The 128,370-nt window shown below is 42.7% G+C and overlaps 3 protein-coding genes across 4 annotated transcripts; all 3 read left to right on the forward strand.

Moving 5' to 3' along the window:
- The first annotated feature begins 59,116 nt into the window (after nt 1–59,116).
- Nucleotides 59,117–59,824, forward strand: LOC307052629 (large ribosomal subunit protein eL13-like). Its single transcript, XM_079703660.1, has one exon. It carries the CDS (start codon nt 59,147–59,149, stop codon nt 59,780–59,782), a length of 636 nt encoding a protein of 211 aa, XP_079559786.1. The 5' UTR covers nt 59,117–59,146; the 3' UTR covers nt 59,783–59,824.
- Nucleotides 59,825–67,877: 8,053 nt separating this feature from the next.
- C1QTNF3 (C1q and TNF related 3) lies at nt 67,878–95,587 on the forward strand (the record flags this gene model as incomplete). Of its 2 annotated transcripts, none has more annotated exons than XM_079704120.1 (6): nt 67,878–68,180; nt 78,512–78,623; nt 80,725–80,879; nt 85,755–85,884; nt 93,568–93,667; nt 95,428–95,587. In XM_079704120.1, the coding sequence occupies 6 exons, from the start codon at nt 67,878–67,880 to the stop codon at nt 95,585–95,587; spliced, it is 960 nt and encodes a 319-aa protein (XP_079560246.1). The 2 variants fall into 2 exon arrangements, with proteins under 2 accessions (XP_079560246.1, XP_079560247.1); XM_079704121.1 differs by having other exon boundaries at nt 67,878–67,961.
- A 10,142-nt stretch (nt 95,588–105,729) lies between these two features.
- AMACR (alpha-methylacyl-CoA racemase) lies at nt 105,730–120,791 on the forward strand (the record flags this gene model as incomplete). The annotated part of the gene is made up of 5 exons (XM_079703842.1): nt 105,730–105,976; nt 108,163–108,306; nt 109,850–110,010; nt 112,756–112,942; nt 120,041–120,791. 5 exons carry the CDS (start codon nt 105,730–105,732, stop codon nt 120,448–120,450), a joined length of 1,149 nt encoding a protein of 382 aa, XP_079559968.1. The 3' UTR covers nt 120,451–120,791.
- Between the last annotated feature and the right edge of the window lie 7,579 nt (nt 120,792–128,370).

Here is a 128,370-nt window from a genome sequence, read left to right on the forward strand (position 1 = left end):
GTGAATCAGGGGAGCATGAAAAGCTGTGTCAGACCATCTCATGCTGGGAGTTCCTGAGTTGTCTGGGTCAAGGAGCCCCAGCAATTGTCTGTCACTGTGTAAATTTGCCCAATGTCTGCTGCCTACTTGGCAAAAGCACTGGTTTTCAAGGGCAGCCAGTGCTGGCAAGTAATCAGTATATCTGAAAACCCTCTTCTATTGGGAATGACAAATACCTCTACAGCTCACTTTGTGCTGATCTCCTCTAGATTGAGTCTACTAGTAATATTTCTATTATGCAGAGCAGTTAAAAACACAAGGTTAATTCTGGGGATACGGAATAACTCTTTCTAAGTACCAGATCTATGATTTGGGTAGTTGCTACTTGGTGAATGCTAATATATGTCTATCTCTTCAGGGTGATTTAGGCTTTGGTTTGCAAACCAGGCAGAATAGCATTTTAAAATTATAGATTATCAGACACAGTGCCAGAAGATTCTGATCTTGTAGGCTTTGGATGGAGTCTAGAAACGTGTTTTAAAAAGCTCTTAGGCATAATAGTTATATACAGTTAGTTGCTGTAAGAAAGAATCCCTGTATTTTAGTGGCTTTATACAACTGAAGGGTTTTTCTTGCTCGAATATCAGCTTAGTGATTGTGTTCTTTTGAGTGGTGGGTAGCTTTTCTCCATCTGATGACTCAGGGATCCAGGCTTCTTTCATCTGTGCCCAAAAGAGGACATGAAGTAATCATGGCAAAGGAACTGTAGAAACCACCCGTTTCCCATAGGGCTGGGGAAACAGAGGAAAGAAGCTGAAAGCAGTAAAACATATGAGGGCTCCCACAGAGCAAAAACTCGGGACCTGCCACTCAATTAATTGCTGCTGCTGTCTCTAAGCTTGGAGAAAGGCCCCAAAAGAGCTGGGACTCAGACCTCTGAGGAAGGGTGCTGGCCGGCTGGTATTGCTGTCCTGAATGGGGCACGATGAAGCTAGTTCTGCAAGCAGTAGAAAAATTGCAAACTGGAGTCTACAGCTGCTGATGCAGGAATGAGCTGTTTCTGCTGGGGTGAAGGTCAAGGCTGGGTGATGCTGGCAGGAATTGGAGACAAACAGGAAACCCACCAAAAACAAACAGGAAGAAGCAAGTTGTTTCTTCTTTCTCAGACTACCAGTTTTCCAGTGGAGCTCCTATCAGCAGAACCAAACAGAGAGCCAGATGGCAGAGCAGAAGCCCCAGCCCCAGGCCCAGCGTTACAGAGCAGAGAACAGCAGCGTGGGTTTGAAGCTGAGAAGCAATAACTCGATAACTGGCCCTGTGAAGGGTCTTGGGGTTGGAGACAGAGGGCAGCCATTACCTTCCCGTGCTGGATTTCTTCCCTTTGTCCCCTGAGAGCTCCTCTCCACCCTTTTCCCCCAGCTCAGTGGCCCAGGCTGCTGGCCTGTGTGAGACACAACAGGCTGCCTGGCTTCCCAGCTTCTGAGCACTGGTAAGAGGTGGGAGGAGAGGATGCAAGGGAGGCTGAGGCATTTATTTATTCACCTAACTCCCTGGCTGTGGGTTTGCTGGTCCTTTCCCAGAGCTCCTTCTCTTTGCCCCTTCAGGCCATCGGGTGACAACATCACCTGGCTGGTGTCAGTTCCAGAATACTCTGCGGCTAACCTATGTGGGTTCTCAAGAACCTGTTGCCATTTCTGAAAAGAGTTTCTTTGTTAGATGTTCCTCACGTCGACCTAATTTAAGACACCACGGTCTTTCTGGGACCCTGGTGAGAGACAGTGTAGGCATGAGAGGAAAAGGGCGGCACCATTACAGGGAATCAGAGAGGGAGGGAGACAGTCCCAGCTGTGGCTTTCTGTAGAGGGACACAGCCCACTGGGTGACTGGGGAGGGAGCAGACGGTGGAACAAATAGCCTAATCTCATTCTCCCTCTCCTGATCTCCTGGCTTCCTCTGAGAGCTGCCACTGGGCAAGCCCAGTGGGAAGCCAGCAGTGAGGTTGCTATGAAGGTGGTCCTCCCAGGACAGCTTCCTTGGTGTCCGGCTAGGTTGGGGAAGGCTGGAAAGTCGAACTGGTGGGGCGAGCAGAGGAGATCCAGCCCACAGTGCACCTGGGATATTTGACACACAGATCAGATCATATAAAACACTACACTCGGGCTTCCTTGGTGGCACAGTGGTTGAGAGTCCGCCTGCCGATGCAGGGGACACGGGTTCGTGTCCCGGTCCGGGAGGATCCCACATGCCGCGGAGAGGCTGGGCCCGTGAGCCATGGCCGCTGAGCCTGCGCGTCCGGAGCCTGTGCTCCGCAACGGGAGAGGCCACATCAGTGAGAAGCCCGCGTACTGCAAAAACAAAACAAAACAGAACACTACATTCCTCCATATGACAAACATTTTCAATAATCATCAGAAATAATTATTTTATTCTTGATTCACTTTTTAGTTGCAAAACAAATAATTCACAATTTAGAAAGAAGAATATATCTCAGTGTAAAGCTATCATTCAAATTCAGTAAAATATACGAATGAATTTAATTTTGCACTTACCAAATAAAAATAAAACCCCAGTGGTCACGGGCAGTGACAGCATTGCAGTAACCAAGTTGTGTTTCTTCTTCTTTACCAAGATCGCACTGTCATGGTCTATTTTGAATTTACCGTTTAAATGCAGTCAGATGTCATACTCCAGGGTTTTGGAGGAGTAAGCTATATCCTAAGAGCTTCAACAGTTCTAAACTGTGAAAAATTTATCCTTGAAACAAATATGTGTAGCTGAATCTACGCGTGTTGGGACTGACCGTTACCTGGAAGTTCTCTGAATTACCTGACACATAGACGATAGTGTTTCTCAAAGGCTTCGTCATGAAAAGCATACTCATGAGAAGCTTCCATATATATTATTAAAACTCAACAATAATCACAGCGATAGTTCAGAACTTAGACCAACAACAGTTTTCTTTATTGATTTTATTTAGACTTGCCCAGGCAGAGGGATAGTAAAAGCAGATCAGTTAGGGGTAGGTTTCATGACCGTGTTTAAACTCTGTCCAGGTGATGCCTGCCCTGGGTGGACTGTTCCCACTGCCCTGCTCTTGGTTCATTAGCCCATCTTCTTTGCTCTAGATGTTCTTTCTTTGCATCGTAAGTTCCGCTTCTCACAGTTTGTGCTTCCTCATAACTCAGGTCACACGAGATGCTTCCAGGTGGTCTCACCTTCCCACTTCAGCTCCGCTGTTTCCTTTTCCAATCTCCCAGAACTCAAATCCCTGCAAAAGAAATCCTTATTTGGCCAATCCATCTTTTCCGGAGCAGACCATGTCATGGGTTTTTGACTAGTGTGTGCATTGATACTGTTGGGTCAGAGACTTCTGTCTGGTCCCTAGAAGAGGGTGGGGTCACCTGATTCAAATCATGGCTTCCTGGAAGGGGCTCTGAGCAATGCAGATTTGGGGCCTGGCAAGTGTTATGCCAAGAAAGTTAAACACACATAGAAATCCGTAAAGGCAAGGTAAGAATTTTTTAAGTATAGTGGAAGAGCATTGGATGCAGACTCAGGTGAATTGGGGTTTAAATCTCTTCTCTGTAAGTCTAATATTTTCTCATCCTTGGTTTGCTTAGAGTGTAATAGTTGTTTTCTTTAGGAAGAGCATACGAGTAATAGAATTCTCAGTTACAGAAATGGCTGAAACGAATAAAGGTTGACCCCTCACCCCCATAACAAGTCTAGATGCAGGTGGCTGTTGGCACTGGTTCAGAGGCAGCTTCTCGGAGTCTCTTGGCTTTTCTCCTATGCTTGTTGTATCACAGTTGCACGATGGCTCTTGTAGCTATAGATGTCCTGTCCCTTTCCAGGAAGAGAGGAAGAGAAAGTGGTGATGGACTCACATTTATGCCTCTAACTGTGAAAAGCAAAAGGCTTCCCAGAATCCTCACCAATGTCTCATTGGCCAGGAAGGTGTGCATGGCCACCCCGGCCATGGGGTAGGCTAGGACAGGGGGTGTTTGCCGGGGCTGGATGCATGGCCTCTCGAAACAGAACTGAGGCTCTGCTAGCAGAACCAAAGGAGAGGGAGTGGATATCAGGGAGGGGTAGGGTGGAGTGCAGTCACAAAGGGGTTAATTTGAGCTGTTTCCTTACAGGGTGGTTGAGAGGATCAAATATATGTGAAATGGGCCACGGGGCCCTTTTCAAAATGAATGCTGGCAACTTCTCTACATGATCATTCTATTTATGTGTGCATGCTTTCTTAAAGAGAGACCCCTCACCCCTTTTTTTCACCTTACCTTGTGATCTACCAAACGAAACTGAACGTGGCTTGACCCTGCCTACCCTCTAACCTCATCTCTCCCCAGGCTGCGCGATGCTCACCACCTTCCTCTGATGGCACGGGCCTCCTTCCAAGGTCTGTGAATTCACTAAGACTTTTCCCACCCCAGGCCTTTGCTTTTGTAATTTTACTGTCGTGGAACAGACGTTCCCCGTTCTGTCACCATTTGAGAGGAATCCACCCTGACTCCCAACCTATGTGAAAAATCCCCATTTTGTTCTTTCCAAGCACTGAGAAGACTCTTCATTCCAGTATTGTCTATAGATTTTCATTTATCTGCTTAATGGTGTAACATATAAGGGCATGGGTGCTAGAGCCAGACTGTCTGCCACTAACCTCTTCCTAGCTGTGTGGTCTTGAGCAGGTTACTTTCATGTCTTGGTGCCTCTATTTTCTCCTCTGTAAAATGGGGATATTAATATCGTCTACCTCATGGGATTGTGACAAGGATTAAATGTGCTAGGTGCTTAGAACAGTGCCCTGTGCACAGCAGGGCACTCACTATGTGAGTGTTAAATAAATCAAAGAAATAACATATATTTCCTCCATCAAACTGATGCTCTAGGAAGACAGTGCCCATCACTACAGCAGCTGGTGCAGTGCCAGACCATGTCACCATTGCTGTCGTCCTCGTGGCTGTTGTTTTACACCAAGGGGGTATGAAGTATTCTTTGAATGAATGAATACATAAATGAATGACCAAGTGATGTTCTAAATGGGGGAGAGGAGAAGCAGAATAACCTGGTAACTAAAAGGAGCCCATTGCAAAAGCACTGGCTTCCAGAAAGAACTGACAACTAGAAGTCTCTGGCTCAGCTGGGAGTTGAAATCTGAACCCACTTGTGGGGTCTGTTAGAACCGAATCCTCCATGGCAAAGCGTGGGACCTGCATGGACCATTGCCCAGAATGTCCTGCTTTGCTTCCCAGACAATAGACACAGTGATTGCCTCCTCTGAGGGGACTGCTATATCTCAGGCCACCCAGGAAATGGAAATAAGCCTCTGTGAGGGACCACAGCGCACGCTCCTGCCCATTTGGAAATCCGCAGCATTGATTAGGTGTCTTGCTCACTGACCCCGCCACCCTGGTAACAGATGCTTCCCTGACTAGCCTGAGCTCTGGTCCCTGTCACCCCCTTGGGGCTGTTCTGACTCTCTCTGAAGAGGATTTTTCCAAACCCCAAAGTGCAGCACTTTTATGGGCCAGCTGCCCCGTGTTCCCTTTCAGAGGCAACCAAGGCTCTTAAATCACTTGAAAAGTACGTCCAAGTTGCGCTGTGGAGGCTCAATCAGGCAACTGGCTGCTCCACTCATTCTCCTCCAATGCTGCGTCTCAGAGGAGCCATTAGAAACCCAGTAAAATAGATCTCGGTCACCCTGGCTGCCTTCCAGGGCCTGATGGTCGCCCGCCTCTGAAGCCTTTGTGGAGCCCTGACCATTTCCTGTGACCTCCGGGCTCCCCAGCTCACAGGTTAATGCTCAGCCCCCTGTCCTCGGAGGACCACTTGTTTTTCTGTTTCTGTCTGGCAAATGGCCTCAGGGTCTCTCCCTTTCCTGCTCAGGCCCAGCTGGGAGCCTCTTTATTAACAGTTTGTTTGCAAGCTCATGGTGGTCTGTGAACTTGTCTGAAATTTCCTGGAAGGGAAACAACTGCTACATCCAGAACGTGAGTCCCAGAGGTACATTCTGGCAGTCTCTCTTCACACAATTCTCACTCACGCTCTCTGGCCATCCATCCTTCCTTCACCCTGCACACCACACACCGTGAGAACATCCCTGTCCTCCAGTAAAAGGCTTCCAGAGCTCCTGATGAGGAAGAGAAGACTTCTCCGCCTAAAAAAGGGAAGCATATGATGGTACCTCTTATGTGAAGGGCGTTGCCTTCCATGAGGCTCCTTAAGGAGAGTTTGAGGAAAAATTCGATGTCAGCCTCTTAGAAGCTTTTTAAAAAAAATTTTATTGAAGTATCGTTGATTTACAATGTTGTGTTTAATTTCTGCTGTACAGCAAAGTGACTCAGTTATACAGATATATAGTCTTTTCTATTATGGTTTATCACAGGATATTGAATATAGTTCCCTGTGCTATTTAGTAGCACCTTGTTGTTTATCCATCCTGTATATACTACTTTGCATCCACTAATCCCAAACCCCCAATCCATCCCTCCCCGCCCCCCGCCCCCTTAGCAACCACAAGTCTGTTCTCAATGTCTGTGGGTCTGTTTCTGTTTCGTAGGTAGGTTCATTTGTGTCATACTTTAGATTCCACATATAAGTGGTAGCATATGGTATTTGTCTTTCTCTTTCTGGATTCCTACACTTAGTATGATCATCTCGAGGTCCATTCACGTTGCTGCGAAAGCTTTTTTGCTGTTCGTTTGCTTGTTAAGGAAGATTTCTGTCCCCACTGAGGTCTGGTTGCCAGAACCAAGCCATTGGCTGAGGAGGGGGGAGAAGAGTGACAATGACAAATACTTGCTTTGGCAAAAATGCCTCCAACAGAGCCCAGTCCTGTCCATCAGGGCTGGCAGTCGCTCTGAGCCTTCCACTGAGGCGCCCAGATTCACCCCCTAATTGGCTCCTGGGGTCACCCCACTCTGTCCTCAGCAGCAGCATCCGTCTCCTGTGACAGGCCTGTCCTGAGGGAGGAGGACCCAAGCTTGTGCCCCTGTGGTGGGTCTTGGCTAGAAGCATGGGAGGTGATAAACTCTATAGAAGTTACCAACATGTCCTTACATTACTTTAAGTCTAATGCGGTGAAACCACCTGAAGATGCTAATAGCTTTTTGACTTGGAAGGGAACTCAGGAATGATCCAGGTCACTGGGGCTCAGGGCTTCCTTAGTCACAGCAAACTCCTCTCCATGAAATCTCACTGAGCAGGCCTGGGGCTGCCCGTGAAGTGGAGGAGGGTTTAGATACCCCCAGAGTCACCTCCTCATTTTCTTGGAAGTCCCTGAAGTTCTTGCTTCAAATGCCTAGAACTCTAGAGCCTGCTTTGAAAGTTATTCATTACCTTGGAGCTCAGTGTGGCCCAGTGAACCCAACTGGCTGGCCAATGTGCTAGTTATTTGGGGGCCTGGGCACAAGTGGAACCTAAGTTCCTTAATGCCGGATTTATACCCTTAACAAATGTTCAGCCCATGTGTAACATTTGACCACATTTGTGTTAGACTTAGCCCTGTGGTGAAATGGTTCAATGCTCATCCCACTTCTTTTTTTCATTAATCTCCCTAATTTTCTTAGTTGGTGTATTAGTTTGCTAGGGCTGTCATAACACAGTACCACAGATGGGGTGGCTTAAACAATGGAAATTTATTTTCTCACTATCCTGGAGGCTAGAAGTCTGAGATCAAGGTGTCTGCAGAGTTGGTTCCTTCTGAGGCCTCACTCCTTGGCTTGTAGACAGCCAGTTTCTCCCTGTGTCTTCACATCGTCTTCTCTCTATATGTGTTTCTGTCCAAATTTCCTCTTCTTATAGGGACACCAGTCACACTGAATTCGGGCCCACCCTAATGATCTCATTTTAACTCAATTACCTCTTTAAAGACCCAATCTCCAAATCCAGTCACATTCTGAGGCACTGGGGGTTAGGATTCAATATATAAATATGTTGTGTGTGGGAGGGGGAGGTGTACACAATCCAGCCTATAACAGTTGGCTAAACTTCACCTTTTAGTGATTAATTCAAAGAAAGCATATGGAAGCTATATTCCTTGAATTCTTGTACATTTAAAAACATTTTTCTGTAGGCTTATTTCCAGGTCACTTTTTCCTTTTAAAACTTGGAAGGCACTGCTCTATTGACTTCTAGTCTTGCAAGTTGTTATGGAGAAAGTTTGAGGCAGGCCGAATTCCTTGAATTTCTTTTTCCAGCTCCAACGGCCAGACACACAAGGGACACCATTTAAGACCAGCTCTGGCTAAACAACAGGAAGACTTCTGCCTCATGAGTGACCCCAGGAGAGACCACTTTTTTTTGAACCCAGTGCAAACTGCTGACCTCCAGGATCTTTAGCAAATAAAATGGATGTTCTTTTAAGCTATTAGGTTGGGGATTGTTTGTTACTCAGCACTTGATATCTGACACGCTGAGCCTCCTGACACACAGGATTCTCCCTGAATTGCAGTGTAGTTTCTAAAGACTTGAGCTTATTTCAGTGGGTGAGTAGTTAACCTTTGTTTCTCTCCAGCCAGAAGATAGCAACCTCTATGGGGCTCTTCATAATGCAATGTGGAAACTCTTCCATCCTGGCTCGTCAACAGCCTGCTTCCTGCAAATATAGGGAGTCTGAGTGAATTCTGTCCCAGCATCACATTCCAAACTTCTTATTTTTTTTCCTCAACTTCTTGTAAGGGACAAACCTGGCTCTGCTGATTTCTGGTTCCCACCATCTCTCTACCCATCTCCATGCACCCGTGTTTGAATAGCAGCAGGTTTGGCAGCCTTTCTCCAGATACAGCAGCTGGGATCAGCTGGGATCACAGATGTTGCTTAGTTTCATCACAGAGGAAGTTGCATTTCTGTTTCTTGATTTTTGGGGGTGTGGGCTGGTGGTGGTGATTTTCTAAGAAGAAAGAGGCAGTTGGTTACATATTTGCTCTGCCATTTAAATAATAATAAATGTTTAGATTAATAACAATAACATTCCTATAATATTATATAATAAATCACATTATTTAATACTATATATAATAAATAAAATACATTATATGATATTATTATAATAATAAGGAATAATAAAAATTTAAGGACAAATATGGGGGATTAACATAGGATTGTCAACTTTTTATTTTATCTCAAAAGGATATTTTAAAAAGCAGCTATTCTTTACTATCATCATCCTTTCACTTTCATTTTAACACCTAATTGCAAAGCACATAAACTCAGAAAAAAGGATAATCCTCCTTACAAGAGAATTAATAAATGATGCACATTTTAATATTTATGTTCATGGGAAATATATTAAATTTTGGAGATGCAGAAAAATTACAACTTAAAATCAGAGTTTACACAATTTTCCTCTAAGTGGTCTGTCAAGAATGTGAGCTTACAAACTGTAAAGGAACATTAATCTTTATGTTTAGGAAGAAACTCATCTCTCTCCCTTCCTGCACGAAGGAATTATTACTGCCTTAAAGTCATGATGATTATTCGGTGCTGCATCCGGTTTCATACTTCCTTATCTTAACATAATAAACCTTCATAATCCCCTCTGGCTCAAATAAATTCTGACTTTAGGTTCTGTCGGCACTCTGGATAAACTCCGTTGTTTATTTATAGGAAGGCGTCCAACAGAATTGGGCTCATTCCGGAGGTAGGGGAAGGACTTTGCGGCAGAATGAAATTCACCAGCACCCAACGACTTCGTTTTCCCTTCTCTCCATCGCTGCCTGCCCGTCTGCGACGTGGGCAGTGGTTGCTGGGACTTGCTGTGCAGGCACAGAGTCTCAAAGCTTTGCCTCTGGATCCAGTCACCAGACAGCTGCCGGGGGTCACGTCCCCTCCCTCTCCAGCACTTAGTAGCTCCCGATTAAATGTTTGTGGAATAAGAAATGAATGGCTCATTGCAAGGCCCACGAAAGTCTCCTCGGGGCTACGTGCTGAGATGCATGTCGTCCTGGCATCCCTCGCAGGGCCTGGCTCACTAAAAGCTGCCTCGCCTCTCCAGCTCTGAGGCAGGGATTCCCTTAGGACACATGGGGGGCTCCCAGGGGGTGGACACCGAGACCAGTGCAATTAAGGTTACTTTCTTCTTCTTTTCAGAAAAAAGGAACGAAGAGTCATTTAGAAACCCAAGGAGAAGGTCTGGGAGGGGCTGATGGCAGAATGTGCAGTGGTGCCCAAGGACTGCCCCCGTCAAAGACTCTGGGTCGTTTCGTGGCAGCCCCAGGGACTCTGCTGTACCCTGGGTGTGATGGGGCCCCCTTCCCACTCACACACGGAATCCAGAGAAAGGTAAACCTTGCTCTCCAGGGTGGGCCTTACGGCTGTCCCTCTGATCGATGGCCCAGCAGAAAGGCACAAATAGACTGAAAACAAGGTCTGTGGCTAAGAACATGAACGTGAACCCTCCTCTGGGAAAATAGGCCGGGCTCCTTGGAGGGCCTCCCCAAGCCCAGTAGGCTCATCGGCAGCCAGCCCACCATGCCACCGGCTTCTCTTCTTGCTGCTGCTTTTGTTTCTAGCTCCATTCACTTACCCTTACTTTCACCCACTTGAAATCAAACCCCTAGGAGATCGTTGTCAAATTACCCCAGACCCGTTGCTTACAACAGGGACACAGAAACTGGGCTTTGAAGGCTGCGCTTCAGAGCTGGCCCTGCCTCTAGCTAACTGTGTCACGATGGTCAAGCCATTAAAGCTCCTTGAATATTAAGTTCCCTCAAATGTAAAAGGTGATGAATGCTGGTCCCTGACTCCCACCCTGCAAAGAGGCCAGGGACCAAATGAGGCAACACAACTAAGGAATTGCAATTAGAAACGCAGATAACTAGGGTGCCGATCACACCTCCCCTCTCATATGAACTTACCTCAATAACCAATAATCAAAAAGGGAAGTGCAGGGAGGGAGAAAAGGGAAGGGAGAGAAAAAAAGCGGAGGAGTGCCATCCCGGGGTACTTTAAATAGTTTCAACTACTATAAAAAACTGCTATATGATTTCAACTGCTATAAAAATGACATCACAACATAAAAAACTAGAAGAAAATATAAGATGTTAAGGAGTGAAGGTTATTCCTAAGTGAGAGGATTATAATGTTTACTTTCTGTTTTTATAATAAAAAGTACACTTTAGGGCTTCCCTGGTGGCGCAGTGGTTGAGAGTCCACCTGCAGTTGCAGAGGACACGGGTTTGTGCCCCGGTCCGGGAAGATCCCACATGCCGCGGAGCGGCTGGGCCCGTGAGCCATGGCCGCTGAGCCTGCGCATCCGGAGCCTGTGCTCCACAACGGGAGAGGCCACAACAGAGAGAGGCCCGCGTACCGCAAAAAAAAAAAAAAAAAAAAAAAGTACACTTTAAGATGGTCCTCCCTCCCCAATTCTGCCCATCCCCTCAATTTTCCCAGCGCCAGATGTGCCCACCAGACTTAACAATGTCCTAGGGAGCTCGGGGGGCAGGGCAGGAGGTGTCCTGGGTCCTAGATTTCTTAGGCAGGTAGGGCAGGAGGAGGAAACTCAGACGAGAAGGGTAGAGGCTGAGAAAGTGATCGCAACGAGAGTTCGGCCCGGCGGGGAGCAGAAGTCAGGAGCATCTCCAGGTGGCAGGCGCTATGGGCTCTGGGTGATCTTGAGGAACTCAGGTAAGGAGTGAAAGGGGAGGGGATAAAGGGGCCACTGCTAATACCTGAATAGGGCGACAGGGCACCAGCCAAAGAGGTCGGGGCCCCACGGCCAGTCTTAGTGTGGAAGCACAGGGATAGTGGTAGGGAAGTGAGGCCAAGCTCAGTTCCGTGAGGCGCGATGGCAGCGATCCTTTTGTTTCAGCCTCCATGACACCCAGGGTTCATTCCCAGCATCCTAGACCTGGGCTGTGATCTAATGTCAGGTCCCACTAGAGCTGAAGCTCCGATGCCGAGGTTTTTTCTGCTACTCCCATGATACACTCAGAAAAGTAGTAAAGCTGAGCCTCCAGGTAGAGGACACCAATGACAGGGTGTTTCCTGTTGGTCTCAGCCTCTGGTTAGTGATGCTATCCGGAATCCCTGGGGGCATTCACCTGTGCCATAGTACTTGTGGTGAGTACCCAGCAACTGTAACCAGCGTTTTTGGCTGGACCAGCCCTTGTGTTGTTGTTTTATGATTGCAAGATGCACCTCAGCTACAAACATCCGGAAACTTTGAAACAAAACAAAACAAAAAAGGTTTATTACTCCTAAGTCCTGGAGGGTACACAGCACACTGGGGGCCACACAGTGAGGTCGTGGGGAGAGAGAGAGAGAGAGAAAGAGAAAGAGCGCAGACCTGGGGGTCTGCCTTTATTGGTGTTCAGGGTGGGGTGCCTAGGATTTCACTCTTTATTGGTGAATTTAAAATGTAAGAGTGGGGATTGGGGTGCTAGAAGGGAAAAGCAGGGCCATTCAGGCAGTTATCTATGTCATCCAAGGCTCCCTACAAGGGCAACTTCAAGGGTGGCGTGGCCTGGCACTTCACCTAGTTGTGTTGAAGGCAATATGTTTATTTCAGATGGATATCTTTGAAATGGAAGCCCCAGCTATCAAAAGCTTAACGTCAGATCCTTACATTACAATCAGAGAAGCTTACTGTCAGGCACTTAATGCCACACAGTGCCTCTGAGGAGCTGACACTGCAGATTTCCCAGTTTAGGAGGGGCCCATTTGACAGACAGCAGGATAGAGGTTTGGGCTTCAGACCTCTCCTTACAGAGCGTCCCAAGGCAGCAGATTGGCTCAACAGGAAGTGTTAATTATCGCAGTTGGGGTAGTTCTACTGTAGAAGATACCTGAGGGGGACAAAGAGAAGGAAACCCTGTGTCGCCTGACGGTTTAAAAGAATGAAAGTTCCTCAGACTTAAAAAATGCAAAGAATTTATCAATAATCAAGAACTCAGAATGATCATGAAATAGATTTTCCATTAGAGAAGAAATACTCATCATAAAAGTGAAAAAATATATAGAATAGTCTAAAGAAGAAAATATCACCAAAATGTCTTTACCCAGAGATAAGACACAGTTAACATTTTGGTATATTTCTTTCAGTTTATTTTCTATTAAAAAGAAAAGGAGGGACTTCCCTGGTGGTGCAGTGGTTAAGAATCTGACTGCCAATGCAGGGGACACGGGTTCGAGCCCTGGTCCGGGAAGATCCCACATGCTGTGGAGCGACTAAGCCTGTGCGCCATACCTACTGAGCCTGTGCTCTAGAGCCTGCGAGCCACACCTACTGAAGCTCACGCACCTAGAGCCTGTGCTCCGCAACAAGAGAAGCCACCGCAATGAGAAGCCCGCACACTGCAACGAAGAGTAGTCCCTGCTCACCGCAACTAGAGAAAGCCCGCGTGCAGCATCCAAGACCCAATGCAGACAAAAAATTAAAAATAAATAAATTGAAGAGAAAAGAAAAGGAAAAGAAAAACGTCAAAATATTATTGAGAACATAAGTTTCTGTTAAATTTATGTAAAATATATTACATATACATGTTTTTCTATATCTTAAAGAAGTCTTTGTAAATAAATTTTTATTGGTGGCAAGAATATTTCATTGAATGAGTATATCAAAATTTATTTAAGCATTCCCTTACTGTTGGGCAGTAAATAAGTTTCCAATGTTTTTTGCAATTATAAATAATGAGAAAAAAACCTAAGTGTTCAAATCTGTGTTTATAGAGCTGATAATTTCTGTATGATAAATTCCTAAAAGTAAGGAGTTCTCTTACACATTTTCAACAATTTCTCTCGGTAGTTCAGTGAGACTATTGTTTCATTCTCCTGCCAAACTCAGTTTTTTAAAAAAACAAAACTTTGCTAAATTAATGGCCAAAAGTAATATTGGCATAACTTTCTTCCCTAATGAAACAGTAGGGAAAGGGGCAGGACACCACCTTTAAAAGAATGACATAGCCGTAGGACATGACAAAAACTGGTTAGAACCAACTAGGTCCAAGATGGTGAAATATTTGACTTCCAGTGGATCTTGAGCCTCATTATACACTCATTGTAATACATTGGCATCTAAATGATTCACCCTCAGGCACCATGACAGTTCTGAGGCCAACCATAAAAGGTCAAAAAGTGGGCAGTGGTCCAATTCCTAGAAATCTCCACCCATTCCCTGGAATAGTTGGAATAATCCTCCCACTCAGCCTATGAAATTGCCCAGCCCATAAAAACTAACCGTGCCATATTTCTGGGCTCTCTTGCCTTCTGAGATGGCCCACACTCTGTGGAGTGTGTTTCTCTCTAAATAAATCTACTTCTTGTCTACTGAATTCTTTCTGCAACGAGACATCAAGAACCTCAAATTCACCAGGAACACTAATGGGTGATAGAATCAAAATGCAAAAGATTTTGGCAGGCTGGAACAGTAACTCAGATGTTACAGATGAAAATCCTTGGAGTAATGAACTGGCATGTAAGTCACCAGAACAAATAGCTGAAAAACAAAATGGAGGTGACATAACGACAACTGAGAAGAGTCTTGTGAATCAAAAAAAGCTCCCCATCTTAGGTCACAGTAATATAGAAGTAAGGAGCCCGGAATCGGAGGGTGACAGTCCCCTGCTCTGCGTGGTCTGATACACCCTCAGCACTTGGCCTCACACTGTAAAGAGAACATTAACAAAAGGTCCTTTATCAGAGAAGAGATTGGAGCTGAATCTGGCCTCTGTACCCCGACACCGGATTAATTCTCGGAGACAGAGGTTTGGGTGAAGTAGAAAAGAAGAGCTTTATTGCTTTGCTGGGCAAAGGGTGAGACAGCGGGCTAATCCCCTCAAAACTGTGTGTCCCGATCTGGAAGGGGTAGTGAGAAGTTTTGTAGTAATGGTTCAAAGAGGTTGTGGTCAACTCGTGGAGATTCTTCTGATTGGTTGGTGGTGGGGTAAATGGGAGTCAGCATCACCAACCTTCTGGTTCCAACCGCTCTGGTGTCTATGTGTTTGTGGGCACCACACCTTTAACTTCTCCCACCTGGTGGGGGCTTCCATATCTGCAAAACAGCTCAAAGATATTGTTATGTGTATCCCTTGATGGGGAACCAGGGTCCTGCTCGGTATCAAGATCAGAATAACAAAACTAGAACCTGTGTTTTTTCTGTTTCTCTGTGTTAGAACTCAGTAGCCATGTCTCCACTGTAGACACACATCCCCTGTCCGAGGCTGACTGACCCAGGGCTGGGCCTCTGATCCCAGATGGAAGATGAAATTTGGAATTGAGAGACACAGAAGGTGAGAGCCACTGATCTGAGCTGTGTGAATTGAACTCAGACTCTTGCCGTGAACTCCCAGCAGCTGCCTTCTCAGGCCGTAGGTCTCATGTCTCATTCTTCTCTTGACCCTATGAGACATCTCAGGTAAAGCTAACCAGAGCCTGGTTACACAACTTGCATCAGAAAAGAAAGAACCTTAACTAATACATATGAGAAATGTGGGAGCTATCATGGTGGAGAAAAGACTCTGAAGGAATGTGAGAACTGTGGGCTAACATTTGAAGGTCTACGCAGGAAAAGGCAGGACAAGACTTGTTCCACAAGGCCTCAGATGGCAGAAATAGAAGATGGCAAGAGCTGTTTTGAGAGAGTCACTCCCCAGTGCAAATGTCCACACCACTTCTTGTGACCACCTGACGGGACTGTTGTGGAGGGCTTCAGGCACTGGATGCTGTTACTTTTAGAGCATTGCTCAGGTCTGGACAACCACCTCACTCATCCCCTTCACCCTGATTGAAACCTTCCAGGGCTCTCTGAAGGCCATTTCTAGGATTTTGGTGACCCTTAATGGATGAGGAAAAAAACAACATACTCTCTGAAGTCAGGCTCCTTCCAGGCTTCAGGAAGATAGCAAGCAGTTGATGAAATAGTTCTAAGCATACTGTCATTCTTGATTAAATTAAACTTGGTAAAGGATGTTTTTATACCTTTAAAAAATAAGCCAAATGGGTTAGTGAATTTTGGCGTGGTTTCCTATGCCTGCTTAAAGCTTTGATTCTCTTAGCTGTGTAGTGTCAGGAAAGTTGATAAAACTGTTTGCCTCTCCATTCCCTCCTCCCTCACCATACGTGTCTCTACCCCATCCTCCTATATACCCTTTCCAATCAGATGGATTTGTCCCCAACAGCAGATCTGAATTGCATCTGATGGAAGGATAGTCCTGCATCAACTCCACATCCTGCGGGTGCTCATGGGAAATAAAGGACTATTGGACAAGAACTCTCAGGCTTATCTATTCAACTTTCTTGTTCCTCTTCTTGGTCAGAACCCAAATGACACAATCTGAATCCCTACTGACATTCTCTAAGAGTCTGGAGAATTAAATATTCTACCTTCAGCTTGTCAGGGCTTCCAAGTGTTGTTTCTAAAGGAACAGAAGGCTTTTTAAAAAACAATTTTCTTTGACAATACTTGATTTTCCAGGTTTACAAAGGCCACCCTTCCATCGGTCAGTCTTTAGGGGCATTTTGACTGGACTTTGGGTTTTTCTGAGTAGGGCATCATATTACAAAAAAACTAGAACTTCCTTTAGAGCATCCTGAAGAAATACAAAATGGACCCAATGGCTTACTTTAACCCCTATGTTTCCCCAGACTCCAGGAAGGAAGATCAGACATGGTGGGAACATTGCTTGACTAAACAGCTATTCCCTGAGTTTAGCCAACAAATGAGGAGACAAAGACCTCTTGTCTTCAACAGCTGCCTGCTAGGAGGTTGATGGATTATCCACAGTCTTCTGCTACAGCCCTGGAACTGTTAATTCACTGAGTGGGAAACTCAGTCAACGTTGTGCATTTTTTTTAAGTCAGCAGGAAGTATATGAATGAATTAGAAACCACAAAGAATAATCTGATCAAATTCCAGACAGACAAAGGATGGATGATAAATAGGGACAAGGTACATGAACCAACAGACACTGTCAAAATTTTAGGAGTGATCTGAAGTAATAAAGGAAGAAGCACACCCAACCCAATTGTAAATAAAGTCAATGCACTTCCCACACCACAAACCAAGGAACAGGCACAGAGGTTGATTGGCCTATTTGGATATTGGATATAACACACATAACACACTTAGGCACTGCGTCACCAACCATATATAAAATAGCTAGGAAAAGCACCAAATTTGAATGGGTAAGAGAACAACAAAAGGTATTTGAACATCTCAAGAACCAGATAATGACCTTCGATAATCTAAAATTTTCTACAGAAAGAATGAAATTAAGACTAGAAGTAATCTGTAATAAAAATTATGGCTTCTGGAGCCCCTGGGGGAAAGGATGATATGCACCCAAGGTAACCAAGGGGATTCTGGACCAAAAGGTTCCCATATTTAGAATAAAAAAAATCCTTATATTGAAAGAGTAATATGAACAATATACGAGGCATTGCTACACATAGAACCCATCAGGGGAACCGAATTGGCGTACTTAGTACCAAAATACCTACTCTACAATGGGCTAGCATGTCTCTGGAGAAACCAAGGGTGTGCCAACAGAGAGAAAAATGTTCACCTGGAGATGTGCATACAGGGGAGGAACCTTAAGACCAATGGTCAAACAAGACATTTAATGAAAGAAATATCTTTGGAGCCTTTGATTAGCTTGCTGGAATTTCCGAGGGAGGAACAAACCCATGACCTTAACATATGGAAATGGGGTTCTTCTTGGTCAAGCGGGTTTAAAAAATGCCTGGTTTACAGACGGATCAGCCTTGGTGACCTCCAGCCTTGCCTCCGGGAAAGCAGCAGTCCTGAGAATGGGTGACCATTGCCTCCAGTAGAGGAAGGTCAGACAAAGAGTGTGCAGCATGCCTAACTACATGCAGTCTCCCCAGCAGTTAGGCAGTCATGGAAGAAAGGGCAGAGAAATATTCATTTTTGTAGATTCATGGGCAATAGCAAATGGTATTGCAAGTTGGTCAGGAAAATGAAAGAAAAATGATTGGAAAATAAGTGGAAAGGACATATGGTCTAAAGAATTATGACAAGAATTAGACAAGGCAAAGGAACAAATAAACATGCAGATCACACATGTATCTACACATCAGATACTCTATCAGGGAATGGTGTGAAGAGAAGGAAATACAATGGAATTATCACTTAGCCTATAACCCAATAGCAGCAAGTGCTATTGAGAGATTTAATGGCCCACTTAAACAACAACTAAGATTACTCACAAGCAGAGAAGATCTCAAGGGATAGCACCCACTACTTTGGGAAGTCATCATACAGCCAAATGGTAGAATTAGAGCTAATCTCACAACAGCCTGGGAATTATCACAACACGAGTGGAATATCAGCAAAGAACCAAAAAAATGCAGGTACAAATGCAACGATACCCTTTGCTAAAATATTATACCAGAAAAAAGGCAAAGACAATTCTAGAGAATTTGTCAAAGGCGATATATTAGTGGAAAATTCAGGAAAGGCAATATGGGTAATTGATGGTAAAAATAAGATGCAATAGATTAAGAAAGATAATATTTTCCCATTATAGGGACGATGAGGATGGCAGTTTTCATTACTGCCACCCTGTTTCCAATACTACTCAGCATTCTGCTACCAATAACATCCTCCTGGGACCTTGGGGACATCTCAGTGCTTATCTCCAGAATCTCTTTTTTTTAATAGAAATTTTTATAGCAATCTCTTGTACAACCCTCACAAGGAAATTTGAAGAACAGCTTGAGATACTCAGTCTTGACTAAGAAACAGACTTTATAAATCCTACAACAATATAACATATGGCAGATCAGACCAACTGATAACTGAATTCTCTGGTGGTCCAGTGGTTAGGATACTTCCACTGCCGGGGACCCAGGTTCGATCCCTGGTAGGGGAAATGAGATCCCACAAGCCGCACAGTGCAGGAGAAAAAAAAATCACCAGGGCTGATACTCAGCAAAACTGTTAGGAAACGAAAGCACAAGGAGTCTTCCTCTGTCAGCACCAGGCCCTGCCCAGCACCTCCTTTTTAACAAACAAACAAAAACAACCCCTGGTATTATTAACCATCCATATTCTGATAAAGGCAGGCCCATAGTTACATGAAAAGAACTATGACCTAATACTTAACTCCAGCAGCCAACCTTATTCACCATACTTCCCTAAAGGGACTCACTGTCTATTTGACGATCATTTCAGATGTGAATACCCTTTACAATACCTACAACAGACTTACCAAATAACCTACAACAAAGACGGGTTTTCTTAGAAACAATGCTAGACATGAAATCAGGCCAACATCACCTTCAATATGCACACTGGGAATTGCACTTTTATTATTATAACAGGGAAATACTGGGAACCCACTGTCTCAGCCAACCCTACTAGATCAATGCTGAACCCTCTGGGTAATAGTGGATGTATTTATGCAGGAATGTGTAAACTCTATATCCTTACACAAGAAGGAGGAGAAAGAATATTTGCTTTTGACATTATAGCAATACCCACACCGTAATCGGGGAATTATGCTCAGGGCTACCCTACTTTGAGCAGCAGAAGTGTATGTTTTGAACACGTTATGAACATCACTTACAATAACGAAACTATACTCTAATGCCATATATGACACTGAAACCAGAGTCCTTCCCAGACATTTTACTCACTCAGAGATTAGACCAGGGCATGTACCATGGATCAATACATCTCATCTTGAACATAAACTATTCCATTTGATCCAGAGAATAACCAAAAAAGATGAGATTAAAAGAGCATTACACAAATTTGATACCGAGCTCACTAACTTACCTAAAATTGTAGCCATAATTAATGCAGACGTTCTAAGTATGGCTGACTCAAACAAGGAAAACACATGCTCTGTTTGGCAATGCAGAGCATGGTTTAAACATAAAAATTTCCATGGCACATAATCCTCACGGTTTAAAAAGTGGAAAATTTGGAATTTTTTCAACTTTTCTTTATGGAATAATTGGTTTGGTTGCCTTTTTAAGGAAGGCCTAGCTGTTGTACTTGCTATAATATTTGGGATTTATCTCAGTAAAAAAACCTAATATATATCATATACATTGCTGGACTAAAAAAAAAGAAGTAAATTTTAAAAATCAAGGGGTTATTGGTATAGCCTCTATGGAGAACAGTATAGAGGTTCCTTAAAAAACTAAAAATAGAACTACCATATGATCCAGCAATCCCACTCCTGGGCATATAGCCAGAGAAAACCATAATTTGAAAAGATACATGTACCCCAATGTTCACTGCAGCATTATTTACAATAGCCAGGACATGGAAGCAACCTAAATGTCCATCAATGTAGGAATGGATAAAGAAGACCTGGCACATATATACAACGGAATGTTACTCAGCCATAAAAAGGATGCCGTTTGCAGCAACAAGGATGGACCTAGAGATTGTCATACTGAGTGAAGTAAGTCAGACAGAGAAAGACAAATGTCATATGATATTGTTTATATGTGGAATCTAAAAAAATGGTACAAATGAACTAATTTGCAAAACAGAAATAGTCACAGATGTAGAAAACAAACTTATGGTTACCAAAGGAGAAAGGGGCGGGGGGATAAATTAGGAGATTGGGATTGACATAAGCACATTATTATATATAAAATAGATAACCAATAAGAACCTACTGTATAGCACCGGGAGCTCTACCCAGTACTCTGTAATGACCTATATGGGAATAGAATCTATCAATAAAAAAGAGTGGATATCTGTATATTTATAACTGAATCACTTTGCTGTACAGCAGAAACTAACATAACATTGTAAATCAACTTTACTACAATAATTTTTTTTTAAATTTAAACAGGAAAAAAATAATTTTCTGCTCTTTTCAAAAAAAAAACCTATTATGCAAAGCACATTCAATACAAATAATAATAACATTGAGCCACCTCAAATGTATACTAAGGGGCTTCCCTGGTGGCGCAGTGGTTAAGAACCCGCCAGCCAATGCAGGTGACACGGGTTCGAGCCCTGGCCTGGGAAGATCCCGCATGCTGCAGAGCAACTAAGCCCGTGCGCCACAACTACTGAGCCTGCGCTGTAGAGCTCGTGTGCCACAGCTACTGAAGCCCACGGGCCTAGAGCCTGAGAAGCCCGCACACCGCAACGAAGAGTAGCCCCTGCTTGCTGCAACCAGAGAAAGCCCTCGCGAGGCAACGAAGACCCAACTCAGCCAAAAATTTAAAAATAAATAAATTAATTAATTAAAAAAATGTATACCAATAGCATTCCTAAAAAAAAGAAATGTTTATATTTTTAAGAAATTAAAAATTAATTTTCTAAAATTAATTTTTGGAAATAAGTTTCGATTCTTAAAAAATAGAAATACGTTTCTACTTTTATCTTTTTTATTATATAGGCCTTTTTTTTTTTTTTTCGGTATGCAGGCCTCTCACTGTTGTGACCTCTCCCCTTGCGGAGCACAGGCTCCAGACGCGCAGGCTCAGCAGCCATGGTTCACGGGCTTAGCCGCTCTGCGGCATGTGGGATCTTCCCGGACCAGGGCACGAACCCTTATCCCCTGCATCGGCAGGCAGACTCTCAACCACTGCGCCACCAGGGAAGCCCTGTTTTTTTTGTTTTTGTTTTTTTAACTCCTGAAAGAGGGGCTGCTGGGTCAAGAGTACAGGCTTTTTTTTTTTAATGTTAATTTTGTTGCTTTTTAAAATTAATTAATTAATTTTGGGCTGTGTTGGGTCTTCGTTTCTGTGCGAGGGCTTTCTCTAGTTGTGGCAAGCGGGGGCCACTCTTCATCGCGGTGCGTGAGCCTCTCACTACCGCGTAGGCCGTTTTTTAACACTGTCTTTTCTCAGTAAATTAAATTCTCAATAAATTACTTAGACCACTTTGAGATGACAGACATCTCTAATTCGTCGTTGCTTGTGAAAGAAATTCCCATTATAAGGAAGGAAAGTAATGTTGGTACGGGGACAAAATAAGGTGATATTCTAAACAATAAAGGCATCAAATATAACTTTTGAAAGTTGGGCAATGAAAAATATTTGAGAATAAAATCATATTCATTATCTAATAACCACAAAAACATCACTGAGGTTGTCTGAAAAAATGCCTAACATTTATAAAAATTAGTTTGTTCAAATAAAAATCCAAATAAATGCCATACATTGCAATTGTTAAAAAATAAAAATAAAAGGGTTAATACTACATTGAATGGAAAAATAATTTTTTTGTGTGAAATTTGTGTATGATTGTTTTTAAAGTGAAAAGAAATAAAAGAAAAAGGGGGGAAGTACACTGGAGCAAGCAAGGCTTGCAAAGACCTGCAGCAAGCCTTTAAACTGGGGCAGTTTACAATGTTGAAGGGTATTAGGTTCGCTGTGATTCTCAAAATCAAAGGGTGGGTTGTTATGATGTAATTTTAATCATGTGATTCCTACTCCTCCTGTGTGCTGTGTCAAGTAGTTCAAAATGGAGTCACAATGGCCAATGGGAACCTCAGTGATTGTTTTGAAGCATCCAATGTTTAAGTGAGAGATGTTGAGTGTTACTAGATAAGGAACGTTCCACATCCATGTAAAGACTTCCGGGGAGCAGAACGGGAGACTGATAAGAGACCCCTGGGGCGTAACCATTACACTCTCGGGTGGACCCCTTAAAATAACGTTGAGAGGGGTGGGCTGAAAGCTCAGCCTCCCAGGACCTGACTCTATGTGGCCCAGGAGCTGTTCCAGACGGAGCTGCGGAGGCTCCGTAGGAACAGAGGGTGACTTCCCGCTCACGTGTGTCCTGAGACCCGTTGCTGGACCTGGGGCGATGCTCATGCTGCGGCCTCCTTCCCGGGTCCCTCTTCTGGGTGGTTCCTCACTCCCTTCGCTCTTCCTTACTTGCATAACTAACTTATGTTGTGCTGTGTGAGTGTGTGCAGTAAAACGAGGGATTCCCGCACGGAATATTGGCTTCGCTTCCTACCCCTCTAATCCCGTGATTCTCCTGCGACAGTCTCACTAGATTCCCTACTTCCATACCCTTCAGAGACATATTGGAATAAACCTTGCTCTTTCCCATCTCTGTGTCTTTGCTTCAGACTGTTCTGTTTAATTAAAGAAGGAAGCCACTAGACTGACGGGCTCTAAAGCCATCCTGGTCAATGGAAGTAAACCAAAACCTAAGCCTGTAAATGCCTCCAGGTCATGAAATGGAAACCTAAGGACAACCAATCACAGACATCCAGCCTTCCCAGATAAGGTAACTGCTGAAACTATAGCCACTCAATAATGTCCCTGCTAGAGAATGGACTTGAGGATATGGGGAGGGGGAAGGGTAAGCTGTGACAAAGCGAGAGAGTGGCATGGACATATATACACTACCAAACGTAAGGTAGATAGCTAGTGGGAAGCAGCCGCATAGCACAGGGAGATCAGCTTGGTGCTTTGTGACCGCCTGGAGGGGTGGGATAGGGAGGGTGGGAGGGAGGGAGATGCAAGAGGGAAGGAATATGGGAACACATGTATATGTATGACTGATTCACTTTGTTATAAAGCAGAAACTAACACACAATTGTAAAGCAATTATACTCCAATAAAGATGTAAATAATAATAATAATAATAATGTCCCTGCTTCCCTTCCCGGGTCTTCTCTGTAAATGTCTTGCCCCTGGTTAGGATGTCCCCCTCATCACTTCTGGTTTAGCCTTGTCTGGTTCCAATCCATGTTTGTTCCAGTACCCTCTTAGATGTTTTCATGTGCCTCTGTTCACCTTTTAACAGTTCCTTCAGCTTGGAAGGCTTTTCTTCGTCTTATCTGCTTGTCAAAATCCTGCTGCATTTCCAGGCTCAGTGAAACCTCACCTCCTCCAAAGGCCTTGCTCCATTGGTCCAGATGGATTTAATCCTTCCCTTCCTCCTGGGCCCATTGCCTGGAGTCAGTGTAGTGAAGGCCAGGCTGTCCGCACCCTGACACTGACCCCTCACCAGGGCAAAATGGGTGACAGCCTGTGTGTCAGTTTCCTCCCATGTGAATGAGGAGGAGAGAGGAATTCACGTAGAGGGCTTAGAAAACTGCCTGGTGAAGAAAGCACATAGTCCATATTAGTTTAACTGTTTCGTGAAGTAAGCTGGATCGGTGAGGGCAAAGAAGACAGCACTTTATTTTTCTAGCTGTTCCTACAGAGCCACCCTGGAGAGTCATGCTTCCCGGCCTTGCTGATGAAGGATCAGGCAGTTTCTTCATATTTCTTGTCCTTTTAGTTGACAAAAGTCCAATCTGGTCTAAGAATCATATCACTCTTGCAGAATCAGTGCACTTGTCAAAATCCTAAATGCTCACCAACTTGTCCCAGCTTTCTCTGTCTGAGCAACCTGCTTTGGGGAAGGGACATGCCTGGCTTCCCAGTTTTACTATGGCTCATCCCACCAGAGCTGTGTGCAGGGCTGTGTGTCAGTCAGCTCCGGCTGCCATGATGAAGTACCACAGGCTGTGTGGCTTAAACAACAGTAATTTATTTTCTCACAGTTCTGGAGGCTGGAAGTCTGAGATCAAGGTGTCAGAGGCATGCTTTTTTCCTAAAACCACTCTCCTTGGCTTGTAGGTGGCCGTCTTCTCACTGTGTCCTCACGTGGTCTCTCCTCTGTGTACGTGAGCCCCAGTGTCTCTTGATGCATCCAGATTTCTTCGTCTTGTAAGGACACCGGTCAGATTGGATAATGGCCTCATTGTTAATTTCTTTACCTCTTTAAAGTGCTTATCTCCAAATACAGTCCCATTCTGAGGTACTGGGGGTTAGGACACAATTCAACCATAACAAGTGCATGAACAGTTGCATCTGGGTTGGCACCCTCTGGGCACAGCAGATGTCCAGACTGGACTCTCGCTCTCATGGGCAGTCATATGAGACCCTCACAGATCTCCCACGGGACATTCCACCAGAGATCTGTTGAAGCAGCCACGCCTCTCCCCTCTGCCTGATTCTGAGTCCTCCCTCGGTCTCTGGGCTTTGGTTGTCTGTCCCACTGCTGGGGTCCCGTGCCGCACCCCATGCAGGCCTTTTGGAGGAGCTCTGCTTTACCATGTTGTATTTGATCCCCCAGGAGGTGTACACATTTCTCCCATCATTGGTGGATGCCCAGCTTGCCCCCAGTGCTTTCATTTCTCTCTCTTCTGCTCCAAGAAGACCCTAAAGATAGCTGTCTCAGGTGGGTGTGACACTAATCCCTACTGTCCTCTAAACCTCCAGGGATATATGCCAAGGACGCGAGTCTCTGGTGAATTTCCCTCTTAATCTTCCACATAAATATTCACCCCAGAACTCACCAATCTCAACCCTTTAATATCCTCTAGGGAGTGATAAGGTAATGCTGGTGTCTTAGGCTGCTCAGGCTGCCATAGCAAAATACCACGGGCTGTGTGGCTTAAACAACAGAATTTTATTTCTCACAAGTCCAGAGGCTGGAAGTCCAAGATCAAGGTGCCAGCAGGTTTGGTTTCTGGTGAGAGTTCTGGCCTTTCCTCTGAGTGTACCTACGGGGAGGAAGGGCAAGAGAGGGAAGGAGGGAGAGAGAAAAAGAAAGTTGGGTGGGGGGAGATAAGGAGCTTTCTGGTGTCTTTGCTTATAAGGACACAAATCCTATCAGATCAGGGCTTCACCCTGATGACCTCATTTAACCTATCTGCAATGCAGTCACATTGGAGGTTAGGGTGTCAACATATGAATTTTATGGGGACACAATTCAGTCCACAGCAGTTGTCAAAACCAACCTGGTGGGCTTCCCTGGTGGCGCAGTGGTTGAGAGTCCGCCTGCCGATGCAGGGGACGCGGGTTCGTGCCCCGATCCGGGAGGATCCCACATGCTCCGCAACGGGAGAGGCCACAACAGTGAGAGGCCCACATACCACAAAAAAAAAAAAACAAACAAAAAAAACACCAACCTGGTGCTAGCTCCTGGGCAAGTTCTGTGTGAATGTTCTCAGCCTTGATCTAAACTTGGCACTTGCTGTTTTCACCCTTGGAGGCCAATGCTGAAATACTGAGACAACAGGATCCATCGAGTCTAACTTCCTATAACATCAGCTATCCTTTTGGAGCTGCCAAACCTACACTGTAGCCCTTCTCACAATTAGAGATGTGAATCTCAGTCTTCCTCTGAGATCATAAGCTCCTGTAGGTTGGGAGTAAATCTTTTTTTTTAATCGAAATATAGCTGACTTACAATATTCCATTAGTTTCAGGTGAACAACATAGTGAGTCAATATTTTTTATAGATTATACTCTATATAAAGTTATTATAAAATATTGACTATGTTCCCTGTGCTGTACATTACACTCTCGTAATCTACTTATTTTATACCTAGTAGTTTATACCTCTTAATCCCCTTCATCTATTTTGCTCCCTGCCCTCACTAGTAACCACTAGTTTTTCTCTGTATCTGTGAATTTTAGGGGTAAATCTTATAACATGAACACTGTGGTCATTCGTTTGTTCTACATGTGGAAAAACTCAATGAATAGTTGCTAAGGTGAATTGAAGCATGGTTTGTGAAAAGTTTCTCTCTGAATAAACAGGGCTGCCCTGAGATCAGTTACTTTTTGACAAATCTGGTCTGTGGAATTGACACTTGTCATCCTGAGCCCTTTATATGCTGAGCTATATCACTGAGATGGTATACAGAGAGGAGGCAGCCAAGGAAGGCATTTTCTAGTAAGTAGAAGATTTTAGTATTTTGGTTTTGCTTTGGAAATTATTTTAGAGGCATATATTATCAGCTGGTTACAGAGGCATGCTTAATTGGTGTGGCAGGATACTTAAATTTAAGAGTTGTAAATTTATGTTTCACTTCGTCTGTAGGTAGTGCTTCCTTGCGTTTAGGAAGCTTTATAGCAGGTTGAAAGAAAGTGTTGCCTGCAAACCATCTCCTCTTAGATTTGTTTCCAAATGCCTAAATCCTTTGAGGAGAATAGGGTGTGAGAGTGAAAGAACCTCTGAAGGAAGCCTGGAGAGAGAGGTGGGGATGCAAGTGCAACCTAGGGCAGTGAGAAGGCCTGGGGTCCTGTGAGTAGAAGGTATCCGTGCCCCGGTCCATGACAGCACCCTAAGGATGTGAAAGGAGCTCAGAGGGATGGGCCCAGCTGGGCATCAGAGAGACTCATCCTAGATTCCTGAGTCCCCAAACTCCCCAGTGTGCCTGGGCTCCAAAAGTGGCACTAAAACAAGGCAGCTCTGGGCCAGACAGGGCTATGGGAGTCTGAACAAAGGGCCTCTCAGTGATCCTCAGTGTGGACAGATGCCAATGCCAGCAGGGTGCCCCCAGTGTGTTGGTGGAACCCTAAACGTTGGTACCTTTGCCCTCTCCTGGGGTTGAGTGGAAGAGGGAACAGCCCCAAGAATGACTGAAGTTTAATTTTCCTTGGATCTTGAAGTACTACATGAGCTGATTTATAGAAAATAAAGACTGTTAGTATTTCTCACACCCTAGAGTCTGGGGACTGAGATTTATTCCCATTGCATTATTTCAGAAAGAGATTTGGTTTTAAACTTTTCTCTGAGATTGGAGAGGGAGCGTGTTCAAAGGATAGGATGAGTTCCAGCAGCCTGAACATGATCGCCATCTAGTGGTCATACAGCATAACAGCACTTGCGCACAGACCTAAGGCTCAGTATTCTTTGTTCTGCTCTTTTCTGCAGAAATTCAAAATAATAGAAATATACTACATAAAATAACAAACATGTGAAAGATACTCTATTCCAAAAACAGAGTTTCTAAAAAGGGCTGGAACTGGGCAATAAGGTAGCATTATAATTCTAATGTCTCCCAGCCCCTCTAGAAATCAGAAGTACTAAAATTGACTTGTTAATAGGTTTACAGAATAAGGATTTTTTTTTTTTTTTACAAAATCATCTGAATTAACAAACAATTCACCAACCCTGTTCCTATAATCGCCAGGTAAGAATTGCTATAACACTCTTGGGAGGGGGCAGTGAGGTGTTGTATAATAAATATTACGTTACGAGTTCATGCTTGTGATCTGGCATTCCCCAATATCTATTCTCCACTTTTTAAGAACCTTATCCCCTAATTTTTAGTTGCCACATGGCATCCCAAGATAAAGATCTAATTTTTCAACCTCCCTTGCTGGTAAGATTCTATGACTCAGCTCTGCCCTTATTTGCAACTTCCTCTGACTAGCTGGAATGTGAGTGTGATGGCTGGAGTTCAAGGAACCACTTTTGAACCAAGAGGTGGAGGAATTTATTGAAGTTGGCAGAATATCAAGATAGAAGTCCTGAGTCCTTGAACTGCCATGGCAACCCCAGATTATCTCCAGACCTACTTTATATGGAAGAGAAATAAATTTACATTTTGTTTAATACATCATTGGGTACCTAGAAATGGCTTTTTGCATGTTACAGAAAGCAAATTATTAGTAATGGTCTATTGGAAGTGGTAAAGAAAAGGGCAGTGAGGACTCAGATGCTGTAGACTGAGAACATGGGGGTCTTTGTTTTGCAGGAGCAAGACATTTAGATAAATTTTTACCCACTGCACTCTGAAAGGCTGTAGTGCAAACTGAGATTCTAGCATCTTCCATTAAGAATTCTCTGCCAGGGCTTCCCTGGTGGCGCAGTGTTTGAGAGTCTGCCTGCCGATGCAGGGGACACGGGTTCGTGCCCCGGTCCAGGAGGATCCCACATGCCGCGGAGCGGCTAGGCCCGTGAGCAATGGCCACTGAGCCTGCGTGTCTGGAGCCTGTGCTCCGCAACGGGAGAGGCCACAACAGTGAGAGGCCCGCGTACCACACACACACAAAAAAAAAAAAAAAAAAAAAAGAATTCTCTGCCAGACCATGGAAGCTAGCCCACAGCCAGAAATCAGCTTAAGGAAGCTGCCTCTCTACCCAAGCATCTGGTTTCAGAGGTTATAAGGTAGCCCTCTATTCAGTTAATCCATTTTGAACTGGTTTCAAAAATACAGAAACCAGTAAGTCAAAGACCAGAGCCCTGAGACTTGATGTCTGGAAGAGCTCTGATCGGCCCTAGGGAAATGGTGAATGCTTGAGTCTGAAACTTTTCACACATCCTTCCCTCCAGCCATAAAGTCAACATGGTACACAGACAAAATCTTACCTGCAGCATTTCTAGGAGACAGGCCTATCACAAACTTCAAATTGAAGAAAGAGAAATAAACACCTGATTTCAAAAGAGATGCAGCGGGAGCTCCTGCTGCCATGTGGGCCTTTGGGTGGGGAGGGAAATCCCATGATGTCCGGGTGTAGGGGGGAGAGGAGAAGGGGCAAGGGTGTGGTTGAAGCCTAGACAAAATCAGCCCCACAGAGAGAAAGCTGGGCTCTAAGTGCTGGAGTACTGAAGCCCCACTTAGTACTTGGGGGTCTTACAACATCGGCCTGAGGGAAGGGCTCTGAAACCGAGGGGACCAGAGACAGAAACCTTGTGGAGAAGATGGCTTCCAGGGAGAAAGACTTCAAGAAAGAAATGTCAGGGAAAGGAAGGGGAAAATTAGAGGCATGAGAATTGGAAAAGAAGAAGTAAAGCTATCCTTTTGGGGTGCTAACATGACAATATAACTGGAAACGAAATAATCAATGAGAGTACTAATGCAAACAGTGAAAGAATTCAGGGATGTAGCAGGATATAAAATTAACATGTGCAAAGTCAGTCACCTTGAAGGCCATGTCACTTCTGTGATATGCTTCCCCCAAACCTACACTCCAAAAATGTCAGACAAACCTGAAGTGAGGGGCATGCTGTAAACGCGTGACTAGTTCTCCTCAAAACTATTATGGTCATGAAAACCAAGGAAAGATTGAAAAACTGTCACAGATCAGAGAAGACTAAAGAAACACAACCACTAAATGTAATGTAGTGTTCTGGGTGGGATCCTGGAGCCAAAAAAGGATATTAGTGGAAAAACTGGTGATGGCCGAATAAAGTCTGGATTTTGACAGTAATGTAGAAATGTTGGTTTCTAAGTTTAGACAAATGTAACATGTTCATCTTAGAGGAAACTGGGTGTATATGTGAACTCTGTACTATTTTGCAACTTTTCTGTAATTCTAAAATATTCTGAAATTAAAATTTTATTAAAAAGAATAAATAGCTTCCAGTTACACGAATAGAGCCCCACCATGAACAATAGCTACAAAAGACATCAAGCACGTAGGAAAAAACATAATCAGAAATGTGCAGTCAAGGGACTTCCCTGGTGGCATAGTGGTTAAGAATCCGCCTGCCAATGCAGGGGACATGGGTTCGATCCCCGGTCCGCGAAGATCCCGCATGTTGCGGAGCAACTAAGCCTGTGTGCCATAACTACTGAGTCTGCGCTCTAGAGCCCGTGAGCCACAACTACTGAGCCCACATGCCTAGAGCCCCTGCTCCGCAACAAGAGAAGCCACCGCAATGAGAAGCTCGCACACCACTATGAAGAGTAGTCCCCAGCTCAACAGAACTAGAGAAAGCCGGCGCGCAGCAACGAAGTCCCAATGCAGCCAATAAATAAATAAATAAATTTATATTAAAAAAAAAGAACTGTGTGGTCAAAATGAAGAAAATAATAAAACCTCTCTGAAAGATACAAAATTAGCCTTAAACCCATGGAAAGATATCCCTTGTTTTTGAATAAAAGGATTCAACATTATCACGATGCCATTTCCCCATTAGTAAATTTATCTCAATCCCAATTAAAAAAAAAAAACACCAGCAGGCTTTTGTTATACAATATAATGACAAGTTTTTACTGAAGTTCATGTGAAAAAATAAATGTGCAAGAATAGCCAGAAAACACAGAAAAGGAAAAGCTATAGGTGGGTGTCTACCAGACTTTAAAACAGCTAATATAGCTTCTATAATTAAAGCGGTGCAATACTAGTGCATGCAAACACAGACCAACGAAATAGGATAGAAAGTCCAGAAACAGACCCAACTGCATATGTATGGAAATTTAGTAAATCATAAAGGTGGCATCAAAAATCACTGAAGCAAAGATGGAATTCTGACAGCCTTCTTGAGTAAGTTATTTTGCCTTGATTGTCTTAATCCGTAAAGTGGACCTGTTTGCATTGTTTAACGGGAAGAGAACCAAACGGGGGGCATTGCGACATTATTACCCACCACTTTCAAGCAGATCCCTTGATCCCTCTGATCCTCCCTCCCGTCGACTATGAACTGGGAATAATAATAATATCCAATCCACTTCCGGCTCAGGGGAATAGCTAGTATCCAGAGAGAAAACATTTGTGAGACTGAGGAGAGTTGCAGTAAAAATAAGGGATTCTTAAGCAGGTTCACCCGAGCACGAATCCAAATGGACCTTAATTGTGTCGTTGGCTTCTATTCTAAGGCTTCAGTGACGTCCCGAGCTACCCAGGTTGGAATTTCCTGGGCAAGTGGGAAGCGGAGGAGAAAATATCACGTGAATGTTACTGAGTCCGAAAAAAAAAGATTGGAACATTTTCTTGCCCTTTCTTCCTTTTTTTATTCATTAAAAATATAGAGTTCAGGTCCCCTGAGTCACCAAAAAGCTGGAAACCACCTCCCATTCATGGACCTCACGTGAAGAAGCTAAAGGTCAGCAATGGAGTAACCCAACCAGGAAGATGAGCTGTGCCCTTGGGGGCTGAGGCACATTCTCGGCAATGTTTCCGTGGGGCTATGGCTTTGGTCTTCATGTGCCCCCAGCAAGATGTCTGCACAGCCTCCTCTGTGGAGGAAGGTCCGCTGTTGATCTCTAGTAGTGCAGGGCCTGGGGACTCGTGAGGTTACAAGAAAATTTTTACAAGCAAGTCTTTACTCTTTTAAACCTTCAGCTCTAATTGAGGCAAGGCCCTCATTTCAACAGGAGTTAGGCTGAGCGATGAATTACAGAAAGGGTTTGTGTCTACCAGACATTAAAACATCTGCGTAAGGGAGTTTGGTCAAGCCAGCTTTACACAGTTCATGCAGACATGATATTATGATGATGTATTCAAGAGTGCTCTGAGCCCTGCGGGTGGGGTACCACGGAAGTTTTATGAAAGAGGAATCTCTGACTCTTGTTAAAGATAAACTGAGGAGTATTAAAACTTTTGAGTTTATTTGAGCAAAAACTGGTTCACACAGGGCAGTGCAAAACCAGAAGTTGTTAGGAGTGCTCCACCGATTGGACCTATACAGAGATTTTTATTTTTATTTATTTAGTTTTGGCCGCGCCTCATGGCATGTGGCATCTTAGTTCCCCGACCAGGGATTGAACCTGTGACCCTGCATTGGAAGCACAGAGTGTTAACCACTTGACCACCAGGGAAGCCCCTATAGAGAGACGGTTATAAAGAAAAGGCAGAAGCAAAGCAAGGAGATTGTTGATTGGCTGTAGATTAAAGCCTAGTGGGCTCTTTGTGATTTGTCATCCTTAGCGCTTTGATTTGTAACCTGGAGGCATTTACAGGCTTAGACTTTGGTTTGCTGAAGTAGTCCACCACCTCATTAGAGCCACCTTCTTGTTTAATTACCACTCTTAACAAACAAGATGTTTTTCTGAAATGTTCTTGCCCCATCACTATAAAGTCATTGCTGCCTACAGTTCTAATTTGAGGAAACCATACAGAAGTGTTTCCCCCTTGGTCTATGATGTATGATATCTCTCTCCCTTCTTCCTGGCCTGAAATCTCTTTCCTATGCAGAGCCTCTGGCCAGACAGCAAAGTCTGGGTTGTTGTCTCAAGAAGTTGCCCATGAATATCTTTGGACCAATAATGGGGCAGAGAGGGGTCTTTAGTCTTGTTTGTATCCATCAGTCCCATAGTACAATGATCTTACAGAAGCCAAAGGCCTTGGACCACCATCCTGAGAGGATAAGGTACAGGCAGGTTCCAAAAGGGAGATAGGTAGCCAGTATGGATGTTAACAAGAGAGGGAAGCAGCCCTGGCTGGGAGTTCTGAGCAGCCTGAGAATAACACAGCTGGGTAGGCTGACTCTGAGTGATGCGGTGATTCTCACAGCTGTTGGAGCGAATAAGAGAATATCCTGGAGACAAACACCCTGACAAGCCCCCAAACCAACCACTGGCAACCTCCCACCAGGACCTTTTAGTACAGCTCTCCTAACCACGCAGTCAAGGAAATTACTGCCTGTTTTCCTTAAAGGCACTAACAGAGGGCGCTGTCGCCCAACGGAAACTACATTCAAGTACTGCTGAACCATTTTCCAATCTAATAAATCATCCCCTCCCACTCTAGTCTATGAAAATTCATCTTTTTGAGCAATCCCAAACTGAATTTACTTTTTCAGCTTCCTGCTCAGCTGTGGTGGAGATGTTTGCTTTCAACAGGATCTCTGCTGAACATATGCTGTATGGGTAATTCAACATCCTGGTGGAGCCCAAAGAAACACATAAGATGACAGTTTGGGCAGCATTATTTGGTTGCACACAGAATACGTGTCATTCTTGTGTTTAGGAGACCAAGTCTGCAAACACTGCAAGAATGCAAAGGGAATTTGGACAGTGGAGGCAGTAGAACAGTGAGCGCTGTACATCCTAAAAAAAACCAAAGGGGGTACACACACACACACACACACACACACACACAGGATTTTTCAATTGGTCATAACGGTCAGGGATTTTGGTCTACCATCATCTCGCCAGGGCCTGCCACATAGTAGGTGTCTATAAATATCTTTGAATCATAACTGATATATATTCAATGTCAAAATTTGTTGAGAAGTTCAGTCCACTGGCTGTTTAGCTTGTGAGGCACTAAATAATGTTTAACTGTTTGAACGGATCCTTTTTGAACTCAGCTAACTGAATCGGCTCTTTGTTTGAAGATCACAGGGATGAAGTCAATAAACGTATTGAGCAAACACTGCCCTTTCCCCCTCAGCTCTCCAGAAAATCTCCCATTCTCCTTACTTGACTTTCTTCCCCACGGGGACCCTTGAAGATGGGTCACTGTGAGCCTGGCCCTGGCTGGGACTGAAGCTGCCCAGTGTTTTCCCCAGTGCCTGGTGGGTCCTGCCCCCCAGAGGGGACCTCACTCTGCTCCTCTAGTCTCTTCCTCCTGCCTCTCACGTCCAAGACCGGCCCCAAGGGGCCCCAAGAGTGATCCCTTCCCTCCTCTGCCTGGAGCCCATCACTTCTTTTAGTTACACTGCTCAGAACCTCAGAAGGGACCATGGGGGCGTCACTTAGCCCACATGGACCTGGTTTCCTCATCCGGGACCTGAGACCCGACCCCAGGAACTCCGTGCTCCCTTTCATCTCCAGCTTCCTCTGCTTCTCAGACCCACACACCCTGGGGCGGATCAGGAGACAGCAGTCACGCCCTGAGTATGGAACCTAAAACCTGGCTCTGACCTGCAGCAGCTTCATCGGGGACTTGAGAGAAACGCAAGTTCCCTGCCTTCCCTAGACCTTTGGAGTCCGACTGGGGCTGGGGACCCTCAGGCCATGATTGAGCAGCCCCTGGGGATTCTGATCCCTGTAAAATTGAACCCCTGTCCTGCAACTGTGTAGTGGGAAGGTAGGGGTCAAGAGACAGAGGAGCATGTGCAGCTTGGGCTCGCCGGAGGCTGGGTCAGGGAGGACCTGGAGGATGGGAGGTGAAAAGCACAGGGAACTCCTGGGCTAAGGAAGAGAGGCAGCTGGTGGCTAAGAGCACAGGCTCTCATCTGACTACTTAAATTCGGGCTCTGCCACCTATTGTGTGTGTGACCTGGGCAAGAGGCTTAAACTCTCTATGCTTCCATTTTCTCACCTCTAAAATTCTCATGGGGCAAGTAGTAGTAGTATAGCTGGCGCTGCCCAAATGCCACTCAGTCCCTTCAGGGCTCTTGTCCCTGCCATCTTTGCTCTTTCTGGATGTCAAAGCCTGCTTCCTGAGTCCAAGTGCCCTGTCCTCACCCCGTAACATGACAGCTGTCCCCAAACAATGACTGCTCGGATGGGTGTGTCAAGACCCCAGCTCTCTTGCCCCTTTGTGACTAAGTCTGCTCTGTGTTCTACGCGGATTCTAGAGTTTTCTCAGAAGGAATAAGCTCCTGTAACCCCTTCGGCTAGTGGCACCTTTTATTAGCACCCCCTTCCCTGTCTGCCTTTCCAGTTCCCCGCGGCTTGCTTCCTAAGATGACCTTGCCAACAGCCTGCACCTGAGTCCTCATCTCAAGGTCTTCTTTTGGGGAACCCAAGCTGATCCAAGAACTTACCCTCTAGGGTTGATATGAGGATTAACGCAGTCAGTGCTGAGAGCTATGCTCGGCACACAGTAGGTGCTCCATAAATGATCGCCATTACTATTAGTAACTGAGCACTGAGTTTGGAGTCGGGACACCTGATTCCAGTCTTGCTTTGCACCTGCCAGCGAGGGGAGCCTGAGGGAGCCAGTTATCCCCTCCGAGTGTCAGTTTCCGCCCTTTCAAGGCTACTGGGGGAATAAAATAGAATAGCTCTGCAGGCACTTTGCAAACGCTGAAAGGTTACACCCAAGTGAAAGGTAATAAGAACCAAAGGCTGAGGAAACACACACAGCTCAGCTCCATATACCCCCGGAGCCGGGAACCAGGACCACCTCGGGCCCAGATAGGAGCCTCCTGAACCAGCGCCCACTCACCTGGGAGGGTGGGGATGCAGCTGGGGATTCCTCAGCCTCGCTCATTTGACACAGCAGTACTGAGCGCTGCTGAAAATCAGGCCCTTTGATCGCTCCAGTGCTGAGCATTTGGGGCCAAGTACCTCAGGAGTCATGAGGCTTTTATTTTGAGGTATTTAAAATGGGTATATTGGGGGCTTCCCTGGTGGCGCAGTGGTTGAGAGTCCGCCTGCCGATGCAGGGGACACGGGTTCGTGCCCCAGTCCGGGAAGATCCCACATGCCGCGGAGCGGCTGGGCCCGTGAGCCATGGCCGCTGAGCCTGTGCGTCCGGAGCCTGTGCTCCTCAACGGGAGAGGCCGCAACAGTGAGAGGCCCGCGTACCGGAAAAAAAAAAAAAAAAGGGTATATTGGAAACGTAGAGCAATGCCAAATGGGATCTAATACAGTGCCTCGTTCCAATATTTAGCTTTTATGAATTAAATGCTTGTAACATGAAAAGTGCAATGCAGCATAATTGTGCCATTAGCATTGTAATTAAACTATTCACGAATCATTCTTAATTCACAGTGCAGAACAGGGGGGTGGTCCAAGGCAAGACTCAGAAGAAGTTTTCTCCCCTGAACTGCGTGTGTTTTGTCAAAGAATCCCCAATTGGCCACGATGTCAGAGGCCTAACTCCTTTGTCCTCCACCTGAGCAGGGAAAGCTGTTTTGAAAGTGGAGGTGTTGAAAGGGCGCCCTGGGAGCCCTGTGGAGTGTGGACTGCAGAGGAGAGACAGGCAGGGGATTTTTTAAAAATTATTTATTTATTTATTTAATTTATTTATTTTTGGCTGTGTTGGGACTTCGTTGCTGCGAGTGGGCTTTTCTCTAGTTGCGGTGAGCGAGGGCTACTCTTCGTTGCGGTGCACGGGCTTCTCATTGCGGTGGCTTCTCTTGTTGCGGAGCATGGGCTCTAGGCACGAGAGCTTCAGTAGTTGTGGCACGTGGGCTCAGTAGTTGTGGCTCATGGGCTTAGTTGCTCCACGGCATGTGGGATCTTCCCAGAGCAGGGCTCGAACCCATGTCCCCTGCACTGGCAGGCAGATTCTCAACCACTGCACCACCAGGGAAGCCCTAGAGACAGGGGATTTATTTGGACATACCAGCAGCCATCTGGACTGAGGCCCTGAAGGGCTTAACTAAAGCTGTAGAAAATAGCGATGAAGAGGTGAAAGGGACTAACATATATTTTGAAGGGGAAGTCTCCTGGTTTTTGTTTTTTTGCCTATGTGAAATAACAGAAACACAAACAGGATTAATAGAGGGCCATTTTTAAAAAGAGCGTTCGAAGAATTCTTCTACGGCTTCCAGAAACTTCCAGTAACTGGTGACTTCTGTCCGATGACTGCTTCCCTCTCCTCAGGGGAAGAAAGAGTTTTTTACTCAGGCAGGCAGCTTGCCAATGACTATTCCTCCAGCAATGTACATTTGTCTTTTTACGCCTGAGACGTGTTTTTCCTCAAAATGTCCGGGCAAATGCCGGTAGGAGACAATGTGTCCCAGGGTAGCTGATGTCGCTGACAAATGTCATGCCCTTTCAGACTTCATTCTGGATGCTGGGAAGATTCTGAGGTGTCCAAGCTGCTGCAATGCCTGACATCATTCTTGTATTGTACACGATGGGGAGATTTGTCTGGAAAAGGAAGGGAGGGTGGACTCCAGCTCTTCCAGTTTGAATTTCCTGTGAGGGCAGAGGTGGGGTCCTGGGAGGGAGGAGGGGCTCCTGGAAGGCTGGCCAGGTCCCCTCCTCTCCGCCATAGCACTGTGCTCACCACCAGAGCAGGGCCAGGCCACTTAAATCTCATCTCAACCTGGCTGCTTTACCTCGAAAACGTCAACGTCACCAGCTGAAAAATTAATAATAATGTGGTGAGGAATAACTGCCAGCCAGCCTTCTGTTTGAGAAGAGGTGCATGCTGGGAGTGGAGAAGCAAGTGGCCCAGTGGAGAGAGGACAGCCTCCCAGTGATGGCCGTGGTCATTTGGCTTTTGGGGAGTTTCTGAGAATGGTGGAGGCCTGTGCCCTATTACCACACAGCTGGCTAAGACAAGTGTGGGATTTCTGAAGGGATCGAGTACAGAAGAAAGCTAAGAGCGATGATGGTCTTAGAGACTGAGGCAAAACATTCCTGCTTCTTTGCTTAGTTCGGAGGACATGAAGCCACCCAACTCTCCTGACTTCAAATGGGCCACCCCTCAGCATGACCAGGAAGGAACCACAGAGTTCCTGTTTCCAAATGTTAGCTCTTTGGATCCTTGTCTGACCCTAGAAAGGGGGAAGGATTCCCCCAAATATGCCTGGGGTTGCATTTCCCACCGCCTTTAAATAAATACAACAACACACAAGTCCAGGTTTTTGGAGTCTGAAGCTTGGAAAGCTTGGAGAGCGCTCTTTAAGAAAAAGAATACCAGGCTATGAATACACAAGTAGGCATGGAAGTGATCATTTATTCAGAACAACAGAAATCACAACAAATTACAAAATGTCAACAATGGGCTGTATTAGATTCCTGTGGCTGCCATAGCAAATTACCACACACTTAGTGACTTAAAATAGGGGAAATTTATTCTCTCATAGCTCCGGAGGTCAGAAGTTGGAAATCAAGCTCTCAGTCAGGCCACACTCCCTCCCTTCAGGGGCTCTAGGAGAGAGTCCTTTCCTGCCTATTCTAGCTTCTGGGAACTTCCCCAACAGGCCCGGGCTTTCTTGGCCTATGGCCGCATCACTGCAGTCTCTGCCTCTGTGGTCACATTGCCTCCTTCTCTTCTGTTTGGCTCCTCTGTGTGTCTCTTATGAGGACACTTGTCATTGGATTTAGGGCTCATCTGGATGATCCAGCATGATCTCATCTCAAGACCCTATGTAATTATATCTGCGAAGACGCTTTTTCCATATACAGTAAATTTCATGGGTTCCAGGGATTAGGATGTGGACCTCTTTTTGGAGGCCACTATTCAACCCACTACACTGACAAATACCATAAACATCACAAATGTCAGGAAGATAACATTACATTTTTATTAAATAACTATCTGAATACTTCACACTTCTGAATACTTTTTCTGAAAATTTTTGGCTGTATATCATTTGACTGCCTCTCCATGTGACAATAATTTTATAATTTCATTTTCTGTAGAGACAATAGAAAGAAGATCCATGTTCACTCCATCATGATTTATTTAAATGTGCATATTACGATTGATAGGATGCATAGAATATGTGATTCCATACATTTACTGCTTCCAGGACTGCTATAGGTTCATGTCCACAAACACAGGAATTCTGATAAGTTCTATTTCACGTGATTCCTATCAAAAGAGGAAAAGAAAAAGTACGGTGCTGTATTTGTTTCCTAGGGCTGATGTAACAAAGTACTACAGACTGGGTGGCTTAAAACAACAGAAATGTATTCTTTCATATGTCTGGAGGCTGGAAGTCCAAAATCAAGGTGTGGGTGGGGCCTTGCTCCATCTGAGTCTCTGAACAGAACACTCTTCACCTTTCTCTGGTTTCCAGTGTTGCTGTCAATACTTGGCATTCCTTGGCTTTGCCTGGTTTGCAGCTGCATCACTCCAATCTCATCCTCTGTCATCACCTGGCATTTTCCAGTGTGTCCAAATTTTCCTCTTTTTATAAGGCCATCAATCACTGGGTTAGGGCCTTCCCTACTTCAATAGGAGGAAGTGTATGACTTCATTTTAACTGACACTTTAATTATATCTGTCATGAAATAAAATTTACATTTTAAGGCAAGAAAAGAACAATTTAAACATAAAATTTTTCTCTGCCAGCTTGGGCCTCCTCCCTTCCCTCTAGTATGCATTGTGCATCTACATTATGCATTAACTAGACCTCCCCAACCGTAGAACTATCTGCTCAACCATAAAGCTCAATTTTTCTTCTTTTGGCCATATAACTCCTTAGAAAATAGCATTCCTTTCTTGGTCTTGTAAGGAGTCATGACGACCCACTACTCTCCATGTAGGTGAAGAAATCTCTGGTGAAATTTATGTGCAATGTCCAATATGTAATTTCCCTTAAAAATAGTGATTGGTAAGGAACGGACGGACTGGGTCAGATGACCTGGGGAGATATTGGGCCACATCTAATAGAAGTTCTTAGCTTAAATATTTATGCCAGTAGTATTCTGCCTATTTTACAAGAGTACTGTTTCTTGAATTACCAGATGGGTGACTAAGCCTCCGATAAAAATAATGATGATGGGCTTCCCTGGTGGCGCAGTGGTTGGGAGTCCACCTGCCGATGCAGGGGATGCGGGTTCGTGTCCCGGTCCGGGAGGATCCCACATGCCACGGAGCGGCTGGGCCCGTGAGCCATGGCCGCTGAGCCTGCACGTCCGGAGCCTATGCTCTGCAACGGGAGAGGCCGCAACAGTGAGAGGCCCATGTACTGCAAAAAAAAAAAAAAAAAGAAAAAGATGACTAGGGGACGTGAAACAATTGACCAAATATATAGTCCTATAAGATCAATGATTGTAATAGTGTAACTCTGAATATGGGAAGAAGCAGCAAGAGGGAGTCATTTCCTGGACCGTAACAGACTAGTAACACCGGTGGTACAGAGACTACTACTACTACTACTACTGTTAACTGGGTCTGGTCCAGTAATAGCACATGGTGTGTCCTATCAAGGAAATCCTCACCTGACCTTGGAATGAGCATTCCTAGTGCAGTGGGACAAATTGGTCACAAACTGCCTCCCAAACCTTGGTCAAAATTACGACCGAAAGGGAGGGGATTGTAAAATAAAGGATGTTGCCCACCATCCAGTTCTAAAAGAATTAGCCACTGATGTCACTGAGTTACAATACACCCTGAAAGGAATTTAAGGCGAAGATCAGGATGAGGCACTTCCTGCTCTGGGAAAACTGACAGCACTGGTCCTCAGATAGTTAGATTTTTTCAGGAGAAAGTTTTATGAACCTAGTTTCCTGCATTTTCCCATACTTAGTAAAGCCCTGAAACCATTAACTAAGATATTTGTTCCTTGTGAATAGCAGTAGCCTTCTACCAAGCTGTGTGCTTGACTGTATGTACCCCTTCACCAAAATCACATATATACTTGGCCTCCCCTGCCTTACCTCTTTGGAACGGTCCTCAGAGCTTTCTGAAGGACTGTCTCCTGGGTTATGATCCTCAGGTTGGCTGGAATAGCATTCTCCATTTATTTTTTTGATTGATTAATTAAATTTTTCTTGACATCTGCAAAGACCCTATTTCCAAATTACATCACATTCACAGGTACAGGGAGGTAAGACTTCAACCTATCTTTTTGTGAGACACAATTCAGGTGTATTTATAATTGTACAGGACGCATTCTTCAGTATATACCAGGAGAGAGCCTTCATTTCAGACTCTGCATCAAGGAGAAGCAAATCCTCCACTGGCAGTTTTATCCGCCTGATGACTGCAACCACCTTCCACAGGCTAGCTTCCATCTCTAGACAGTTCAAACCTGTTTATTATGTTTGCCATAATTTTCTGGAGGAATGGGCACATATCATAAAATTCAGAAACCCCAAATGAAAGGCCCCCAGAGAAGAACCAAGAAGAAGGCTGTGATGTGGAGATGAATGTCTTAGGAGAGTGTGTTGCCTCTGGATGGAGAACAGAGTGGGTCCTTAATTCTTGAGGATATAAGGGGTCACGAGATCTTAATGCTCTTCCTAACTCGCTGTCTGTTTCAGGGTTTTACAGTGCTGACTGTCTGGGAGTCCTTTGGACCTTCACATGTCTCCTGCTTTACTTTAATCCCACTTTTTTTTTAAAATAATGTAGCTGTCTTAAAATTTTTTTTAAATTAATTAATTATTTACTTTGGCCATGCTGTGCAGCACGTGGGATCTTAGTTCCCCGACCAGGGTTCAAACCCGTGCCCCCTGCAGTGGAAGCGGAGAATCTTAACCACTGGACCGCCAGGGAAGTCCCAATCCCACTTTTTTGAGTATAGGGGTCTCAGAACAGACACCAATGACTCGACATGCTTGCCCTTAAATCTTCCCATCTGTCAGCATAGGACCTGGCCGGACATCCTTGCCACTGAGCCTGGGCCCAGTGGCTTCAGATGTTCCAGCTGCAGAATGACTTCATTTACATTGCTATTCAGAAGCAAACGGCCCAGCTCCAAGGAAAATCTTTCCTTTCTAACCAACAAGCCAGTATGTGGCATTTTTCTTTTCCTTACTCTGCAGAGTAAAATGAACCTTGCAGATGTTCCTATAATCCCAGGAGAATAAGATTCACAGATGAGCTGACGAGAGCGGCTTGGCTCTGATACTGGGTTAGCCAGTTGCCATGTGGCCTGGGGTCAAGTCAGAGGGAGCAGCTGGGAATCTCATTTGAAAGCTAACTTCATGGCTGTGGTCAGAGAGCCAGAAAGCCTGTTTGCATAAAGCCTTCCCTCACAAACTGCAATGAGTGTGCTTCCCCCCAATAACAAAGCCTGCAAGCGACAAAGGGGGTAGATAAGAGCACCTCCTTGGCCCAGTAAAGTGGTGGGGCTTGGCTTTCTCTAATCCTGGTGGTGGTGAGCAGGCAGTGGGAATCCGTGGAGGATGCAGGAGGCAGGACCCTTAACCCATAGGGACTCAAGTGGGGGGATCCAGATCAATAAAACATTCTACAAAGTTGGTCCATGATGACTCTGGGAATAGCCATCACCTTAATAAGTAGAGACAAATGGATACTGGGGCTGTGTATTTTGTGGCAGACCCATCTTACTAAACGGCGGCGGTCAAAGAAACTTTCAAACCAACCAATCAGCAGCCACCTGTTTCCAGGGTCTTATGGGCAGATCAACCCAAAGTTCAACCGACATCAATAGTATACATTTAAGGACAATTCTCACGTTCAAATGTCAGAGGCTATTTAAGAAAGAGTCCAGTTTGCAAATAACCATTAGGTCGCAACACAGCAAAACTCTCTTCTCACAGATGATACTGATGCCAGGAATGACGCTCCCTTTCAGAGCCTTTTCTCTTCCTCATTCCACGCGATTTTCACCCTTGTGAAGCTGTAGTGGAGGAAAAAGAAAACTTTCCTGCCCTGTTAGGCTCTGCCTCTGGAGCCCTAGAAATTAAACTGACAAAAGGCAGATTAACAGGAGAAAAGGCATACAAGTTCATTTGACGTTAATTTTTTTATGTGTGCATGGAAGCCTTCCTATAGAAGAAATAAAGACCCTCAGAAGACATTAGGCCTGAGAGCTTATAGATCATTTTTACCAAAAAGAGATAAAATTGTGGACACGTGACAGACAGGAAAAGGAGTTTGAACTTTCAGAGGCAGTAAATTGTGGAAAAGTAAATACATGGAGGAAAGTAATGGAAGATAAGGGTTGATTAGTAAGATTTGTTATGCGGATTCCTCTCCTGTGTCTCTGGACTGATAAGAGTCTAGAATCTTCTCTGGGGATTAATGGTGATTCAGAGTGGTTCTGCCCTTCCTGGTATGAGAGAGGGGGTGGGGGGGGATCCCTCCACAAGGGGAAATTTATGCCCTGCTTTTAGGCAAATAGAGAGTGTTTCTGTGTCTCATTAAAGAAATATCAGAACTGGATGGTAAAGTGATAAAAACAGGTTTTTCTCAGGATTATTGCAATAGGGAAAAAGAGACCTCAATATAGAACTGGGCTCAGTTTCAAATATAGCAGGGGCAAGAAGAGATTTAGAGCCAAGGAGCAGGGTGGGGGTCAGTGGAAGGAAAATTACTAAGAGGAAACATGGGGGGTGCAATTCTTGCTGAAGGCAAGCCAGAGTCATCAGACATCTGGATAATTTAAAGAATTTAAAGAATTTTAAAGAATTTAAAGAATTCAATAAAAGAATGTATAGAAAATGACTAAAACATGGCCCCAATTATCTAAAAAATGTGTATGCATATGCACTTGACTGTATAAATATATTTGCAATTGTACTTGTGCTGATGATTAATATCTGTCTCTCCACCTAAGTGTATACTCCTTGAGTGCAGGGATAATGTCAACTGGAGCCTGGAAAAGGAGAATGACTTTCTGACCAAAGGAGCAAATGAAGAATTTCCAGTAATCAAATATATTTTCAGCTCCTTACGATTCTTTACCTCTAAATGGCTTTTTCAAAAAATTCTGACCTTTCAGGGACTTCCCTTGTGGCGCAGTGGTTAAGAATTCGCCTCCCAATGCAGGGGACACGGGTTCGAGCCCTGGTCCGGGAAGATGCCGCAGAGCAACTAAGCCCATGTGCCACAACTATGGAGTCTGCGCTCTAGAGCCAACGAGCCACAACTACTGAGCCCACGTGCCACAACTAATGAAGCCCGCGTGCCTAGAGACCATGCTCCACAAGAGAAGCCGCCACAATGAGAAGCCGGTGCACCTCAAGAAGAGTAACCCCTGCTCTTCGCAACTAGAGAAAGCCTGCGCCCAGCAAGAAGACCCAACGCAGTCAAAAATAAATAAATAAATAAATTAATTAAAAAAAATTCTGACCTTTCAATCTGGATGATACAAGCCTTTGGAAATATTTTGGATCTCATTATTATTATTTTTTTAACATCTTTATTAGAGTATAACTGCTTTACAATGGTGTGTTACTTTCTGCTGTATAACAAAGTGAATCAGTTATACATATACATATATTCCCAAATCTCTTCCTTCTTGTGTCTCCCTCCCTCCCACCCTCCCTATCCCACCCCTCTAGGTGGTCACAAAGCACCGAGCTGATCTCCCTGTGCTATGCGGCTGCTTCCCACCAGCTATCTATTTTACGTTTGGTAGTGTATATATGTCCATGCCACTCTCTCACTTTGTCCCAGCTTACCCTTCCCCCTCCCCATATCCTCAAGTCCATTCTATAGTAGGTCTGTGTCTTTATTCCCGTCTTACCCCTAGGTTCTTCATGACATTTTTTTTTCCCTTAGGTTCAATATATATGTGTTAGCATACGGTATTTGTCTTTCTCTTTCTGACTTACTTCACTCTGTATGACAGACTCTAGGTCCACCCACCTCACTACAAATAGCTCAATTTCGTTTCTTTTTATGGCTGAGTAATATTCCATTGTATATATGTGCCACATCTTCTTTATCCATTCATCCGATGATGGACACTTAGGTTGCTTCCATCTCCTGGCTATTGTAAATAGAGCTGCAATGAATATTTGGATCTCACTATTTATCTCATAAAGGACCAACATCAAGCTGCCATGCTTGAAATACATTATCGGGTTCCCATGGAGACCAGCCTTTTCATGGGTTGCTCCCAGCGATGACCCGGTGTGGCAGGGACAGCAGGAAGGCCCGTTTCTGGGAGGGGTTACATTGGTTCGAGGACTCTGCATTGGCCTTGCCAAACTTCCCTGGAAATACTGCAGCCCCAAACTCTTCCACTCAACCTTCCTTCCTTCCTTCACTCCTTCTGAAAATAGAGAAACACTCTGTCTGACGTTCAGGGTAAACCACATGGAAGCACACACCAAAAGAGAAGAATCTGTGATGAAAATAGAAATGGCTGCTGGGTACGTACTGGCATCTGAGCCGAAGAGAATCCACTGAGCGGCTGCCCTGGCCCCAGAGGGGCACAGAAAACCCAAGTGTTTCCTGTGTCCCTAAGGGTGTACTTTAGCTATAGCTTTCAGGTATAACCTTTCTCCCAAGAACTTAGTTGTCACCCTGGGGGAAAAATGGGGAAATTTCAGGAAGCTTCCTAATACGGAAATTTTTCATACATGAAGTGATTGAATTATTACTTAAATCAAATGTCAAATGTCTTAATCAAATGTCTTGTACTGGAAATATTACTTCCAAAGGAAATGGCAGCTCAAGATACAAATTGAGCTTAGGTTTGGAACAAATATAAAAATAAGTTTTGCAGATGAGTTTTGAGACTTTGAAAAATTTTGCATTGTAGACACACATATGCTTATTGTATAAGCAGTTTTTTCACTGGACTTTTCTTGACGCTTAATATATTGTGAGAATCTTCCATGTCAATAAAAAGCTTTTCATTTTTAGTAGTCATGGCCACATCATCATTTATTCACTCACTCCCTTTCCTTGCTGGTGGTCAGCCAGGAACCTCTCTCAGCTCCTTAAGGCCACCTACATTCCTTGGTAGGTTGGCCCCTCCATCTTCAAAAACAGAAGCCCAGGACCAGATGGCTTTACAGGTGAATTCTATCAAACGTTTAGAGAAGAACTAATACCTATCCTTCTCAAACTCTTCCAAAATATAGCAGAGGGAAGAACACTCCCAAACTCAATCTATGAGGCCACCATCACCCTGATACCCAAACCAGACAAAGATGTCACACACACACACAAAGCTATAGACCAATATCACTGATGAACATAGATGCAAAAATCCTCAACAAAATACTAGCAAACAGAATCCAACAGCACATTAAAAGGAGCATACACTGTTATCAAATGGGGTTTATCCCAGTAATGCAAGGATTCTTTAATATATGCAAATCAATCAATGTGATACACCATATTAAAAAACTGAAAGGTAAAAACCATATGATAATCTCAATAGATGCAGAAAAAGCTTTCGACAAAATTCAACACCGATTTATGATAAAAACTCTCCAGAAAGTAGGCATAGAGGGACCTTACCTCAACATAATAAAGGCCATATATGACAAACCCACAGCTAACATTGTTCTCAGTGGGGAAAAACTGAAACCATTTCCTCTAAAATCAGGAAAAAGACAAGGATGTCCACTCTCACCACTATTATTCAACATAGTTTTGGAAGATTTAGCCATAGCAATCAGAGAAGAGAAAGAAATAAAAGGAATCCAAATCAGAAAAGAAGAAGCAAAGCTGTCACCGTTTGCAGATGACATGATACTATACATAGAGAATCCCAAAAATGCTACCAGAAAACTACTAGAGCTAATCAGTGAATCTGGTAAAGTAACAGGTTGCAAAATTAATGTGCAGAAACCTCTTGCATTCCTATACATTAATGATGAAAAATCTGAAAGAGAAATTAAGGAAACGCTCCCATTTACCAGTGCAACAAAAAGAATAAAATACCTAGGAATAAACCTTCCTAAGGAAACAAAAGACCTGTATGCAAAAAACTATAAGACACTGAAGAAAGAAATTTAAGACAATACAAACAGATGGAGAGATATAACATGTTCTTGAATTGGAAGAATCAACATTGTGAAAATGACTCTACTACCCAAAGCAATCTACAGAGTCAGTGCAATCCTTGTCAAACTACCAATGGCATTTTCCACAGAACTAGAACAAAAAATTTCACAATTTGTATGGAAACACAAAAGACCCTGAATAGCTAAAGCAATCTTGAGAAAGAAAAATTTAGCTGGAGGAATCAGGCCCCTGACTACAGACTATACTACAAAGCTACAGTAATCAAGACAATATGGTACTGTCACAAAAACAGAAATATAGATCAATGGAACAGGATAGAAAGCCCAGAGGTAAACCCACACACAGATGTTCACCTTATCTTTGATAAAGGAGGCAAGAATATACATAGGAGAAAAGACAGCCTCTTCAATAAGTGGTGCTGGGAAAACTGGACAGGTACATGTAAAAGAATGAAATTAGAACACTCCCTAACACTGTACAGAAAAATAAACTCAAAATGGATTAAAGACCTAAATGTAAGGCCAGACACTATAAAACTCTTAGAGGAAAACATAGGCAGAACACTCTTCGACATAAATCACAGCAAGATCATTTTTGATCCACCTCCTATAGAAATGGAAATAAAAACAAAAATAAACACATGGGACCTAATGAAACTTAAAAAGCTTTTGCACAGCAACGGAAACCATAAACAAGACAAAAAGACAACCCTCAGAATGGGAGAAAATATTTGCAAACAAAGCAACTGACAAAGGATTAATCTCCAAAATATACAAGCAGCTCATGCAGCTCAATATCAAAAAAACAAACAACCTAATCAAAACATTGGTGGAAGATCTAAATAGACATTTCTCCAAAGAAGATATACAGATTGCCAACAAACACATGAAAGGATGCTCAACATCACTAATCATTAGAGAAATGCAATTTAAAACTACAATGAGGTATCACCTCACACTGGTCAGAATGGCCATCATCAAAAAATCTACAAACAATGAATGCTGAAGAGGGTGTGGTGAAAAGGGAACCCTCTTGCACTGTTGGTGGGAATGTAAATTGATACAGCCACTATGGAGAACAGTATGGAGGTTCCTTCAAAAACTAAAAATAGAACTACCATACGACCCAGCATTCCCACTACTAGGCATATACCCTGAGAAAACCATAATTCAAAAAGAGTCCTGTACCACAATGTCCATTGCAGCACTATTTACAATAGCCAGGACATGGAAGCAACCTAGGTGTCCATCGACAGATGAATGGCTAAAGAAGACGTGGCACATATATACAATGGAATATTACTCAGCCATAAAAATAAATGACATTGAGTTATTTGTAGTGAGGTGGATGGACCTAGAGTCTGTCATATAGAGTGAAGTAAGTCAGAAAGAGAAAAACAAATACTGTATGCTAACACATATATAGGGAATCAAAAAAACAAAAACAAAAACAAAGGAAAAATGGTTCTGAAGAACCTAGGGGGCAGGACAGGAATAAAGATGCAGACATAGAGAATGGACTTGAGGACAAGGGGAGTGGAAAGGATAAGCTGGGACAAAGTGAGAGAGTAGTATGGACATATATACACTGCCAAAGGTAAAATAGATAGCTAGTGGGTAGGGAAATCAGCTCGGTGCTTTTTGTCCACCTAGAGGGGTGGATAGGGAGGGTGGGCGGGAGACGCAGGAGGGAGGCGATATGGGGATGTATGTATACATATAGCTGATTCACTATGTTATACAGCCGAAACTAACACAACATTGTAAAGCAATTATACTCCAATAAAGATGTTAAAAATAAATAAATAAATAAATGAGGAAATACTTGCATGAAAGGCCTCTGTGGCCAAGCTGGTATAAATAGTCACATTTTATAGGCTGATTGCATCTCTAGAAGGGTATCACTTAAGGACATGACTAACCCTTTCATCAGGCACTGAAGAAGGTGGCTACTCCCCATCATGTAATAATACCCTCAGAGGCCCTGGGGGAGACAGAGGACAGAGCCCAGGGCCTGTGGTGGTTGTGGTGGACTTGTCACATTTTGGAGGCAGGAATGCTGGTGCCTGAGGTGTGGTCCAGGCTCCTTGTGGGTCATCATTCTTATTATGAGCTGAACTGTGTTCCCCCAAAGTTCACATGTTGAAGCTCTAGCCCCCAGTAACTCAGAATGTGACTATATATGGAGAAAGGGCCTTTGAAGAGGTAACGGAATTAAAACGAGGCCTTTACTGTGGGTCCTAATCCAGTCTGACTGGTGTCCTTATAAGAAGAGGACATTTGGATGCACACAGATGGCCATGTAAAGACACATCAAGAAGGCGGCCATTGCAAGCCAAGGAGAGAGGCCTCAGGGATAACCAAACCTGCTGGCTCCTGGATCTCAGACTTCCAGCCTCCAGAATTGTGAGAAAATAAATTTCTGTTGTTTAAGCCGCCCAGCCTGTGGTACCTTGTTGTGATGGCTCAAGCAGACCAATAGGGCTGTTAAGAGGCGGGGAACTACCTGGCATCTCCAGCTTCCCCTCTGCTTTCCTGCGCCCGGTTCAAACCTTCACCGTAACTTTTTATGTGGCTGTAATTCTTCGGTCTCCTGATGGCCTCCTCTTCTGACCATGAGTCCCTGGAGAGAAGGTACTATATTTTGGTCAATGCCGAGCACTTTGATTCCATTGTGAAGATTTGGGGGAAGTATCATTGGGGACCTTTGTGGCTGTCAGTGTTGAAGATGTGATCATTTATTAATTTTTCAGTTATTCAAAGTATATTTATGGAAAGCCTACTTTGTGCCAATAATTATTTGTTCATTTAAAGAGTAATGCACAGTCACTATTGTAACCTAAATTAGAGTGATAGGGTAGATTCTAGGGAAACAAAATAGGTAGTGTGGATTTCCCTACCTAAATGAACTTAGGAGTTCAGAATAGTAAATATATATGCTGCAAGGCAATGTGACAATGCTGTTATGAACAGAAAAAACTGCTGGGACCAGTAAGGAAGGAGAGTAAATTGTGCCCATCTTCCACCCCTAAGAGAGCAAGAGGGGGCTCCTATGTGTGCCTTAAGCATCTTCTTTTAGATTTACTGGTTGATATAGACAAGGCAGTTGACTGTGTCTCATGGAAGACAGCATGTTAGGACATTTGTGATTCCAACAGTGGGCTTTGAAAGTCTACTTTCTGCAACTTAACACATTGTCTAAGGCTTTGAACTAGACCAACTGCTAGAGAAAGGGGGAAACGCAAAGCTAGCTTGCTGGTGACATTTCCATCTTCTGTGTGATCTGGTATGCACAGAGAGCCGGTCCAACCTCCCTTGCCAGCCCATCATTTGTCTGACTTAGGCTTTTGCCTGGGTTGAAGGTATCATATTTTTGATGAGAACGACATTTTGCTGAGGCCCCTGGGGTCTTTGGATGTGTACAGAGTAGCTGCTCAATGAGCCATGGAAACAAAGTATGGGTAAGTATAGAGACTTTGGCAGGAACTCTAGTAGGAAAGTAGTTAAACTGGTCTCCGCCTTACTCCTTGCTTCTCTCTCTCTCCAGCCTCGCCACCATTTTGCTCAATCCCACCCTCCACCCCGCATCAGCAACTTTCAATTGATGACAACAGAATCAGAATTCAAGAAGAGCTCACGGTGTTTACGGCAGCTTCAGAGAAGATGGGCAAGGGTAAAGGGGTGGGGGAGTTAGGTCTGAAGTGAAGAGAAGCCTCATAGGACATCCACAGAGGGGAAGTAAATACGATGGGAAAATAAATCAGGTTGAAACTTTCCAGAGGAAGTTCCCTGTCACTGACACTGTTCTTTGTTCTGTAAGAGTATCTGGAAGCTCGCAGACATGCTGTGTCTCCTCAGTAGACTGAGCCGTCTTAGCAGATAAGCCAGAGGCAATCTGCTTCCTTCTCATCAAGGATGGTCCAGGTTGGAGCTCAGGCATCTGAGGAGCGAGGGGAGGCCTGCCTCCTGCCCAGAAAAACAGCTTAGGGCTTCATCCAAAGGCCATTTATTGAAAGTATCCACTGGCATGTTTACAATGGGAAGAAAAGTGTTTACCTGGCTCTGTTGGAGGAACCGTGGATTCTAGGAACTCAAGATATCTCCCAGCTTACTTCACAGACAGGGATTCCTCATTATCCTTGAATAAAACTGGTCAGCAAGGGCTTCCCTGGTGGCGCAGTGGTTGAGAGTCTACCTGCTAATGCAGGGGACACGGGTTCGAGCCCTGGTCTGGGAAGATCCCACATGCCGTGGTGCAACTAGGCCCGTGAGCCACAACTACTGAGCCTGCGTGTCTGGAGCCTGTGCTCCGCAACAAGAGAGGCCGTGATAGTGAGAGGCCCGCGCACTGCGATGAAGAGTGGCCCCCGCTTGCCACAACTAGAGAAAGCCCTCGCACAGAAACGAAGACCCAACACAGCAAAAATAAATAAATAAATAAATAAATAAAAAGCCAAAAAAAAATGTTACTTTGTTAAAAAAAACAAAACCCCCCCCAAAAAACTGGTCAGCATGAAGCATATGGCTCAGGCTCCTAGCATTCCGCATTGCTATAAAGACAAGTTTCCTGGATCCAGAGAAACTTTCCCTAGTCATCAAAAATAAAAGGCATTTAGCAAAGGATTGCTGCTAAAACATTTAGAAAGCACATTTATAAGTATTCTAGAATTGTTGAAGGGCTTGTCTTCCCGAAGAATGGATTATGAGAAAGAGGATTATAGGGAAGATCTGTCAACTGGCAAAAGTAAGCTGGGAATAAATGGCTTAGGAGACGGCTGCACATTTTCGTCCTCATGACATGGAGCATGAAGATAAATGTTCTGTACATCATCTGTCCCCCTGCAAACTATTTCCTGAAGAAGTCCAGCCACACCTAAAACTCTTATTATTACAAGTTCATTGTCACCTTTCTCCTCTGCTTGATTCAGTTTCACACATTCATTCTTAGTGGTTGTGTTAGGGTTGTCCAGAGAAGCAGGACCAATATATGGAGAGAGAAACAGAGATTTATTTTAAGGAATTGGCTATGCAATTATGAAAATTGACATGTCCAAAATCTGTACAGTAGGTTGTCAGGCTAGAGACCTAGGGAAGAGTCAATGTGGTTCAAGTCCAGGGGCCATCTGTTGCCAGAATTCCTTCTTGCTTGGGGGGATTGGGGGGTCATTCTTTGTTCTTTCAAGGCCTTCAACTGATTGCACGAGGTCCACTCACATTATAGAGAACCACATGCTTTACTCAAAGTCCACTGATTTAAATGTTAATCTGATTTAAAAGCACACTCCAGAATAATGTTTGGCCAAGTATCTGGACACTGTGGTGCAGGCAATTTGATACATAAAATTAGCCATTCACATGGCCCATGACCTTCAACAGTGTTGTGGATGATTCCTATATTTCCTTGCAACCCCAAAATCAGTGATTTTAGGCTCTAATATTTCTGTGCCACCTGTTCTACTTACCACTTGACATTGTTGATGAAAGTTCAATTAACTATCAAATTAAGAAGAAAGAGAGGGAATTTTATTCAAGCCAAATTGAGGATTATGACCTGGGAAACAGACTCTCAGAAAGCTCTGAGAACTGTTCCACCTGTTAGAAGTCAAAGGCCCAGGCATATACATTTTTGAGATAAATGATCGTAATTAAAATGACATACTGATGTTTTACATAAAGTTCACCAAGGATGAATAGTCCAAGTAAGCACGGAACAAGCTAGCAGCAAGTCACCATGACCCCCATACAGAGCTGGGAAAGAACTGTTCTTTTAAGAAGTCACATTGCTAACATCAGAAGAAAATAAAAATTGATCTTTATGGTCAAGCAGGCACTACCATCTATGAGGAGCTCTGGTTAATGTAATGCAGATGCACACTGCACATTAGGGATGAAGGGAGGAGGCCCAAACAAACTCAGAGAGAATTTTATGTTTAATTTTTTCTTCTCCTGCCTTCAAATATAAATTTTATTTCATCAATAATAAGGCCAAGTACTTTCCAAAGTGTGGTATTTGGACCACCGCTTGTCACATCTCCATCACATGGTTAGCAGGTGGTGTGACCGTTTCAGAAAAAAATAAGTTGGTGTACAAAAATTTCACAGATTTTGAAATGTAAGATGGAGTATTAGCCCAGAAATACCACAGCATTGTTAATAAGTGTTATACTTTGTAAGGGAACCCAAGGTTGATCTTGTTCAGTTTCAGTTAAAGATGAGGCTGGAGTCTGCTGATGGCATTAGTAGGTTGTTGCTAGTGCTTGTTAAACTTGCATTTTAAAAAGATTTATTATTTATTTATTTTATTAACTTTTGGCTGCATTGGGTCTTAGCTGTGACATGTGAGGTCTTCATTGCGGTGCACAGGCTTCTCTCTAGTTGTGGGGTGGGAGGTCCAGAGCACGTGGTCTCTGTAGTTTGCAGCATATGGGCTCTCTAGTTGAGGCTCACGAGCTTAGTAGTTGTGGCACTAGGGCTTAGTTGCCCCAGGGCATGTGGGGTCTTAATTCCATGACCAAGTATCAAACCCGCATCCCCTGCATTGTAAGACGGATTCTTTACCACTGGACCACCAGGGAAGTCCCAAATTTGCATTTTTTTCATTGTTTCTTTTTTATCTATATTATATCCCAATTCATAAAAATGCATCAATTACCTGGACTGGTTCACTAGAATATAAAAGTCATGATAAAAATTAATAAGCAAAATTCTACACCCCAGAATACAGTCAAAAGTAGTAAAAAGGTGAACTAAGACTTCTGTGTAAATATTGGATATAAATGTGTGTGTTCCAGCACAGGTAAAACCATGAATGTGATAAATATGCACAAGCAGCTCTAAGAGAAGGGCAAAGAGGCTGTAACATGATAAATACCTACAAATTGTACTTTGTTGATTCTGTATTCATTCAGTCAGTCCCCATTTTCTCTCCCTTTCCGGTGTGTTGTCTATTGTGAAACCAGAGTAATGGATTGGAACTCATCAAAGCCTTGTGTAATTTTCAATCAAAGCAGAGAACCTTTTCCGGTAAACTAATGAAAGTTTTTTGGAACAAGTGTTAAATCATGCATTTCAGGGTAAAACTGATGAATGCTGCCCCTAAATTGGAGAAGAGCGGTCCTGGAAATTCTAGTGACAATGACCAGGTTAGGTGGTACATCCCCAGAGAAGCTTATTACCTAGAACCAGGACCATTTGACATAATGGTGGAGCGGCTGTCAGGGAGTAATGAACTCTATTACCCCAAGGCTGAGCAGCTGTCTCCCAGCTGCTGTGTGTTTCAGCGTTAAAGACAGATGCAAGTATGCAGATTTCCCACTGCACACTGGAAAATATGAGATTTTCATGGGCATAACTGCTGGAGCATTGTGTCTGTCTCTGGAGCTTCGATTTATTGGTAAAGGCCCTGTGGACTTAGAAAACAGATGCAGACCACCCAGCAACAACAGGGGTATAAATCCATGTCAGTGATTAATCTTCAGCCTTAAGCTTCCTGCCATGAACTGAAAATCCTTCTACAGCAGGGGAATGTGAGTCTGATTATGTTGACAATCCATACCTCCCTGTTGTGCCTGAGCCCACAGGGAGAACACATGGAACAATGCTCTGGTCAGTTTAGAATCCACCCCTCGTATGTCAGTCCACAGATGTGAATTGGGTATTTCACCCAGGGGTCAACTTTGGCTTTGAATTCCTCATTTGTGCCAATTGACTTTTGTCATTGTATTGGCTATCCCATGTCTGTACCCTGTCCATATGAGAAGAAGTCCTCACTGTGTGTAGTGCTGGTGGTACTGAATGCCCTACTGTCCACTGTAACCCTTGAAGTATAGAGATTTCCTCTCCTACCTACCCTCTGCTAGCCACGGAGTGGGTATGTGTGTTGTTTAGAATCAGACAGGACTTAGATTTGGAGTAAGTGACAAAGAACAAAGGGTCAGTTAATATTTAATCATAGTGGCTTCATGGGCATTTAAGAGTACACAGTATCGGACCCCAGGACAGTGACACTACAGCTTTGTGTTTCTTCCTGCAAGATAATCAATTAACTTCCTGTATAGGACCCTCTATACTGCCTTTCTAACATGTTTTCCAGGTCTGGTCTTCTAGCTGTCAGTCAGTTGTATGAGCATCTCACAACTTTCCAATGTGAGCCTTTTCTGCCTAAGACATCCTGTGATGGTTTCCATCGCTTCCATCCACATCCCTGATTGATACACATGCTTTTTGGTCTCTGAATGGTGGGGAACAGTGACAGTGGAGATCAAAAAGGAGGAGGAAGAGAGAGAGGAGGAAGAGGAGATGATAAAAAATATCATGAAGATATAGATGAAGACAAAAAGAAGACAAATAGGAAAAAAAAGACAAATAGGAAGGTTATGAAGCAGGTGAAAAAATTCAGATTCCCACAGCTCTTTTATAGAAGCATCATTTGTTGTCTTTTTTTTTTTTTTTTTTTTTACTGTATCTTTCCATGTACTCATAATATTCCTTGTAAGTTACGGGGCAATCTGTTCCTTAATTCAGTCAAGAAGACCCTGGAGCGATCAGGCTTAGAATAGACCAGGGATCTGTGACCTGAGGGCCTCCATCTGTTTTTGGAAATAGCTTTACCAGAACACAGTCATGCTGATTCATTCCTGTATTGTCTCTGGCTGCTTTCAAGCTGCAATGGCAGAGCTGAGTCGTTGAGAAAGAGATTGTAACAGCCAGCAAACCCTAAAATATTTACTACACGGCCCTTCACAGAAAAGATTGCTGATCCCTAGAACGGAACATCTGAATCTCTGGGAAATGAAGTACAGAAATATGTTTTCCTCTTACTTTTCACTCCTTCCCTAGATGTCCAACCTTCCCAGCTACACTTGTGCCATGTTGAAGGTTAACCCAATGGGTCTGCATTATTTCAGTGGCCTGGGATCTGTGTTGTTAGAGGACAGGAACAAAACAGGGAGAGAAGATGGAAGCAGCTCTAGTCCTCCCTCCCCAGGGGCCCTGCCCTGGGGACTCCAAGGCCGCCTCTGGAGGCAACATGGGGAGGCCAAGTGCTGAAGACCACAGGCTGGTTAGTAATTGAGAACAGGCCCAAAGCCAAGTCTTCCTCTACCTGGCCGAGCGCTCTCTCTGCTGCCATTCTATCTCATCAGGGAGGCCTGAAAGGCGGTGGCGGGTGTTGAGTCTCCCTCAGAAGCCTGAGTGAGATCCAGTCAAGCAAAGACCTTATTTAATCTTCCTTCAGTACCTAAATGCTGGAGAGCAGCATTTCACTGTGCTAGAAACATACCACACCATTCATGATGAAGCCCGAAAGTCACCAGTCTAGAAGTCAGCAGACCCATGTTTTTGTTCTAACAGTGCCACTAACTAGCTCCGTTACCTTGGGCACGTTGCTTCTCCTTTCCCAGGCCATTATCTGCTCGGACATAACAGGGTGGGGGAATTAGATGAAATGAGCTGTAGCTGGCTCTGCTCTTCTTAAGATTCTTGGCCAGGATGCTCTTGTTGCTCATAAAACACGTGACCTCTCCATGGATGCACATCCCAGCTAGGTGCATAAAAACTGGATGATTTTGCACCCAAATTCATTCTCAGTGGGGCCAGTCAAGGATGCAGTCATAGGGCGTGAGCATTCAACTGGCTTCATTGGAAGTCCGGCAGCCTAGAGGGACAAATGGCTCTGCAAGATGAGAGCACCACGTCACACCAGCAGACAGGGACCAATGGGATGAGGAAACTCATTAGCGGACACGGCTGGGTAGACTCTTGGTTTAGGATCCAAGAATGCCTTTCCTGTGTGGCCTACTTTAAGGCTTGGAATAAAGAAATGTATTTGGGACGCCAACCCCAGATCTATTCCCCTCTGTGGTTGGGGTGGAGTGTCTGGAATCAGCATGACTCATGTGGAAACACTTTATTCTTTAATACCTCCAGAAGATCCTGGAACAAACTGTGGCAAACCACGAAAGCAGGCAAGACAGGGCAGCCCTATTACTTGCTGAACAAAATGATTAATTTTCAAGGTGGTTTAAAAGTTTTCTGTGAGTTATTCATATATCTGTAGAGCTTTATTCCTTCTGGAGGTTTGTCTCTGTTTCTTCATAGAAAAGAAATCTATCCTTATTTTCTCAAATGCATATTTGAGAAATAAAAGAAGGTAATGAAATATCTTTTAAAATTACACGGGGCTCCCAAACTATTTATTGGACACCTACAAGCTGAATTCAATGGAGGAAAAATTTCTCCCAGCACTTAAAAAAAGACACAAAAGAAACAAATTGTTTTTATTGATCTGAAACCTCTTAATAGGTTTAATGACTCAAATTCTCTTTTTAATTGCTTACTCACCAGCAGGAAGTATAATAAAAGTTTATATTGACCAAATGTTTTCTTTCTAATCATTTCCTCCAGCTCCACCCTTTTTTTTCTATTTTTGAGCTACAATGATAGTTAGTGGGTGCCAGACACTGTGCTGGGAAGACAGTGCCTCACTACAGAACCATCTCTTTTCATCTTCACCACCACCATGGGAGACAAATATCATTAGTCTCATTTTACTAATTGGGAACCTGAGACTTAGAATGGCTAAGGAAACATAGCTAGAAAGTTGGGAGCTGAGAATCAAACTCAAGTTGACTCTGAAGCCAAAACAAATATACATCTGTCCATCCTTTCATTCATACCACCACCCACCCATCTATCCATCTGTCATCCATCCGTCATCCACCCATTCACTCGCCCACCCATCCACTCGCCCACCCATCCATCGATCATCCATCCATTCACTCATCCATCTGTACATCATTAGCAAATATTTATTGGCACTTATATTCCTGGCACAATGTTAGATACTAAAAATATAATAGAAAACAAATGATCTCACATGGAATACACAGTCTAGTGAAGAGAACAACGTTAATAAAAGAATACAACATCATCGAAAAGTCTACAAATAATAAATGCTGGAGAGGGTGTAGAGAAAATGGAATGCTCTTACACTGTTGGTGGGAATGTAAATTGGTGCAGCCACTACGGAGAACAGTATGGAGGTTCCTTAAAAAACTAAAAATAGAGTTACCATATGATCCAGCAATCCCACTCCTGGGCATATATCTGGAAGACAAAAACTCTAATTCGAAAATATACATGCATACCAGTATTCATTTCATGGCAGCACTATTTACAATAGCCATGAAAGCAACCTAAATGTCTAATGACAGATGAATGGATAAAGAAGATATGGTATATATGTACATATCACTTTGCTGTATACCTGAAACTAACACAACATTGTAAATCAACTATATGTCAATAAAAGAAAAGAATACAACAAACAAACACAAATATTAACTGGGAAAGTACTACAAAGAAGAGATTTTAGTGCTCCAAGAACATAAGAGAGAAGGAACTGATCTAGTTAAGGATGCCTATTAGGTGAGGTAGGATATAGACTGCCTGTAAAACAAATTCATCTTCAAAGCACAGAGGTTTAACACAATGAAGTGCATCACTTACTTGGAGTATATGATTTATAAGGGTCAGCAGGGTTCTCCTCCACCCAGTCATTCAGGGACCCAGGCTGACAGAGGCTCTGCCATCACAGCCCCCATCTGGAACACATGGCCTCCAAGGTCAGTGTGGGAGAAGAAAAGTGGGATAATCTCACTGAAGGTTTTCAAGGCCAAGTTCAGAAGTGGTTCACCTCACCCATGTCCACTGACCAGAATCCAGTCACCCGGTCCCAGTTGAACTGCAAAGGAAGCTGGGAAATGTCTAGGAAGAGAACAATGAAATGGCAATACAGGGCACCGTTTCTGCTGTGAAAAGTCATAAAAGGCTTTGGTGAGGAAAGAAGGGACTGACATGAGGAGGGGGTACACTGCCTCTTCAGGAAGTACTGAGGGACACACAAATAGGGGCAGAATTCTCCAGCCTCTAAATCCCTTGGTTTCTTTTTTGAGCTCAGGGGAGCTTTAACTAATCAACACATACGTAATCTATTAATTTGGGTTATATTTTCCATTTATTTATTCTATCAATGAAAGGCATTTATGGAGTGTTTACTATGTGAAAGCTGCAGAATAAGATTCTGTACAATAATAAACATGGTATTATTATTTCCCTCAAGGATCTTCAATCTAGTTGAAAAAAGGCAAATGTGCAGAGATTATTAAGTAACAACACAATAATGACAGTATCGTTTATCAAAGGCATAAACAATACACAAGTTATTCTCTCACAGAGCAAGACAGTTGAGTGGCTTGGAGATTAGAATCAATGGCTCCTGGATGCCCTCAAGGATCAGATTCTTTATATCTTTCCCTTCTGTCGTCCTCGGGGTTGTCTGTAGTGTTCCACTTCATCTGTAAACATGATAAGATTAAGTGGAAGAAGAGACAGATAATGTACATTTCCATCTTGCACGTCCCTTTTTAAGAGTGAGGAGTCTTGCCTTTCCGCGTCCGTGAACCCGCGGAGGAGGCCAGTCGGCCTCAGCCATGGCACCCAGCCGGAATGGCATGATCCTGAAGCCCCACTTCCACAAGGACTGGCAGCGGCACGTGGCCACGTGGTTCAACCAGCCGGCTCGCAAGATCCGCAGACGCAAGGCCTGGCAGGCCAAGGCGCGCCGCATCGCCCTGCGCCCCGCGTCTGGCCCGCTCCGGCCGGTGTTGAGATGCCCCACGGTCAGGAACCACACCAAGGTGCGCGCCGGCAGGGCCTTCAGCATGGAGGAGCTGAGGGTGGCCGGCATCCACAAAAAAGTGGCCCGGACCATTGGGATCTCGGTGGACCCAAGGCGGTGGAACAAGTGCACGGAGCCCCTGCAGGCCAACGTGCAGCGGCTCAAGGAGTACCGTTCCAAGCTCATCCTCTTCCCCAGGAAGCCCTCGGCCCCCAAGAAGGGAGACAGCTCTGCTGAAGAGCTCAAATTCGCCACCCAGCTGACCGGACCAGTCATGCCCATACGGAACGTTTACAAGAAGGAGAAAGCCAGAGTCATCACAGAGGAAGAGAAGAACTTCAAGGCGTTCGCCAGTCACCGCATGGCCCGTGCCACCGCCCGGGTCTTTGGCATCTGGGCAAAAAGGGCCAAGGAAGCTGCAGAACAGGATGTTGAAAAGAACAAATAAAGTGCTGTTGGCAACTTGTGATTAAAAAAAAAAAAAAAAAAAGAGTGAGGAGTCTTGAATCCTTCCCCTAAGTACCCTAGCAGATTCCTTTCCCACTGGATTATGTCAAAGTCAACGCCCCAGATAATCACTGGCAAAAAGATGACACCAATCCTGATTTACTCCCTGTAGCTGAGACTTGCTTCCTCAGAAAGAAGAACAAAATCAAGATTTTGTTACAAGAAAGAAAGAGAATAGTTGTCAGTCCCTAAACAAAACAGTGTCTGCCATGGAGATGATGTTAAGTGTGAAATGAGTGTTCAGACACTTATTATCACAGCAAGAGAACCCATTGCGGTGTCATCTGAATAAGCCTGGCAAAACATTGTGAAGACGGACTCTGGCGTCAGAGAGGCTTTTCAGGCAAGGAGATAGTGATCAGGAGAGAGGAACATATAAGGACTGATGGGCAATGGAAGGAAGGATTGGGTGGGGGTGGGGACATCTATGGAAGCCTAAGGAAGGCTGAGCTCAGAGACACTGAAGGTAGGGAGAGTGAGGGATCTCCACAGGCCCATCCCCTAGTGCTAATCCTCCCTGGAATATTTCAGGATGAGAAAATTCTCTTCCAGACTCTCGAGTATTATTGGATGATTCTTTGTGGTTACCAAATGTACTCAGCTCTCCTGAGATATCTATTCACTTTCTACAATGATACCTATGATGCTTAACTTTACACGTCAACTTGGCTAGGTTCTGGTGCCCAGCTGTTTGGTCAAATACCAGTCTAGATGTTGCTGTGAGGGTGTTTTTAAAGATGTGATTAACACTGAAATCCATAGACTTTGAGTAAAGCAGATTGCCCTCCATAATGCAGGTGGGCCTCATCCAATCAGCCGAAGGCCTTAAGAGAAAAGACTGAGGTCTGCAAGAAGGAAAGAATCCTGCCTCCACACTGCCTTTGGACTCACGACTACAGCATGGACTCTTGCTAGAATTTCCAGACTGCTGGTTTGTCTTGTAGGTCTCAGACTTGTCAGCCTCCACAGTTGCATGAGGCAATTCCTTAAAGTAAATCTTTCTTTATGTGTATATGCATCCAAATCTCTCTCTCTCTCCATATGTATGTATGTATGTATGTATACACACACACACACACACACACACACACACACACACACACACATATATATATATATATATATATATTCCACTTGTTAGGATCTTGTTTTAGCCAGCAAAATCTCTGAGAAAACAACACTTGTCTCACCTTGATTATATGACTGTACTCTGCCTTAGATTACCAGGAGGATGGCATGGCTTGGCCCTTGCTGGGAAATGGAGTTCCTGAGTATCAGCTGCTTCTGCCTCAGGCTTCTTCAGCATCTGGATCAAGCTCACTTGGCCTCCATCGGCAGAAGTGAAACCCCAGTTTCTGAATGAGGAAAACGACTTTGGGCTTACCAGTCCTGGGGGAGGTCATTATATCAGTGTCCACTATTCCCTGAAAGAGAAAGACTCCAAAGGTCATTTATGAATACCCTAATCCAATCCAGGTGTTCTGGGTGCAGCCTCCAGGGGAAATAAGAAAGCTTTTGATTGTCTCTGCCTGCAGAAAGAAATTATTAGAAAAATGAGATGGTCTGAATAAAATTCACAAAAGGAGAATCAGATCCGCCTGAGTGATGGGTCTCAAGTGCTGCATCAGCAACTTGACTTCTGCTCCTGTAGCAGGACCATTCTTAGAGACAGGGCTGGTGCAGCTCCTCTGTTCAACTCATGCAGCTGTCTCTTGGCTCCAACCCAGCTTCAAATAATCTGTCCTGTGATGCTGGGACTGACTCTGCAGATTACTCGTCTCCTTTGTCAACCAGTGGGAGGTGCTGGAAGAAGGTGCTGGAAGGAGGAGTGTCCCAGAAGACATTTACTCTTTCCTTTTGCTTGCTGTTTTTGTGTCATCTGAGCAATGGCCCTTCACCCTGGTAGCTGTAGTTGGCTCCAGTCCAGCATCTTTCTGTATTCCCAGAATGAACCTCATTGCACCCTGGAAAAGGTACCAGTTTTAGCTGGGCGGTGACCCCTCCTCAGACATCTGAGTTCCAGCTCTGCAGGGCCCTTTCCTCTAGCTTCTGAATTCTGGTACCGTCACCCTCTTCCCTTTGTTCTCCCAGCCTTAAGAGATGGTTGCTTCCTGTCGTTACTATCTCTGTGTTTAACCCATTCCTTGTATTAAATTCTCTCTGTTTAAATATCCGGCATGGTTTCTGATTTTCTGTTTGGACCCTAACTACTGACACAAATGCATGATGATACCAGCCATTAATATTAAATAACAAATTTCATTTCACACACACACACAATTTCATGCTTATCACACACCTCTCAGATTAGAGTTTGGCTTCTTTTGTAGATTTCCTATAGTGAACATTTGTTGTCCAGCAAACATGTACAACATGTATAGTCCATTTGAGAGTTATATTCTTCACTATAAGTGAGAATGTTTGAATGCTGGTTTTTAAACATTAGTCTCTGGGGAATTCCCTGGTGGTCCAGTGGTTAGGACTCAGTGCTTTCACTGCTGAAGACCAGGGTTCAATCCTGGTTGGGGAACTAAGATCCTGCAAGCCATGCAGTGTGGCCAAAAAACAAAACAAAACAAAACAAAAAAACCCATCAGTCTCTGACAGCCTTCCTTTGGCCATCAAGACACATCCATTCCTGGGACACTGGCAATGGGTCTCCTGCACTTGCCTAATGAGGGTCAGACCTTAAAATGTGTAATTTCACCAAGGTGATGACACCCTGATTAGCCAACCAATTCCTCCCCTGACTTTGCCTCATGTTGGTGCCAAGCACAAACCTATTTTTCTTAATGGCACCAGCAAATATCTATCTATCTATCTATCTATCTATCTATCTATCTATCTATCTATCTATGTATCTATATATATATTTAGGCTGCATCTGGTCTTAGTTGCAGCATGCAGGATCTTTCATTGTGGTGCACAGGCTCCTCTTTGTGGCCTGTGGGCCTCTTTCTAGCTGTGGTGCGCAGGCTCCAGAGAGCGTGGGCTCAGTAGTTGCAGCTCGAGGGCTCTCTAGTTGTGGTGTGTGGACTCTAGAGCACACAGGCTTAGTTGCCCTGTGGCATGTGGGATCCTAGTTCCCCGACCAGGGATCAAACCTGTGTCCCCTGCATTGGAGGTGGATTCTCAACCACTGGACCACCAGGGAAGTCCCAGCACCAGCTAATATTGAGAGACAATGGGCCCTTTCTGAACACACTATATTCCTTTTCGTAAATTTTCTCAAACGAAACTTCTCTGAAAATAATCTGAAAAGGTCTTCAACATCAAGATATAAATGACCAGTATAGCTAAACTATCTCATCTCAGGAAGTATTTTAATGTTATTTGCATTTTAAGTCACCTCTAATTGGTTTCAATCAAAGGGATCAAGCCTTGAGTTTAGAATCTCAGAATTCACTGAGCTGAGTGTCGGGAGAATTTTTCCGTGGGAAGGGGTAGGAGAGAGGTGGGTCACACTCCAGCTGCTCCTTTCTGGAAATGATGCAGACACATGCCTCAGTTACCCTTTCAGTTGGCACTGATATAAAGACACGTTCTATCGCACACAGTTCTTGACTGTCCCTTGCCACACCAGAGCTGATCTCCTTTTGACCAAGGGCACAGTGGAGCGCCCTGGGGGAGGCCACAGGGCACCTACACATCACATAACAGCCTCCTCTGTGAAGCTAAACAAATATTTGCCTCTGGCTTGCAGAGCAGATCTATGGAGCTGACTTTTCACACGTATTCTCAGTGTCTGCACATCTGTGGTTCATGGTGATATCTGTGCCAACGTCCTGGCTGTAGCCTAGGAGTCAAGCAAGCAAGCAAGATTCAGTGGCAGTCCCGGTACGTCATAGCAGCCAGATGTCCCCAGGCATTTGCTGTGGGCTTTCATACCAGAGACAGCTGTGCAGAACTGGAGCTCTGGCACCTTCCATGAGTTTGCTGGGTGTAGATGTTCTCAACCCTCAGCCCACAATTAAGAAATTATGCCCACCTTCCCCCCCACCAAAAAAAAGAAAAGAAATTATGCCCAACTCTGATTCATATATTCTTTTTTTTTTCAAAAGTTCAAGAGAGAATCTTCTTTTTTTTAATTAATTTTTATTGGAGTATAGTTGCTTTACAATGTTGTGTTAATTTCTGCCATACAGCAAAGTGAATCAGCTATACTTATTCATATATCCCCTCCTTTCTGGATTTCCTTCCCATTTAGGTCTCCACAGAGCTTATTCACATCTTTGAGCAAGGGACATTGCCAGAGCATTATGAAATGATAACCCCAAGTAAGATTTAATAATAAGCCAAGGTTTAAAATGCATTTCATGGGAAGGTGCCAGAGAACACAAGCTAAGGGGCTGGGGACTCTTCTCTGGGCTAGGTTTGCTATTCTCTGTCCATGAACTTGAGCAATTGGCTAAATCTTTTTAGACTGCCATCTCCCTGTCTGTAAGATGATGAGGTCTGGAGTTTTTTAAGGCTTCCTTACATGCTTTCTGTATTAGTTTGCTGGGGCTGTCACAACAAACTACCACAAATTGGGTGGCTTAAACAAAGGAATTTATTGTCTCATAGTTCTCGAGGTTAGAAGTCTGAGATGGAGGTGTCAGCTGGGTTGGTTCCTTCTGAGGGCTGTGTGGGAGAATCTCTTCCATGCCCTTCTTCTAGCTTCTGGTGGTTGGCTGGCAATCTTTGGCGTTCCTTGATTTTTAAATGCATCACCCCATCTCTGCTTTCATCTGTACATGGTGTTCTCCCTGTGTCCGTGTCTGTTTCTATGTCCAGTTTTTTCCCCTTTATAAGGACAGTCGTATCTGGGTAGGGTCTACCCTAATGACCTCATCTTTTTTTTTTTTTTTTTTTTTTGCGGTACATAGGCCTCTCACTGTTGTGGCCTCTCCCATTGCAGAGCACAGGCTCCGGATGCGCAGGCTCAGTGGCCATGGCTCATGGGCCCAGCCGCTCCGCGGCATGTGGGATCTTCCCAGACCGGGGCACGAACCCGTGTCCCCTGCATCGGCAGGCGGACTCTCAACCACTGCGCCACCAGGGAAGCCCCCTAATGACCTCATCTTAACTTGATTGTCTGGAAAGACTATTTCCAAATAAAGTCACACTCATAGGTACTGGGGGTTAGGACCTCAATGCCTTTGGGGTGCTACAATTCAACACAACACTCGGACTCCAGATTCTTGTCCTGGCCGCTATGGAGCTGGTCCTCTCTCTGCAGTCAACCTGACGTTGGTCTTCTGCTTTGCTGTAGAAGGGAGGAAGACAGATGGAGTCATATCCTAATAACCCCTTTCGAACCGTGCAATACCAGGCAAGTTACTTTACTTCTCTGAGCCTCTGTTTCCTCATCTATAAGACGAGAACAATAGGTTTACTGAGAGAAGTCAGTGAGCTAAAGCAAAGAAGTACTTGGCTGACATATGGTAAGTGCTCAACCAATGAGAGATATTATTGTTATTTATTCCTACTGAGTCAAGGAAAGGATGCGTCAGTGATTCCTAACCCTGACTGCACATTAGAATCATCTCAGGGTCTTTTCAAAAACTCTTAGTGCCCAGGCCCCACTAGCGATTCTGAATCAACTGGTCTCGGATGGGGTCCAGGCACTGATATATTTAGAAGCTCCCTGGTTTATTTTATTATGCAGACAGGATTGAGAACCACTAGAATAAATGAAAGGGTGGAAAACACCAATGGAAATTCTCAATACAGTTGAAAGTCAGAAGAGGTTGACTTGGAGTTACTTATCCATATGGTCCAGGTGGTGGGAGCAGCCAGAAACAGCTCTTAGGAAACTCGTGAATGAGGTGACCTAGATTTCAGAGACGTTTCTTGTTTTGTGGTCTCCCTGTAAAATTTTTTCCAAGCTTCCCTGATGATGGAGCCCTGGGCCTTTTCTCCCACAGCAATATCCCATCCACTTGCTCGTCCAAGGATACCTAAGAGCTGTCCTTCCCCAGTCTCCTGCCCCAGGTCTGTTAAAAAATCCCCAGTAAGAATTGATGCCAGATAACCGCTTGATGTGCTACCTTCCTCAGGGATATCTGCCCAAGAGTGCTCATCACAGAACTCAAAAAATCCTCCAGTGGGGAAATCCTGGACACCTAAGGGTAGACTTATGAAATGGAGATGGCAGAGTTCCTTACACCCCGCTAGGTGGGAGCTGCCTGCTTAGAAGAAGCATGACTCCCAAGGCCCCTGCATTTGTGAACGGAAGAGCTTTTATTTCACTGAATCACTCTCACTCCATCCTCCACACCAAATCCTTTTACGTATAAATGTGAGGTCTAGAAGCAGCTGTTCTGGCAGTGGCAGGAGTGATGAATCTTGCATCGAGAGTTGGCCTTTGGTTCCCAGGCCCCTTTGCTGAGTGAGGAGGGCAGCTGTGAGCAGCTCCCTCGCCACTTTCCTCTCTCCAGCTGCTCTGTCGCCCCATCGTCAGGCCTGGCTTCCCCGGCTTCGGCTTCTTACAGTGTCACCCTTGTCCTCTGAGCATCACATACTGGCCACTCACTGCCTTTTAAGTCCCAGGATGTCTTCAGTCCTCATGGAGGAGGGCATTGACTTTTTGTTATGTGAGTGAATGAGTAATATTAAATATAATGATATGGAAATAGAAGCGATTTTTAATGACAAAGCTATATAAGTTCTCTTTATTATCACTAAGAGGTTAGGAATGTCCATTTTCTCTTTGGCTGAATTCTTAAAAATGTAGCAATTATCCTAAAGGAAATGATAGTTCTCTCCATCCTGATCTACTTGAGGGAGGTTGTTTGGTTTGATGCTTTCCAATTCTTCAATTTTATTTATTTTTCATTTATTTTTTTAAAAACCTGATTCATCTTTTTTTATATATAAATTTATTTATTTATTTTTGGCTGTGTTGGGTCTTCGTTGCTGTGCAACGGGCTTTCTCTAGCTGCGGGGAGCGGGGGCTACTCTGTTGCAGTGCACCGTCTTCTCACTTCGGTGGCTTCTCTTGTTGCAGAGCAGGGGCTCTAGGCGCAGGGGCTTCAGTAGTTGTGGCACGTGGGCTTCAGTAGTTGTGGCTCGTGAGCTCTAGAGCTCAGGCTCAGTAGTCATGGCGCACGGGCTTAGTTGCTCTGCAGCATGTGGGATCTTCCCGGGTCAGGGCTCGAACCCGTGTCCCCTGCATTGGCAGGCGGATTCTTAACCACTGCGCCACCAGGGAAGTCCCTCGATTTCTTCAATTTAATCAAGAATATGTCAGAAGGAAGAGGAGCCAGAGACAGACAACCTTCTTTTAATATGAAGCAGGATGTCATATCTTCATCTGGCAATAAAGCGACTTGGTCCACTTTGATCTAACTTTGGCTTTTGGGAACTCCAGGGAAAAGGAAATGAAACCTAGGGTGGGGAAATGCTTTTGCTAAACCCAGAGACTCTGCACCTGAATCCAGCTCAGTGTTCTGGAGTCACCCAACTACCTTCTGTTGCCAGTGCCAGAGGCAGAAATGAGTTCCTTTAAGTGGCGGCTACAGTGGGGAAATACTAACTGTACAATGAGAGTGCAGAGCTCTCTTGATGGCCCTGAACACGTTCCCACTGCCATTTCAGACGGAACTGATGCAGTTAAGCCCGAATTTCCTGGCAAGCCCGGGAGGAGGTTTTTCCAAAAGGATCTTAGACTGCAAAGGCACAGCCTTTCCATGTCTAATAGCAAAAGCAAACCACTGGACACATGCTGCCTGTTTCCAGCTGGTTGTGCATGTTTTCTTCACACTTTAACAAAAAACGTGCCAAGGTGTGACGTTTATGAACCCCACCAACTGGGAGCTGTCACCCAAATCGTTTTGCCTGTGATGTGGGAAAGTAATGAATGGGGGCCATTCTGCCCGCGGAGGAGCACCGCTCTCCCTCTGGCCTGCAGCCTTATTTATTACATACCGAAGTATAAAACCGCCTGGCCGGCTGCAAGTCTCATCTGCAGCCTTGGCACTTGCCCGAAGAGACCACGGCAGCCGGAGCCCTAGCCGTCTTCTCCGGGAGGCTCTGTGGCTCTGTTGAGAATCATGCTCGGAAGGCAGCTCGTCTGTTGGCACCTGCTGGCTTTGCTTTTCCTCCCTTTTTGCCTGTGTCAAGATGAATACATGGAGGTGAGCGGAAGAGCTAATAAAGTGGTGGCGAGAATAGTGCAAAGCCATCATCAGACTGGCCGTAGCGGCTCCAAGAGGGAGAAAGTGAGAGAGCGGAGCCATCCTAAAACTGGGACTGTGGATAATAACACTTCTACAGACCTAAAACCCCTGAGACCAGATGAGCTACCGCACCCCGAGGTAGATGACCTAGCCCAGATCACCCCATTCTGGGGCCAGGTACTCGGAATTCTCTTTTAAGGGTTATTGTCAAAGCTTAATGAGTTTTGTTGTTTTTGCTCTTTTTTCAGCTATGATTCTTAGGATCGATGCTTTCTAGAAGGTGGCTGAGCTGCTTGTGGGTCTCTGTCTGGGTTGCTGTGGGATACTAGGGACGAGGCTGGTCTGTGTTAGAAAATCAGCAGAGGTAGCACTGATGGACTGAGATAAAGAGAGACCACAGCTGCCCCATCAGAAAGGGGAACAGGGACAGCCAGCCCTGCTCTGCTGTGATTTGGTTTCTTTCTTGCTCTGTTGATGCGGAAAGGAAGAGAGCTGACCTTTGCAGATCTGACCTTTGCAGATAGATCATTAGAGATAATCATCTGCAGATCATAAGCTGGACTTCGTTAATTCTTCCCAGCAGAGAGAAGCTGCCCTTTGAGTTTTTCATTTGATTTGCGAGTTTACTGTGACATTTCATGCCAGGCTTGGTTATTTGATTTATAGCCCTCTAGGTTGCTAAGTCTCTATGTTCACTCTGTTTAAAAAAGGACCAAAGAGTTAAAACAAAAACACACTGTGTTTAAAACGCAGACTTGATTCTGTTGTATGATTTAATGCCTGATAATCACAGAGGACTTGTGAACGATGCTGAGTATAAGCACAGCATCTAAGGAAACACCTTTAACTCATTCAGGGTAGTACGGGAGTGGGTTAAGGTTTCAGTGTAGTGAATGGCAAATTGATGAGACTCATTTTAATTGAAAACATTAAGAAGAGGAAGAAACAGGTTTTCAAATATGTCTTTATTATTTTTTTAATTAAAAAAATTTTAATTGAGGTATAATTGACTTATAACATTATGTTAGCTTCAAGTGTACAACATAAGGAAGAAGCAGATTTTGATTTGCCTTCTAGGTATCAAGCATGTTGAAATCAGATGAGGGGAAAGGAGAGTTATTCTGAATTATATGATCTTTGTTTTTTATTTATTAAACATTTTTAAACATTTATTTTATTTGTTTATTTTTGTCTGCATTGGGTCTTCATTGCTGCGCGCGGGCTTTCTCTAGTTACGACGAGCGGGGGCTACTCTTTGTTGCAGTGCGCAGGCTTCTCATTGCAGTGACTTCTCTTCTTGCGGAGCACCAGCTCTAGGCGTGTGGGCTCAGTAGTTGTCGCTCTTGGGCTCTAGAGCGCAGGCTCAGTAGTTGTGGCACACAAGTTTAGTTGCTCTGCGACATGTGGGATCTTCCCGGACCAGGGCTCAAACCCATGTCCCCTGCATTGGCAGGAGGATTCTTAACCACTGCACCACCAGGGAAGCCCCCTGAATTATATGACCTTTGAACAAATAAGTTTTAGTACAAGAATTGACTGCTTCTATGCGTTGAATAGGCCCTGACAAAGTCCATGCAGCTGAAATCTAAACCCCTCTGACCACAGATTGAAAGTTTGCGTTGAGACTAGTAGTGTGATCAGACCAAGATCACAGGCAGAAGCAGCTGTAGATCTGGGACAAACCTGGGACTTCTAACTTGACCACAAATACAGTTGCCCAAACTATTCTGTGGGGCCTGGTCAAGAAAAAATTGCTCCTTTGCAGAGCCGTGGAAGAAATGATAACCTCTAAATCCAATCCTGCTTTTTGAAAGCCGCTTTTAGAGATTGGTCTTTCATCTGACAATCTTTTGGCTGAAGAGTGAATAATACTCATTTGTGTTTTTCTCAGTGATAAAGATATTTGTGCTTTTGTCCAAGCCTTGATCTGGACTTTCCACTTCAAAAAATGGGCTCTTTGCTGGATCCTTCCTGGTCATGGCATGTGAGCCCCCAGAGGCAGCAGAAGGCAGATGTAGGCTGTCATGGGTCACCAATTCTTGACAGGCCACTGAAATCCAAGTTACATTTCTATTCCACCCCACCTTCTAGTGCCTCTAGGCAACTAGCATGTTGAAATCATATGAGGGGGAAAAGAAGCCACTTTCTGGGTTTTCTTTTTTTTAAGCCGGGGAGGCTTTCCAACTCCCTTGGGTTCCTGAAGTATTTGCAAACCAGCCCCCAACAGGAGATAGTGAGGAGATTTAGCCACTGATATTCTAGAGGTTTCAGTACAACTCTCTGCCAGTGGGTATGGAGACCCACATTGAATTTAGGATTGTTCTGTGTTCTTCCCTCTTGCCTCACTCCCCCCACTGCTTCTTTTCTTTTAATCCCCCTTTTCCCTCATTCATCCCTCTCCCAATTATTTTGTGTGCTTCTACTATGAGTCATGTTTTAGGATGGGGATAAATGCACTCAAGCTTCTCTCTCTGAACAATGCTGAAGGGCTCTAGTGGGGATAAATCAACAGGTAATTAAGTACCATGTGATAAACAAAGTAAAGGCACAAAAGACTGTTGGGGGAAAAGGGTCAGAATGGTGGTGGCTGCTGAGTCAGATCTCAAAAGATGAGACGAAAGGGTGGGCATCCCCGGAAAAAATAAAATAAACAAATATGCGCCACAGCAAGAGCCTTGAGGAGTGGGCGTGGCTGGAGAGCTGGGCTATAGGAGGAAGACACCAGTGATTTTAGTGCCACCTGATGGATTCCGTTGGCCGGTGAAGAAGCTTAGACCTTATTTTTCCAGCAAAATTTTGTTTGTTTGTTTGTTTGTGCATAGCAGGGCAGTGAGGTGATCAAGTGTGTGTTCTAGAAAGATGACTCTGGCCATAGTGTTTGTGCGGAGATGTGTAGAGGTGGGCTGAGCAGACCTGCATTCTCTTTTCCTGGCATTTTCTTCTCTGTAGCTCTTTATTGTTCACCTTTATCCAGCTGCCCTCTCTTCCTGGACACCTATCTCTCCCTCTTCCACTTCCCTTCACCTCCTTTCTCTTCTCTCTTCCTTAAGTTAAGGAAGGAGCTGTGGACTGTCTTTCCTGGAGTCATTTCCCAATAGTAGAGCTTCATTCTCAGTAGCTGCCCCTAGGCCTCCATCTACAAAATGGATGGAACTTGTCTTAGGGAATTTCTTCCTCCCATGCTGTCCATTTGTATGAACTTGGTGTTCAAATTTGACCTAATTTGGGGAAAGGAGTTGATAAACTTAAGAGGGTGATATAGAGAACTATCTAGAAAGTCATTTTCCCTTACCTGGGAGAAAACTTCTCAATGAACACATCCTGTCCAACTTGTTCTAAGGCTCATGAACATGGTTCCATTTGACTGAACCCTGAAAGACCAAGCCAGAGGGAGGACCATGTTGTGAAATGTCACAGGACAGTTCTCAGGAAGGGGCCCACTTAATGACCAGAAGTCTCTCCCTGTTTTGGCGGCAGCGCTATGCTCTCAAAGTGGTTGGGTATGCACCCCATCTCTATGAGGCGCTAATGCCTCATACCCAGACACTAGATTTCAAAACAACATCTTTCTAAGTCACCATTTGAGGCTTTGGAAAAGACTTTAATATCTTTGTTTTCATTATAGAGCTGGAAAGAAAATTCATGACCATCTTTACCCTAACCTCTAATTTAGTGGACAAGAAAAATGATGTCGGGGGAAAGTGACTTCATAAAAGTCACACAGACCTATGATGGGAGTTCTGGTTCCAGTTCACTTCTTTTTCTGACATTCTTAGCATCTCAGTTTTTCAATTCTATTTTTAAACAAATGGTTCCACTTCAGTACTTTCCCTCCCTCCCCACCCTTCTCCTTCCCCAAAATTTGTTATTGGCAGAGCTTAGGAATCCTTGGAGCTTAAACAGCTGTATTTCATATTAGCAAAATCATACCAGGAAATTACAGAATACCTACTTCTCAGATTACATCTTTGGATTAGAAGGTGGGGTGGTGCTGTGGTGTCTGACTTTCCAAGTGTCTGAAATCCCCTTTCTCAGACCAATTGCTTTCACTGATTTTCTTTTCCTCTGCCAGTTTTATAAAAAGTTTTCATAGACTCCCATACCTGTCCAAGGTTGGGTCTGGGGTACAGAAGACTAGACTAGGAGATTGCTCCAAATCCTACCTACTGAAAACTTGAGATTGAGCCCTGAGCCACTGCAGGCAATTGCTTGGACTACAGATGCTGTTCTGCATTTTTTTCTTAATAGCTAGGTAGGCACCTGTAGGAAAAAGGAATGAGAGTAAGGAAAAAAGCCCAAGCTTATTTTTTGTTTGTTTGTTTTAATTTAATTTAATTGTTTAAATAAATTTTATTGGAGTATAGTTGATTTACAATGTTGTGTTAGTTTCTGCTGTACAGCAAAGTGAATCAGTTGTACATATACATATACCCACTCTTTTTTAGATTCCTTTCCATGGTCATGACAGAGTATTGAGTAGAGTTTCCTGTGCTATAAAAGTCTAGAGGTGCAGCAGTGTGAAGCCTTGATCCATTGTTCTGTTTGGATTTCTAATGATAGAGAAAACTTCAATTTTGAATGACTTCTTCCTCCCTCCCTTTCTCCCTTTCTCTCTCTTTTCATCCTTCCTCTCTCACCCCATCCTTTCCTTTTAAAAAATGAATTCATTAGCAACACTATGCTGTTTTCAAAAAACTTTTGAATTTTAATTGGTGTCGAGGAAAGTTTCTACGAGTCTTTTGTAAGCTATCATTAAAAGTTGCCAGTTTAATATTAAAAGCAGCAAGGGAAAAACAACAAATAACACACAAGGGAATCCCCATAAGGTTAACAGCTGATCTTTCAGCAGAAACTCTGCAATCCAGAAGGGACTAACAGGACATATTTAAAGTGATGAAGGAGAAAAACCTGCAACCAAGATTACTCTACCCAGCAAGGATCTCATTCAGATTTGATGGAGAAGTTAAAACGTTTATAGACAAGCAAAAGCTGAGAGGGTTCAGCACCACCAAACCAGCTTTACAACAAATGCTAAAGGAACTTCTCTAGGCAAGAAACACAACAGAAGGAAAAGACCTACAATAACGAACCCAAAACAATTAAGGAAATGGGAATAGGAACATACATATTGATAATTACCTTAAATGTAAATGGACTAAATGCTCCCACCAAAAGACACAGATTGGCTGAATGGATACAAAAACAAGACCCATATATATGCTGTCTACAAGAGACCCACTTCAGACCTAGAGACACATACAGACTGAAAGTAAGGGGATGGAAAAAGATATTCCATGCACATGGAAACCAAAAGAAAGCTGGAGTAGCAATTCTCAAATCAGACAAAATAGACTTTAAAATAAAGACTACTAGAAGAGTCAAAGAAGGACACTACATAATGATCAAGGGATCGATCCAAGAAGAAGATATAACAATTGTAAATATTTATGCACCCAACATAGGAGCACCTCAATACATAAGGCAAATACTAACAGCCATAAAAGGGGAAATCAACAGTAACACATTCATAGCAGGGGACTTTAACACCCCACTTTCACCAATGGACAGATCATCCAAAATGAAAATAAATAAGGAAACACAAGCTTTAAATGATACATTAAACAAGATGGACTTAATTGATATTTATAGGACATTCCATCCAAAAACAGCAGAATACACATTTTTCTCAAGTGCTCATGGAACATTCTCCAGGATAGATCATATCTTGGGTCACAAATCAAGCCTTGGTAAATTTAAGAAAATTGAAATTGTATCAAGTATCTTTTCCGACCACAATGCTATGAGACTAGATATCAAGTACAGGAAAAGAGCTGTAAAAAATACAAACACATGAAGGCTAAACAATACACTACTTAATAACAAAGTGATCACTGAAGAAATCAAAGAGGAAATTAAAAAATACCTAGAAACAAATGACAATGGAGACACAACGACCCAAAACCTATGGGATGCAGCAAAAGCAGTTCTAAGAGGGAAGTTTATAGCAATACAATCCCACCTTAAGAAACAGGAAACATCTCAAATAAACAACCTAACCTTGCACCTAAAGCAATTAGAGAAAGAAGAACAAAAACACCCCAAAGTTAGCAGAAGGAAAGAAATCAAAAAAATCAGATCAGAAATAAATGAAAAAGAAATGAAGGAAACGATAGCAAAGATCAATAAAACTAAAAGCTGGTTCTTTGAGAAGATAAACAAAATTGATAAACCATTAGCCAGACTCATCAAGAAAAAAAGGGAGAAGACTCAAATCAATAGAATTAGAAATGAAAAAGGAGAAGTAACAACTGACACTGCAGAAATACAAAGGATCATGAGAGATTACTACAAGCAACTCTATGCCAATAAAATGGACAACCTGGAAGAAATGGACAAATTCTTAAAAATGCACAACCTGCCAAGACTGAATCAGGAAGAAATAGAAAATATGAACAGACCAATCACAAGCACTGAAATTGAAACTGTGATAAAAAAATCTTCCAACAAACAAAAGCCCAGGACCAGATGGCTTCACAGGCAAATTCTATCACATATTTAGAGAAGAGCTAACACTTATCCTTCTCAAACTCTTCCAAAATAAAGCAGAGGGAGGAACACTCCCAAACTCATTCTACGAGGCCACCATCACCTTGATACCAAAACCAGACAAGGATGTCACAAAGAAAGAAAACTACAGGCCAATATCACTGACGAACATAGATGCAAAAATCCTCAATAAAATACTAGCAAACAGAATCCAACAGCACATTAAAAGGACCATACACCATGATCAAGTGGGGTTTATTCCAGGAATGCAAGGATTCTTCAATATACACAAATCAATCAACGTGATACACCATATTAACAAATTGAAGGAGAAAAACCATATGATCATCTCAATACATGCAGAGAAAGCTTTTGACAAAATTCAACACCCAGTTATGATAAAAACTCTGCAGAAAGTAAGCATAGAGGGAACTTTCCTCAACATAATAAAGGTCATATATAACAAACCCACAGCCAACATTGTCCTCAATGGTGAAAAACTGAAACCATTTCCACTAAGATCAGGAACAAGACAAGGTTGCCCACTCTCACCACTCTTATTCAACATAGTTTTGGAAGTTTTAGCCACAGCAATCAGAGAAGAAAAGGAAATAAAAGGAATCCAAATCGGAAAAGAAGAAGTAAAGCTGTCACTGTTTGCAGATGACATGATACTATACATAGAGAATCCTAAAGATGCTACCAGAAAACTACTAGAGCTAATCAATGAATTTGGTAAAGTAGCAGGATACAAAATTAATGCACAGAAATCTCTGGCATTCCTATATACTAATGATGAAAAAACTGAAAGTGAAATCAAGAAAACACTCCCATTTACCATTGCAACAAAAAGAATAAAATATCTAGGAATAAACCTACCTAAGGAGAAAAAAGACCTGTATGCAGAAAATTATAAGACACTGATGAAAGAGATTAAAGATGATACAAGTAGATGGAGAGATGCACCATGTTCTTGGATTGGAAGAATCAACATTGTGAAAATGGCTCTACTACCCAAAGCAATCTACAGATTCAATGCAATCCCTATCAAACTACCGCTGGCATTTTGCACAGAACTAGAACAAAAAATTTCAAAATTTGTATGGAAACACAAAAGACCCCGAATAGCCAAAGCAATCTTGTGAACGAAAAACGGAGCTGGAGGAATCAGGCTCCCTTACTTCAGACTATACTACAAAGCTACAGTAATCAAGACAGTGTGGTACTTGCACAAAAACAGAAATATAGATCAATGGAACAGGATAGAAAGCCCAGAGATAAACCCACGCATATATGGTCACCTTATCTTTGATAAAGGAGGCAGGAATGTATAGTGGAGAAAGGACAGCCTCTTCAATAAGTGGTGCTGGGAAAACTAGACAGGGACATGTAAAAGTATGAGATTAGATCACTCCCTAACACCATACACAAAAATAAGTTCAAAATGGATTAAAGACCTAAATGTAAGGCCAGAAACTATCAAACTCTTAGAGGAAAACATAGGCAGAACATTCTATGACATAAATCACAGCAAGATCCTTTTTGATCCACCTCCTAGAGAAATGGAAATAAAGACAAAAATAAACACATGGGACCTAATGAAACTTAAAAGCTTTTGCACAGCAAAGGAAACCATAAACAAGACCAAAAGACAACCCTCAGAATGGGAGAAAATATTTGCAAATGAAGCAACTGACAAAGAATTAATCTCCAAAATTTACAAGCAGCTCATGCAGCTCAATAACAAAAAAACAAACAACCCAATCCAAAAATGGGCAGAAGACCTAGACATTTCTCCACAGAAGATATGCAGACTGCCAACAAACACATGAAAGAATGCTCAAAATCCTTAATCATTAGAGAAATGCAAATGAAAACTACAATGAGATATCATCTCACACCAGTCAGAATGGCCATCATCAAAAAATCTAGAAACAATAAATGCTGGAGAGGGTGTGGAAAAAAGGGAACACTCTTGCACTGCTGGTGGGAATGTGAATTGGTAGAGCCACTATGGAGAACAGTATGGAGGTTCCTTAAAAAACTACAAATAGAACTACCATATGACCCAGCAATCCCACTACTGGGCATATACCCTGAGAAAAATATAATTCAAAAAGAGTCATGTACCAAAATGTTCATTGCAGCCCTATTTACAATAGCCCGGAGATGGAAACAACCTAAGTGTCCATCATTGGATGAATGGATAAAGAAGATGTGGCACATATATACAATGGAATATTACTCAGCCATAAAAAGAAACGAAATTGAGCTATTTGTAATGAGGTGGATAGACCTAGAGTTTGTCATACAGAGTGAAGTAAGTCAGAAAGAGAAAGACAAATACCGTATGGTAACACATATATATGGAATTTAAGAAGAAAAAAAAACGTCATGAAGAACCTAGGGGTAAGACAGGAATAAAGACACAGACCTACTAGAGAATGGACTTGAGGATATGGGGAGGGGGAAGGGTAAGCTGTGACAAAGCAAAAGAGAGGCATGGACATACATACACTGCCAAACGCAAGGTTGATAGCTAGTGGGAAGCAGCCGCATAACACAGGGAAATCAGCTCGGGTGCTTTGTGACCGCCTGGAGGGGTGGGATAGGGAGGGTGGGAGGGAGACACAAGAGGGAGGGGATATGGGAACATATGTATATGTATAACTGATTCATTTTGTTATAAAGCAGAAACTAACACACCATTGTTAAGCAATTATACTCCAATAAAGATGTAAAAAAAAAAAAGTTGCCAGTTTAAGGGACTTCCCTGGTGGCACAGTGGTTAAGAATCCACCTGCCAATGCAGGGGACATGGGTTCGATCCCTGGTCCGGGAAGATCCCACATACCATGGAGCAACTAAGCCGGTGAGCCACAATTACTGAAGCCCACATGCCTAGAGTCCATGCTCCACAACAAGAGAAGCCACCGCAATGAGAAACCCGTGCACCGCAATGAAGAGCAGACCCCGCTTGCCGCAACTAGAGAGAGTCTGTGCACAGCAACGAAGACCCCAACGCAGCCAAAAGTAAATAAATAAATTAATTAATTAAAAAAAAATTTGCCAATTTAGAGAGGACTCCAAATTTTATGAGCAACTCTAACTCTTCTGCCATTCAACTTCTGCCAAATCTCTAGCTCCTTGACAGTAAGCACAAGTTATTTAGAAATTTATCATTGAATAAAGAAGCATTTAAAAAAAAAAGAAAGAAGCGTTAAAATCAGTGTCATATTTGAATACATTTAATATCCATTAAGTACTCATGAAATCTCGGTTCAAATAATGCGTTAATCACTTTAAATTTTCAAGTGGAATATGAAACGGAACAGCATGTTAAAGGTGGAAGTTTAAAAAAAGGGAGTTAAAGTTGTTTCAGGATGTAGATAATTAATAAGAATTTATTGGACTAATGACTACTTTCTTTCCTTAATTTTCTAAGGTAATTTATGTGTGTTGTGATACAATTCAGAATTTCTAAGAACTCTTTACCCAGTATCATGAATATAGATAGACTTAATAACTATATTTGAGGTTGGTAATTTTTATCATTTGAGGGTCATCTACTCAATATAGCTACATCTGAGACTACTGACAGTTGGAAAAGAAAGGGAGCTTTCTCTTTCTGAAGGAGCTTTCTCTTTTCCTGTAGCAGCAGGAACATACTTCCCAGAAACACAGCCCCAATCCTCCACTTCCACTCACACTTTCCAAAGAGCCTGTTCTTCTAGTGACTCTCCCGTTTCCTTTGCCTTCTGATCATCACCTCACCTTAGCTACTCCCTGACTCCTTTGCCATTGACATAAGATGACATAAGTCACCCCACACTTTCTTTTCTGATGTTGTCATAGGCTGCTTGGAATTAAGCTTACCTAGGGGCTGTGGCCAGAGGAAGCTCAAAAGTTCTAATTACTCATATGTACCTTTCTCTGAAGCTTCTCTTTGTATTTTTTCAAAGTCTCCACAAACTGGAGGACTGCCCCCAGACTGCAGCAAGTGTTGTCATGGAGACTACAGCTTTCGAGGCTACCAAGGCCCCCCTGGACCTCCTGGTCTCCCTGGCATTCCAGGTAAGGATGAGAGAGATGCGTTGTTTCCAGTCTAATTGCAGACTGTGCCGAAACAGGAGCCAGGGGTGAAGCTCAGTAAGCTGGGATCACTTGTGTGTGATCCAAAGCTTATGCATGGAAAACCCAAAAGAGAGTTGGGTGGGGAACTGGGCTTATTGAGTTAATGAGGTGGAACTGTATAAACTATAGTATTTATTATCCATACTGCTTGCAGAATCCCACAGGCATTAGGCATGCTGGGGCCCCAGCTTATAGGCCAGGAGGCCCTTCCCCAGTGTGGAGTCTGGAACCACTGGAGCTGAACAAGTTTATACTCTTGTTTCAGTGTTTCTGCCACCGTGTGCTCCATACAGCGCACTAGATCTAGGCTTCAGGGGATTTGGGAAGTGAGAGTGGGGAGGAGAGCTTGCTGGTCTGGGTTATAGTCAGCTTCACAGTCTCTTTGACTGAGCTACACCTCTTTCTGTCTGATTCTAGGTCTAGCTGAGTTTTTCTTCCCTTAACCCCCAGGTCCTTCCACGCACAGCTGTCTCTCAGTTGACCTTCATGCCTCTCTTGGACTCATGGGGACATTTTTGGGCTCCAGCACCATATGGTGGCACGGGGCATGCTGTAGAGCTCCACTGGGTCCCTCTAGACCCACTGTTCAGCCATCTCTAGTATTGAGTGGCACCCCAGACATGGATCATTTGGGGAACTTGCTAGTCTCCTGGGTCAGCCAAGGAAAGGGCAGCCCAGGTGCCCTCTGTCCCAGGACCTCCAAATCTATCTGGGGGTTTAACTGACTTTCTTGTCTCCAGGTCAATTCCTGGGGATAGAACATTTTCTCAGGGCTTGGCAAATGTCTGCTTGCTCTTCTCTGACTTACTCCCATTGATGTTAATATTTAATAAATAAGGTTTAATTTTTCTTAATACTTTTGAGTGGCTTGTCAAATGAAACCAAATTTAGAATGAGAAAGTGCTCTGTTAGACTTTATGATCAGTAGCTTGGAATCTATGACACTGAACATCAAGGACAGCAGGCAGCCGGTACAGTGATTACGGGCAGGGGACTTTCAGAGCCCTCTAAAACCTTCTTAGGTCTAAACTCTTCTGAGGTCACAGGACAGGCTGGCCTTGGCTACGTGCTTCCCATCAGGATCAGTTTTGTCATTAGCACATTAACTTGTAAACCCAGTCAAAGTTCATTAATCTGGAAGAATTGCAAGCTCGGTATGAAACCTGACCAAAGGTAGCACACAGAATAAACAACAGAAGGACCTGGAATTCAACAAATATAAAAATAAAGGGAGAGGTGTAGAAATTATCTTTTAGCAAAGTGAAGTGAAGAGTTGAAATCATTATCCAAGTCTTGCTTTCAAGATTACTGTTATAATTTTTTATCAATGATTATACTGTTCCTCCAGTTATAAAAGTGGTTCATGTTCTTTGTAGAAAATTTCAAAAATGCAGAAAAGTGTATAGAATGACACAAAAATCATTTGTGCTTCATCCACTTAGAAAAAGATAAACCACTGCAAAATATTTTTATGTAATTTGTTCTAGTCTTTTTCCCCTTAGGGTAAAACATGTACATATTTTATATTATATTATATATATATATATATATACACATATACATAGTATCATGCTATCACTATTGATTGATTCATAACCTTTTTTATCTAAAAATATCATGCTATTAAATATTTTTCTTCAGCATTCTTTTTTTGTGACTATATAACATCATTTACTGGGATGTACCATTTTTTAATTTAGCCCTTTCAGTATTGATGGACATTTAGGTGGTTTCAAATCTTTGCTACTATAAAGGATGCTTTATAATGTCTCTATGCAATTTTTCATCCAAGTCTTGCTTTATAGGAAAAACAGGCTTTGGAGCCTGGAGCCTTAAGAGTATCTAAGGCTGTTTTCAGTGTCCCATTTAAAAGCGAGCCTATCCAATGATGTCACCATGGCTGTGTTAGAGCTTGTTTCAAATGGTCCCCTTTTACAATTAAGTTTGTGCATTTTTGAAGAAAGGAGCTGCATTTGCATAAAAATAGATGGTGAGTATGAGTGACTGGGCTTTCTCATGTGATGATGTCTGGTTGTTTAAGGAAACCATGGAAACAATGGCAATAATGGAGCCACTGGCCACGAAGGGGCCAAAGGAGAGAAAGGAGACAAAGGTGATCTGGGGCCACGGGGGGAGCGTGGGCAGCATGGCCCCAAAGGAGAGAAGGGCTTCCCGGGGATCCCACCGGAACTGCAGGTAAATCGTCTTGGCATGTCTCCAGATGACCCTCACTCAGGGTCCAGGAATCAGAAGGCTTGAGTGCTTCCTCATCCTCAGTGTGTAAACCTGTCTCAATTTGTTCATCTCCACCACAGGGTGTTTGCAGAAGACCCATGCTGTCAAAGTGCTTTGAAATCATTCTTAGGGAGAAATGTATGAAGGGTGAAATTCAACACCCTCATTAGACCAAATTACAAAGCAACCCTGGACATCAGCTAATCTCCATTTTCCAAATGAGGAGCTATGTTCAATAAAAAGGTTTTTGGCGACTCGAATATGTAAACTTTTAGATGCATAAAATATTATTAAGTAGATAGTTGACCATTCCATTTATTTATCAATTTTGTTACATTTGCATATTTAAATTACATATATGGATATTAATATACAAGTAATTCTATCAAATCAGATTTCGTGGCATTAATTTTTATTAAAGCTTTTCTCATCAGTATCTTCTTTATTACTGGAGGCATTTTATTTTGTGTCATGAGACCATATTCATTTCAGCTTAAAGTTTTTTTAATTCATTTATGAGGCTATCATTGGACGTTTTATCTCAAGCCCACTACCCATTTATCTGTTATTTTTTAATATATAAATTCATTTATTTATTTTTGGCTGCGTTGGGTCTTCATTGCTGTGCGTGGGCTTTCTCTAGTTACAGAGAGTGGGGGGCTACTCTTTGCTGTGCTGCGGGGGCTTCTCTTGTTGTGGAGCACAGGCTCTAGGCACATGAGCTTCAGTAGTCATGGCTCTCAAGCTCTAGAGCACAGGCTCGGTAGTTGTGGCGCACGGGCTTAGTTGCTCTGTGGCATGTGGGATCTTCCCGGACCAGGGATCGAACCCGTGTCCCCTGCACTGGCATGCAGATTCTTAACCACTGAGCCACCAGGGAAGTCCCCCATTTATCTGTTCTTTATTTCTCTTTTAAGTGATCTTCAAAATTCTTGTTGTCGGTAACACCTAAAACTTGCAAATGTGAGACGTGAGGTTAGGTCACACCAAGAAAATTACTAAGTCTGGGTTACTTATTTATTTATTTGGCTAATATTTTTAAGATGGATTCTTCCAAGGGACTCCTATCAACACTGAAAACTAGCATTTTTTTATTGCTTGTTTCTGGCTGGTATGTGTTCCTGAAACAGTAACTAGTGATTAAAATTAAGTAACTGAGAGAACATACTGATGGAATAAAATTCATATTTTAAGGCAAGACAAGAAAAATTTAAACATAATTTTTTCTCTGCCCATTTTGGCCTCCTCCCTCCCCTCCACTGTGCATTGTGCATCTGCATTATGCATTAACCAGACCTCACCAATGGCAGAAATAACTGCTCAACCATAAAGATCAATTTCTCTTCTTTTGACGTCAGACATGTAACTCCTTAGAAGATAACATTACTTACTTACAACCTTATTAATGTTACTAGCTATATTACTTGTGTTCTGCCTATTTTATAAGATTATTTTTTCTTTCATTACCAGTGTATGACTGAGATTCCAATAAAAATAATGATGACTAGGGGACTTGAAACAATTGACCAAATATATAGTTCTGTAAGATCAATGATTGTAATAGTGTAACTCTGGATATGGGAAGAAGCAACAAGAGGGAGCCATTTCCTGGACCGTAACAGACTAGTAACACAGGTGGTCCAGAGGCTTTTGGCTACTGTTAACTGAGTCTGGTCTAGTAATAGCACATGGAGTGTCCTGTCAAGGAAATCCTCACCTGACCTGGGAATGAGCATTCCTAGTGCAGTGGGACAATTGGTCATAAAATGCCCCCCAAACCTTGGTTGAAATTAAGAACAAAAGGGAGAGGATTGTAAAATAAAGAATGTTGCCCACCATCCAGTTCTATAAGAACCAAGTCATTCCCACTGCAGTCGCTGACCTACAATACACTGTGGAAGGAATTCAATGTGAAGATCAGGATGAGGCATTTTGTGCTCTGGGAAAACTGACAGCACTGGCCCTCAGACAGTTAAATATTTTCAGGAGAGAAATTTATGAACCCAGTTTCTTGCATCTTACCATTACTTAGAAAAGCACTGAAACCATTAACTAAGATATCTGTCCCTTGTGAATAGCAGTAGCCTTCTACCAAGATGTGTGCTTGACTGCATGTACCCCTTCACCTAAATCACATATATACTGGTTTCTCCCCCTATCCCCACACCTCTTCAGAACGGTCCTCAGAGCTTTCTGAAAGATTTTCCCCTGGGTTATAATCCTCAGGTTCGCTTTAATAAAAATTTCCAATTTCTTTCTTTGATTATTGATTAATATTTTCATGGACAGTACTATAACACGAGAAACTTTTAAAGAACTATAAGGTACAGAAACTCTATCTGAAATATCAGTGGGGGAAACCTTTACCCTTTATTTGGGCACCTGTGGTAGTTGTTTGACCTTGGATAAATTCCATCATTTTGGGGGGAATCAAGTTATTTTAAGGGTAAACTAAGAGATCCTGTGTGTTACTCAACCTGCTTTTGTGGTTTCGTAACGGCTTTTTTTCCCGTAACTTTTTAATGACCACTGTTTAATAATTTTAGCAACCTGCGGTCTGTGTGCCAGTATAAATTTACAAAGAAAAGGAGACAGATGCCATCGCCCAGGTTATAGGTACCTAATAAGATGGATGGTTCTCAAAGCTAGAAACTAACCCAAATCTGTGAATGGTTATATCCTAGTCAAGGGGCCTTGTAGTAGCCAGTTTAATGGAGAACACCTGGGCAATTATTACATTTGCTCCCTCAGCTTTTTAACCCTAAAACCACATTACTGTCTTTAGGGAGAATTACTTTCCCATGTCTTGAAGGAGGCATTAAAGTGGAGACAAGATTGGTCCTGGGCAGATTGTAACGGAGGGTGACTTCCGGCCCCTTCATCCCCATTTCTAAATCTCTTCCTTCAGTGTCACCCTTTCTTCATCCTTCTGTGTCCAGTGCCCTCACACAGTCCTTCTGACTGCCCCAATCCTTTCTGTGTTGATTCCCCCAGGCCTGCCTCCCTGTTTACTCCCCCAAGTCTTCCAGAACTTCAAATTATTTGCTCTCTCCTCTCTCACCCCTCTCCCTTAAAACTTCCATTCATTCAAGATGGATAATCCCACTAAGTTAAAGAATGCATTAACCAGATCAATATCTAATTCGCATTCAGTTTCAATGACTCATTTGGACAGGGGACTGGCATTGACTTTCAAATGTGACTCTCCAATGGTGGTACCATTTCCGAGTGTGGGCTATTCCCATACCACCAGGCAATTCTCGGATACCAGCTGGATGTCCCACAATTCAGCTCACTTCTGACACTTAAGAGGTCAGTCGTGGGCTTCCCTGGTGGCGCAGTGGTTGAGAGTCCGCCTGCCGATGCAGGGGACACGGGTTCGTGCCCCGGTCTGGGAAGATCCCACATGCCGCGGAGCGGCTGGGCGCGTGAGCCATGGCCACTGAGCCTGCGCGTCCGGAGCCTGAGCTCCGCAATGGGAGAGGCCACAACAGTGAGAGGCCCGCGTACCGCCAAAAAAAAAAAAAGAGCTCAGTCCTTCGAGACTGCCCCACCCTTCCCCCACTTTAGGCGCCAATCCATGTCCAGGTTATCACCTGTGTTTCTGTCTTCCAATGACCCCCTGCTTGGGTTTGATTAATTTACTAAAGTGGCTCACAGAAGCACTCAGAGAAACATTTTACTTACTTGCTCACCAATTTATTATAAAAGGATGTAACTGAAGAACAGCCAGATGGAAGAGATGCATAGGGCAAGGTATGGGGACTGAGCTTCCACTCCCTATCTGACAGCGCCACTCTCCCCAAATCTCCATGTGTTCACCAACTGGGAAACTCTCCAAAACCTGTCCTTTGGGTTTTTATGGAGGCTTCATTACTTAGGCAAGAGTAATTAAATCAGTAGCCATTGGTGACTGATCCTCTGTCCAGCCCCTATCTCTCCTCTGCGGAGGTTTGGGGGCAGGGGCTGGGAGGGGGGGATGGGGGAGGACTGAGAGTTCAAAGCTCTCTAATGACGTGGTTGGCTCCACAGGCAACCAGACCCTCCCGAGGGGCTTTCCCAAAGTTGCCTCATTAACATAATGAAAGACACCTTGATTGCCCTCAACACTTAGGAAATTCTGAAGATTTTAGGAGTTCTCTGCCAGAACTGGGGGCGAATACTAAATATATATTTATTATAAATCATAATATCACACGTGTCTTTTATGGAGAAAATAACACAGGGCAAACAAAGTTAAAACGTTGGCTGCAGAACTTTTCAGATCCTTTAGTATATGCTAATGGGCATTTAATAGTTATATGTAGAAGATTTCATCCAAATTTCCAGTATTATTTGATAATAGAATTTTAATATCTCAGAAAGCACTTTAAAGTCTAATGGTCGGGCTTCCCTGGTGGCGCAGTGGTTGAGAGTCTGCCTGCCGATGCAGGGGACACGGGTTCGTGCTCCGGTCTGGGAAGATCCCACATGCCGCGGAGCGGCTGGGCCCGTGAGCCATGGCCGTTGAGCCTGCGCGTCCGGAGCCTGTGCTCCACAACGGGAGAGGCCACAATAGTGAGAGGCCCGCGTACCGCAAAAAAAAAAAAAAAAAAAAAAAAAAAGTCTAATGGTCATTGAAACACATGCTCAGAACTGTTGATATATAGTTTTAATGATGCATAGCATAAAAATGTTAGAAATCACCATGATTTATTTAATTTTTCTCTATAGATTAATGTTTAAATTATTTCCAATCTTGCTGTTACAAATATTGGTGAAATAAACTTACTTGTATCAAAACCTTATTTCTCTAAGATAAATTGCCTTTTAATTAACCACCAACTCTTTGCTTAGATTGCATTCATGGCTTCTCTGGCAACTCACTTCAGCAATCAGAACAGTGGGATTATCTTCAGCAGTGTCGAAACCAACATCGGAAATTTCTTCGATGTCATGACCGGTAGATTTGGGGCCCCAGTATCAGGTGAGAGGTAAAAATAAATGACTGGATTAATCAATTAAGCAACCAAGAGAAAGAAGGAAGGAAGTGGGGGAGGGAGGGAGGGAGGGAGGGAAGGAAGGAAGGGGGAGGGAACAAAGAAAGAAACCCTAAGGGAATTAAGAGTTCTTTGTGATTCTGGTTAAAACATATATATATATATATAAAATATTATATTATATATATATATGAAAAGACAGAGACATTTTTAAAAATGATGACGACCATGGGCTACTTAGATTATTAACTCATTCAAACTAACCAAATAAACCTTAAGGGCATAGTTACCTCTGCCTTGAAAAGCCCTTATTCTCACAGTTTAAATGTGTCATAACTGAGTTCATCCCCTCCCCTTTGCCACCACCCCAAGGAAGGCTGTATCGTATTTTAAAAACATTAAAAAAATTTTTTTTCAGTACTTCTGTATTCATTTCCTATTGCTGCTGTAACAAATTACTACAAACTAGGCTTAAAACAACACAAAATTATTCTGTAACAGTTCTGGAGGTCAGTACTTCAAAATCAGTCCAACTGGGCTAAAGTCCAGGTATGGGCAGTGCTGGTTCCTCTGGAGAGCTCTAGGGCCTTGCCTCTTCCAACTTTTAGAGGCTGTCACCATTCCCTGCCTATTGGCCACATCACCTCAATCTCTGCGTCCACTGTCCCATCATTTTGTCTTCTCAGATTCTGACCTCCTTGGCTCTTTTATAGAGACAGAGTGATTACCCTGGGCCCACCTGGATAATCCAGGATAATCTTCCCATCTCAAAACCTTGAATTTAATCACACCTGCAAAATCTCTTTTGCCATATAAGGTAACAGTCATGGATCTCGGGGATTTTAGGACATGAGCACACATGGGGGGCATTATTCAGTCCCCAACAACTTTCTTACTTTCTAGTGCCACAAGCTGCTTCAAGCTCATATTGCATTTTCCCCTGTCCTAGCTCTGGAAATACCCATTTTCCCAAGGAGTCCTGGTTCCTTTCATTGGAGAGTAGTATCTAGAAACCAAGACTTGGGTGCTAAATGTACTCATCGCTATTAGGAGGTCACTGCTTTTGGGTCCTGTCATTGGACAGAGTTAGGAAATACACATGTATACTAATCATGCATGCGTACATATCTGTATTTATTTTCCTACTATCTATCTATCTATCTATCTATCTATCTATCTATGTTGTGTGTTAAAAAACAAACAAAAAAATGAGTTCATTCTGATACAATCTATCTATATTGTGTGTTAAAAAACAAACAAAAAAACATGAGTTCATTCTGATACATCTGACTCAAATCCAGCACCACTGAGTTCATCCTAGCATCCTCTTTATTTATTTGTAACTTCTTTATTTGACAGTGTGAACCCTGGCTCTCTTAATCTATAATATATTTACTTATTTGTTGAACCTTAGTATACAAATAAAGTAGTTAAAAAATTGCAAACCCGTGTGCCATGAGAAACAAAGTTACCAACTAGGGTGTAATGTTTGTGTCCAATTTTTTTTATTTTTACCATCCAGTCAAAACACTGTCTTTAAAAGCCCTTAGATCATCTTTTTCCCCCATGCCCTTCAGTTCTGTTACTTCATTCATTTGTAATACAGTTAGATTCATTTGTCATAATCTCGAGTTTCTCATATTCTAGTTGAGTTTTTAAAACTCTGCAGAGCAAAATTTATTCTTTGTGGTGTACAGCTCTATGGGTTTTGACGAGTGCATAGAGATGTATCTCCACCACCATGGTATCAAATGGAACAGTTCTTTCAGCCCCCAAATTCCCTTGTGCTATCCCTTGGTAGTCAACCCCTGTGTACTCCAACCCCTGACAATGACTGATCGGTTTCCCAACCTTAGAATTCCAAAATGTCATATAAATGGAATTGTACAATATATACAATATGTCTCTTAGCAAAATTCATTTAACATTTACACATGTCTATGTATGAATCAATAGTGTTTTCCTTTTTCTTGCTATGTAGTATTCCGTTGAATGGATGTATCAGTTTGTTTATCCACTCATGAGTTAAAAGACATTTAGACTATTGGTGAATTGACCCTTTATCATTATATAATGTTTCTCTTTATCCTTGATAATATTTCTGAAGTCTCCTATGTTTAATATATTATAGCTTCCCCAGCTTTCTCTTGGATAGTATTTATATATATATATTATATATATATTATATATAAAATATTACAAATAAGCCAATCAATGAGCTTATTCTGTCTTCCACCTTCTCTCTTTCTTAATTTTTAACTTTTGGTGGTTGAATCATTTATACACTGTTAAGGTATAAAACAATTACATTTTAGTTTGTCAACATTATCCACTCCTATGATTTGGACTTATCTTGCAGTTAAATATATTCAGTGTTCACCACTAGTCATTTTGCCAAAGTCTCCCAGACATCTCTTTATTAGCTAAACCTTAACCTTTCATTTTCTCAAGAAAGCTTATGCCGTCAGTATTCCCTGAGACTTTACATGCTCTAAACTGTTATAACGTTGGCTTGCAAATAAAAACCTTGGCTTACTTAAAAAAAATTTTTTTTGGTCCTGTTTTCTGGCATTTGGTCTGGAGAACTCTGACATAAGTCTGAGTTTTTTCATCCTATAAGTGACAATCTTTCTGCTTGACCTCCCAAAGAATTCTTTCTCTATCTGCAAAGTCCAGTGAGTTTTCTAGAAGAAGTGTTAATCATTCTGGGTCAAATTTTCCTGCTATGTCCTTTCAATATGTGTGTGTAAGCCTTCTTTTTGTCTGGGAAAGCTTCTTTGAATTATATTTTAAAACATAAATAAAGTTTTTTCTTCTCGTTGTACTAAGGTGAGGTGGCATTAGGAGCCGTCTGACTTGTGTTAGGAAATTAGGCAAACGGGATATATTGTCTATAGAATATTTAAAAACTGTAATAAAGCCAATTAATGTTAGCTAGATTTTTTTATTAGCATCATAGACCAGCAGTTCTAAACATGTCAGAGATAAAATACTCCTCCCCTGGGGGGTGGACCGCTCACAAGCATCCCCCTGACCCCTCCCCCTGCACCTTAGTACACCACTGGTTAATTTTTTTAACAACTCCAAGTACACTTTATTTGTTTTGTTTTTAACTTTTCTTAGTCTGTCTTCTGTATGTATTATTTTCTCTAATCTTTTGGTGCTCTTTACTTCCATTTCATGTTGTTTGCTTTTTCCATTTCTATCCTGCATATGCTTAAAATTGCATCTTCTAGGGGTTAATTATCCTTTTTGCCTCTTCCAATTTCTTCTGTCTTGTCTCTGTAATACTTTTTTTTTTTTAATGTTTTCTGTGTTTTACATTAGTCATGATGTCCTGGTTTTCAGTTCCTCCTCTTGTCTGGTCATTTCTACCATGGGTTTCTGCATTCTGTTTTACGATGTTCTTTCAAAGAGGGATTTGCTTCATTAATATATCTCAAACCCATGATGGAATCTTTGCTTACATTTTTCATCTACCACATGATAACATTTCTTCTTGGTGAGTAATTTTTGTTCTTTTCTACTTTCTAAAATTAACTGATGATTGAAGAATTTTCCTAGATCAGCTCTATGCAGTAGTTTCTTGGGGAAGGGGAGGGACCCCAGCACACCTCCAGACTTGGTGGCTTGGTGGTTCCTACTTTGCTGCTGGGGGACGCCCCATTTCTTTGTTTTCTTTCTTCCTTTTCTTTTTTTTAAAATATGGAATGCTTCACAAATTTGCATGTCATCCTTGCACACGGGCCATGCTAATCTCTGTATCGTTACAATTTTAGTATATGTGTTGCCGAAGCAAGCACTCTACACTTCTTTTTTGACTGCCCCGCAGGGCTTGCCAGATCTTACTTCCCCTACCAGGGATCGAACCTGCGCTCCTGCAGTGGAATCATAGAGTCCTAACCACTGGACCGCCAGGGAAGCCCTGCCACTTCTTTTAACTACAGCCGCTCTGTGTGTTTTCTCTGTGTGGCCACACTTCTCTGTCTCCCAGACTGCACTGGGTCTAGGAAAACTTCTGAAACCAGCCTGGAACTCGCCAGTTCCTTTGCCTTTAGGAGCCTTATATTTGCTGGCAGATTCTGAGATCCGCCACTGCAGGATGGCTTTCCACACTTTCTGTACTTTATCTAGCAGCCTTCTCCCCAAACATAACTTTTGCTTTATCTCAGCCATGCTCACAGGAGCTTCTTTTCAGCATCTGTATTTCAGAGTGGCCCTTCTGCAACAAAGAGTGCATTTTTCTGGGCACTGTTTGAGATCTGCTGCCACTTGGCTTCCTCAAAACTCCTTGCCCTCCATGTTGACTCCTCGTGACTCTGCCTGCTGTCAGTGACATGTGACAGCACTTAACTGATATTTTAAGTTTATTGATTTTTTTTTCAGTCTCCTAGTTTTGCAGAGAATGGATACTTTTTTGGTGTTTGTTGTCAATTTTCCTTGTCTCTGTATATGGTATTGAGAAGGAAAAAAAAGAAAATTCTGATGGGTGCAGTGGCCATGTTAGATTTGTCACAAATGCTTTTTTTTTTTTTTTCAAATTTATTGGTTGTGTTGCTGCGTGTGGGCTTTCTCTAGTTGCAGCGAGCGGGGGCTACTCTTCATTGCAGTGCGTGGGCTTCTCATTGCGGTGGCTTCTATTTGCTGCAGATCACGGGCTCTAGGTGTGCAGGTTTCAGTGGCTGTGGCATGTGGGCTCAGTAGTTGTGGCTCGTAGGCTCTAGAGCGCAGGCTCATTAGTTGTGGCACATGGGGTTAGTTGCTCTGCGTCATGTGGGATCTTCCCAGACCAGGGCTCAAATCCGTGTCCCCTGCATTGGCAGGCAGATTCTTAACCACTGTGCCACCAGGGAAGTCCTGTCACAAATGCTTTTAATGTGTGCCTTGATTTATTTTTCTACCCAGCTGAAGTCAGAAATGAACTGGCATATGAAGTGATAGAAGCAATCTTTCATCATGCTTCAATCAGCTTTAAATCTTCTTATGTGATTTTCTGCTCTGAAGGCTTATGTTATAATTTTCCTATAACTATTTTGTTACACACTGTCTGTGCCACAAATTACATAGGTGCGTAGATATGCCCAGTGAATGCTTCCATTGCTTTCAATGGCTTTATAATTGAAGCTCAAGGATTTAGTTGTTTTTTAGAATTCTCTTGGGCTGCACATAATTCAGACAATAACAACCATCATTTGACTCCCACTTTACTGTTTAAACCTCATCCAATAGATTATAAAATGAACTTTTCATACTTCTTCTTTTTTTTTTTTTTGCGGTATGCGGGCCTCTCAATGCCGTGGCCTCTCCCATCACGGAGCACAGGCTCTGGATGCGCAGCCTTCGCGGCCATGGCTCATGGGCCCAGCCGCTCCGCGGCATGTGGGATCTTCCCGGACTGGGGCACGAACCCGTGTCCCCTGCATTGGCAGGCGGACTCTCAACCACTGCGCCACCTGGGAAGCCCCCTTTTCATACTTCTTAACTCTGGGAGTGATGGGACAGAGAAGGCTGAATTTTACAGTTATGTAGCACAAAGACCTGAAAAACAGAGTTCAAATGTATTATCTCTGGTTTTAGTACCTTCCCTCGCAGAGCAAACCCACTTGCGGATATAATATAGATTCACTTTTGTATTATATTTCCAACTCTATAGTCATTTCATTTATTCACCATTTGGTTTCTTAGTCTTTCTAAAATGCTTCTGCATCTATTTTTTATAATAGACATCATTTTTTCCAGGAAAAGTAGTATCTTTTTCTGTCATTTTATTATTATTATTATTATATTTTATTTTTGGCTGCATTGGGTCTTCGTTGCTGTACACAGGCTTTCTCTAGTTGCAGCATGTGGGCTTCTCATTGCGGTGGCTACTCTTGTTGTGGACCACGGGCTCTAGGCGGGCGGGCTTCAGTAGTTGTGGCTTAGTTGCTCTGTGGCATGTGGGATCTTCCTGGACCAGGGCTTGAACCTGTGTCCCCTGCATTAGCAGGCTGATTCTTCACCACTGCACCACCAGGGAAGTCCCTTTTTCTGTCATTTTGATTCCCACTTTATCTTCTTGAGTCATTGAAAATTGTTGTGTGTGCATGTAGTAAGAAGTTTTGTAAAATGTGAAAAACTGCACACATATAAATTACTTTTTTGAGTCTCTAATTTCTATCTGCCTTTACTTTTCATCTGTGGACCAATCTTTAGGTATATGAATGAACATGACTTATTTTTATATCCTATCTTTTATTCTCAGCACATTGAACATGCCAGCTTGGCACTAAATTAAGCATAATCATACATCTTTATTTGGTTCAACTTGACTCAGAGGCAGATGGATCAACATGGTAGCCTTAGAGCTTTTATTTTACTTGATTGCACCTTTGGAAAACAGCATAGAACTATGCGGTGTTTTTTTTTTTTTTTTTTTTTGCTTTTTTTTTAGATGTTTCTGGGTTTTTCTTTTACAAAGTCTACTATGGTCTGACTGTGTCCCCCTAAAACTCACATGTTGAAAGCCTGATGCCCAAGGTGATGGAATTAGATGATTAGATCACATGAACTCCCATGAATGGGATTAATGCCCTCACAGAAAAGGTCCCACAGAGCTCCCTAGCCCATTCTACCATATGAGGACACAACCAGAAGTCTGTGACCTGAAAGAGGGCCCTCACCTGGTCTTGGAATTTCAGTCTCCAGAGCTGAGAGAAATAATTTTTTGTTATTTATGAGCTACTTAGTCTGTTGTATTTTGTTATAGCAGCTCAAATGGATTAAGACAAGGCCGTTAGTTTTAAAATGTAGCATGGAAATCAATAAGAGTTTGATGATTTATATTCATTCATCTTTCCAAAATGCACTCTCAAAACCAAGATCGTTTAGAGTTAGGAAGATTTTCCTTTTCACTCATCTCTCTACTGTTGGATTCTTCTTAATCTTTCAGTGAAGGTATTTTCTACATTGGTATTTAAAGTGTATCAGGTATATTAAGTTACTTTCAATTAGGAGCCCTAGACTCTTACAAAAAAACTAACATGTTTTAAAATATGTTGCTGTTATTTTAATGAAAAGGATTCATATTTTTAGTAGCAAGGTCATGCTGCTGAGTCAAAGTTGAATCTTTCTATTTATTGTACATAATTTCACCTACTTACAGTGAATAACATGAGAAATTGCTGGAGCTATTAGAACTGATGAACATTTCACTGTGCTACAGTACTTTCTTATCTTTGGCTAAGGACAATGTTGCACTTGGGTCATTTTGTTAGGCCACAGAAGACCATGGGTGCCTCCATGCAGGGCTCTCTACTTTGTCCATATGTGTGCTGAGGAAGGTGTGAATGATGGTTAATCTAAACCTAGGGATGGGTTTATATACTTTGCACTTTGTTAGGGGCAAGGAGAGGCCATGAGATACAGCCAAATCCTGCCTTTAAAGACTTTGTATTCTTGTTAGGGCAACATGGTCTACACACTGAGAAAGTCTCAATAATATGTAAAGCAGTTTGAAGGTGAGAGCAGATAAAGGGACACTCATAGAAATAAAGGCCAAGAAGAACCTACATACCACGTAGAATAGCAACAAAAGAAGTGTGAAGTCATGTGACCTATCTCCCTGCTATCTCCCCGTCCTCAATGTACAATAGTTAATATAAATGTGGATAAATATCGGCCTCTTTCAGGTGTGTATTTCTTCACCTTCAGCATGATGAAGCACGAGGACGTTGAGGAAGTGTATGTGTACCTCATGCACAATGGCAACACGGTCTTCAGCATGTACAGGTGAGTGGCCTTTTCTATCATAGGTATCCATGCTGCCATTGTTCGCTCAAAGGATGGCCAATGCCAGGAGGGATATAGGAATCAACAGAGACTGGCATAAACCTTGTTGTTGTTGAGACCTCCCATGTACAATATACGCCCAGATTATCATTACTGTTTGGGAAGCAGTGACTCTGATAAACTTGAGTATAAGCAGGTTGCGAAGAGGCCTTGAACTAATTACTAGCAACACTCCCCATAACTACTCATTTGTATTCTTTTCTCAACTCATTCTTTCTTTCCTTCCCTCTCAGTCTTTTCTTCTCCTTTCCTACTGCCCGCCCCCTTTGCCTAGAGTTTAGCCCTTTTCGGGCCTCTCACTGTTGTGGCCTCTCCCGTTGTGGAGCACAGGCTCCAGATGTGCAGGCTCAGCGGCCATGGCTCACGGGCTCAGCCGCTCTGCGGCATGTGGGATCCTCCCGGACCAGGGCACGAACCTGCGTCCCCTGCATCGGCAGGCAGACTCTCAACCACTGCGCCACCAGGGAAGCCCCCGAGTTTAGCCCTTTTGATGGCCTTCTCTACCATTCCTGGAACTGGCAGTTCAAGGGTTGGGAGTTGGTTTCCTACTTTAGGCAGTGTCGTGGCTCTGATGTTTACCTTAGCAACCTGGCCCTTAGGCACCTTGGAAAAAAGTTCATTTAAAAAAGAAATATTGCAATTTGCTCTGATATAAGCTTAAGATGTAGGGAAGAGAGGCCAACACATTTCCCATAATTAAATAAATGGGTATCGTGAAACTCTGTGAAAAACTTCGTGGTTGTTATCTTTTCTCGGTTATTTTTGATGACTTGTGGGGATTGCCATATTTTTTTCTTTTGGACCCTGGCCTCTAATAAGAGGCTTTGAAAAGCCAAAAGAGAAAAAGATGAGTTAGGTAGGTGAAATGCTGCAACACAGAGATCCAGAATATTGTGGCTCAAACACACTAGAACTCAATTTTTCTTGGACGGTTTCAGGTTGGGGAAGGATGGGGTGGAAAGGGTGGAGAAGGGAATTGTCTGGAGTTTGGAAGGAGGGTTGCTCCACCAGATTTTTGAGGGATGTGGGCTGGTGAAAGCATTTCTGCCATCTATAAAACTGACTCCCCAATTCTCACATCATTGTCATTGCCACAGTCAGAAGGAGGAAAGAACAGCAAGCTTGTGGACATTTGTATGCATCAGGCATTCTATTCCAAGTCATCACGTTTTCCTAAATGTTTTGCTCTAGCATGACAGGGAACTCCAACTTTCAAGCCCACAATATCTGTTTCCTCACTGCTCTCTGCCTGACCATGAGCCAATGCAACATGTTTTAGTTTGCATTATGGCAGCACCTTTCTTTAGAACCAAATTCTAAATTAGTTAAGGTGGACTGAACTGCTATAACATTGGTCCAAGGGCTTGAACATGATAGAAATTCCTTTACTTCTCATGGCACAGTCTTCAAACACTCGGGCTTCAACAGATGGCTTCCAAGGTCATGCTGGTCATTGTCATTAGCATTCCACACAGTCATAATGAGGAAAGAGCAGGGGGGCTGTTTGTGAGAGCTCTATTGGTGAATCCTATATATAAGTGGCACATGTCATTTCTGTTCACATGTCATTTAGAGAATTTAGTCCCAGGACTATACGTAATTGTGTGAGACTCCAGAAGAGAAGAGAGGACAGATTTTGGTAAAGAGCTGGCTGTTCACTGCAAAGACTAAGTAGTTGGTGCCTTTTTTTTTCTTTCTAGTTATGAAACAAAGGGGAAATCAGATACATCCAGCAACCATGCAGTGCTGAAGCTGGCCAAAGGGGATGAGGTTTGGCTGAGAATGGGCAATGGCGCTCTTCATGGGGACCACCAGCGCTTCTCCACCTTTGCAGGCTTCCTGCTCTTTGAAACTAAGTAAAATATGAATAGACCAGCTCCACTTTTGCGAAGACTTATAGCTGAGCTGGTATTGTCATGATGAGGGACTTTAGATTTGATGGTTCTACATGTTGTATTAAAAATATTTTATTGGTTACATTGCTAATCATACTACAGGTACATCAGTAATGAGGGATGACTCAGGAGCTCAGAAGAATAAACCACAAAACAGTCTTCCCATGTGACCTTGACTAATATACCCCGGAACATTTATCACTCTTTCCTAGGCACCTAAAAGAGAGTTCCCTTCTTGATACAGGTTGGAAATAATTGTTCCCATCAGAGAAGTCATTTGCAAAGAGTATTGGAGGCTCTAATAGCAACATTCAGGAACCCCTGAAGGTCTGGGTTCCTCGTTCTTCTTTTTTTTTTTTTTTTTTGCGGTACACGGGCCTCTCACTGCTGTGGCCTCTCCTGTTGCGGAGCACAGGCTCCGGACGTGCAGGCTCAGTGGCCATGGCTCACGGGCCCAGCCACTCCACGGCATGTGGGATCTTCCCGGACCGGGACACGAACCCGTGTCCCCTGCATCGGCAGGTGGACTCTCAACCACTGCGCCACCAGGGATGCCCTGGGTTCCTCATTCTTTACAACGTTTCAGAGAACAGGATGCAGTGATTATGATGGGGCCAAGGAAAGAATAGGGGGCACTTGCCTGGATCAAGGTACCAGAAATATTTGTAAAGTCTAGACTGGGAAGTAACACTTTGATCCAGTGGGTCAATATTCATGGATAAAGTATAGGTATTTTTTAGTAATTCCAGATAGCTTTAAGATAGCAGAAGTATTCACAATGCTCAAAAATAATTGACTCCTCTTTTTTTATAAGGATAGTGCTATAATTAAATCTTGACTTCTAATGGCTTATATTTTTGGAAATAGAATTTTCCTGTGATCCAGAATTGGGCTTACCAGATCTGGATTATCAGATTGACTCTTTTCCTTTGCACCTCTTACATTACAGCAGAGCTTTGTTGACTTTGGCCTGCAGTGAGTGTAGGTCCATACAGTACGGATATAATCACCCACTTTTCTATCAGCTTAGAAATTACCCTAGTATACTATATACACACTGACATGGCATGTTTAAGGAGCTGTAAACCCAAACATATACAGCCAAACTAATGTATACAAAATATAAGGGTATTTCACTTAGGAGACATATAATAAAATTGTTTAATCTTTTTTAAAAATAAAAAATTATATGGGAATTGCCTGGTGGTCCAGTGGTTAGGACTCGGTGATTTCACTGCCATGGCCCGGATTCAATCCCTGGTCACGGAACTAAGATCCTGCAAGCTGCATAGTGCAGCCAAAAAATAAAAAAATAATGTATATTTAAAAAAAATTATGTGACTTCTTTGATTACCATATTTAATCAATATTCGCAGAGCAGCTGTGCCACTTGACTTTTCCCTATACCTCCCCAAAAATCAATTCTCAAAGGATTAAATTTGCCACCAAAAAGATACTCATGAGAATGTGCCATAAGTTCTGATGACAGTACCCCAAATTGGTTTACTTTAAGCAAAGAATCATTGGAATATGCGTTTACCTTGATGTTGAATCATATTTAAAATACACTACAGAGATGTCCATCTAACAAATATTACATAATGAATTCCCTTAGAAGTAATGAGCCCTTAATTTATTTTCTGTTACAATTTGAATTTCCACAAAGGCTTTTTAACTATGAGTTTACTTGTATCTTGTATTGATTACCCCCTATAGCTAGAAGCAGAGATAATGAATTAGAGCTGCCCTTTTAGCTAACCATGTGTTCCACATGCATGCCAGTCTTTGACCCTTTCCTTTTGATCTACAAGTATTTTGAAACTCTTCCTGAATCCATATACAATGCTATTTTAAAGTGAATGGATGTTAGCTATAATGTGCTTGACTGGTAATGTTTTTGTGGTTTTGTGTATATTCTCCCTCCCCCACCCCACCTCGGTATAAGGTCATGGGGTTGAAGTTTACTCTTACCAAATGTCATAACTTTCCTAGAAGTGCATTGCCAATAGATAACTGAATATTACATGTTGCCCAAAAGGACTTCATATCTAAAGAGCATGCATTACTAATAAAGTGACTTAGAGTAAGATATTGGCCTGGCTTTAGATAAAACTGAAGCAAGAAAACTGTAAAAAGCATTATATGGAAATAAACCCACTTTTGTTAAATGTTTTTACAATGTTTTTAATAAAGTTGAATAGTCATACAATTATAAGTCACTACGGTTTGTTAACACAAAGTTAAAATATTTTCATGCAGATGATGTAAACAGCCATACAATCGATGGTGTGGGCACAGAACAGGGTCACTGTCTACAAAAAATGCTACTTTTCAGTTATTCTATTGTTCTAACTTCAACCCTCTGGGTCTTTAAGACTCTGATGTTTAGAGGGTCCTGTGATGAAATCAGTATCCCTGAGGGGAAGGGACCTTCATCACACACTTGAAGTCTTTCTATGTTGATGCCTAAATTCCAGTGTTCACCTTGGTAGAGACACCCAAGATCTGGTTGCAGGCAGGTAGAAAGCACTTTGGTCTGGCAAATAAGTCCCAAGTGTGAAGAAGAGTGGGTAGTATGGATGGTGGGAGAAGGCCAAGGTAATTATCATAGTTTCATAATTTCACCAATGACCAGAGTTATACCTGGAAGACTGCTTTTATGAGTCTTCCTAAAACTGAGGCTCTGAAAAGGAGGTAGTAGGTAGGTGTCATGGGAAATTTAAATATATCATCTAAGTAACCAACTTTAAAATTCCAAACCCCAAATGAAGGCAAACTCTACAAATGAAACACATGGGTGTATGCTTGCTGCAGAAATGCAGTACAGGGTAGAGTAGCTTCATATAATGATTAGGTTGGGTGATTTTCCAGGGTAGAAAAGGCTACATTTGAACCTTGGACAACAAATAACTTATACTGAAGGAATTTTATTGAGCATATTGTGAGTAAAATCCGAAGTCAATAATAGTCAAACAGAGGATAGAATGATCAAATGTAAACTACAAAGGGCCTGGCTGGAATTGATAAACATCTACTCTGTGCAAAGGTACTGTGGTATTCCAGGAGTGACTCAGCATTTAAAGTACAAGTCTTACCTTCCATGAGTTTTCAACTCAGTGAAGGAAGATAAGTAAAAATGGGAAAGTGCATGGATGTGTGGATGAAGAATATCAGAATATCATTTACCACATCAGTAAACAAAGGATATTGCAGCCATCAGGCCATCAGCTCCTGCAGCTGTGAGGGGACTCAGGATGGAGAAAAACAGGATCCTGGACCCAGATAGCTAAGGTGCACGTCAAAGTCACCTGTCACCTGCAGATGCCCAGGTGTTACGGGACTTTTCCCCAGTCTTCTAGGAAGGGAGGATGGGAACTCAGCCCTATCAGAAACTAGAAACCAGATACCAGACCAGAATTCGAGTTCTCTGCCCACCAGAGGTGATCAGGCTCCATCCCTCAGGTCAGGCTGAGGCCCTTCAACCAGACTTCTGCATCCAGGACCAGGACAGAAGAAAAAAGGGTAGGATATGAGGGGTTGAAAAGAGGAAAGGGAGAGGGAAGGGGAAAGAGGTCAATAAAGTTCCTTACCCAGAGTTCCTTGTCAGGGCTCTCTGGCCAGTCGTCTGAGTCAGGAGGAGACAAAGGATAAAACGGTCCTGGTTGCGGCCTCTGAGTCTGGTCCGTCAGCAGGCAAACTGGTCCCTGAGTACTCCGAGTGGTCAGGATGTCAGTCGTAGAGAAGAAGAGATCCTGCCAGAGTGGTCATTTTTTGCAGGAAGGGGGACCCCTTCCAGGGCCCAGGAGTGGGATCTTGTCTAACACTCAGAAATGAATTGTCCGAGGAGACACGTGCTGACAAAGCAAGAGACTTTATTGGGAAGGGCAGAGGGCAGCAGGGTAAGGGAACCCAGGAGAACTGCTCTGCCATGAGGCTCTCAGTCTCGGGTTTTATGGTGATGGGATTAGTTTCCAGGTTGTCTCTGACCAATCATTCTGACTCAGGGTCCTTTCTGGTGGCGCATACATCACTCAGCCAAGATGGATTCCAGCAAGAAGGATTCTGGGAGGTTGGTAGGACATATGGACTGGCGACTCCTCTCTCCTTTTGAACTTTCCCAAATTCTTCTGGTTGGTGGTAGCTTATTAGTTCCACATTCCTTACCAGGACCTCCTTTTGTAAGATAACTCACGCAAGTGGCTACTATCTTGCCTGGCCAGGGCAGGTGGTTAGCTTTGTTAGTGGTTCCCCTAAAAAAGCTATGCCAGAAAACACATCTAAAATGGGACAAGGTCTTGCCAATTGCTCTCTGTATGCTGGTGACCCCTAGAAGCGGGCTAGGATTGAGCCCTTATGGAATTATATATAGGGAACTACTCCTGATGCCAAAATCTTGGCTCTCTGTGCAACGATGTCGAACAGAAATATGGAGACAGAGTTATGGAGGAAAAGAAAGAGTGGCTTTGTTTCTTTGCCAGACAAAGAGGGAACACAGTAGGCTAGTGCCTCAAGATCTGTGCCCCACTCCCTTGGGAATAGGCAGAGGTCTTATAGTCGGGGCTCCTGGTCAGGGGTATGTGATAAGGATCAACCCAGTAACAGTCTTGCATTCTTCTTTCTTCTGCAGAGTTTCAAAAGGGTGGGGTTGCTGACAAGATTAGGGTGTGTACAGGGTCTCAGGTGGTGGGTCTCCTAAACTAGATGAGCTTTTCTGCTCCCTTTAATCTCACCTCAGGTGGTTTCCTGGCTGTGCCTCCCTTGATTAGCAACTGTTCGAATCTGCCCTTTGGAACTCAAAGAAGGTCATGGAGGCTGGAGTCTTGCTTACAAGAAATGGGGGACAAAAAGGCCTCTATGCCTGGGAGCCCCATAGGGCCCCACTCGGTTTCACTCTTAGCTCCTAAGAGTAAAGAAAGAGAAACATTTCTAACACAGGAGGTAAAAATTAAACAGTTAGTTCAAAACCATGGGTACATCACACCAGAGCAAGGAGATTACCAGAGACTGACCAGCCAAGCCTGCCTAGAGCCAGTGAGCAGACTCCTGACATCTCACCCTTTGGGAAACTTTAAATATTTGTTCTGACAAGCTGAATGAAAATTCTGTTTTCTTATCGTTTCTCATACCTTCTACCTATAGATTCATATGCTGGTCCTTTTGATAATTCTAACTGCTAGGTATGTGGTCAGCTTCCTATTTCCAGGTCTTCGGGATTGTCTTGAAGGGTTTTCCCCATACAGGGAATGGTTTGGAAACAACTGGCTTCAGACTTGTTCTCTGATTTCCTAAGGAAATGAGATCTATTCTGTCTACTAAAGTTCTGGATGTCACTCCTCTTACCTCTAACTGTGTCTGTTGCACCAAAATGGCAGTATTACCGAGTCCAAGCTCTCTCTGCTCACCACACGACAGGCCAATAAATCAGAGATGAGGTGTTGAGGCAAGGAATAGAGACTTTATTTGGAAAGCAGGCAGACCAAGAAGATGGTGGACCAGGGTCCTGGAGAAAACATCTTATCAGGGTGTGGATGCCAGTTTCTTTTATAGAACAGAAAGGAGGAGGAGGTGAGGATGTAAAGTAAAAAGGCCATTTATCTTGCAAAACATCTCCTCGCATGGCATGGCCTAGCCAAAACCCTGATTGGGACCTGAACCCATGCAGCTGGGACTCAAACCCAGCCAAAACCTGCAGTCTTCCAACTGGATCACACACCTGGTCTCAGGACTTAATGAAGCTCAGGCTCTTGATGTCTCATTGCAGAAAGAATTCAGTGAGAGACAAAGTGATAGGTAAGAAGTGGATTTATTTAGAGAGAAACACACTCCCCAGAGTGTGAGCCATCTCAGAAGGTGAGAAAGGCACCAGCGTATGGGGTTATCAGTTTTTATAGGGGTGGGTAATTTCATAGGCTAATGAGTGGGAGGAGTATTCCAGCTATTTGGGAGGGGAGGGGGACGGGCAGGCATTTCCAGGAATTGGGCCACCACCCACTTTTTGATCCTTATGGTCAGGCTTGGAACTGTCATGGTACCTGTGGGTGTGTTATTTAGCTTGCTGATGTGTTACAGTGAGCATATACTGAGGCTCAAGTTCCAGTGGAAGTCGACTTGTCTGCCATCTTGGACCCATTTGGTTCTAATCAGTTTATGTCATGTCCTTGGGCGATGTCATTCTTTCGAAGGTTGTGTCCTGCCCCCTTCCCTCCTATTTCAGGACTACGCCCCATCTCAGCAGGAAGTAGTCACAGCACTGGTAGCCCAATTCCCTGAAAGATTTGGGGAAAGATAAAACCGAAGTGGGGATTAAAACTGAGTCCCCCTAAAACTGCGTTCCTCTGCTGAGTTTATGATTAACATCTCTAGCCGAAACAATTGTTCCCTTTTCTCTTCCAACATCTGTTCTCCTCAAGATTGAGGAGTATCAAAGAAAAGGGGGGAGTGAAACCGAGAGGGGCCCTGTGGGGCTCCTGAGCACGGAGGCCTCTTTTTGTCCCCCATTTCTTGCAGGAAAGACTCCAGCCTCCATGACCTTCCCTGAGTTCCACAGGGCAGATTCAAACAGTTGCTAACCAAGGGAGGAGCAGCCAGGAAACCACCTGAGGCAAGATTAAAGGGACCGCCTGGAGGGGTGGGATAGGGAAGGTGGGAGGGAGGGAGACGCAAGAAGGAAGAGATATGGGAACATATGTATATGTATAACTGATTCACTTTGTTATAAAGCAGAAACTAACACACCATTGTAAAGCAATTATACTCCAGTAAAGATGTAAAAAAATAAAATAAAATAAAAATAAAAATAAATAAAGGGACCAGAGAAGCTCATCTAGATTAGGAGACCAACCACTGAGACCCTGCACACACCCTAATCTTGTCAGCAACCCCACCCTTGGGAAGCATTGTTATAAAACTCCTTATCGAATCCTCTTGGGTTGGGACACATAAATTTTCGGGGCAGGAGCCCACTGTGTCCCCCTTTGCCTGGCAAAGTAATAAAGCTATCCTTTTCTACTTCACCCAAAACTCTGTCTCTGAGATTTGATTTGGCACCAGTGTACAGAGAAGCTGAGCTTTCGGCATCATCCCTGGCCACAGGATTAATTATGCTAAATAAATCCAGAATTTAGGAAGCATGGTTCCATAGCTAATAATTCTCTGGGATATAGTCTGTTTGGTGACCTGAGAACCTCATTAGAGATCTCATCTATAATCATGTGTCAGAGGGTGTATTAGTTTGCTAGGGCTGCCATAACAAAAGACCACAGACTGGATGGTTTAAACAACAGAAATTGATTTTCTCACAGTTCTGGAGGCTAAAAGTCCAAGATCATAGGGTCAACAGGTGTGGTTTCTTTTGAAGTTTCTCTTTTTGGCTTGCAGATGGCTGCCTTCTGCTCTGTCCTCACAAGATTGTCCCTTGGTCTGTGTGTTCCATGTCCTAATCTTTTCTTATAAGGACACCAGTCATGCCGGATTAGGACCCACCCATATTACCTCTACAGGCCCTATCTCCAAATGTTGCCGAAATCTCGGCTTCTCTGTGCACCGATGCCAAACAGAAATACAGAGACAGAGATTTTGAAGGATGAGAGATAGCTTTATTTTTCTGTCAGGCAGAAGGGAAGACACAGCAGGCTAGTGCCTCAAGAACTGTTCCCCCCTCCTTGGGGAATCGGAGAAGATTTTATACGTGGGGCTTGCAGTCCGGGGGGTATGTGATAAGGATCGAAGTAGTGAAGGTCTTGCATTCTTTTTTTCCTTTGCATTATTTCAAAACAGTCATAGGTGACGTCAGGCAGCCCAGTAATTGGGGTCCGGCATTCCGGTAATTGGCTTCGTTTGTCTCTGCTTTATCAGCCAGCAACCTTCTCTCTGAAATGCAAAAGCTACAGGGGGTGATTTGTTACAAAGGGGCATAGGGAATGTAAGCCCTGGGATGTAATAAGGTTAGGGAGTGATAGGCACAGGATGTAACTCATGCAGTTAGGGGTGATAGGTGCAGAATGTAATTTACATAGTGTCAGGGAGTGAGGTTAATTTTGTGAAGTACAAATCTAGTAACAGATACTACAGACCAGTGACAGGTAAAATAAAACTAGGAGTGATTAACTCTTTCAGGCCAGGTTACATTTCTTCTCTAGCGTGTTCACTGTTCCCTTTGTTTTCCTTGCTCTCAGGAAAAGGAAAACTTCATTTCTATTTTTGCTGCAACACAAATACAGTCACATTCTGAGTACTAGGATTAGGACTTGAATATATGAATGTTAAAGGGACACAATTCCGCTTGTAACAGGGGGTATATGTCCAATGAAGGAAGGAAGGTCCTGTGGTGTCAAGTGAGACTTCCCAGACCTCTGCTTTGTCTGATCATGTCTCTGCTGACTAAAAAAGTATTCACAACCTAAAAGTTGAGAGTTATGTTTCATTTGGCAGGAATTTTTAGGACTTCAAGCCTGGGAGGCAGCATCTCAAGTTACCCTGAGAGAACTGCCCAGGAGTTCTGAGGAGGTGAGGGGAGAGCTAGGATATATAGGAGTTTTGCAACAAGGGGCAGGTAGTCGGAACATCAAAAGATTACTGTTAATTAAAGAAAACCAGATATCCTGAGTTAAGGAATTTAGCGCTTTCTATGTATGGGAAGATGCAAGAGTCTGGGCTCACTGAAATCATGCCTTTGAAATGCACCTCAGCTGTCTGGGGCCAGTATCCTGTGTTTTTACATCCTGAGTTTCCTTGGGGCTCACCACAGACAGTGGCTGCAGCCTGATGGCTGCTAGATGGCAGGTATTCTTCCCTTCCTGAGTTCCCTCAGGGCCACCAGCTCTGGCAGTGGCTGTAATCATTGATGACTGTGACATCCTTTGTCTACCGGTAAGGCAGGAGATATTCTATTTATCATCTCCATGATCTGCATCTTTGACCTTATTAGTAAAGCTTGATGCTGCTAAGATACCTGATTCATGTGAATCTGATCCTGGGTGTTAGCACCAGCTGTATCTGTACTGTTTATTTTTTAGAAAAATAGACTGGGAGCCACTGTGAAAAAATATTAGTGCCTGCATCTAGATGTCTGCTATAGCATTTTTTGTAATTTTCTCTTTAAGTTTCTCAAAATAAAAATAAAACAAGAGGATGGGGGTAAGGAAACTTATGCTTGAGCAAAGGTAGGAACATGGGATAGAGGGGGACTAAAAGGTGTTAAATTAATTAAACAAGGAAGCCATTAGACTGATGTGGCTCTAATGCCCTGGGCAGTCTCTGTAAGCAGGCCGAATCTAACCCTGTAAATGCCTCAAATTTCGGAAATCAAAGGTAAGAACCAAACCCAAACAGCCAACTAGGCTTTAACGTATAGCCAATGAATAATTTCCTTGACTTGCCTTTACTCTATCAAAGTCTCTCAGTTCCTGGAGCACCCCTAACTGAAAGGAGTAGGCCTATTTGGAATTATTTCATTGTACTTTTAAAAAATGTGCATTAAAATCTAAAACTCCAAGCCGTAATTGTCTGTAGAAATGGCAAGTGACAAATTAAATATTTTTAAACCTCTCTGATTTGGCTCTGATGAGCACCGCCCGCTCAGATGTTCTTTTGAAATTCCACTATACGCAAGCCATCTGTGGGTGAATCATCGGGTGGCTAAGAAAGAAGTAAGAACGGTGAAGAAGACAGTCTGCAGCCCACCGAAAAAAATACTTTAGCATTGTTCTTAAATATTTATGTACTTTTAATTTCTCCAGGGCCGGAGAGGTTTACGAACCCAAAGCGCACAACAGCTGGGATCGCAACAGCGAGAGTAAAAGCGTCCTGGGAAGTCGGTGACCAGCCACGGACTGCCCAGGTCAGGCCCGGTCACGATTTAGGATACCGCAGAGTTACAAAAAGCGAACCCCGTCCGGCCCACTAGCTGCCCCGGACCCGGGGAGGCGGGGCCAGGAAACGCACCAATGCGCAGACTCCGCGGCCGCAAGCAGGCGCACAAGGGAGAGGCCACGGGGGCGGGGCCACGAGGGACGGAGGGAGCGTGCGACAGAGGAGGGCCCCAGGCCCGGGTGGCTGAGGTTGGGGCTTCTCCGTCTTTTACGCCTTCTGAAGGAGATGCGAGTGCCCATGCCTTTGCAGGGCGTCTCGGTCGTGGAACTGGCCGGCCTTGCCCCGGGCCCATTCTGCGGTATGGTCCTGGCGGACTTCGGGGCGCAGGTGGTGCGTGTGGACCGGCCGGGCGCCCGCGGCGACCTGAGCCGGATGGCCAGGGGCAAGCGCTCGCTGGCTGTGGACCTGAAGCAGCCGCGGGGAGCGGCGGTGTTGCGGTCGCTGTGCGCCCGGGCGGATGTGATGCTGGAGTCCTTCCGCCCTGGTGAGCCCCAGATCCCGACGCGACGCGAGACCGGACGAGGGACGGTCCCCGAAGAAGGGAGGCCGCCGGACATTTGGGGTTGGCCCGGCACACCTTTGCCCTGTTGCCACCCGAACCGTTTCCGTCCCTGTCTGTCTAGACCTTTCTGTTGCATTTGATATTGTTGCTGATCGTTCGCCCTCTGAGACGGTCTTCCATACTTGGACTCGGAGATACTGCTGTTGCCTTTGCTCTTCTCATACCTCTCTCTGACTCCTTCCCAGTTTCTCTTTTTTTGAGTCACCCTATTATAGTTGCCATTCTTAATTACTTGAGGATCGTGAACCCTATGAGAAACGATCGAAAGCCATAGATTCTCTCCCCGGGAAAGCTGCATATAGGTACATAGTCATTTTGCTACCGTTTGGAGCTTGTTGTACCTCATAAAGCCATCCACGGACCCAGGACAACTCCCTGCCTTAAATGCTGGTGTTCCCAAGTTCCAGCTTCCGCTCAATTTCCTTTACACTCTGCTTCTTGGAGCCACCTTATCTCTTCCTATTATTTTTACTTTTTACAGGCAGATGTTGGCCAAATCTATAACTGTACCCCCTTTTAGAGCCACAGACTTCAGGAATACCCAGCTCCTGTCCAGTTCTACTTGGCCTTCCCCCGGGCACTGCAGCTTCCACGTATTCCAAACTGAGCTCATCATCTTCCCTACTAAAATGGCATCTCCTCTTTGTGCTTTATTTCAGTGAATGGAACCAATGTCCACCCAGTTGCCTGAATCAGAAACTTGTACTTCAACCAGGACTCCAAATCTTCCTTTCCCCCTACCAGCTTTCAGTTATCACCAATCCCATCATTCTTCCTCCTTTCTATGACCCAGATTCTTTCTCTTCATACCTGCTGCAGCTTCCTTGGCAGCGTTTTTTAAAGCTGATGTTTGGGTGTAGCACCACTCCGATCTATTCTTAGACAACTGCCACCGTCATCTTGCTCAGGTGCAAATACAGAGCTTTGCCTGGTATATAGCAGGAAGGCAGTAAATGTTTGGTGAATGAATTGAATGTCTATGGGCACCAGGCATATTTAAATGTGTCAATTCATTTACCCTCAGATTGGAGGATTATAACAATAATAATTTAGTAATTAGGATTATGTCATAATTTAATAATACCGTATTTGAAGTTGAAGGAGGTTCAGCATGGTTAAATAACTTGTCCACAATCTTGGAATTAGGAGAAGGGTAGAGCTGTGAATACAGACATAGCTGCCAGGGGAGGGGATTGTGGCTGATGTTTATCTAGGTAGAGGAATAAAGTTCTTTTTATTTTATTTTATTTTTTATTTTTTATTGAAGTATACTTGATTTACAATGTGTTAATTGCTGCTGTACAGCAAAGTGACTCAGTTATACATATTTATACATTCTTTTTCATATTCTTTTCCATTAAGGTTTATCATAGGGTATTGAATATAGTTGCCTGTGCTATACGTAGGACCTTGTTATTTATCCATTCTGTATATACCAGTTTGCATCTGCTAATCCGAAACTCCCAATCCATCCCTCTCCCAACCCACTACCCCTTGGCAACCACCACTCTAGGAATAGAGTTCTTTTGTAACCTATCATAGTTTTATGGAGGCAGAGGCACGTTATAAGCCTGTGGAAAGAGATGAGGCATGAATCCTGCCAGAGGAGCTTCTGAGCTGATAGGGAAGATGGAATATATACATACATAAATAAGTATAGCAGGCACTGATGCGGATATAGACTTAGAAAAGGTCCTGAAAGGAGTAGCAGCTTCCAAAAGTGAATTTTTGGTCAAAGACCCAGAGTAGCTTCCAAAAGAACAGACCACTTCTAATAAATTACTAAGGAGAGAATTTGGGGAACTATAAAGGGCCTGAATAAAGGGATGAAATGTCCACTCTGAGGATTGAAGATGCTTGGGTATGCCTGAAGGGGTGCAGGGCAGTGCTGGAGGGAAATAGCATTCTGGTGGTCGGGGGGAAGCCACACATTCCAGAAATGGGGGCTTCACTCTCTGGGTCCTTAATTACTGGCAATACCCTATAAACCTGCAACAAATGTTACTAGTTTTCCTTGCAAAAGTGCTGTTTTATGTTTGCCACAAAGAAGGGATTATACCCATCCTCAATTCATGCTCTCTTAAAAAAAAATTGTAACTTTTCTCAAGGTGTGATGGAAAAACTCCAGCTCAGCCCAGAGATTCTGCAGAAGGAGAATCCAAAGCTTATCTACGCCAGGTTGAGTGGATTTGGCCAATCAGGAAGATTCTCTAGGGTAGCAGGACATGACATCAACTACTTGGCTTTGTCAGGTATGTTGAAAAAAATAATTTCTCTACACTTTTTATTTTGTTCCCAGTCCAGATCTACAGTTACACTTATTAAAAAGAATTTTTAAAAGTGATTTAAATATTGACTGGAATCAGTAAAGAGCATGTGGTTGTTTAAAAAGGGTTGGTTTGTCTTGGAACAGTCATTCTCAGCCTCCCCCGGCCTTAACACATTGGAGGGGTAATGTGTTCACTAATAACATTTACTGACTACATTTGTGAAGTTAATTCTCCAGCAAGCCCCTCCTGGGAATTAAGAGACTTGTTGGTAGTAGAAATGGTTGCTCTATATTTTGCAAAGATATAGTTTGATTTTAATACCCCTCCTCCCTCACTTTATTGAGAATCATTGACTGAGTCATGATTTTAGAAATTCTATGAATACTAGAAAAAGCCCATGGTTTTCAGGTCATAATATCACCTTACTAGAGTTTTTGCCTATAAGAACATATCTTAGGACTTCCCTGGTGGCGCCGTGGTTAAGAATCCGCCTGCCAATGCAGGGGACACGGGTTGGATCCGTGGTCTGGGAAGATCCCACATGCTGCAGAGCAGCTAAGCCCGTGCACCACAGCTACTGAGCCTGCACTCTAGAGCCCATGCGCCACAACTACTGAGCCCATGCGCCACAACTACTGAAGCCTGCACGCCAAGAGCCCGTGCACCGCAACGAAGAGTAGTCCCCGCTCACTGCAACTAGAGAAAGCCCACATGCAGCAACGAAGATCCAACTCAGCCAAAAATAAATTAAAAAAAAAAAAGGAACATATCTTAGAATGGCCTAATTCTAGATTTCTAAGAACCGCATTGCTGAGTCAAGGAAGTCTCAAATTTTCTGTGTGTACACATTTAAAGGTTGAGGAAAAGATTGAGTGTAGAGTTGGGTTTTTTCATCTACTTAAAAATTTAATTCCTTTTTTTTTCTTGTGTTTATTTTCTTGCATCTCTTTCTAATAAGAATGCAAGTGCATTGTATTGTTGTTAAGCCCTAAAGTGCTAAGTGGATAGCAATCATTTCCCCCCCAAAACCCAATGAATAAAAACTTAGCAACAGAATTCTGAAAATGTTAGTTGGAATAAAGTTTTAGAGAAAACAAAAAAATCAAACAAGGAACCTTGTTAGAGGGAAAGCCTTCTTTTTTTTTTTTTTTTTTTTGTGGTACACGGGGCTCTCACTGTTGTGGCCTCTCCCGTTGCGGAGCACAGGCTCCAGATGCGCAGGCTCAGCGGCCATGGCTCATGGGCCTAGCTACTCCGCGGCATGTGGGATCTTCCCAGACCGGGGCACGAACCCGTGTCCCCTGCATCGGCAGGCGGACTCTCAACCACTGCGCCACTAGGGAAGCCCGGAAAGCCTTCTTATAAATATACTGAACAGGTTTAGGTTTAGAAAAGCATTAGGTATTAGTTTTCACTTACAGCAGTAACTAGAGAGATTGGTTTTCCCCCTAAGATGTTCATGTATTTATTTAAAAGAGGCATTAAATTTACAGTTAGTGTTCCCCAATTTTTTTTAATGGTATAGGTGTTTTATCAAGAATTGGCAGAAGTGGTGAGGCTCCATATGCCCCACTGAATCTCCTGGCTGATTTTGGTGGTGGTGGCCTCATGTGCACACTGGGCATCCTGATGGCGCTATTTGAACGCACACGCTCTGGCAAAGGTCAGGTCATTGATGCAAACATGGTAAGTGTTGATTGGGGGAAATGATAAGCCTACTAGTTGTTCCTGAGGTCCATATATGGCTGCCTCAAATCCTCTTCTGAACAAGACAAGAAATAAATGAGATTGGAAATTTGAATCCAAGTTACCAAGGATGGCCTTTTCTTTAAAATAGCTTCATATCTTGAACATGTGTCAGAATGTCATATTTTGATCATCTGTTTGTGGAGTCACTCTTCTAAACTTTTCATGACTCACCTGATTTCTATGTTGTGTTTCAACAATTTTCCCCATGCTGTCTCTTGTGCTTAGGATATGGTTTTCAAAAAATCTTCATCCAAAACTGGGCTCATGAAGTCTCCCTTAGCAGGTAGAGAAGATTCTTAATGATGCTCAAGTAAAATGGACCAGTCTAGACCTTCCTGCTGCATTGTGTAGGGGAGACTCAAGTGTCATGATGCTTCGGTGTTTTTACCCTCATACATTTGCCTCATGTTATCCTAGGCACTTTGCCTGTGTGATTTCTCCTAATCCCCCAAACAGCAATTTCACTTGGAATACATTGTTATTTTAATGAAGAGGAAACTAAAGCACAGAAATTTACCCGAGTTCTCACAGCTAGTTGATGAGAGCCCGGTCCAGTGTCACTATACCTTTGCATTTGGACAGATCTTTGGTGGTAGGGTGGAGAATGGATTGGATGGAGACGACGCTGAGAGAGAAAGGCGAGTGCTAAAATGGTTAATGGTAGAATGGGTCTGGATTTAAGGATTTGCATTTGAGATGTAAAATTGCTGGGATTTGATGAGATATTGGCAATGAAGGGAGAGGGAGGAATCAAGAATGGCTCCCCCATGTCTGGCTTGGAAGATCCGGTAGATGGTGGCCCTGGCACCCTGGGGAGGATTGCTGAAGGAAGAGGGTGATTGGGGGAAATAGATAACCTTATTCTTTAAATTTTTTTTTTTTAATTTTCTTGGCTGTGCTGCACAGCATGTGGGATCTTAGTTCTCCGATCAGGGATCGAACCCTTGCCCCTTGCGTTGGAAGCATGGAGTCTTAACCACTGGACCACCAGGGAAGTCCCCAGATACCTTATTCTTTTGGGCCAGTAGTTTCCAGATGACGTTAGCAGCAGAATCCTTGATCCAGGCCTGCCTATGATGACCTGGAATTGTCTCTTCATCAGATTGTTGCCTTAGAAACTAGAGTTAAGGTAACTGTGGAATGTGCAGTCCGTTTTACTGTGTTTACTCCTGATCTGGGGGTGCTCATCTGACCTGGGGGGCTGTGTGTTAGCATGCAGGCCATTGGCCTATGTGATGAGAACAATATAAAAGGTTGGGAAATTGAGGCTGCAGTTTTCCCTGTGTCAAAGGCTCTGGTCCGTGGCAGCACACACTACATGTGCGTGAGGGGAGAAGAGAAGTATGTGCTGGGCAGCCTCATGACGAGATGAGGATTATAACTGCTGTGTCTCTTGTCCTGTATGCTCCTGTGACACCAAGTAAAGGTGGAATTAGATTAGAGCCTGTTTGTATCCTGAGTGAGCCAAACCAGACCCATCACACTGTTAGGATATCTTTTTTCAATAGACTCATCACTACATCCAGTGTGTAAAAGAGATTATATATGTATATGTATATATATGTGTGTGTCTATATGTGTGTTTGTGTGTGTATGTCTAAATGTGGGGACACTCTAAGATCTCTGTAACCCCATTTCAAAAAAAAGCGCCACCATAGGCCACTTATACAAACTCCACTACTTGGTGACAACAAATGTCGGATCCATGAATTGAAGTGTGCATGAGCTTCCTCAAGTTAAACGGGAAAACTGGGATGTATCTAAAGATCTATTTTGTGTTTGTTTTATTACAGCCAGAATCTGTGAGAAGTCCCATGCTCACAGTTGGAATGGGGCCCCTCTGTTGGTAACCTCAGAGACAAGGATGCTTTGATGGCCTTCTCCCTGTGGTGCCAGAATCCTTAGGATCATAAAGCCATAAGGATAGGGAAGTCATCTTCTTTAGATAGCCCAGTGCCTCCAGCCTTGTGATAATCATACCTGAGTTTGTGAATCCATTCCCGTTACTTCAGGACTAGTGGGAAGTTGGCATTCCCAAACTAGTTTGTCTGTACTCTGAAAACCCATATACCTGCCACCCATACTGTTATGTTTATTTTGTAACTTTCTAGTGATTATTAAAGTTAAGATATATTAAATACTCAAATTTGCTTTCTTGGGCTTGGAGTCAAACTAGAACAAACTAAATTTAACTGTCATGTGATTTACCTTTAAAATGTGATATGCTTCGTATATCTGTGTGTATGTGTTTGTAGGTATTGAGATCAGATGATAGATTTTTAAAAAAACCTTTTTACTTTGTTTTCAACTTTTTTATCGTGACAGTTGTTAACATATATAAAAGTAAAGAGAATGTATAATGAACTTCCATGTACCCTCACTTAGCTTCAAAAATTATCAACATTCTGCCAATCTTATTTGAAAGGAAGAACAAAAGTAGTTCCTTTAAGTCTTTTCTGAACAGCGTTCCCTGATCTGAATAGTGCAGAAACTCACTCTATCATAAGCCTGCTCTAACTCACTTTCTTGATATATCAAAGAAGTTGTATAATTAGATATAATCTTCCTATATTCTAAGATAAACATTTTTATACAAATATTTTTTAAAAACTCAAGTAGAAATCGATCATGCTTTTTATAGTTGAATTGTCTGGATTCATACTGTATTCTGTTTCTTCAAAGGTGGAAGGAACAGCATATCTAGGTTCTTTTCTGTGGAAAACCCAACAAACAGGACTGTGGGAACAGCCTCGTGGACAGAACATGTTAGATGGTGGAGCGCCTTTCTACACAACCTACAGGACGGCGGACGGCGGGTTCATGGCTGTTGGAGCATTAGAGCCCCAGTTCTATGAGCTGCTGCTCAGGGGTGAGTACCTCTTTTCTGTGGATGTTTTTTAGACTCTATTTTGGAGTCTTTTGAAGTTCATGATGTCTTTTATTATATATCCACTTTATAATTAAGCTAATTATAGCCATCATTATATTGTGGGGCGCTTCCCTCATCTTTTAAATTGACAAGTAATTTTACAAGTCTGTAAAATAGCTCAGATTAAAAAAATAATAATCCTTTTTGTGGTAGTTCAGCGTTTTTATCACATTTCATACTCTGTAATGTTGGATATTTATCTTGCCCATGTGTGCCCACATCCTTTTCTTCCCTAGAAATGATCTACTGGTTCTACCAGCTTTTGTTCCTTGATAGATGTCCCTCATGGTACTTCAGTGACGGGGTCACCAGAGCACAGAGAGACTTTGATGAATGAGAGTTTGTTGGTATATGTTACCACCACTTGATGCTTCTGCAGTTTACCTTTCTTGCAGATTCTTGTCTCATTGACATGTTGCCACAAGTTAGCAGGAAGATTTGGGATCCCCTCTTCCCTAATTCATAATTGGACTGAAGTTACTTTGTTCCTGTGAAATGTGAATTTAAAGTTTACAGATAATTTAGTATCTAAGAAGTCTTAGAATATACTCTGAAGCAGTGTGACAGGCTGGTTGCAGCACATTTAGCTTTCAGCTTTAAGTTTGGAGTTTTATTGCCGTGTTTGGTAGCTTTTCAGATGCGCAGTGCTACTCAGAGTTACTTGTATATCGCCGAAAGGACTGTTTTTGCTAGCCTCAGAAAGCATTCTGTGATCAGCTATATTAACTTCACCAATTTAACTATAAGTTAGAGGAAACCATAGAACAAAATGGTTTATCTAGATCATAGAGGATGCCTTTCCGTCCAGAAATTAAGACCAAGACTAGAGGTCAATTCAAAATTCTGGACAGAGCAATGCTATACAAGGGGCTGAGTGGTGGGAACAACACTCCCACTCTGGGGGGCAGGGCCCTAGGAAGCAGCAGGTACATAACATAGTGGAGTCTGTGCCTTACAAAAACCTTGTGTTTTTGTCTGTAGGGAATTTAAATATAATAATAAAATTAACTAATCTTCAGTGAAATTTTGTTATCACCATGCACAGGCAATTCTAAATGACAGTTGCAACTGACTTTTTTTTTTTTTTTTTGACAAATGTCTCAGGAATAGGGCAGTGTAAGCTCTGAGTCAGATCAAATAAAGACAAGCCCTGAGGATGGGGGTTTTCAGGGAGCTGTCAGGCCAAACATTGGCGCTTCTCTGGGGGTAGGATTTTGCGGGAGCTTCAAACTCATTGTGCCTCCTCTTCCTTGGCTGTTAACCTACTGGTTTTCATGACTCCCATTGTTGAGAGCCTGTTGGTTTTCAAGGCCATCACAGAGCTGGGGAGAGAGGGATGAAATTAGCCTAAGTTATAACACCACAAAGCTCACTGGTCTTACTGAGTTCAGTCATTTTTTTTCTTAAATATGCTCCTTAGATTGTTGCAAGCTTGTAGTTAATTTCTAGAGTTACAAAACTGTTGATTCTGACAATTTGTGCCAGTGTTCTTGTTGCTTTCATGCAGGAGCCAATTTTTGAAGGTCCTTGCTCTGTCATTTCAGAATTTAACTCCCCTCTGTGGTGTATTTTGTTGTTTTCTTAAAAACTTACATGTTTAGAATGATCATTTCTCACATCCACACTCCACTGCGTTTTATAGCAGGCAGACTGCTCCAGCCCTTGACTTGTAATCGTCTTCTCCCGGGTTTCCTCTTTCTGAGTCTAAACTCTGTAACCCCTCCAGTTGTTTTGCAGTCACGGCCTTTTGTGGTACCTTTCATGTCCTCTCCCTTTAAAGTTCACTAAGGATCCTTAGCTGGCAGGTGGCTTGTGCTTTAGGCGGACTTAGCAAGTTCAGTCAGCTTTTGTTTAATCTACATAGTCCATGCCGAAATGCCTCAGCATCTTCTTTCTTCTACAATATTGATTTGCAAAAATAGTACTTTTCCTTGACCCATACACATTACTTCTCTCTCAGGCCTAACTGGACAACCCCCCATATCTGTAATGATTTTTTGAGGTAGTTTTAATTTATTTATTTCACCTTATATACTGAGATCTTTGAGAACATACCTTCATTTAGCTCTCAGTATCTGAACATAAATACACAAGGTTTTTGTAAGTCTCCAACTCCTCTGTGCTATGCCCCTGCTGCTTTCCAGGGCAAAGAAATCTGAAAGTACTGAGAATTTCATGACCTCTTGAGACTCTTGTAGTAAATCAGATAAGCAATAGAGAATTTTATTTTATTTTATTTTATTTTTGCGGTACGTGGGCCTCTCACTGTTGTGGCCTCTCCCGTTGTGGAGCACAGGCTCTGGACGCACAGGCTCAGCGGCCATGGCTCACGGGCCCAGCCGCTCCGCGGCATGTGGGATCTTCCCGGACCAGGGCACGAACCCGTGTCCCCTGCATCATCAGGTGGACTCTCAACCACTGCTCCAGCAGGGAAGCCCACAATAGAGAATTTTTTAAAGTTGTTTTAAAATTTCAAAATGTTATTAAAAGAAAACCAGAAAATAACAAGTGTTGGTGATGATGTGGAGAAATCAGAACCCCATGCATTACTGTTGCGAAGGTAAAACTGTGCAGCCACTGTGGAAAATAGTATAGTGGCTTCTCAAAAAATTAAACATAGAATTACCATACGATCCAACGATTCTACTTCTGGGTATATATCCAAAAGAATTAAAAGTGGGAACTTGAACAGATATTTGTACATCCATGTTCATAGCATTATTTACAGTAGCTAAAAGGTGGAAGCAACCAAGGTGTCCATCAACAGATGAATGGATAAACAAAATGTGATATATATAAAAAACAATGAAATATTAGTCAGCCTTACAAAAGAAAGAAATTCTGATATATGCTGAACATGGATGAACCTTGAAGACATTATGCTAAGTGAAATAAGCTTGTCACAGAAGGACAAATATTGTATTATTCCACTTATATGAGATACCTAGAGTGGTCAAATTCATAGAAAGTAGAACGGTGGTTGCGAGGAGCTGGGGAAGCAGGGAATGGAGAGTTAGTGTTTAATGGGTATAGAGTTTCAATTGGGGAAGATGGAAAGCTCTGGAGACGGATGGTGGTAATGGTTCCAGAACAATATGAATGTACTTAATGACACAGTACTGTATTCTTAATAGTGACTAAAATGGTACATTTTATGTTTTGTGTATTTTACCACAATTTAAAAAAACAAAAAAAATTCAAAATAATGTAGTTTTTTAATGAAAAAAATGTAAACAATACAGAATTTGTAAAGTAAGAGAAAAAAATTCTCCCTTGTCCTTCCGCTTTGGGTAAGTTTGGGATATGAAGAACTTTCCCTGTGCACATACAAACACAATTAAAGAAGAACTTTCCCTGTGTACATACAAACACAATTAAAATTTTTTTACAATTTATATATAATCTATTTAATTATATAAATTTATAATTAATAACTATTTTTATTCAAAAATATAGCTAAGACATCCTTTTTTGTCAGTACCAAAGATCTTCAGCCTCACCCTCTTTATATAGCAGCCATATCATATTCCGTGGTATGCCTGTACTAAAATTTATTTAACCACTTCCTTATTCAAGTTAATTTACGTTTTTTCCAGGTTTACATTATAACACATAATGTTTATTGTTTATTAATAAGCATTAATCTTTGTACATATGTCATTGCATACTTGCAGCATACATTTTTGACTGCTTAATATGTGCCTAATATTGTGTTACAGAGCAGAAAGTTTATGACGTGTACTTAAAACAATAAATATTTTGTATAATTGTGTGTGTGTGTGTGTGTATACTTGTACGTGTAAGGTAGTTTTTTTGAAATCAAAACATATTTTCCCAAGTTTTAAATGGTGTCTGAGTCCCCAGGTCAGTCTCTGAAAGTCTGTTTGACTTATAATAGCAGAAATTGAATATTGATTGTACTATAAAAACTAGCCACAATCGATAATTGTGTTCTATGGGGGATGGACTCAGAGTTACGCATAGGCTGTCAACAGCACAGGAAGCAGCCTGCCCTAAACCACTGGTAGTTCGTCCTGGGGCCTTGATGAGGGGTCCCTGGCTGGGAAATTGTGTGCTGAGAAAGGGTAATAGTACGATGGAAGAGCTGGCGTGTCAGAGTTAGGGGTAGAGCCTGGGGTCTTTTGATTTCTAGTATTTTCCAGTATACAAAGTATGATCTGTGTAATCTCAAGTATAGTGTTTGTTGGAGAACTATTGACTCCAATTTTATTTAGTTTATGATTCTGATCACATTCTGATTTTTTATTTTTAAAAAACTGTTTAAAAAAGCATGCAAATATGTTTCCATCCATAGCTGTGGTCTACTTAAATGCTTTTGGCCAACTGCTCGTTTTATGTTTTTTTTTTTTTTTTTTAATTTATTTATTTTTTGTTTTATTTTATTTTAGGCTGTGTTGGGTCTTCATTGGTGCACGTGGCCTTTCTCTAGTTGCAGGGAGCGGGGGCTACTCTTCGTTGCGGTGCGCGAGCTTCTCATGGCGGTGGCTTCTCTTGTTGCGGAGCATGGGCTCTAGGCATGCAGGCTCAGTAGTTGTGGCACTCGGGCTTACTTGCTCCGCAGCATGTGGGATCTTCCCGGACCAGGGCTCGAACCCGTGTCCCCTGCATTGGCAGGCGGATTCTTAACCACTGCGCCACCAGGGAAGCCCTATGTGTTTTTTAATCCCAGAGTTCGGGGCTATCAGGAAAGCGAAAGCAAAGTGCAAGACACCCTTAGAAACATTTCCTTATAGATTTTAGTGATAAACCTGAAACTATGGCTCCATGTCTTTCCTGGTTTTGAATGGGACATGTGGCTACAGAGAAAAATGTACTTGTATATCTCACAGGTGTTTTTTCACAGCTGTTCAGAACTATGTGAATTCTCCTCATATCCCTCAAAACACTAAGAAGAGCCTGCAGTATTCATGTCTTCTTACCTCCATAGGCACTTTTGTATCTTCAGAGCAGCTTACAATTGGTCATTGTTTTTCAACATGGTAGATAAGGAAAGGATGATAAAAGTGAGAATTACTTGATTAACTTGGCCAAACTTATACAAAATATTATGCGCAATTTAAATTTAGAAACCCTCTTCTACAAGAGGGAATAAAAATGACAGTTACACCAAACCCCAACAAAGTGTCCCCTTGGGTATAATTTAATCAGCACTGGAGTTTGGTTGTATCTACAGGGGTAGGTGCTTGTAGTCAATAAAGGAAGCACAGATCAGGTCATGGGGCAGAGAAGCCATCCTTCCTGTGATATCCCCTGGCGGATGCTTTCATCCTCTCTGTCCCTTGTGTTGATGGGCCCTTCAAAGTTCTTCATACTTGAGAGAGCAAAAAAGGCTCTGTGCCCCCTGTTGATTGGCTGGCTGATAGTTTTCTGTCCTGTTTGCTATAGGAACAATTTGCATGTGTCTTTGGTTACTTTACAAGTCCTTTGTTCCTAGGTCACAGCAGGGTTGTAAGAGTAATGAGTCTAATATCACTGCCCTCCTAGAGCTCTTTTATTTGACGAAAATAAAGAGAAATGAACATTATTTATAAAATTGCAATCTTGAATTTAATCATTTATCTTTATACTTCTTCCTTGAAAACAGAGGTACAGGCATACCTCACAGACTTTGTGGGTTGGGTTCCAGACCACTGCAATAAAGGGACTATCTCAGTAAAGCAAATCACATGAATTTTTTGGTTTCCCAGTACACATAAAAGCTATGTTTACATGATACTGTAGTCTATTAAGTATGTAGTAGCATTGTCTAAAAAAACAATGTACATACCTTAATTGAAAAATACTTTATTGCTAAAAAATGCTAACCATCATTTGAGCTTTCCATGAGTTGTAATCGTTTTGCTGGTGGAGGGTTTGAAATATTGCAAGAATTACCAAAATGTGACACAGAGACATGAAGTGAGCAAATGCTGTTGGGAAAAGTGGCACCCATAGACTTGCTCCACCCAGGGTTGGCACAAACCTTCCATTTGTAAAAATGCAGTGTCTGTGAAGTGCAATAAAGTGAAGCACAATAAAACGAGGTCTGCCTGTAGTCTTGTATAAATGTGTTTAGATTTTAGCTTTTGTAGGGTTTGGGAGCACTATACGAAATATGGGTTTTTTAAATATAAACTTATTTATTTAATTAATTAATTTATTTATGGCTACATTGAGTCTTTGTTGCTGCGTGTTGGGTCTTTGTTGCTGCGCATTGGGTCTTTGTTGTTGCTGCGGGTGGGCTTTTCTCTAGTTGCAGTGAGCAGGGGCTACTCTTTGTTGCCGTGCGCGGGCTTCTCATTGCGGTGGCTTCTCTTGTTGCGGAGCACGGGCTCTAGGTGTGCAGGCTTCAGTAGTTGCGGCATGCAGGATCTTCCTGGACCAGGGATCGAACCTGTGTCCTCTGCATTGGCAGGCGGATTCTTAACCACTGCGCCACCAGGGAAGCACATGGAGTTATTTTAATTCAATATGACAGATAGTAACAGCATGAGGAAATTTCTTTTTAAAAACCTACTCAGAAGGAAGAAGTCAGCTTCTGGAAACTAGACTATTCTGGAAAATAGACTATTTTGGATGAAATGTAAATAATAAAATCTTGGGAAAGACTTGGAAAGTCTGTTTTGAGTCCTGTTACCCCTACTACCTTCTCCAGCCTTTGGCTCCAACTTCAAGTTGAGTTTGAATTTCTTCTTTTTTTTTTTCGGTATGCGGGCCTCTCACTGTTGTGGCCTCTCCCATTGTGGAGCACAGGCTCCGGACGCGCAGGCTCAGCGGCCACGGCTCACGGGCCCAGCCGCTCCGCGGCATGTGGGATCCTCCTGGACCGGGGCACGAACCCGTGTCCCCTGCACTGGCAGGCGGACTCTCAACTACTGCGCCACCAGGGAAGCCCTGACTTTCTTCTTTTGACTCATTTGAGAAACCCAATAGAACGTCCTGTTTTGGGCGACTATAGTGAGTTCAAAACTCATTTTCACTGATTATATTTACTCTACCCAAAGCATACTAATTTAAGAAATTGTGTTTTTCTCTCAGGACTTGGGCTAAAGTCTGATGAACTTCCCAGTCAGATGAGCGTAACTGATTGGCCAGAAATGAAGACGAAATTTGCAGATATATTTGCAAAGAAGACGAAGGCAGAGTGGTGTGAGATCTTTGACGGCACAGATGCCTGCGTGACTCCTGTTTTGACTTTTGAGGAGGTTACGCATTGTGGTCACCACAAAGATCGGGGCTCATTTATTACTGACAGGGAGCAGGGTGTGAGTCCCCGCCCTGCACCCCAGCTGTCCAGCACCCCAGCTGTCCCTTCGTCCGAAAGGGATCCCTTTGTAGGAGAACACACTGAAGAGATACTCAGAGAGTTTGGCTTCAGCCAGGAAGAGATCAGTCAGCTCAAGTCAGATAAAATTATTGAAAGTAATAAACCAAGAGCTAATCTCTAAGTTCTAAGCCCCACAACTCAAATGAATTTGAGTATTGCATTTACAGTATAGAATAATGCAAAAAATTGAATGCATGGAAACATGAAAAAACAATATCACAGTGGTCCAACTATTCTAATCAGGAAACAAGGCTGATTATAGAGTGATGATTGCATTCTGAAAACGGTTAACATCATGCCCTTTGATTTAGGAAGATTTTTAGTTGGCCTATACTAAATTGTGGCAGTTTTTCGGCCTTCCAATTTACTTGATTGGTTATATTTGTTGATTTTAAATATTTATATATTTATAATATACTTTAAATGAACTAATATAATGCTTTTTATTAAATAAAGCTTTTATCCTCCCAAAGTTTACTCATGCTTTTAAGTTTGTGAAAAGCTTTCAAGAAAGTTCTTTAAATAGCACTAAAATCGCCTTTTGTTACTCCTTGAAATATTTTAGTCTCTACTGTTAACCAGAATGAATGTCCTTAGATAGAAAAGTCTGATCCTTTTAATTTGGTAAGGAGATCATTCAGCCAGTGTCTTGGAACTGGAATTTTAGAAAATGTCCTTGAGGTTTCCTTCAGATAGTTGCCACCTCTCCATCGAGACCTGCTCCTGTGTGTAGCTGCCAGTTGGTATCATCCAAATGTGTCTCTGTATCAGTAAACTCCACCGTCATGCATTTGAAAGTGTTACTAGACTTTTCCTCCTCTTACCAGTCTCCAGCTTCCACTCCTGTCCCGTCTCCCTCTGCCCCCAGTAGGCCCCCACGGCTTATGCCTCACCTCATTCGGCCACTGTTCACATGTCCCTTACGGAGAGTCTTTTCCTGACCCCTGTCCAGGATGGCAGCTGCCTTGTCCCTCGCTCTCCACTCACCCTATTTCATTTTGCTTCACACTGTGTATCACTGCTGACATGCTGATTGACCCCAGCCCTCATTCCTTAACCAGTGCAGGCTAGAGCGGAAGCTTTGTGGAGGACTCTCTAGGTTTCGTTGCTAAGTCCCCAGTTCCTAGAGTAGTGCCTGGCCCATGACTGGAAACTTTGTGAATATTTATTAAAGGAATGAAACTCAACAGTGAATTGCTGTCAGTTCCACCTTCAGAGCACCCATATCCATCCTTCTGCCCATCTCCCATTGCTGCTTTCATCCAGACCCCTATCACCTCTTCCCTGGACTACTGTTCAACTTCCCTACCCAGCTTTTCACCTTCATTTTTTTCCCCATCATGTAGCAAGTTCTGGATCTCATTTCCACACACAGCAACATCCAGAAGAAGAGAGTGTCTCAGGAGCCCTCAGCAACCCTTGTCTTGTGTCTCGCTGGATCTAGATAAGTCACAAGCCAGTCCTGCACCAGTCTTTGGCAGAGAGGGTAGGCTTATCCTTAGATAAAGCCAACCTGCTCCTGGAGCTCCCCTGGACTCAACTTCCTGGAAGCACGTGGGTATTTGAGGGAGCGGTGGATTCCTGAAGCTAGTCCAGGTTCCGTCAGGATGGGGGAGTGGAGAACAGATGTTACATCTGTGACATACAGTATCTCAATAATTCTTCAGTGATCACAAGGGGAAGGTAGGGCAGGTTTCTCCATTTTATAGATGTGGACACAGGCCTCAGATGGTCCTAAACCATCTTAGTTCACATCTCCCTTAGTGTCTTAGTAATTTTTTCATGGTGCTACTAGGTCAGAAGAAATACCTAACCATTCCACTTATAAATAATTAGGTCCCAACAACTGAAGTATTTATGTCCTAACAACTTACTAGCTGTTTGAAAAATATAATGCATGTACATTGAAGACATTTTTTATTTCATTCTTTTTTAAAATTGAAGTATAGTTGATTTACAATATTGTGTTTAGTATACAGCAAAGTGATTCAGTTATGTATATGTACTTTTCAGACTATTTTCCATTATAGGTTATTATAGGATATTGAATATAATTCCCTGTGCTATTCAGTAAATCCTTGTTGATTTTATATATAGTAGTTTGTATCTGTTAATCCCATACTCCTAATTTATCCTTCCCCCACCCCTTCCCCCTTTGGTAATCATAAATTTGTTTTCTATGAGTCTGTTTCTGTTTTATACATAGATTCATTTGTATTATTTTTTAGATTCCACGTATAAGTGATACCATATAATTGTCTTTCTCTGTCTGACTTACTTCACTAAGTATAATCTCTAGGTCCATCCATATTGCTGCAAATGACAACATTTCATTCTCTTATGGCTGAGTAGTATTCCATTGTATATGTATACCACATCTCCTTAAGCTAATTGTCTGCTGATGGGCACTTGGGTTGTTTCCATGTCTTGGCTATTGTAAATAATGCTGCTGTGAACATTGGGGTGCATGTATCTTTTTGAATTAGAGTTTTCATGTTTTCTGGATACGTACTCAAGTGGGATTGCTGGATCACATGGTAGCGCTATTTTTAGGTTTTTAAGGAGCCTCTATACCCTCCATAGTGGCTGCACCAGTATACGTTGCCACCAACAGTAGGAGGGTTCCCTTTTCTCCACACTGTCTTCAGTATTATTTGAAGACTTTTTGATAATAGCCATTCTGACTGGTGTGAAGTGATACCTCATTGTGGTTTTAATTTCCATTTCAGTAATAATTAGGGATGTTGAGCATCTTTTCATGTGCCTTTTGGCTATCTGTATGTCTTCTTTGGAGAGATGTCTATTAGGTCTTCCGCTCATTTTTGATTGGGTTGTTTGTTTTTGTGCTATTGAATAGTATGAGCTGTTTGTATATTTTGGAAATTAAGCCCTTGTTGGTTGCATTATTTGCAAGCATTTTTTCCCATTCCGCAGGTTGTCTTTTCATTTTGTTAATGGTTTCCTTTGCTGTGCAAAAGCTCATAAGTTTGATTAGATCCCACTTGTTTATTTTTGCTTTTGTTCCTATTACCTTGGGAGACTGATCTAAGAAAATATTGCTACGATTTATGTCCGAGAATGTTTTACCTATGTTCTCTTCGAGGAGTTTTATGGTGTCACATCTTACATTTAGGTCTTTAAGCCATTTTGAGTTTATTTTTGTATATGGTGTGAGGGAGTGTTCTAATTTCACTGATTTACATGTAGCTGTCCACCTTTCCCAACACCACTTATTGAAGAGACTGTCTTTTCTCTATTGTGTATTTTTGCCTCCTTTGTCATAGATTAATTGACTGTAGGTGTGTGGGTTTATTTCTGGGCTCTCTATTCTATTCCATCTACATGTCTGTTTTTGTGCCAGTAGTGTGAAGTTTTAATAACTGTAGCTTTGTGGTATTGTCTGAAGTCTGGAAGGGTTATGCCTCCAGCTTTGTTCTTTTTCCTCAGGATTGCTTTGTCAATTTTGGGTCTTTTGTGGTTCCATATAAATTTTAGAATTCTTTTTTTCTAGTTCTGTGAAAAATGTTATGGCTATTTTGATAGGGATCACCTTAAATCTGTAGATTGCTTTGGTTAGTATGACCACTTTAACAGTGTTAATTCTTCCAGTCCAAGAGCATGGACTTTCCATTTCTTTGAATCATTTTCAATTTCCTTTATCAATGTTTTATAGTTTGCAGCATGTAGGTCTTTCATCTCCTTGGTTAAGTTTATTCCTAGGTATTTTTAAAAATTAATTAATTTAATTTATTTATTTTTGGCTGCATTGGGTCTTTGTTTCTGCACACGGGCTTTCTCTAGTTGCAGCGAGCAGGGGCTACTCTTCATTGCGATGCACAGTCTTCTCATTGCAGTGGCTTCTCTTGTTGTGGAGCATGGGCTCTAGGCATGCAGGTTTCAGTAGTTGTGGCACGTGGGCTCAGTAGTAGTGACTCGTGGGCTCTAGAGTGCAGGCTCAGTAGTTGTGGTGCACGGACTTAGTTGCTCTGTGGCATGTGGGATCTTCCCGGACCAGGGCTTGAACCTGTGTTCTCTGCATTGGCAGGCGGATTCTTAACCACTGTGCCACCAGGGAAGCCCCTCCTAGGTATCTTTAAATGCAATTTTAAACAGGATTGTTCTTTAACGTCTCTTTCTGATATTTCATTGTTACTGTAAAGAAATGCAACAGATTTCTGTATCTGTATCCTGCTACCTTGCTGAATTCATTAATTAGTTCTAATAGTTTTTGTGTAGAGTCTTTAAGGTTCTCTGTATAGAGTATCATGTCATCTCCAAATAGTGACAGTTTTACCTCTTCCCTTCCAAATTGAATACCTTTTATTTCGTTTTCTTGTCTGATTGCTGTGGCTAGGACTTCCAATACTATGTTGAATAGAAGTGGTGAGAGTGTGCATCCTTGTTTTATTCCTGAATTTAGCGAGAAAGAAATTTCAGCTTTTCACTGTTGAGTATTATGTTGGCTGTGGGTTTGTTTTAAGTGCTTTTATTATGTTGAGATATGTTCCCTCTATACCCACTTTGGTGAGAGTTTTTATCATGAATGGATGTTGAATTTTGTCAAATGCTTTTTCTGTGTCTATTGAGATGATCCTGTGGTTTTTGTCATTTCTTTTGTTAATGTGGTATATCACATTGATTTGTGTTTGTTGAACCATCTTTGCAGCCCTGGAATGAATCCAACTTGATCGTGGTGTGTGATCCTTTTTATATATTGTTGGATTCGGTTTGCCAATATTCATTGAGGATTTTTGCATCTATATTTATCAAAGGTATTGTCCTGTAATTTTCTTTTTTGGTAGTGTCTTTGTCTGGTTTTGGTATCAGGGTGATGGTGACTACCTGGAATGACTTTGGGAATGTTCCTTCCTTTTTAATTTTGGGGAGTAGTTTGAGAAGGTTACATGTAAGTTCTTATTTGTATGTTTGGTAGAATTTCCCAGTGAAGCTGTCCAGTCCTAGACTTTTATTTGCAGGGAGTTTTTTTTTTTTTGTTTGTTTGTTTTTTAATTATAGGTTCTATTTTACTTCTAGTGATGTTCAAATTATCTGTTTCTTCTTGCTCAGTTTTGGTAGGCTGTATGTTTCTAGAAACTTGTCCATTTCATCTATGTTGTCCAATTTGTTTGCATGTAACTGTTCATAGTATTCTCTTAAAATTTTTTGTATTTCTGTAGTATCAGTTATAATTTCTCTTCTTTCATTTCTTATTTTATTTGGGTCCTCTCTCTTTTCTTGGTTTGTCAATTTTGTTTACCCTTTCAAAGAACCACCTCTAGGTTTAATTGGTTTTTTCCTATTGTTTTCTAAATCTCTATTTATTTCCTCTCTGATCTTTATTATTTCCTTCCTTCTGCTGACTTTTGTTTGTTCTTCTTTTTCTAATTCTTTTAGGTGGTAGGTTAGGTTGTTTATTTGAGATTTTTCTTGTTTCTTGAGAAAGGACTGTATCTCTGTTAACTTCCCTCTTAGAACTGCTTTTGCTGCATCCCATAGAGTTTGTGAGGTTGTGTTGTCATTTTCATTTTTCTTGAGATACTTTCTCATTTCTTCTTTGATTTCATTGTTGACTCATTGGCTTTTTAGTACCATATTGTGTAGTCTCCATGTAATCATTCTTTTCTTGTTTTTCTTTCAGTGGTTGATCTCTAGTTTCATACCATTGTGGTCAGAAAAGATGCTTGAAATAATTTCTGTTCTCTTAAATTTGTTGAGGCTTGTTTTGTGACCTACCCTAGAGAATGTTTCATGTGTGCTTCTAAAGAATGTGTATTCTGTTTTTTTTTTTTTTCTGTATTAAGCCCAACTAGTCTATTGTGTCATTTAAGACCTCTGTTGCCTTATTGATTTTCTGTCTGGATGATCTGTTCCTTGATGTCAGTGAGGTGTTAAAGTCTCTTACTATTATTGTATTACTGTCAATCTCTCCCTTTATGTCTGTTAGTATTTGTTTTATATATTTAGATGCTCCTATACTGGGTGTATATATGCTAACAAGTATAATATCCTCTTCTTGTATTGATCACTTTATCATAATGTAATGTCCTTCTTTGTCTTTATGGCCTTTGTTTTAAAGTCTATTTTGTCTGATATGAGTGTTGCTACCCCACTTTCTTGTCATTTCCATTTGCATGAAATATCTTTTTCTGTGCCCTCATTTTCAGTCTGTATCTTTCTTCCTGAAGTGAGTGTCTTGCAGGCAGCATATGGTGGGCTTTTGTTTTTTTTAATCTAGTCCGCCACTCTGTCTTTTGATCAGAGCATTTAGTTCATTGACATTTAAAGTAATTATTGATAGGTATGTACTTATTGCCATTTTAAACCTTGTTTTCCAATTGATTTTGGAATTCTTTGTTCATTACTTTTTATTTCTCCTTTTATGGTTTGATGGTTTTCTTTTGTAGTATGCTTGAGTTCCTTTCTTTTTGGTTTTGTGCATCGATTTTATGTTTTTGATTGGTGGTTACCCTGGAGTTCAAGTATATCAACCCATAATTATATCTACTTGCTTTAAACTTATAGCCATGCAAATGCAAACACATTCTAAAAGGTCTACAGTTTTTTACTCCACTCCCCCACATTTTACGATTTTGATGTCCTGTTTTACATCTTCGTGTTTATCCTTTTGCTGTTCATTGTAGTTATAATTGCTTTTACAAAATTTTTAAATTTTTTTTTAAATCTGTATACTGGCTTTTTAAAATGATCTTCAATCCTTTGATATATTTGCTTTTTCTATTGTGTTTCCCCTTTCCTATAGATACTTGCTTCTTTTCTATTTAGAGAAGACCTTCCAATATTTCTTTTAGGGTAGGTTTAGTATTACTTAACTCTTTTAGTTTTTCCTTGTCTGAGGAATTCTTTCTCTCTCCTTTCTGGAGGCTTTTTGTCTTTTTTTTTTTTTTTTTTCATTCTACCTGGTTACATGGAGATCTTTCTTGCAGCTTTGGTTGTATAGAAGATCTTCTGCCAGTTTCCAGTTGCTTTCTGTGAGCATTGTTCCACATGTAGATGTATTTCTGATGTGTTTGTGGGGGGAATTAAGCTCCACATCCTCCTACTCCACCATCTTGATCTCCCTCCTTATTTCATTTTTAGTCACTAATGGGTCATAGGCACCTGTTGGGCACTGCAGCTTCTCGTGCCTTGGAATCAGATTAGATGTCACTACCCTCGTTTTCTGTTCCACATTGATATTCATACAGTAGTTGCTTTTTTTTTTCTTTTGGCTGCGTTGGGTCTTCATTGCTGTGTGCAGGCTTTCTTTAGCTGTGGTGAGTGGGGGCTACTCTTCGTTGCAGTGTGCGGGCTTCTCATTGCGGTGGTTTCTCTTGTTACAGAGCACGGGCTCTAGGCACATGGGCTTCAGTAGTTGTGGCTTGCAGGCTCTAGAGCACAGGCTCAGTAGTTGTGGTGCATGGGCTTAGTTGCTCCGCAGCATGCGGGATCTTCCCGGACCAGGGATCAAACCCGTGTCCCCTGCATTGGCAAGCGGATTCTTAACCACAGTGCCACCAGGGAAGTCCCACAGTACTTGCTTTTTATCATGGCTGTGGAAAACCCAACCTCACAAAAATCTAAAGTCATTGAAAGGATTGTAGTACAGTCTTATGTTGTGAGTATGAACTATTTCATTCTTCATGTAGTATCTGAAAGATGTTGAGTTTCTCTGAGTTTACTCTCTTTAAATTTTTAAATCTCCTGAGATACCCCTTTGAGTTCACTGTGGTGCCCTGGGGCACCTTGGCACACAGTTTGGGAAATACCACTTTAAGTGATTTGCTCAGGGAAATACAGGTAGAAGGAGGCAGAGCCAGAATTTAAACTTTAATATTTTGACTCCAAGTCTTGCTGTTAAACCATTTTGAGGGCCTTTCCTATGAGATCATGTTTCCCTTGCCACTTACATTTTCATTTGAATTCAAGGTCCAACAAGGAAAATATGACCCACTCGAAGTCTTTAAAACAGAGGAAATTTATTATGGAGAATTATATTGGTGATAGAAGAGATGAGAAGCCCAGGGGACAGTGAGGCAACTCA

The sequence above is a fragment of the Hyperoodon ampullatus genome (assembly GCF_949752795.1).
Source record: "Hyperoodon ampullatus genome assembly, chromosome: 4".
Classification (NCBI taxonomy): Eukaryota; Metazoa; Chordata; class Mammalia; order Artiodactyla; family Ziphiidae; genus Hyperoodon; species Hyperoodon ampullatus.

What these genes read in the sequence shown, in the direction of transcription:
- LOC307052629 (XM_079703660.1), top strand. Translation starts at nt 59,147, where the DNA reads ATGGCACCCAGCCGGAATGGCATGATCCTGAAGCCCCACTTCCACAAG.